The sequence below is a fragment of the Ipomoea triloba genome, chromosome 9 (genome assembly GCF_003576645.1).
Source record: "Ipomoea triloba cultivar NCNSP0323 chromosome 9, ASM357664v1".
NCBI classification, from domain to species: domain Eukaryota; kingdom Viridiplantae; phylum Streptophyta; class Magnoliopsida; order Solanales; family Convolvulaceae; genus Ipomoea; species Ipomoea triloba.
The window spans coordinates 27380509-27506447 of NC_044924.1; the positions used below are offsets into that span (position 1 = coordinate 27380509).

The following is a 125939-nucleotide window of genomic DNA, read 5'->3' on the forward strand; positions in this document are numbered from 1 at the left end:
ATTATATGCCCTCAATTCATATTCATAATCAAAACATACCAAATAATTCTTAAACTTTTATCTTTAAGTCCATATTAAGGTCCATTTAAAAACTTAAACAATGTTTTCTAAAAAATAATTTATTTTTAGGGAAATATTTTCATTTTCTAATATTTTGCTAAAAGTCATAAAAATATAACTTTTTTGTTTAATTCACCAAAAAAAAAAAAAAGAGGAGAACGAGGGAGAGGGGTTAGCATGAAAAGGGGATTCAGAAAATGTATTACAAGTAAAAATTCAAAAAAATATTTTTTACCAAAATATTTTTTATTTTTGAGAAAATTACACATACTTTTGGTTCCTCAATTATTAGCAGATATGCAATGTAGTCTTTGATTTTTAATTTGAACAAATTCGATAATCCTTCAATCTTTTTAACTTTAGCCAATTTAGTCCTTTTATGATATTTTCCCCTAATATCTGTGTAAGCCATGGATATTTTAGGAATTTCACACCCCATTTAATATTTTCCTCAAATTTCTTCCCTCCTCTGCCAATGCTCAGTCTCGCCATCGCTGGAATATATGAGATTGTGAGATCAAATCCTAACCATTTAATATTTTTAGTCAATGGTGCATATTTACCCATTTATATTAGGATATATTTAATATGTAGGGAACTTTTCTACATATTCATATTCCTAAAAATTTTGTTCAGCAGTGGATGAAGAAATTTAAAGAAGGGGGAGTTTACCGTATTAAAATTTTTTTGGTGCTTTATAATTTGTTTAGAAACAAAACAATCACTCGCAGGTATATGTTGCAGTTTTATTTTAATATAACTGTTGGAGTATACGACAAGAATATATTTACTAAATATTATTAAGAATATATTGAATACATATCAACATAAATTGGGTCATAGTTAGCATTGTGGGTTGGTTTTTTGTTACTTTTTATGACCAAAAGTATGTTGACCCGACCCATCTCACGAATAGAGATCCGTGAGACGGTCTCACACAAGTGTGACGCACGAACAATATATATATATTTTTGTTCCGGATAATTAAATTTCCTATTTCCGCACCATTAGAGTATGATTATGATTTTTTTTAAGTACACTAAATGCTTAACAGGTGGTTTATTCTGTTATGCTTTAAATTTTGGCATTATTGTTAGCTTATATACGCTAGCAAACAGTTTATTTTGTCACTCTTCTTGGTTTTCCCTCCCCAGAGTTGGGCATGGTCTTTCTGAAAGTGCAAGCTCCCCTCTTCCATCGGCCCCGTCTTTCGGATTAGTAGCGATCGCTGTTCCTGATGAAGGAAGTTAGTTCACTCCAATTGACTCAAGGTTCACTGAGCTAACTCGTTCAGAGATCTCCCTCCAGATCAGCACTGAATTGCGACATTCAGATAGTAGCTAAGAAAGGTAGCAGCTTCATAAGCCTGATCAGCTCTTTGACCGGCTTAGGACAGTGGGATTCTCAGTATGGTGGGAAACTGTGCCTGCCTATTTTTGTGTTATAAATCTGCAGGTTAAGTGACAATATTGTTAGCAAGACAGAAAAACATTATACATGCATGTCCAGTAAAGCAATATAGATTCAAAAACTTCAATCTTCATACATGAAATTAAATATTTAATATAAATAAATAAATATATAAATATAAGCAAACTAACAAACTCTCCAGTTTAAAATTACAGTACATATACTTTCCTATCCGTAATACAATTCTACTTATTATTTTACAGAATTTTCAAATAATAATACAGATTAAAATTAAACTATAAATACTTTACTAACCTTAATACAATTGTACATGAAACATGCATGTGCAAATAATAATATTGAAATTGCAGTACATATATTTTTCTATCCGTAATATAATTCTACTTATTATTTTACAGAATCTCCAAATAATAATACTGATTGAAAATTACACTATAAATACTTTCCTAACCTTAATACAATTGTAGATGAAAAATGCACCCTTAGCTTATTTCTGCAAATAATAATATTGAAATTGTAGTACATATATTTTTCTCAACCGTAATACAACTCTACTTTTTATTTTACAGAATCTCTAAATAATAATATTCATTGAAATTACACTATAAATACTTTTCTAGTCTTAATACAATTATACATGAAACATGCATGCTTATCTATCTATACTACTAATAAAAACAAAATCATGGTTTTGCAACTTCTCCGCCCAAACTACCTCCCAAGTTATTACTATATAAAATATAATAATTATTATGGTAAATAATAGCTCAATAAATGTGACAACTTATATATATATATAGAATCCTAATCATATGAGAACTATGCACCCAAGTGAGAACGTGAGGACAAATCTAAACCATTGATCTGTAAGATCTGATGGATGAAAAATCAAGTAAAAAATGAACGGGGTCATTTTCATAAATATTATAAACTTTTAAAATGAACGGAGTCATTTTCATAAATATTATAAAATTTTGTTTATTTCAACCGTTAGATCTACTAGATCGATGGCTTGGATATATATATATATATATACACACTTAAGGTATAATACTATGAGAACGAAATAAATTATTATATTAATTAAGCTAATAATTACACGAATATTGGTATAATTACAATTAATTCATTCAGATATGGAGGATGAGGAAAAATGTAAATGCGGTATGGTGAAAAGGAATATACTTATGTATAAAAATATAACTGCACAGATATTAGTATAATTGCATAATAATAATTATCTAATAATTATTATAGTAATTAAAATAACATGGATTGTTGGATTTCTTTTTATAATAATTATAATTAAATTATTTTATTATAATCAACGAACTCTACATATTAATCACAATAGCCAACACTTCTATGAGAAAAACAATCCATATCTAAGAACAAAGTGACTTTTGCATCAGTTATAACCAACGCTACATATTATCAAAACTANTAAGCCGGAACTTTCCCCAGAGTTGGGCATGGTCTTTCTGAAAGTGCAAGCTCCCCTCTTCCATCGGCCCCGTCTTTCGGATTAGTAGCGATCGCTGTTCCTGATGAAGGAAGTTAGTTCACTCCAATTGACTCAAGGTTCACTGAGCTAACTCGTTCAGAGATCTCCCTCCAGATCAGCACTGAATTGCGACATTCAGATAGTAGCTAAGAAAGGTAGCAGCTTCATAAGCCTGATCAGCTCTTTGACCGGCTTAGGACAGTGGGATTCTCAGTATGGTGGGAAACTGTGCCTGCCTATTTTTGTGTTATAAATCTGCAGGTTAAGTGACAATATTGTTAGCAAGACAGAAAAACATTATACATGCATGTCCAGTAAAGCAATATAGATTCAAAAACTTCAATCTTCATACATGAAATTAAATATTTAATATAAATAAATAAATATATAAATATAAGCAAACTAACAAACTCTCCAGTTTAAAATTACAGTACATATACTTTCCTATCCGTAATACAATTCTACTTATTATTTTACAGAATTTTCAAATAATAATACAGATTAAAATTAAACTATAAATACTTTACTAACCTTAATACAATTGTACATGAAACATGCATGTGCAAATAATAATATTGAAATTGCAGTACATATATTTTTCTATCCGTAATATAATTCTACTTATTATTTTACAGAATCTCCAAATAATAATACTGATTGAAAATTACACTATAAATACTTTCCTAACCTTAATACAATTGTAGATGAAAAATGCACCCTTAGCTTATTTCTGCAAATAATAATATTGAAATTGTAGTACATATATTTTTCTCAACCGTAATACAACTCTACTTTTTATTTTACAGAATCTCTAAATAATAATATTCATTGAAATTACACTATAAATACTTTTCTAGTCTTAATACAATTATACATGAAACATGCATGCTTATCTATCTATACTACTAATAAAAACAAAATCATGGTTTTGCAACTTCTCCGCCCAAACTACCTCCCAAGTTATTACTATATAAAATATAATAATTATTATGGTAAATAATAGCTCAATAAATGTGACAACTTATATATATATATAGAATCCTAATCATATGAGAACTATGCACCCAAGTGAGAACGTGAGGACAAATCTAAACCATTGATCTGTAAGATCTGATGGATGAAAAATCAAGTAAAAAATGAACGGGGTCATTTTCATAAATATTATAAACTTTTAAAATGAACGGAGTCATTTTCATAAATATTATAAAATTTTGTTTATTTCAACCGTTAGATCTACTAGATCGATGGCTTGGATATATATATATATATATACACACTTAAGGTATAATACTATGAGAACGAAATAAATTATTATATTAATTAAGCTAATAATTACACGAATATTGGTATAATTACAATTAATTCATTCAGATATGGAGGATGAGGAAAAATGTAAATGCGGTATGGTGAAAAGGAATATACTTATGTATAAAAATATAACTGCACAGATATTAGTATAATTGCATAATAATAATTATCTAATAATTATTATAGTAATTAAAATAACATGGATTGTTGGATTTCTTTTTATAATAATTATAATTAAATTATTTTATTATAATCAACGAACTCTACATATTAATCACAATAGCCAACACTTCTATGAGAAAAACAATCCATATCTAAGAACAAAGTGACTTTTGCATCAGTTATAACCAACGCTACATATTATCAAAACTAAAGTAGAATTTGCCATTTTCAAATTAAAATTAAAGGGAAGCAAATATGCACTTAATTGACACAAAGGGACTTCATTAATTGACACTAGAGTAAGTAGGAAACTATTTTGCATGGAGGAACAAATCAAATCTAACATCAGTTACACCCGATGCTAAATCCTTTTACAACCAAAAATTGAGGTAATAGCAACCTATCAATCATTTCTATGAAAAAACTGTCCAATGTTACAAAAATCACTAGGCTTCCTCCGGCATCTAGGGGCGCCTAGAAGCCCTTTTTTAAAAAAATATTTTTAAGATTTGATAATTATAAACTATTTAATACTAATAGTTAATACAAAAATATTAAATATTAAATATTAACCTAAAATAATACAAATAGAATTGTAAATTATACAAAGATTTAAAGAATCAAATCACAACTCATAAAGTATCAATATTAGAGTAGATGATTTTGATTTTTATTCCAGCCGCCTAGGCAACCCGCCTAGTCCGTCGCGACTGAGTCAGCACCTAGTCTGTCTAGTCATCGGTGATTTTCTAGGTGGCGGGCCACCGCCTAGTTTTAGGTGTGATTTTTGCAACAATGGGACTATCCCTTTGCTCACATAATTAAAACTTAATTGTTCACCCATGAAATTAAACAAAATTTATCTACAAATACGTACGATGACAAGTACTCTCGAGGCAAAATAAACTATAAATTTATCAACACCTAATTGATTCGTAAACTTTCATCCCCTAATAATGAAATGTAACCAATTACTGGAAATTATGAAAAGATAGAGAACACAAGCAAACAAGAGCTATAATTAACAGGAAAATATAAAAGTATAACTGCTGCACTTAAAATAAAATGCACCTGAAATAATTTTCCTATGCCACACATCCCCATTGATTGATATGATATTCGGATAGCCACGACGGTTTCAAAGGCTGAACCACCAAATGAAATTCGGTCTTCTCTTACGCATCGTTGGACAGAGTATATATTAGCATTGTCCATTGATTGAGTGTGGCGTTGCGATTTGGATTGTGTTTCATATTAAAAGCGCAACATCTACCATCTACCATTGTCTACCATTCTGAGACACGAAGAATACGGCGCTGAAGCAGAAGGGAGAAGGAAAACTAGGAAAACAAGGCAAAATAATTGCATCTCCATAAACCAGAAATGATCTTATTTATAGAGAATAGAGGGAAAAGTAAAAGGGAAGAAACTGTATATTTTTTAAACTGTTGATTTCATTAATGGCTGATATTTATCTTATTTATTTTGCCCACTAAAGTCATGCGCATAGAGAAGGGAAAGAAACTGTATATATTTCTAAACTGTTGATTTCATTAATAACTTATATTTATCTTATTTATTAGTCACCACAGGCGTATTGGCAGATAGTTTAATGCCCAATGTATATATTTTTAAACTACTGTTTTAGAATTTATCAAAGTATTATTTGGTATCCCACGTATATCAATACAAGATTATTAAATTTTTCATAATTAAATATTTCAAAAATGAATAACTGTGACCTGTGACAAAAATATTAGATTAACTAATAGTGCAATAACAATTTTCAATGAGTAAGTGAAGAAGAATAAATAGTTAACAGAATAATCCGTTACTAAAGTTTCAACTGACGAAATGCATGGTATTTAGGAAAAGTAAATGATATAATAGATGGTACCAACATTTTTAATTCTCGTTAGAGACCTAACTTTATTGACTCTTATTAGATTTATATAGATTTTGCCCACTAAAGTAACACCCATAGAAAAATCAATATGGTCAGCACTTTACTCGGTGTGAATGGAGATTAGTCTGAATATAGTACGGGATTAAAGGTGTCTCTTACTATTAGGAGTTGCTCATCGTGGTTTGACAAAAAAAAAAATAACGCCCATAGAGAAGAGAGAGAAAAGTAAAAAGGAAGGTATATTTTCAAAATTGTCCATTTCATTTATAATTTATATAATACATGCTAGAAAATAGACTAAACATGGATAATGACCCTAATACAAAATATATTTACAACACATTTTAGGCTTTTCTTTTTCTACTATGAACAGTTAATGGATTTGTATAGAAGTAAGTCAAATAACCACCTTTGCAAAGGAAAGTGGACTATTCTGCTATAATTCGGGGGAAATGTTATTTTTCCAATTTTATTTTTATGCACTAAGATATATAGCCCATCTGCAATAATTATATGCACTCAACTCATAATAAAAACATATCAAATAATTCTTAACTTTTATCCTTAAATCCATATTAAGGTCCATTTAAAACCTTAAAAATTGTTATTAAGTGGGGTGCGAAATTCCTAAAATATCCATGGACTAAACGGTTGTTAGTGAGAAATATCACAGATGGATTAAATTAACTAAAGTTAAAAATATTGAAGGATCGAATTTGTTCAAATTAAAAATCATGGACAACATTAATTGCATATCTGCTAATTTCTAAAATATCCATGGACTAAACGGTTGTTATTAGTCAATGTGTTATTCGGCGTAGGAAGTAAACTACCCACATGTCCAATTACATGCCTTTTTAGTGACTGGCTATATAGATATGCAAATACTATTCTATCATGTCTATTCAGTTTTTTATTGAAATGACAAATTAGACCTGCTTTTTAAGTTAGTTAATAAAGTAGTTCCCTTAGGTTTGTGAATAGTTAGTCCAGATTGCAGATGTATTTCCATTTAGCCACATAAATATTTTGATTTTTTGGGCCAATGAGGAACACATAATTCTGATGGCCACTGTTTATTTACTTGTGTTTTAAAAGAATGCTTAAATTTGTATTCATCTGATAAAGTTATTCCCTTTTGATTTTGAAGAGTTTACACAGATTGCAGCTGTAATTCCATTTAGGCACATAACTGTTGTGAATTTTTGGGCAAATGAGGAAGGGATAATTCTGATGCCCACAGTGTTTATTATTTATAGTTTTTTTTCAACAATGTTGAAATTTTTATTCATCTGTTAATGTCTCTTCAAGATGGATGATGCCACTTATTATCTTTACATTAGATTATGGTTTTTTCAATCTTTATGTAACACATTTGGCTGTAGGTTGTGGCAAATGATGAAGTTTTAACTTTGATGCGTTATATTGGCAACAAATTGTTTTGTAATTTGTATCTTTGACAATGTATTAAACCTGAATTCAATGTTAGTTATTATTTGTATTTTGTTAAATCATAGTGAGATTAGTTTTATGTTTAAAGTTGTAATACTTGTATTTGTAATGCTACTGTGGTCACCTTTTAATGAACCTGTTTTTATAATAAATGTATGCATAGTTAAAAAATTGTAACACAACTATATGGTCTTTTGAGGCTTGAGTTTTAGCCCTTTTTAGAATACAGCTTATTCAATTTTTCCAAAAAAATCTCAAAGTATTGAAGTACTTAAAAGTTATTAAGTAATTCATTAGAACACATTTGTATTACATCTCAGTGAACATAGGATTTTTTATGTGTAAGAGTAGTTGACATTGTTAGTTAGTAAGAAACTAAAGTTGTTCCCTTATGTTTGTCAAGAGTTTACAGAGATTGTAGCTGTATTTCCATAAATCCAGATAAAGTTTGTGATTTTTGGGGCAAATGAGGAAGGGGTAATTCTGATGCCCTGTTTTTATTTAGTTGTGTTTTAAAACATTGAATAAGATGTATTCATCTGTTAAAGTTGATCCCTTTGGTTGCTGAAGAGTTTACATAGATTGCAGCATCATTTCCATAATAAAGCTAAACTACTGATATTTTAACTTATGATAGATTTTTTAAATTTTTTGTGTTTTATTTGGTGGTTAAGTTAAAGTTTCAGGTGTTGTGGAAACATCCTGTGAATATTGGTTAAGTTAAAGTTTCATTGCACACTGGTCTCTGAATTTGATAGGCAAAAATTTGATTAGTTAATTGGTATGTGTAAATGTTTTTCCTTAACTGCTAAAAAATACATTGTGATATAAGTGAATTCATTTGTTAAAATTGTTTTGCTTCAATATACATAAACAATACATATAGGATGTCTCTACTCTTTCACAATACATGTTTTTACGTATAGTAAAGAAGACTGAAAAGAAATAATGGGCCACAATGTGGAAGCTTAATCTTCCGAGGAAGATTAAAGTTTTTTTTTCTGGCAAGCAATAGTCGCATGTGTTCCAACTACTGATCTCTTACGAACAAAATGTGTGAGTTGTTCCACCACTTGTCAAATGTGCAAAAAGGAAGAGGAGTCCATTTTAAATCTATTTGTTCAATGTCAGTTTGCAAAGGAATGTTGGAATTTTTCTAATCTGCCAGTGCGAACAAACAGTTTTAATTCTTTCCCAGAGTAGGCAAGATACCATATCAACAATCTTAGAAAAGAACAAGCCAGTCATATGATCACTATTTGTTGGAAAATATGGAATGCAAGAAACAACAAGGTTAGGAACCAACGTACACCTTCTAGCAAGCAGGTGGCAGACGAAGGAAAGTTCCTAGCTGACTAGATGAGCATAGTTGAAGGAGATAGAAACAGGGGAAACCAAACAAACCAGCGAATAGAGAAATGGGAGAAACCATGTCCAGGGTGGATTGAACACTGATGCGACAGTTGATGAATGTCGCGGTGTTATGGGACTTGGATGGGTTCTTCGAGATGAACAAGGAAAGTTCATTGCTGCAATCAGTGTACCGGGGAAGGGAGGTTTTACTCCTAGTGAGGCGAAAGGAATGGCAATTAGGGAAGCTTTAAGCTGGTTGAAAGCGAAAGGCATCACAAAAGTTCATATTGAAACTGATGCTCTGCAGGTTATCCAACAACTTAGCGAGGATGAAGGAGTTTCTTCTTTTAGTCTCTTAATTTTGGATATTAAAGATATGTTAGATTCTTTGTCGAGTGTAACTATCTCTCATGTTAAACGTACTGCGAACATAGTTGCCCATCAGTTAGCTAGGGAGGCATGTTCTATGTCTGTGTACGTCAGGAATGGACGTTTGGCCCTCCTTTTATTGTCAACGATCTGTATCACGATTTTGATTAGGGTGTGTTTGGTAACCCGTAAAATGACTTCCAGAAAATGTTTTACGAGTTTTCAGTGTTTGGCAACCTCCGGAAAATGTGGTCAACCGAAAATGTTTTATGTTGACCAAGGAAAATCAGTTCATTTTCCAGAAAATGACTTACGAAAAAAAATCTCCGTAAGTCATTTTCAGGAATCGCCAAAACGACCGTTTCACATGTTCGCTCGGCCAAAACCAAGGCATATCATCCATAATCGTGGACCTCCTAGGGAAACTTCCGGAAATCCGCCAGAAACCATTGCAGAAACTTGTGCTACATTGTATATATTTTTTTAATTCTATTTTTAATGAATAAAATTATTTTAACGTTATTATATTTTTTTATATTTTAAATAAAATAATTATAATGTTTAATTATACAATTCTACCCATTTTCCAGAAAATGAACCAAACACACAAAGACAGTTTTTCATAATACATCCAAACACGGGAAATGAAACTATTTTCCAGAAAATGACTCATTTTCCAAAAAATATTTTCCAGAAGTCATTTTACTGCTTTCCAAACGAACCCTTAATGAAAGTATTGCTTTTTGGCTAAAAAAAAAAAAAACAACTAAGAGCCATTAAATTTTAAAATTTTACAGTCTTAGGTAGGTTACCATTTCTGATTCTTCATCTTCTCCTTCATCATCTTCTATCATCTTAGACATTAAATCTTTTTCCTGGTCATCATTCAACTTCTGACAGTAGGTAGAAACCAATAGCTCATCCCTTGAGAGTTTCATGACAGTGAATGCTGAATTAGGTCATCTAAATTGACTTGTTTTAACTAATATCTTGAATATCATTGTCATACCAATTAGTGACTCCAACTCCACTAGAATTTGATTCTCCTATAAAAACACATATTTTTATGTTATTTCAATTTCAATGTGTAATTGTATACAATTAAGAAATAGTTTACCTTTTTATACTTTTCATGCAACAATTTTGCTAGGATTCCTACTAATTCAGCAACTTCTCTATCCCATAATAGGAAGGGAGCATCACCTGTCTTATCAATCACTCTAACAATTATCTTATACCTCACTGTGCCTTGTGCATATTGTTTTTCACATTTCTTACAAATCATATATTTTTCATCGTTTTTCAACTTTTTGTTACAACCTGCTGTTATGCAAAAGATGTAATACCAACGGCCAGAACCTTCGATGCCGAGAATCTCAGCTGCAACATAGAAATCACCATCCTACCACACATTTTCAAGTAAGTGTTTAAATAGCTGGTAAATAAAATAAAAACAGTCATTAAAATGGGAACTAAGTATAGAAACAAGTTATTTACCTCTTTTTGAAGTAACAGATTAGAAATAGTAGAAACCACAACAGCACCACTCCTGAAATCAGATAATCCAGTAGACTGGGACAGCACTGTGACAGTACTCATACTGCGAACAGGACTGTGAATAGCAGATAATAACCTACATTTAGTAAAAATCAAGGACTTAGTAAGCTTTTCAATGGTTTAAAAATTTTTAAAAGTGTAGTTATTAGTTCATTACTTTGATTTGGATTCAATGAACTCATCAAAAGATGAATTGAAATGCAGCTTTGTTGCATCATATGAACTTGTAATTCTGACTTCACCTAAATCACAGGATATGATGTGTTAGTAGTGAAATGTAATAATTCAAACATATAAACCAAAAGAGATGTAATACTTACCATTGACAACTTTAGCACGACATAGTTGAAGAACCACAATGAGTGGTTCTTTCAAATATGCATTATAGAAAGGAAGCATGACAACAACATGCTCATTCCAAACAGTGCACTTTAGGGTTTTTTCCCTGCATTAAATTGCATTAGAAATTAGGTAATCAGTAAGAAAATGTAAAAAAGGTTTAGGCTTCACACTTACTCATTGTCAGCAATTAGGAAGTCTATTACCCTGGATGGTTTGCCACCAATTATCTTGTCAACAGGAGCATAAATCACAACTACTCACCAAGCAAATCTTTATCATTGACTAAAGTAGGATCTTTCAAGGATTCATAACTCTCTAAGTAAAACATAAACATAGGAAAATCTTTAGATTTAATCTCTTTAATCTCAGTTTTGTAGTTGAACTTGATCATAAAGGGATGTTGAGTAGTTTTATACATAAAATAGCTGGTCACCACCAAAAAATTCTTTATAGAATACAACTTGCCCTCTTGGATTAGATTCTTGTACTTTAACACATCATCCTATATGATATTAGCATAGATGTATGATCCCTGTTAGTCCAAAGAAACAGAAATCAGAAAATATCAATGAAAAAAAATGGTAAGAAACATAATTAGAAGTCAGAGGTAAAAGATTGTACCCTCTTGGTCTTGGAACAGACATTCCTTACTCTTATTGATTGTACCTCCTCTAACTTTAGTTACTTGATAAGTTGTTACACATCTAACTCAGATTGATCTGTTTTTGTGCAGTGGACGAATATTTTTAATAGATACATACTGAGAAGGCGTTTTCTACTGCCAAGGAGTATATATTTTTAATAGTTGTTTTAGAGGTGTAGAGTTGAAGAAGGTGGTTTCGAAGGAGGAAGATGAACAGCGGTTTATTTTTGTTCATTTCCTCCATGATGCAGACGATCAATTTTTTTTTTAAGATACAACGCCGGTTACACATAACCGACGTCGTAACTATTTTATTTTATTTTTTTAAAATAGATACGACGTCGAATATGTATAATAACCGACGTCGAAGCCTTACTTTTTATTTTTTAAATGCCATACGACGTCAGTTTTCGGAAACCAACGTCGTATCATTAATTTACTACGTCATCCACAACTACGTCGCAAAATAACTGACGTAGTGTATGTATGGATCAATTTTGCATCAGCTATAACCAACGCTACATATTAATCACAATAGCGCAGCCAACACTTCTGCGAAAAAAACAATCCATAACTAAGAACAAAGTAACTTTTGCATCAGTTATAACCAACGCTACATATTATCAAAACTAAAGTAGAATTTGGCATTTTCAAATAAAAATTAAAGGGAAACAAATATGCACTTAGTGTCTATTATGATTGACACAAAGGGCCTTCATTAATTGACACTAGAGTAAGTAGGAAAATATTTTGCATGGAGGAACGAATCAAATCAAACAACAGTTAATAAACTCGATGCTAAATCCTTTTACAACCAAAAATTGAGGTAATAGTAACCCATCAGTCATTTCCATGAAAGAACTGTTTCTTTGCACACATAATTGAAACCTGGTTGTTGTATTAACAATTGTTCACCCATGAAATTAAGGATGTGTTTGGAAACTGGAAAATGATTTCTGGGGTAGGGAAAATAACTGTCGTCAAATTTTGGCAGAATTCATTTTCCAGACCAAGGCTACATTGACAAGGACTAGTTTCCACACCGTAGGAAACCTTTTTTTAAAAAATAATAAATAATATTATTTTTAATATTATTATAAATATTTTTATATTTTAAATAAAATAATTAAAATGTTTAATTGTACAATTACACTCATTGTCGAGATAATGAACCAAACACGTCAAGACGGTTTTCCGGAATGCAACCAAACACCTTGAAAAGGAAAATGTTTACCAGGAAAAGACTTATTTTCAATTTTTCAAAAGTCATTTTCCTGATTTCCAAACACAGCAAAACAAAACTTATCTAGAAATAAGTACAATGACAAGTACGCTCAAGCCAAAATAAACCATCAATTGCAACACCTAATTGAACTGTAGACTTTCATCCCCCAATAATGAAATGTAACCGATTATCGAAAATTGTGAAGAGGCAGAAAACACAAGCAAACAAGAGCTACAATCAAAAGGAAAGTATTAAAAAAATTTAAAAACAAAATGCACCTGAAAATTTTTTTTCCTATGCCACACATCCCCACCGATTGATATTCTGATAGCCACGTCAACGGTGTCAAAGTATGAACCACCAAATGAAATTCGATCTTCTTGGGCAGAGTATATATTAGCACTGTCCATTGATTGAGTGTGGCGTTGCGATTTGGATTGTGTTTCATATTAAAAGCGCAACATCTACCATCTACCATTGTCGACCATTCTGAGAGATGAAGAATACGGCGCTGAAGCAGAAGGCCGGGAGAAGGAAAACTAGGAAAACAAGACAAAAGAATTGCATCTCCATAAACCAGAAATTATCATATTTATAGAGAAAAGAGAGAAAAGTAAAAGGGAAGAAATTAAACTTTATATTTTTTAAACTGTTGATTTCATTAATAGCCGATATTTATCTTATTTATTTTGCCCACTAAAGTAATGCGCATAGAGAAGAGAAAGAAACTGTATATATTTCTAAACTGTTGATTTCATTAATAATAAGTAATAACTGATATTTATTTTACCAAAAAAAAATAACTGATATTTTACCAAATTATACTCTGGAGGCGATGGTCCACAATGGACCATGGTCATGGCTGATACTGCAGTTGTGTTGAACTGATATTGTAGTTGTGTTGAAAGGGAACTGCAGTTGCGCGTAACATGGGCCGTTTCATCCGTTCAACACACTGCAGTATCAGTTCAACACAACTGCAGTTTCAGACGGATGAAACGGCATCTGTTCCGCGCAACTTCAGTTTCCTTTCAACACAACTGCAGTATCAGCCATGGTGCAGGTCCACGGTATAACGACTGCTAAAGTAACGCCCATAGAAAAATAAATCTCACTAGCACTTTGCTTAGTGCGAACGTAGATTAGTCTGAGTATGACAAATTTTACTATGGATCATGGTCCATAAAGTTGTATGGATCATGGTAAAAAACGGTGTCATTTCTTTTAATGAAAAAAAAAAGACGGCACCCGTTCCGCGTAATTAGTTCTGTTTGTATAACATATTTAGTTTGATTTTATATACATTGTAATTTAATGTGAAAATTGTAATTTATTCCCCTCCATAATATGACAACTATCAATGTCACCCCTGAATTATTAGTGGTGTAATGTTGTCTCTCATCTTTCAAAACGATACACATATTGCCCTCCCAAGTGTAAATATTGTCCCTCAATTATCAAAACAGTATATATATTGCCCCTCCGTACTGTAAGGGATGGGCAATATATGTACGATTTTGAAAATTATTGAGGACTACATTTACACCACTAATAATTCAGGGGTGACATTGATAATAATTAACATATTATGGAGGGGCATATATTACAATTTTTCCTAATTTAATTTTAGCATAACTAAAGTCTCAATTTATTTTAACTACAGTTTCATTCGACATTATATATACAATAGTTGAGACATGTTATTGAATTTCATTTTATAAACACTGTAGTCTTATTACAACACCACTAAATCATAATACTAATTCTACTACGGTTTCATTTGACAATATACATTCAAATATGTGAAACTGTTATTCAGTTTTATTTTATATACATTGTAGTTTCATTACAACACAACTAAAATATGATTTTGATATAACAACAGTTTCATTTGACAATATACACTCAATATGTGAGACATGTTACTTAGTTTCTTTTTATACATATTGGAGTGTCATTTCAGCACAACTAAAGTATCATTTCAATTCAACTACAATTCTATTTGACAATATACACTCAATATTTGAGACATGTTATTCAGTTTCATTTTACATATACTGCAGTTTCATTTCAATACAACTAAAGTATCATTTCAATTCAATTACAGTTTCATTCGATAATATAAACACAATATACGAGACAATTTATTCAGTTTAATTTTAGATACACTGTAGTTCAATTTTGTTATGAACACACAAAAAAAATACGGGATTTGTTAAAACTTAACGGTTGCGGTTCCTTTACTAAAAGAAACGACCCCATTTTTGGACCATGGTCCACGGTATAACAACCGGTCTGAGTATAGTATAGGTTTAAAGGTGCCTCTTATCGTTATGATATGCTCATGGAAACTCGTGGTTTGACAAAAAAAAAAAAAAAGTAAAGCCCATAGAGAAGAGAGAGAGAACCAACATGGTTGGCGTGGTGGTTCAACATCTTGTCCATTAAACATGAGGTTGCAACCATTTACCATTTGGATGGCCACTTGACGGGAAATCTAACGGTGGACTAAAAGTGACAAGCGCTAAATAACATCGGTCGCAATTTGGCAAAAATTAATAAGGTGGACTAAAATTGGTATGCCCCAATAATAGTATGACCAAAAAAAGAATTCACTCTTTTAGTTTTTTGTTTGAATTGGAATATAATTGAAATACAATATTATCCTTATTTAGAGGGATTCTATCAATGGTTGAAAACAAAACTAAAAATAAAAATAAAAAATTAAACGTAGGAATCATGTTGTATATTTTTTTAGTATGCATACAACATATCTTAAATGTTGCAAACACACAAAATGGTGTGTGCATTTTACTGAGTGTCGCCAATGTTGTGGAATAATGTTGAGAACTGTGTGTATCTGTCCATGAGTGTGTGCAATACTGCAATATAAACCATATTAGTGTGTAATAATGCGGCCAAAGGTTGTGAAGCCATACGACCCTATTTACACTGTGTGCTTACTATCATGCATTTTGGTATAACAGTGTGTGCAATGTTTTTATTTTTACATAGTAAAACCTTCGTAATTATATACAATTTTTAGTATGCATATCACTTACCATTAGTGTGTGCAAAATTCGCAAACAAGTGTGTTGAATTATCGGGGAGGTGAATGCAACGTTGTAGAACACAGTGTGTGTGTGTCGCTCAAAGCACAATGCACACACCTGTTCGCAAATTTGCACACACTAGTGGGAGGTGATATGTCACTATTGCATATGCATTAAATTATTATTGCAAGTTCATTAAATTATGTGTCATTTCAAATATCTCAACAACATATTTCTAGCGATATATATTTTCTATATTATTTTTATTTATCCAAAAAGAAATTTAAAAAATGTTTTAATGATGATTGGTCGGTGTCTTTTTGATAAGGGGAAATTACCATTTTGGTCTCTAAATTGTTTCCCAACTGTCAATGTAGTCCCTAGTTTTCAATTATATTTCAACTAATTTGATCCTCGAATTGTTTAAAATTTCGTCAATTAAACATTCAAGGATCAAATTGATGAAATTTAAAAAATGGGAAAATCACCATTTTAGTCCTCGAAAGGGTTTAATTGACGAAATTTTAAATAATTCGAGGATTAAATTAATTGAAATTGAAAACTAAGAACTACATTAACAGTTGAAAACAATTGTGGGACCAAAATTGTAATTTTCCCTTTTGATAAACCAATAGTATTGTTCTAATAAACATACACTCATATTTGATATTTCTAAATGAGTTAATTTATTTTTTTTGGTGATAGACTTATATGTGTCGTTTCACTTCTTCTTTTTTTTTTTTTCATAACATTCCCCATTGATTCTAGCATGGTTGTGGCATGACAATTTTTTGTCATCCGTCAACAAATATGTTTAAATGATATTAAGCATGATGGCATTTTGGTATATTCAACATACCATATTATTAGCTCATATTTAATTGATTCTAATGAATTAATTTCATTTTTGGTCATAGATTTATAGGTGTCGTTCCACTTTTAGTCCTTCTTTCATAAACCACTCAAAATTCCTAAATTTATAGGTGTTGTTCTACTTTTAGTCATTTTTTCATAAACCACTCAAAATTTCTAAATTTATAGGTGTCGGTCCACTTTTAGTCATTCTTTCATAAACCACTCAAAATTCCTAAATTTATTGGTGCTCCTTAGCTCATCTCTCTTCTTTATCCCTCTGCAATAACGAACTTCAATCTTTGATCACTCTTCATTGAGTAATAGCAGCCTGCATTAATGCTTGTGCACCATAATTTGCGCCTTTGCAACACGCAGGACAATAGCGAGCCAACAGTTCGCGCAAACCGTCACCTCTGCCTCAAGCTTTCAGTCACTAACTCCGTTAGTCTTCGTGAGTTGTCACTCATGAAGCAACAACTCCTCAACGACAAGTACGAATGATCAAATCATTAACCCTAAATTTCTAATTTCATAAATCCCTAAATATTTTATGAATGAAATTTTCTTGTTATATTTGTCAAAATTAATTTGTAACTCGTTGCATTTCAATTTTTTTTTCTTCATTTGTGTTTTGGTATTTGAAATCATGGTTAAAAATTAATTCTTGAAGCATTATTTTCACTTCGCAACATTATTTTCCACTTATAGGATGCGTATTTTAAAATTTTTCAACTCTAAAAGCATTTTTTCCACTTCAAGAACATAAGGTAAGTTTTTGTATTTTATATGTCTAAGTACATTATTAATTTTTTTTTTCATATTATTTATGAACTGATTTTGCACTTATTTATAGAATGTCATCTCTAAAGAATTTTACTAGCAGGGAAGCAAAAGAAATCGTCATATAATGCTATAGCCTATACGCAACCAAAGTTTTGTACTCACTAACATGGTTTTACTTGATTAATTTGTGTGGTTCGTCCAATTCACGAGTATCCAGAAAATACAATGGGTTGTAAAGCCATTTCAGTGAGTGAAACTTTGTGTGCAAATATTTTTTTTGAAAAATTATAATTTATGTCCCTTATAAATATGTCAATTATAATTATGTAAGTTATGTCACATCTGAATTATTAGTGGTATAATATTGTCCATCAATTCTCAAAACGTGACATATATTGTCCCTCCGTTAAATTATTAATGGTGTAAATGTGGTTACCCGCCGTTTTTCATGTTCGAAGACCACGTTTTTTTCTTCCATTGTTCTTTCTTCGTTTGTTCTCTTTCCGCCGACAACAATGTTTCTCCTTCTTTCAATTAGGGGAGGGACAATATATGTCACGTTTTGAAAATTGAGGGACAACATTTACACCACTAATAATTTAAAGATGACATTGATAATTGACATATTTGTGAGGGGCATAAATATAATTAACTACAATTTTCCTATTTTTCTTTATAAGTTTCAACTTTATATTTTTCACGGATGCTAATAATCTAACATGGTGTTTATAATCTCTGTAGTCTGTAGACACAACTTTTCTTGGTTGGATGTTACATTATAAATAAAGACTGCAGCAGTAAATTTTAAGTAAACATAACATAATCGAGGGACTAATTTCAAGATTAATTATTAACTCTATCGAAACATAAAATGCTCTGTGGTGTATGTTTAATTTGGAGTGGAAACTGGAAACTAGGAAGTCGAATCTGGCAAATTATGATATGGACCCGTATCCATGTTCATAAATTTAGAACTTTATGTTTACAATTTTAGAACTGTATATTCATAATTTTAGATTTCAATATACAAAATTACATTACTCAATATTCACAATTTTTGAACTTCATATTCACAATTTTGTTATATAAATTCAAAAATGAGTTAATGCTATATGCGGTCCTCCGAGTATAGTGGTTTAGCCATGTTTACTCTAAACTTTCAAATTACCACCTATGGTCCTTCGACTTTCAAATTGTTATGATCTGTGGTTTATGTTTACCACTCATGGTCCTTCAATTTTCAAAATTTAACCATCTATGGTCTTCTTGTAAGGACTATATAGGTGGTTAAAATTTGATAGTTGAAGGATCATGTGTGGTTAAAATTTGATAGTTGAAGGACCATGTGTGGTTAAAATTTGATAGTTGAAGAACCTTAGGTGGTTAACTTGGATCACCGATGGTAACAATTTAAAAGTTGAAGGACCACATGTGGTAATTTGGAAGTTTAGGACTAAACGTGGCTAAACCATTATACTCGGAGGACCTTAGATGGTATTAACTCATTCAAAAATTGTGTTATACTATTGAATATGGAGTTATGAAATTGTGAATATAAAATTCTATAATTGTGAATATAGAGTTCTGTAATTGTGAACATGAACCCGAATCCACATTGCAAAGTGGACGCGAGTCCATGGCATAACAACCGGTCGAATTTAGCCAAGGCCAAACTTGCAATTGCAAGTTATAGATATTCTTGCAAGTTAAGTTGCAAACTTGCAACTCTCTCTAGCTAGCTTTATTTCGCTTCATATTTGATAAAGATCCTGATTTAATTTGCAGTACTTGAGAGGCGCTGTACTAGGTAGCTTAGCTTAGCTTAACAACAACAATGGTGAGACAAAAAATCAAGATCAAGAAGATCGACAGCTTGTCGGCCTTGTCGGCGAGGCAAGTGACCTTTGCCAAAAGATGCGCTTTCAGAGTTTCAGCTCCATTTCTGCAATAAATATAGTAATATGAACTTCAAATGATGCGCTTGCACTCAGAGAGAAAAGCCCAAAGAACCCCTCAGTCAAAGCATAGAGCAAAGGGTAAAGAAGACTACCAAAGCATGAAAAGACGAAAACATCTTTGTCTTAGACAGTCATTTAACGAAAATTCTAACGGTGGACTAAAAGTGGCAAATGCTAAATAAGACTAGTCGCAATATGGTAAAAATTAATAAAGTGGACTAAAATTGACAAAATGTCCCAATAACAGTATGACCAAAAAAGAAAATGACTCTGATTTTTATAGAGTAATGTAGTATGAGTCTCTTATTAAGCAGTCAACATATTATGTACTCTTCACATACAATTCATGTTCGCCCAACATTTAGAACACTTTTCTAAGATGTACAACATGTTAGTCTAAACTTTCAGAATAAATTACAATATCATCAAGATTAATGACCACAAACTAGTCAAGGAACTCATACAATAAATACATCATTTATCATATTACAAAAAGTAGTAGTGGATTCGTCAATCCAAACAGCATAACCAGGAACTCAAAAGAACCATACCTCGTGACCATGGTGGTCTTCTGCTCATCACATGGGTATACTTTGACTTGTTAGTAACTCAGCCGCAAATCCAACTTGTATGGGGACATCATGTACATGGCCTTAGCAGGGGGGCCTCGCACCTAACTCAAGTTCAATCTTGTGGTCTGATGCCTGTCTAGGAGAAAGTTTCTTAGGCAGGAGGCATAAGATCTCCAAGTTTGGTAAAATGGTATTCTCTAAATGAGTTAATTCATTTTTTTAGTCCTACTTTTATTAGGAGTTATCCACTTTTAGTTCACCATACAAATTTTTGCCTATTTTTTTTCTGATCATACCACTTTTAGTCTTCCATCATACTTATCGTTTGTTTGACCGTCTAGACCAAAGACATTTCTATCTTTTCATGTTATCTTCTTCTTTGTACTAAAAGTGAACAACCCCTGATAAGAACAAATGGCAAGCAATGCATTTATTATGGGTAAAGTCACAAACCACAACAAGACTAAATGATCTAATTTAAGGGTCGAGTTCAATGTAGAACTTTAAGCTTGAAGGGGTGTATTACAACTCTTTATTCTTGGCACACTAGAATTCATTCTCCTTCTCCCCATATTATTAGGAATGTTACCATTTATCATTCTTATCTTAATTGAACTTTTTTTTTTTGAATACTATTGACCCTGTTACATGTAGTATCTGTTCGTATACTTTCTCAACCTACTGAAGCCCAACAAAGTCAACATTGGCCCCACTGAGGCTCGAACCCATGACCTCCCACTAGAGAGAATCACTGAAGTCTTAATTGAACTTTTTGTATCCATATAAATACATATTTTTATCATGTACCTTATATCATCATGAATTAATCAATAATAAGATTATTTTCAAAACTATTGTTTTCATAATATGCACTTTTTTGAATTTACCTCAAAATACTAACCTCCTTGTGTGACACTACTTTTAAAAAGTAAAGAGGAAATTCATTATATTAAGACTATATCTAAAAACTTAATAAGTCTCAATCAAGGTTATATCCTTGATTTATGTTCCTCCTTTTGTATGCTAATAAATGTATACATTTTACTTTAAATGTTGTACACTTCAATGTTGTTAGACAAAATTATCCCTACTACATTCTTATTATACAAAACTACCCTTACACCGTTATAACACCGTTACTTTTAACTACATCATTATTACCATACACCTATATCTATCATATCTTTTTCCTATTCTTTAATTATCATTTTATTAAAATCATTATATAATTAATTTAATGGTTGATTATATTTTAATTAAATTTCTATGTATGGTAAATCATATATGTGTGTGTATAAAATACATATATTATTTGTGTATATATAATTCGAAATATAAATTTTAATTATTTGTATTTATTAATGTTTTAATATTGGGCATGAATTTTCGCGCATCGCGCGTACAAAATACTAGTATATATATATATATATAAACCAAACTACCGTTGTAAAAATAATACACATCCTGATTCTTTATGGCATGCTCAAGCACCAAATAATCAATTTCAATAATAACTATAGAAAACCCCGTCTGCTTCAATCTTCAAAAAAAAAAAAAAAAAAACCCCGTCTGCTTCAACTAGAAAAGCACCTCCTTACACACCAAAGTTTCAGCCAAACCCAGGCCAAACCCAGGTCCAAAGCACAGCTCAACAAACTATTTTTGGCAATCATAGAAAACTCCTTGATCATTAATGATAATAATCTTAAAGCCAACCTTATTCTACTCCAAAAGCAAATCATCGTCAATATTACACTTCACTACTAATTGATTTTTCTTTTGTATGCAGGTACATAATATGTCAACCACGTACAGACATATAATTTGAAAATTATTTTAAATTAAGGTTTATAATACAAAGTTTATAGTATAATTTGCCGTTATCTACACCCTTAAAATAGTCTCTTACTTTTAACAATGGCTCATAGTATCATATAAATAATTGCAATTACAATTCGCTATTATTTCCTATGCATCCCTATAATTTCAACTTATTTTCAAAATACAAAAAATGGTTAAATAGGCCTCTAAACTTTATTATATAAAAAATCAATTATGTCCTTAAACGTTTAAAAGTTGCAATTAAACTCATAAACATGTTATTTTGGAGCATTGAAGCCTAGAAACCGGTTGGTCAATCCGTAAACTATACCATAGACCAGGGTTCACAGTGCATTGTGGAACCTGGTGCATATGTATGTATTTTATGTTGTGAGTTTTTGTATCTTATGTTATAAAATTTTGTATCTTAAAAGTATAAATTCAATACCTAAAACAAATTAGTAGTTGTGTTTTACGTTATGAATTTTTGTGTCTTATGATGTGAAATTTTGTGCCTATGAACATAAATTTTGCACCTGCAATCATAGGCCACCAATCGATTTCTGGCCTCCAATGCTCCAAAATAACATGTTTATGGGTTTAATTGCAACTTTTGAATATTTAAGAACCTAAATAATTTTTTTTTAGTAAAGTTGAAGTGTCTATTTGACCCATTTTCCATTCAAAATATAACAACAACAACAACATTAACTTCATTAAAAGAAACAAGAAAAAAAGAAAAAGAAATCGGACGGTATTGCAATTTGCAAGCTTGCAACATAGCTGGTTTTTTTAAAAGAAAAATTATCATCCATGGCATAACCATGTTGGATTGAAAGCCACGCTTCTTTTTTTTTTTTTGTAGGAATGACATAATTAATATAAAGTACTTCATTAATCACACTAACTTTTGAGGTCCTAATTGATATCAACAAGATTAGTCTCGATATGAATTCTAGTTATTTGAATTCCTTGAGCGCACATTAAAACTATGATTTGACTGGTGAACTAATTGCGTGACTCGCAATTTACCTTCGCAGTGGTTCTAGGGGTGGGTTTTTATAGGGGTATAGGCTTAGGATTAGTTCGACAAAGTTGGGATCACCTAAGTTAATAAAAATATATATATGGTTAGATTAATATATATATATATATATATATATATATATATATATATATATAGGGTCATGATCAAGTGTGGTCGGCCCTTAACGTGCGGTCAGTGCGGCCACACCACTATGTATACAAATATACACCACTTAATGTTAGAAAATGCACCACACAAATATGTATCATTAGGTATGCATCACCAAAAAACACACCACTAGGTATGCAAATATATACCACCCAGTGTTAGCAAATGCACCACTAGGGTCTAGGGGCAGGGGAGTTATGGTGCATTATTTTGGATGTGGTGTTTTTTTGGTGTTTTTGTGTATTTTCGTTGTGATGCATTTTCTAACATTGACTGCTGTATTTTCTAACATTGAGTGGTGTGAACTGCACCGACCGCACGGGAAGGTGCGGTCACATTTGAACAAATTTATATATATATATATATATATATATATATATATAGTAGATAAACAATTAAATCTAAATTTACGAGAGGTAAATATCATTTTTAATATCTAAAATTGTTTGCACCTACTGAAAGAAGCATTTGATATCCGTCATTGTCTAAAAGGGAAAGAAGCATCCACTTTTGGGTCATTACATGTACTAGAGGGCTCGCCCTTTATAGAGCTTATACTCATTTACGCGTCAGGGTGACTCATTTAATTACTTTTTGTGGGCTGGTTTTCAAATCCCATTATAATGATATGCTTGCACTCAATGCCTATAACATGCGTCTTTCAATTCCCAATTCAAGTTTGCATCTCCATTAATGTGGTATACCATGGCCCCTATTTGTAATTTTGGGAATATATATTTTTGCCATATAATTTACATTAATTAATGGGAGGAAAATAAAACCCATTATTTTAAATATTTTTTTTTTTGAGAGGAAAAGAACTTTATTGATTATCAAAACTCAAATCAGCCAAAATAAATTACGGCAAAACATGATTCCAGTTCTTACAATCTGACCAAGAACCGACTACCCTAGCAAGTAAATTGGCGTTCCGATTCGCTAATCGTTTAACAAATAAGGACATTGGCTTGTTAACACTAGTTGCAACGTCTTTCACATCATCAACCACGAGATCAAGCAACAACTCCCCGTGCAACCTATTGGAAAACCTCTTGTGCATTCAACTCCACATCCACCTCACTAACATTCATCTCCTTTAGCCAGTTCAACGCCTCCTAAATTCCCATCACCTCCACTTCCTAAGCCGATCCCACACCATGCCAATGCACTGACTTAGCAACGACAAATTCCCCCTTTGAATCTCATACAATCCACCCAAATCCCGTACTGCCACTTCTGACATCGAACATAGCATCAACATTAAGCTTAAACCGCCTGGGCTCTAGCCTAGACCATGTCAAAGGGTATGAAATAAAATGAAAGCACATTGGTATAACTTAATGTAGTGGCTTTCTATTAATGGACAAATCATACCCGAGCTTGTCGTGGGTCAATCCAAAGTAGGAGTACGGGGCCGACCCAGGCCCACTTGAGGACGAGTCCACCCAGCTAGGCCGCCTCGGGCCCAAGCCGACTCCATGAGGTTGTCCGATCGACCTCACGAGCCGACCCGACCTTGAGTCCTAGTTTGACGCGGTCTTCTTGGCGTAAAACACGGTCCAAGGCCGTTAGAGGGCTCCCCCTCCAATCTCTCTGAGTGGTTAGACCTAAATTAGTATAAAAGCATGTAATCTTGTCTCATTAAAACATCTACTTTGTCCTAAACACACTTTGTCTTGTTATTGCATGAGTCTGTCCTTTGTAATAGCATTTTACATTGACTTAATACAAGAATCTCCATGATTATTTACCTTCGTCTTTTTATTACCATGTTCCTTGCATTTATCTTATCTTGTCAACCCCCTTAAATCTTATTGGGTTTATTAATTCGGTCTACCCATGTTAATTAAATTCATCACCTATATAGCCTTGAAGGTTCACGAAAGTGATATATTAGTTTAGAATTTCAAATTTTCATGTCTGCCATTATATATGAAACTTTTAAAATTGGTAATTTTTGTTGAAACTTTCAGCATAAGATGACATTATAAGTGGCTATTTTGTGGTACAAATATATGTTAGTTCACTTTCGATTTGGGTCGGGTCAAAGTGGATTCGCACTCTTCGTAGTAAGATGAAGAAATTGATATGTGTTGGAAAAAATAGCATAAATGGCATTTTAAGTGGCCATTTTGTGGTATAAATATATGTAGGGTCCACATTCGATTTAGGTCGGGTCAAAGTGGATTCGGATTCTTTGTAGTGAGACGAAGAGATCGATATATTATACGCTCAAAATGGATAATGGGTGAATGAGAAATTGGTTCTCAAAGTAGACCCATTGGGATGGAAAAACTGTGGGAAAAGCTTTAAGGAAAGCATTTGTCCCACATTGGTTTGGGAAGAAGATTTCACCCACTATATATACAAGAAGCTTTTTAAGGTTAATTGACTTGTATGGCATAGAGGCTCTCTCTTGCGCGCAAAGGGGGTGCAAATCAAATCCCAAAATAAGCCTGAAAAGGCTTGACTTGTGTACGTCGGCACGAATGTCGTCCGGTCATCCGGTCATGCTCGCCTCCTTGTCTTGGGAGGGGCTTGCTATCGTAACCTTTTCTCCCGGTGTATGTGAAAAATAGTGACGAACTCCTTTTTTTTCGGTCATAGGTTGGTCCAAAGAACGAGAGTCGGCTTCCTTAAGTCCGTTGTTCCTCACTAGCTCAGTGGTAGAGCGGTCGGCTGTTAACTGACCGTTCGAGACATCGCTGATGCGATCTCTCGAAGGAAGCTGGTCGCACGGAGCGATGTCTCGTGGACCTCTCGCAGGCTGATGTCTGGCGAACCTCCAGCTTCCAGGGGAACTCATGGTAATCTCCTGCAGGGACGTATCACTACCACTGTGACCGTTCATAAGAATGACCTTTGGCATTATGGAATTAATTTAATTAAATCCTGCCATTATTTCTTATTAATGGACTGTTAGTGAGAAGTAAATATGTTGTTAGTGGAGAGGAGGTTACAATGCCAAAATTAAATGCCATGTTGAATGCCATTAATCCCTTCCTCCACTATATATTTCCAGGTTGAGCAGGAGCATTTTGTGACACGAAAATACATAGTTTTTCACCTCGAAACTCTGCTCTTCCTTCGTTCTAGCCACCTATGTTCATCCCACGTTCTCGTTCGCCGGGTTCCAAGTTTGTGTGCTCAAACGCAGGAATCGTAGTACGTTTTATCTTGGGAAACCTAGGCCGCAACGCTCCAGCACCCCGAAAGGTAGTAAATAAGGTTTTAAGGACAGAGGCAACTCGACTCGTGCTTACAACTACCCCAAAGTCCGTTCTTCTCCGTCCCTCCTTATTCCAGGTTTATCTAACCTTTGTTGTAGGTCTAAATTCCTGGAATTATTTGTTTATTTGTTTTTTGTGGATTTTCTATTTCGTCCATTTTCTTGGGTTTTTGAGAATTATTTCCAACAATATGTTGTATGCTCAAAACGAATAATGGGTAAATGAGAAATTGATTCTCAAATGTATACCCATTTGAATTGAAAAATGAAGGTGAAAATACTTTGTAAAAGCATTTGTCCCACATTGGTTTGGGAAGTGAATTTGTACAACTATATATACATGAGCCTTTTAGAAAGAAGTTAATTGAATTGTATAGTATGGAAGCTCTCTTGACGCTTAAGAAAAATTGGAGAACTTGTTTACTAAATTTATTCATCCAATTTTAATCTCATCTCCATTCTTCCCTTCATATACAAATTTGGAGAAATGAGAACCAATATTCTCTAAATGGAGTGATGGAATAAGGTGGGTGGATAGTGTTTTGTTTTGCAAGGTCTACGCTTCGACTCCTACTGCGTGCAATTATTCTTCTTTTCACAAGCTTCTTTTCCTTTCTAAAATTATTTAGTATTAGTGTATTAAAATTTACATTTAGTATTAGTGTATTGAACTTTTTTATGTGAAGAAACGAATTATAAAATTGTTTTTAAGAAAATCATATTACTTAGATAATGTGATATATATATATATATAGAGAGAGAGAGAGAAAGAAAGAGAGAGATCAAAACAATAATAAAAAAAAAAAAAACTAGAGGAATGGAGAATGGAAATTAGAAAACTGGAGAAATGGAAAAGGAAAATTGAAAAATTAGAGAAATGGAAAACTGGAAATGAAAAAACATAGAAATAAAGGAAACGACCCCTAAGTCTCTCGAGAATCAATAATCAATTAACACATAAAAAGAATCCATGTAATACATCTTTAAATAAAATAAGCTCACATGTAATACAAAAATGATTATAGCTGTTTAATCCAAATTCCAATTCAAGACCCAATAATAATGGTATTTTGGTGAAAAAAAAGTACATGTTTATGTCATATGATAATTACGTTTGAACTCTGCCAACTTGTTTATTTTTGGCATAAGATTTGATTAATACTTTGAAATTGATTATTCATGAAGCATTAGATTGAGCTTTAAAAAAAAAAAAAAAGGTAAAAGTGCTACAATTGTACATATATATATATATAGTACGATGTGCTTAACCGGTAGCATATTGTATACAAGTGGTGAAGTGGACACATAATGATATGGACGTGTACACGTGGGTGCAGCGTGCTAAGTACGCGCTCACTAGGTACTGTTGCAATTTGCACTTTCTTGCTCCTTAAAAGAGAGGGAGAGAGAGTAAGGATTATATTGTTGTCACTAAAATTTTAATAAGAATTTTTTGCATTTTTAGTCCTACGATTATTGTGGTACTTGCAAGATTAGTCCACGACTTTCAAATTTTGTAATTTTAGTCCACGATTATTATTTATGTTGTAAAAGTGGTCCTTTTCCAGTCAACATCTCGCCGGAAAAATAAATCCGGCGAATTTTCCGGTAATTTTTCGCCGGAAAAGAATCCGGCATATTTTTCGTCAACTTTTCGCTGGAAAAAATTTTCCCTTTCAAGTAGTATTAAAATGGATATTTACATTGTTGAAAAGAATTAATCTTTCAAGCAGGGAAACATCGATTATGCCGGAAAAACATATATTCTTATTTTGGTAAACTAATTAAAGTTAAAACTAATTTATTTTTAATTAAGTTAAAATAATTATAAGAATTTTGAAGTCAAAATCAATTGAAGAAATAGAAATGCAGTGAACACTACTGGCAGTGAGCTATTTGAAATTTGGAGCATTATGGCAGTGAGCTATTTGGACTTTGGAGCAAATTAAGCTATTTAAAATGTATATGTATTTAAAATGTACATGTGATTGACTATTTAAACTAATTAAAGTTAAAATTTTAATTATTTTTACGTTTTAGCCAATTAAGTACAAATTCAAAATTATTAGTACAAATTCATGATCAACAAAAATAATATTATTAAGATTAAATTTAAACTAAAAAGTACCAAAAATGAATTAGTTTTAACTTTAATTTTTTTTTAAATCGAGTTTTAACTTTAATTAATTTACCAAAATAAGAATATATGTTTTTCCGGCATAATCGATGTTTTCCCGCTAGAAAGATGAATTTTTTTCAACAATGTAAATGTCCATTTTAATACTACTTGAAAGGGAAATTTTTTTCCAGCGAAAAATTGACGAAAAATATATCGGATTTTTTTTCCGGCGAAAACTTGCCGGAAATTTCGCCGGATCTATTTTCCGGCGATATGTTGACTGGAAAAGGACCATTTTTGCAACAAAAACAATAGTCATGGACCAAAATTGCAAAGTTTGAAAGTCGTGGATCAATTCTACAAGTACCACAATAGTCGTGGGACTAAAATTGTAAAAAATTCTTTTAATAACGATGAATATTTTAAAATATTAAAATAATTTAATATATTTTGAATAGGGAAAATGGCACTTTTCCCCTCTATGTTATATGCTTATAGCACTTTTCCCCCCTGTGTTATTAAAGTGGCACTTTTCCCCTCTCAGTTATTTTAAAAGTGATAATTTTTTCCCTTGTAATGTTAAATTGACATTTTTGTCCTTAAAATAACTATTTCATTTATTTTTATTCTCCAATCAATTGTTACTAATATGTATGGAAGATCACGGTTCGATACGAACCTAATCGAACACTGTAGCAATTAAACTTAAATAGTATAGACAGTTACGGTTACGATTCAGAATCGAAAAAATAAAATAAAATAATTGTTAAATTTAGACTATTTTTAAATAAGAAATAAAATTATAAAAATAAATACGTAGTAAATAAATACATAAGTTTTGATTGGCGGTTTAAAATCGAAATTGGAACCGAACCGTACCGATTTATCAAAATAAGTGTTTGATTATTTTCACTATATATGACTGTGGTTAAGTTCCGGCTCACGGTTCAACAATTATTTAATTTTAAATTTTTCAATTCTGAATCGTAACCAGAACCGTCCATACTATTTCGATATGATTGCTACAGTGTTTGGTTAGGTTCGAACCGAATCGTGATCATCCATACATATAAATAATAATTTGTTGGAGAAGAAAAATAAATGAAATAATTATTTTTAAGGGTAACAATGACAATTTAACATTTCAGGGGGGAAAAGTGCCACTTTAATAACACAGGGGGGAAATTAAAAGTGCTATATGCACATAACATAGGGGGAAAAAGTGACATTTTCCCTTTTGAATAATATTGATATTATCGAATTTGTTTAATTAAATAATATCAAAAGAGTTTCAAACTTATCAAAAAAATTATCCTAACTATAAATATGACCTCTCATTCATCCCAAAGATCATCATAGAAACATCCTAAGGTAACCCAATGGGGTAGCTCAAGTGGCAAGTGAGCTCTCTTTGTGGGGAAGAATTATGGGAGAACCCGGGTTCGATTCCCATAAGTGACGATTCCCCCTGGGGTAGCTCCCATGCCTCCCGAAGCGAACGTGGGTGTACCTGTACCGTTAAACGGACAGAGAAAGACCCCGTAAATTTACCAAAAAAAGAGAAACATCCTAAGGTGCTTTGAAGCTTCCTTCAATGGAGTGTTTAAGACATCCAAGTGAATAATGAATATTCACAAGAATGACAATTTCAATATGTCTTGTGGATGTCCACCTGAACCCACCTTGCATGTGTTGAGTTTTTTTTCTTCTTCTTTTTTCTTTTATGATAGCGGGTGGTGGGTTAGAGTAAGTTTTAAAAATTAAACATGTAGTAATAAGTTGGTAGGGTGCAGATTTCATATACAAAACTCACAAAGAACTTCACTCGACTCAATATGTGTGCGTGTTTATTTATGTAATTAATTAATAGTAACATAGATACTAGTAGTTAGTATTTTTAAGGCTAAAGTGTCATTCCGCACCATGAACTATATTGAATTATTCATGTCGCACCTTGAACTTTCATAACGTCCATTTTGATACACAAACCATTAATTTTTTTCATCAAGCATTTTTCACAATTTACCAGGTTACTATGATGACGTAGCACAGATAATTAGCTTATGTGGATCTTCTTTTTAAGTTAACCCAAAATTTTTAAGTAAACCCCAAAAATCAACGCCTCACGCTGCCCCTCCCATGTGCCTTCAGCTGAACCAGTGCTCACTAGACCAAATCACCACAGCCCCTCCACAATCCACTGCTCCTCTCCTCCCTTGCGGCAGCGTATGCCGAGCCCATCGACGACCTGCCTAGGGGTGATCGCGGTTCATTCCGGTTCACGGTTCCAAGGTTACACAAACCAGAACTGGAACCTTATATAAAGGTTCCGGTTCCGGTTCAACATGAATTTATTTTTGTTTTTAGTATATTATATAGTTATATATAATATGTTTTGTTATTATAAAAAACATATTATAAATTTTTTTTATTATTATTTTGGCTACTGCCTACTGGCAATAGCTAAATATAATTTTTTTAATAGATATTTAGCTACTGCCAGTAGCTAAATGCCTAAATATAAGATTTTTTTATTTTTTTTTTATTTTACGGTTTCGGTACCGGTTGTTGGGTTGGAGAAGGTTTAGAAGAAAACAGAAAAAAAAAAAGTCAAAAAAAAAAAGAAGAAGAAAACCAAAAAAAAAAAAGTCCAAGTCAGCATAGATTACCTATAACTTGTAGGTAACCTGTAAAAATTGCTAGATGAAAAAAAAAATTAATAGTTTGTGTATCGAAATGGACGTTATGAAAGTTCAAGGTGCGGCATGAATAATTCAATATAGTTCATGGTGCGGGATGACACTTTAGCCTATTTTTAAAAGTCTACACTAACTCTAATTTACGTTAAATTTTAATTTTCACAGAAAGTGACTTTCGGAAGTCATTTTTAAAATTTTTCAGTGTTTGGAATTGGCTACTCAAGAAAAATGAAGCCAAAGAAAATATTTATTATGGTCAACAGAAAAAATGCCTAATTTGACGAAATATGTCTTCCTTGTTGTTTAGTCGGAAGAAATTTTCCAAATTCTTTATTTTAATTTTTATCTCTCTTCCCTCTATTATAAATTAAGTTAGTTTTCATATTATTATTATTATCACCAACACCACCACCCTACCACCACCACCACATATTATTATTATTATTATTATTATTATCTTAACTTTCAGTCAAACAAAAAAAAAAAAGATAGTTTTCTAAGTGCCAAACACCAGAAAATTAAAATATTTTTTGAAAAATAGGTCATTTTTTTTGTAAATCATTTCTGAAAAATATTTTTCAAATTTCTAAACAGGCCCTTATTTTTGCAAACTAAACAATTTAGTTATTATACTTTAATATTTTTATTATTTTACGTTTTAACCTAACTAGTGAATTTTAATGTGTTAATAAGTTAAATATTATTACTTTTTCACTTTTTAAAGTAAAAATAATAATATTTAACTTATTTACACACAATAAAATTCAATTAAAACATAAAATAAATTTTCATAATGGATACTCATACGAGGATGTTGGGGTGAGTTTTGAAAATTTTCACCCATAACGAGTTGGGATGAGGGTCAATAGAAAAAGTATAAGGGCGAGTTGGATAGTGAATCCTTACCCATTGACATTCCAAATATTGAGTGATAATGTGTACATAGATGAATATTGAGTTGATGATAATAAAAATAAACATAAAAAATCTATAATATTGTACTACGGATTCATTAAATTTTACATAATAAGGGCTTGTTTATAGAGTACATTTCAAAAGGTACAATTAAATCTTGCATTGTCATAAGAAGTAATTATTTGGAGCTCCAACTCATTTATTATTAGGAAAACTTGTAATTTATGTCCCTTACAAATATATCAATTATCAATATAATGTCAATCCTGAATTATTAGTGGTGTAAATGTTACTCTTTAATTTTTAAAATGTGACATATATTGTCTATCTCCTAATAAAAAGAAGAAGAAACATTGTTGTAGGCAGAAGGAAAACAAACTAAGGGTCCGTTTGGAAAGCAGGAAATGACTTCTGGAAAATATTTTCTGGAAAATGAGTCATTTTTCGGAAAACAGTTTCATTTCCAATGTTTGGATGTATTATGAAAAACTGTCTTTGTGTGTTTGGTTCATTTTCTGGAAAACGGGTAGAATTGTATAATTAAACATTGTAATTATTTTATTTAAAATTTAAAAATTATAATAATATTAAAATAATGTAATTAAACAGTGTAATTATTTTATTTTAAAAAAATAGAATTAAAAAAAAGCGTAACACAGGTTTCTGGCGATTTCCCCACCTCATTGGTCCATAGTCATGTGTGATAAGGCTTGATTTTGGTCGAGAACATGCAAAACTGCAATTTTGGCGATTCCGAAAAATGACTTACGGAAAAAAATTCCGTAACTCATTTTCCAGAAAAATGAACTGATTTCCCTTGGTCAATAGAAAACATTTTTCGTTTGACCACATTTTCCGGACGTTGCTAAACACTGAAAACTCGGAAAACATTTTCCGAATGCCATTTTACGAGTTACCAAACACACCCTAAGAAAGAAAAATGGAAGAAAAAAATGTGGTCTTCGAATCAGAAAAACGGCTGTTAACCACATTTACACTACTAATAATTCATTAATGGGCAACATCTACACCACTAATAATTCAAGGGTGACATTGATAATTGGTGTGAGGGCATAAATTATAATTTTTCCTTTATTATTATTATTATTATTATTAATTTTTTAAATTGAGAAAAATTCAAAGAGATGCTCTCTTTCCATGGCAAACCCAATTGGCAGCACCCCTCTGCAACTTAAGACAAGTGTTCGCATTTTTAACTAACTCATGTACAAATAACCCGTTGTTTATTCCTGCCCCCACCCCTACCCCCATCCCCACCCCCACCCCTACCCCACACACAATGTCTTTTCTTGTCTTATAATTAGACCATGAAGCTGCTGATGCCACCACAGCACACCATTCCAATGGCTTCTGCTGTTTTGCTTAGCTTCAATTCCTTCATTTGATAAACCAGTTTAGAAGAAAAAGAAGATTATGTTTATGATGATGATTATGACCCTTTTCTTGATTCTATTTTCTGCCCATTCTCCCAATCCACTCTCTTTCTCTCTTTCACCTTCCTGCTAACCCAAAATCTTTCAAAAAACCAGTCAATTAAACCAAGACAGTCCATATTATTATTATATTGCATCAGATAAATAGAAATTTTGGTGTTGTGAGTGGGAATATATGGAGAAATCTCCTCCTTCTTCATCTCTTTCTTCATCATCTTCATGCATTGAGCCCAACAATGATTCTGTCATGCCTAAGCCAGACACCCAGACTGGGCACAAACGCTCCAGAGCCAAGAAAGCTCCCAATCCTGCCCCTACTGCTGCCAGAAAAAGCTCCATTTACAGAGGGGTAACAAGGTAATTTAACTGGGATTTCTGTGATTGTGCATTAAAAATTTGGTTTCAATTTCCTTTTTCTAAATCCCCTTTAACTGGTTTTATGAAATTTTAAATTTTTTTCTTTTGATTTCTGATTTTTTTTTTGACATTTCCGATTGCATGCATGAATATTATTTTTGCAAATTTTTAAATTTTCTTTGATGGGTTTTATGAACTTTTAATTTTTCCTGTGATGTTTTTGTCACTTTTGATTGCATGCAAGAAATTTAAGTTTCGTTAATTTATACTTCAATTTTTAAAAATTTTTAGGCATAGGTGGAGTGGGAGATATGAAGCTCACCTATGGGACAAGAATTCTTGGAATGGCAATAAGAGCAAGAAGGGAAAGCAAGGTGAATTTGCTCCTCTTCTCTTTACAAATTTTTTTATAGGGAAAATCACTTAGATCTGCAGTATTAATTTATTAATTTAATTAAACATTGATTAGTTTGTAATTAATTGTATCTAACCCCTACTGACATTTTCTTTTTCTGTTCTTGCCTTCTTGGGACTATCATTTTCATTTGGACTGCCCACAATTGCCTCTGCTGCTCTTTTAGTTTATTTGGGTAAGTAAAATCCTCCATTTGATTATTTTTTGGAAAATTACTATGTACCAATTTTATTTTTACCATGTAATGTGACTAGTAACACGTATCATTATGTATTAGACGAAATGACATTATATGGCAAATTATTGTGTGACCATGGTTTACATAGTGCTCTTTTGAGACCATAACAAAACGTACATTTTTAATATAGTAAAAGTACATTATTTGTGTACTGAATATACATTATACAAAATAATAATATATTTTTAGTACTCTAATAATATACTTTTCTTGAATACAATGTACATTTTTAATATACTAAAAGTACATTGTATGGTTCACACAATAATGATGATATAAGATTTGGTGAAATTTTTTGTACAAGTAGCAACCAAAGACTTTTGCATAATTTTTTTTTTTAAATAATTAATAAAAAAATGTTATTGAGTACAGGGGCATATGATAGTGAAGAGGCTGCTGCAAGAACCTATGATCTTGCTGCTCTTAAGTACTGGGGACCAAAAGCCACAATTAATTTTCCGGTAATTAAAAATTTAGAATTGTTGTTTTGGGAATCTCGGGTATGTACTTGCAAAGTTAATTAACTCAGAATTTATAATCATTTTTGCCAAAAGAGTTGTGGTTTTAACTAAATTATAGGTTGAAACATACAGCAAAGAGCTTGAGGAAATGCAGAAGTCGTCTAGAGAGGAGTTCCTGGCTTCGTTAAGGCGACAGAGTAGTGGGTTCTCCAGAGGCGTTTCTAAGTACCGTGGTGTCGCGAGGTAAAACTATATGTTGTTTCCTTTTTAGAACATAGTGTACAAATCGACATACACTAGTTCATTTATCATGTTTTTAGGCTACCGCGGTTGTTGAGTGGGACCCGCGCCGGTCTGAGTTCATTACGTATGGAGTGTGACTTTAGTTGTTACGTTAGGAGAGACTTTAGTTGTTACGTTAGGAGAGATTCTTGTATAGTTCTGGGCTCTAATACACTTTTTCCCGTCTGGATTCACTATATATAGAATGTGACTTTTGTTGTTACGTAAGGAGAGGTTTTGTATAGTTTTGGACTATAGGTCGGTTCACGTAATACATATGGAACGTGAACTTTTGTTGTTATGAGTTTTGGACTATAGTAGACCATGCCAATCTAAATTCACTATGTATAGAGTGTTACTTTTGCATTAAGGACTCTAGTAGACCCATGCCGGTACGAGTTCATTATGTATAACATGTGACTTTTAATTGGTTGTTACATTAGGTAATTCTTGTATACTTTCAGACTCTAGTAGAGTTATTCACCACAAAAATGTTATTGGAATCAAACTTGATTTCAACTGTGGTCTAAGAAAATTGCATCCATGTATAGTTGAATTGATCATTAGGATCATGTGGATATTGTGACTTGACACAGACAATTTGATTTTGACAGGCACCACCAAAATGGTAGATGGGAGGCAAGAATAGGACTTGTCTATGGTAGTAAGTATCTCTACTTGGGAACATACGGTATGTCTACTATACATACAATTCATAACTCTATCTATTATTATAGTTGATGTTAATAATGCTTTAGAGATGATCGATGAATGTAATCTTGACTCCATTCTGGTTTAAAGAACTAAAAAGCAGTGTCTTGCATTATTTTATGGTGACTCATCGTGTCATCAACGAATCGAGGATTCAAATAATCTCACTCGGGATGACAATTTCCATTTGATCTGCGGGCATCCCGCTCCCATAGAACATGCATGAGCTAGTTGGGCGACATTGATGTTGGGTAGTGGGTCGTGAGAGGATGTAAAGATCTTGTCTAGGGCGGGTGTGGGTTTTGAAGTTCGCGAGATGTAATAAAAGTATATTACTCATATTAGAATACTGTGGTAGCACACAACAAAGATGCACTTGGAAAGATTTCTCACTTTTCATACCTAACCACATCCAGTTGATTTACTTGTCTAAAGCTGACAAAAGACATTTTTATTTGTATTCAAAGCATTCTTTCTTTATTTTTTAATCTTTAAAGAAAATGTATCTAAAGCTGACTGGCACATGAACTCCTGATGCCCCAGATCTAATATTTGGTCACTTGCACTAAAGTAAACTTTCCTTTCAACCATATAAAACTGAAAATGGTCACTTTTTTAAATAGGAAAACCGCATTTCTGGGTTGGGTACTTGGGTTTGATCCAAAGTTATTGTTTGAATTATTTTCGAGTCTCTAGTACATTAAGATAAACATATGTGGAACTGCTTTCACTCTTTACCTCTCTCAGAACACCCTCATCATTGAAGTCCTTTCATTGACTTCCTAACATCAAATAGGATACGAGGTCACCGGTACCTTGTTCTTAGTTATAACTGCACATTTAGTTAAACTTTACAAGCATACACATTTATGTTGTCCTTGGCCTTGGTATGGAGCAGCCTTAAATCTCCAGGCCAGCTGTCCCACCTTTAGAGGTGTCTACAATTCAGCGAGTGAATTAGTTACTGTGTCCAACAGTGGAAACCTTGGGCTACACCCAAAAAAAAAAAGAAACACATGATGCTATCCATGGTATTAACGCATTTGGATTTTTAATGGGGAATGCAAAATTGAATGTATGTTGATCATGTTAGATTAGCAAGTAGGGTTGAACTTAGCTTTCTTCCGACTACTATCAGTCTTTACTATGTTGTCTCTGAATCATAACTCAGAAGTTATCTGCATAATGAAACTTGATTGCCATTCACCTAAGATTCTAAATCGTTATCGTCTTTGGTGTCAACTTTTCTTGTGGTATTTGAAATTACAGAATTTTGTAAATCTATTGCCACAAAATTTCAGTTTGGTTGCCTTTATTGTTGAAGGAACTCAAGAGGAAGCAGCTGCAGCATATGATATGGCTGCAATTGAATTCAAAGGTCCCGGGGCAGTAACCAATTTCGACATCAGCAATTATGGCGACAAGTTGAAGGAGATTCGAGAGCGTGCCCAAACACGAAATCTGGCTAATGCAGAGTCCTCGGCTGAAGTTCAATCCGGTGACCAACGCGACCCTAATCAGGAAAACGAAGATGGAGATGAGATGCAGCAGAGTGAATGGGTAGAAGGACACTCGGCACAACGGGCTAATACAGTGATCTTTGACGAGGAGATTCAACCCGATGAGCTGCAACTTGATCCTTACCCAAACAATGTAGAATCTTTACAACCCGAAATCTTGAAACTGGACCCCGAAAAAGAGCACGAGCACCCGTGGAACTTGTGCTTGGGCGTTGGATTCGAGGCATTCCCGGTGTCCAACATTGACCTCGAGGTGAAGCCTCCGAACTTCGATTTCTTCAATGACTCCAGCTTTGAGGACGAGATTGATTTGGTGTTCGGGAAACGGGCAAGGGGAAGTGAATTCAAGCAGGACGATGTTTTTGGGAGCATGCTGATGGATGATGAATTTGAAGCCAAGGCTGTGAAAGGGCAAGAAGTGACAGCTTCAGATTCTTCTTCTGTTTCAACAACATCAGTTTCAGCTTCCAGTGGAGTTGGAGGCTTGGCTTCTTCAAACTTGTTGAACTAAAGGGTGATTGATGGCTGGTTTTTGAACAGTTTTTTGGTTGTTTTACTTGAAATATTTTGCCTTTCTTTTGCTAGTTTTGATTTCCTATATATATAGATAGCCAGGGGATGCTGGTTGGTGTGCTTTCTTAATTAAAAATTTTCAATATATTATATTTCTTGTGGAGTTACTTCACGGTTTTTGAGAGGTTTTTGAGAAGTTTTTGAAAAATTAGGGAATAGTAATATAAAAGTCAGAGTGGCCTCCAGCTGGGGCGCGAAGTGCACCCAAAGCACTTCATGCATTTGTTTGTTTTGTGCACTTCATGCATTTGTTTGTTTTTTTTTCCCCATTTTCTTACATGAATTCTTTCCCTCCATTTTCTGACATGAACCAATGATTTGCAGGAGATTTATTTCTTCTCCTTTTGGCCTCCACATCAATTCACCTTTGCAACACCAAGTTAATAAACTGACATAAACTCCAAAATATGTGTTGGTGTGGATGCTCTAACTAATCTATATTCGTACTACGACATCAATTTTTTTTATCAGTTGTTCTATTTATAATAACTTATAAGCAAATGCAAGGCTTTATTTAAGGAAACCAAATGGTTTGTACTTAGGTTGTGTTCGGTTTGAATTATCACATTCAATGAAATTTCACAATACATTTTATTTTAATTGCAAATAAAAAGTTACTTGAGAATAAGAATTTGTGACAAACAAAAACTATAAAATAATTTTCAAAAATCTCACATTATTTTGAGAAATCTTACATTTACAAGAACCAAACAAATATATATATCAATTTTTTAGGTAATGCGAAAATTTTAAATACGTAGCATAAAACAAATGTCTCTTAGAGCAACAATAAAAATATAGACGGCAAGGAGAAAAACTCAATAAATGTTATTTTCATGAATAAGAAGTTGACGGTAATAATGTTATTGAGGTAGAGTACAATAGTTTCAGTACAAGAGTGTTTGCATGTTCCCCTGACAGAGTAATAAGGCAAACAGCATCCGACCCGAATCACCAGCACGGACCCGAAGCCCGACAAACGGCCACCCGTTACACAAGTACGACACATTGAAGAGGAGTGGACAGCACATTGAAGAGGAGTTACTCCTTAAGCATCCGTTACTTACTCACAAAGAGTCGTTGGCACTTGTGGATATAAAAGAAGAGTCTTGTTGGAGAATAGGGGACACTTCGTTTATTACACACTACACTATTGTATTGACTACTCATTGTACTATCATATTTCAGTAATACTCAAATATAGTCCGGTAATAATAATACCGTCATTGGTGCTTTCATTGAGAGCTGAAGCCAAATCTCAGGCAAGCTCTACACATAACAACAATATCAACTTATCAGTAGAGATGGTTGGATCAGGATCTAGCGATTCCCACAATTCTCATCACGTAAATCGTGGCAACACCGGTGGTGGTCGCAGTGATGGTCACTACCAGCAGTGCAACAACAATCACAATGGAAGGAAGCAGGCGCCCAAGAAACCGTTCTCACATCTCTATGGAGTATAGGAGGACAAGGGTGAAAGCTTAACAAATTTCTTAAGTAAATGGAAGAAGGAAGTCAACAATGTGTTCGATTTCAACTCTAAAGCGACGATCCTCATATTCATCCAGGCATTGAGGTTAGGAAATTTTCATAGACAACTGAACACTCACCATCCACGCTCCTATGAGGAGCTAATGAGGACAACAGCAAACTGCTATGCCAAGGCGAAGGAGGCTTATAGAAAGAAGAAAGATGAGGAAGAAGGCAAGAGGAGTGGGCGATCTGATAAAGTTGGTCCAGCCAACCACGCACCACGCCAGTCATCTGCAACGAAGGGGAAAGATCACGAGTGGCCTCGTCTCGCCCCACCGCGACACTTAACACCGCTTACTCATCCTGTTAGTGTGTCACACTTTAAAAAGAAAATTGCCATTTTGGTCCACTGACTATAGGGGTCCTGTTAATTGCAGTCCACGACTTTCAAAACTGTTACTTGCATACCATGACTATTCAATTTTTATCAATTTTGGTCACTCCGGCCAAATTGCCGGCCAAATGTCGCCGGAAAATCCTAAACCCTAAAATAATGAGGGTATTTTAGTCATTTCACACCTCTATCTTTTTCTCCGGCGAGCTACCCTATTTTCTTGCACTTTTCCGGTGACGGCGAAGGACTTGGAAAGCTTGGCGCAACGCACAATGCCCCGTGCGGCGTCCTAGGGCTCCTCATACCTCTCGGACCAGCCTTCCCTCATACGTTCCAACTGGTTTCGCCTTGCCATAGGCTCATTAGGGATGCGACAATAGCACCCAACCAGTTGTGCCTTTCGAATTGCATATGCCCGTTTCATAGTCAAGTCCTAGACCAACGACAGCCTCCCCAAACTAAATTGGGTCAACGTGCCTAACTCGGCCAGACCTAGCGTCTAAGGCAGAACTCTCCTTATTGCTATTGTCGCCCCTTTACCTGTAAAGCAGGCTCACCAATTGGCCCATTCATTCATTCGATCTTAACACGGTCACGAAAAACATCCGTGATACTCTCCCCCACCCAACATCTAGCACGCTCTCGTGCTAGGGGAGATAAAACTCGCCCAAGGATCGTCATACAATACATTGCATATGCGCCGTAACGCCAGGATCGCCATCCACAAAGCAGTCCGGCTAGGCTGGTGGCTACCCGAGTCCCCCTTTCCTTGATAGGACCCATCCGCCCTTGCGAATCTCCGGAGTGGAGCAGTCATCAGCACGTGCGTCCCTCACACCACAGTGCTCGCATAGTCCTCACACCCTAAGGACCCCACCATAACGCGTAGCAACATAAGTACGTCCCGCTCTGATACCACTTTGACACGGGCATAGAGTCCGGCACATCGCACAGCCCCCGTGCAGAGTCTCGAGACCCCTCATACCCTGCGGACCAGTCTTCCCTCATACGTTCCAACTAGTTTCGCCTTGTCATTGGCTCATCAGGGATGCAACAATAGCATACAGCCAGTTGTGCCTTTCGAATCGCATAAGCCCGCTTCATAGTCAAGTCCTAGACCAACGACAAGCTCCCTAAATTAAATCGGGTCGGACGTGCCTAACTTGGCTGGACCTAGCGTCTAAGGTAGAACTTTCCACTCGAGGTGATACGAGAATCATGAGAGTTGCGTGAGTTAGACCGCACCATTGTAATGTTTTGGGATGAAATTGTATGTTGGAAACACGAGCTTGTATGTTGAGCTCTCAATGAAAGCACTAATGAAGAAATTAATTAACTCGGGGCCCCAAATTAACTAATACCAATAATCAAAGGAAAATAAGGCAAAGGAAATACGAAAAAAAACTATATTGACCTCAGAAGACAGTAAGCCTTGTATTAAGGAAGTTTGCAAGAAGATTACAATGGTATATAATGATAAGAGAAGATGAAGATGTCCCATTAAGACAAGGAATGAATCCTTATATATTAAAGTCATCCCACGTGAATCGGGTGGCGCAGTTACGAGACTAGGTCCACTTGAGCCTGCCTTCGAGGTCGACCTCAGCACTGGCCTTGGGCACTCGAGGCCGCGACCGTTGAGCTCAGCCTTGGGGTTGACTTTGATACTCTGGGACCGACTATGGAATCGACCCGAGTTGACTTGATCCGCTACCTTAAGTAAGTTTATCCGATATTTGTTCCCAATATATCCATCACATACATATTTAAATAACTTATATAAACGAATTTGGGACAGTACATGTAATGTTTAGTAAGATTTCTAATTGGTTCTAGTAATGATTAATGATATGATATTACTGATCGATTTAGATTTGGGCAGAGTTAAATAGGTGAGTACATGTTATGTGATAATTCTAACTACATAGCATGTTTGACTTGTTTGCACCTTGATAATTTTAAGGTCAAAATCTGAAATAATTAGAAATTTGAGGTCTTACATGAAATTGAAATTTGTTTTTATTTATTATTTTTTTTTCTTTTTCCTTATTTCATGCCTTCATGGGAGCATATAAATGCATCACGCAAAATGGAGGGAGTGGGATTGTGGAACGGGGCGGGTTGTCCATTTACCCAATCGGACCCTCCACAAACGCAGCGAGAGAGAGACTGAGAGAGAGAGAGAGAGAGAGAGCTCTGCAACAGAATTACACTCCAGCTCGCCCACGCCCCACCGAAGAGAAACTCTGTAGCTCCGAAGGGCACGTGACGTCGACCGCCATAGCTCATCAAAATTGTTTATGGCGATGCCGTGAAGCTTTCGGAAATGGCGTTCGAGGTGAGAGTTCTCTCAACTTCAATTTCAATTATCATTCCCACTTAAAGAAGCGTCATTGCTCTACTACTAGGGTTTACTGTATAAAATTTTTCTTCATTTTTCTGCTTGTATGATGTTCTGGTGCACTGAATGTCTGAATTATAGCTGAAACCACGGTCTCTGGCAGTCTGGCATCTCCGCGATAATGACAACTGACAACTAAAATACGGAGTACTAAATAATAATTCTCTATTCCAATGTGAATATGTGATGCATTTTATTGTTTCGGTTAATATTTTTCTTGCTTTTTTATTTATTTTAATTTTTTATTTCATTGTAATTTAGTCCCCAGTATTGATGTTAAACTTTTAATTAGCAAAAAGAACTGTAAATTCAGCTTTAATGTCTTTTGGTTTACTGCATGTGTTATTGTCAAAATTACATTCTTCTGTCTCAATTCTCAAAGAATGCCTGGTGAAAGGCCAAAGATGAAGCTAAGGAAATCTTCTTTTTGCCCCTTTTATTGGTTTGGTTTAGTGCCTACATTATTTCCAATTTATATTGGTTGCAATTGGGTTATGAAAGAGAAAGAGGAACAATTTAGGATAGTAACCAATGATTAAAATCATGTTTGTCTAGGTATTTTCATCAATTCAGCTCCTTATATTAAGCTGAGTGGTTATTGCACTTTTTATCCATATATTGGCCAATTGTTATACAGTGGACCATGGTCAACACAACATTGTGTGGACCATGATCCTCGAATGAAACTGTAGTAGAATTAAAATGATACTTTATTATTGCTATAATGAAACTAGTGTGTGTGGAGAATGAAGCTAAAAAATAGAGCACATTATTGTCAAATGAAACTGTAGTATAATTAAAATGATGCTTTAGTGTTGCTATAATGAAACTAGTGTGCGTGAAAAATGAAATTACAATCCAGAGCCATACAATAACATATATTGTCAAATGAACCTGAAGTGTAATTAAAATAATACTTTAGCATTACTATAATTAAACTAGTATTTGTGGAAAATGAAACAAAAAAATAGAGCTCATGTAATAATGTATATTGTCAAATGAAACTGTAGTAGAATTAAAATGATACTTTGGTATTGCTATAATGAAACTAGTGTGTGTGAAAAATGAAACTACAAAACATAACAATATTGTCAAATGAAATTGAAGTGTAAAATTTGGTCCATGTTGCTCATAGACCATGGTCCATAGTAAAATTTGCCTATATTGGTAAGACCAACCATTTTAAGTTGCTCATCATGAATCTTCATTCTAGCTTTTATATTTTAATACATTTGTGTCCATTTCAGCAATAGTTGTATATAAATTTTAGAACTAACTTTATCAAGTCAGTTAAATGATCATGAAAGGCTACATTGAATTTGGATTTTTTTTTTTTTTGTCAATATATCCCTTAAAGATTAAAGAAGATTATGTTCCCCTTGTGTACTTTAAATTGAATTAGCTTATTTTGCATTTTGCCATCGTTATATGTAAATAATGCTTAATAGAGTTCAATGTTCCTTCCATCTTATAGATGTGACCAAAGGCCATTCAAAACATGAAAAGTTAATAAAATTGTTAATGTCATTCCCTTGACAAGATGGATGGTGAGGTGATTGGTGTCAAGGGCAACCAGAGGCCAAAAGATGGGGAAGCAAACATTGAGAGGAAAAAGGATGGAAAAAGGAATAGAGAAACACATGCAGAACATAAGGATGGAAAACAGAACTTGCTTGGATATTCTACTGAAGAAGAGTCTAGTAATGAGGTTGAAAAGCCATTTGTTGGAATGGTGTTTGAATCTGAAGAAGCAGCAAGGAAATATTATGATGCATATGCTAGGCATGGGGGTTTTAGTACTCATGTTGGTCAGTACAGCCGGGCTAAGCCTGATGGACCCATTGTTAGTTGGGACTTTTCATGTTCCAGAGAGGTTTTTAAGAGGAAGAATGTTGAAAGTTGCAATGCAGTGCTCCGAATAGAGAGAAAAAACACAGAAAATTGGATTGTGACTAAGTTTGTTGAAGATCACAACCATTCTGTAGCGGGTCCCAGCAAAGTGCATTATCTTCGGCCTCGAAGACATTTTGCTGGTGCTTCAAAAAATGTGGTGGAAATTCCTGACAGCCAAGCTGATGCTATGGTCTCTATGGATGGAAACCATGTAAGTTGCAATACTAATCAAGGTGTTCATAATGCAGTCAGTACTAAAGGTGTTCCAATTGCAATGGCTACTAACCAATGTGCTCAAATTGCAGCCAATACTAATCAGGTTCTGCAGAATGCTTTTTCTTTAGAGCCTAATCATATAACAAGGACTATCAGCCCTGTTACAACAGTAAACTTTATTCAGCCCTGCAGCCGGAGAAGAGCTCTGGGAAGATATGCTCAGAATCTCCTTGACTATTTCAAAAAGATGCAAGCTGAAAATCCTGGTTTCTATTATGCTATACAGCTTGATGAAGACAACAGGATGACAAATGTATTCTGGGCCGATGCTAGATCAAGAGTAGCATACAGTCACTTTGGTGATGCTGTCATATTTGATACAATGTATAGACCAAATCAATTCCAAGTTCCTGTTGCTCCATTCACTGGAGTTAATCATCATGGTCAAGTGGTTTCATTTGGCTGTGCATTACTTTTTGATGAGTCTGAATCTTCTTTTACGTGGCTTTTCCAAACGTGGTTATCTGCTATGAATAACTGTGCACCTGTTTCTATAACAACTGACCAGGATAGAGCCATTAAGGCTGCAATAAACCAGGTCTTGCCAGGAACTCGTCACTGCATTTGCAAGTGGCATATTCTGCGAGAAGGGCAAGAGCGGTTGACTCATGTGTATATGGCTTATCCTTCCTTTCATGGGGAGTTGTATAGTTGCATTAACTATTCTGAGACAATTGAGGATTTTGAATCATCTTGGACTTCTCTACTTGATAAATTTGATGTCCATAATAATGAGTGGCTCCAAGCCGTATATAATGCTCGCCAACAGTGGGCTCCTGTATATTTTCGAGATACATTCTTTGCTGTACTTTCATCAAAACATGGCGTGAGCTCCTTCTTTGATGGGTATGTGAATCAGCAGACAACTCTGCCTGATTTTTTCAAACAGTATGAAAGAGCTTTAGAGAATTCACTTGAAAGAGAAATTGAAGCAGACTTTGATACAATTTGCGCTGCACCAATGCTGAAAACTCCATCACCAATGGAACAACAAGCAGCAAACTTATACACCAGAAAAGTTTTCACTAAGTTTCAAGAAGAATTAGTTGAAACTTTTGTTTATACTGCCAACAAGATTGATGGTGATGAGGTACTAAGCAAATTTCGGGTTGCAAAATATGAACATGATGATAAAGCATTTATAGTTGAATTGAATTTTGCCGAGACAAAAGCAAGTTGCAGCTGTCAAATGTTTGAGTATTCTGGCATTCTCTGTAGACATATATTAACTGTATTTACTGTGACAAATGTTCTCACAGTTCCATCACATTATATATTAAAGCGGTGGACAAGGAATGCAAAATCTATACTTGGGTCGGATGAACAAGATGCTGTAGCACACGCTATTGACTCTTTGACATCACGTTTCAACAATTTATGTCAGGATGCTTTAAAATATGCAGAAGAAGGAGCAGTTGCTGTGGAGACCTATGATGCAGCAAGTAGTGCTCTAAGAGAAGGGTCAAGAAAGATTGCCATTATGAAGAAACATGTGGCCAAAGTCCGACCTCCTACTGCACTGGCCAGTGGAAATCCCAATGATGATAGTAACAAAAAAACTCCTTCAACTACATCTGACACAGGGTGGCCCTGGCAAGATGCAATGCCATATAACATTAATCTCAATGATGTAGGTGTGCCTATTGGTGATTTGAATCAGCCAACCATGACCTCTGTGGCCATAAACCGTGATGCTTCCTTTGCTGATAATACGGTATGAAAGTGGCGAGATGTCTTTTTGCTGTCTATTGTCATATATGCAAGGTTCCGTTTCTAAATTTCTATAATTCTAAATTTCTATAATTCTATTGTTCACAAATGATATAGAAAACCATGAAAAACTAAACTGATATAACTGATTGTTGTTATGTTTCATTGCTTTGGTGTTTTATTCTTAGTTGCCTTTCTACTATGCAGGTTGTCTATACTTGTTTCAAGTCTATGACATGGATGATTGAAAGTAAAAATCCAGCAAATAAAGTTGCTGTCATCAATTTGAAGGTGTGTATAAGCATGTTTCCTCACTCTTTTATTATTGTTATTACTCTTTTATTTTATTTTATTTTATTTTTTATAATGAATTTTATTTCTTTTGTCACATTTTGCTTACTATGGTGGTTTAGTGAATAAAAGCTATGTTTAGAAAACACTCTGTAATTGAACTATAATTGTGATAAATACCTTTATTGAGTTCAGAAGAATCAGAACAAGCTGGAATGTCTGATCTAATATTATCATGCATGTATTTCATTATTAGACAGTTGCTTCTGATGAAATTTTTTGTTAGTGTTTTAGAACTTCACTTTCCAAAAGTTTCGTTGCATTGCAGCTGCAAGACTATGGCAAGAGTCCAGCTGGAGAAACTGAAGTGCAATTTCGACTTACAAGAGTTACACTGGAGCCAATGCTGAAATCCATGGCTTACATAAACCAACAGCTTTCAATGCCAGCAAATAGAGTTGCTGTTATCAATCTAAAGGTGCACACAGTGATTTTCCATTAATTTTAATTGTTGTCACTATCTGGATATTATAATAAAAATTATGAAATTATTCCACCGCAAGATGGTTGCTTTGCTGTTTACGTTGTTTTGACATTAGCAAATACGGAGTATAAACTAGTGAAATTAAAAACAATGGCATATGGGGACAGAAGCACATTCCTTTCCATTATCATCTAGATTTTATTGACATGGATGATAACTATCCTAATTTAGATATGTAAGATTTAGATTGGGACTTTCATGCATAGTATGATGCCACATTGTGAATAATCCATAATCTACTCCAACTTGTTTATAAATGACTACTTGCTTACATAAGCTAAAACGTTGTTCACTTTACCAAACACCCCAATTGTTAATACAGACTATACAGCTGTGTTATACTAACCAAGAAGCAATTGAATCACTTTTGAACTACAAGGCAATCTTTTGGCGGGCATGCTCTGTGGTAGAGTTGCACAATTCTATTGTCTTTATAATTGATTAACTTTGAGATGAAACAATGAACTTAGACTTGTTTAACTGATATAATATATAAAACCAATTCTAATTTGCCTAACAGCCTTAATCTTTTATTAACCATAATGTTCTTTTCCTTTGACATTTATTGCGCCTTTACATTACCATTTTTTTTGCATGAGTTGACTAGGAAATTTTAAACAGATTGCACTTTTCTTGTGCCTAACAGCTCCAAGATACCAAGACAACTTCTGGAGAAACAGAAGTGAAATTTCAAGTTTCGAGAGATGCTCTTGGTTCAATGTTGAGATCAATGGCTTATATTCATGAGCAACTGTAACAGTAGGTGAGCACTTCTTTCACTTGTCATTAAAGTAATTGTGACTGAATAAACAAATCTAATTCCATTTTAGTCAGTTTTAGAGGAACAATATCATTGGTAGAAATGTTTTTCTATACTGTCTAGTGTCTACATGCTGTCTGCGGCAAACTAACATTGTGCCAACTATATCTGATACCCCATTTACTTATCTGGCACTTGTGTGGTTTCTGCTGAAAGTTTGTGTACTAGACAGCCTTATATGGGCACTTGTTGGGAAGCAAACAGAAATTTTATAGGGCTGGAAAATTTACTTGAGATAGAATATATATTGATGCTTATGCACATGCACACAGTGTAATATTTCTTTCCATAGAAAAGTAGTGTATGCATAATCTTTTAGATAAAGATACATTCTTATAAACTAAAAGGAAAATTACAAGATGTTTAGAACAAGGGCTCCTAACTTTTCACAATCAACATTTTCTAGTTCACAACTTTATGCTCTGTATGAAAGATGATATCTATTAAGGTATCATGAATGCTTTTTGGCATTGACCCTTATACATATTTGCACATTTTCTTTTGCTTGCTTATTTCGAGTTGATGCATTTTATTTTTCCTTTTGAATTAATCCATCTTCTTTAGGGGGTGTTTGGTTCAAGGGATGTTTTGAGGTGATATAACTTTCCCGTGACTCTCACATAACTTAAGAATGTGGGGGAATGTGACTCCTATGGAAGTTACCACAAATGAACTAAAAACAAAGGTTGGAATCTCACGTTCCCTAAAGTGATTTATTCTTGAAGGAAGGCACCAACTGACCAAAGGGATGCTTTGCATTGAACTTGGAAACTCCATAATTTCCTTCATATCCACATTACACTCTTCTTTGCACCAAAATACAACTTTCAGGCAAATGAGTTTTAGCCTATGCACAGGACTACAGGAGTTATGAAACCCTCCCTCTAAACAGTGATTGCTTCTTCCAACTTCCAAGTTCCAAGCCATCCCAAAATGCTCAATATAACCTTCTTCCAAAAACTGGCATGTTTTCCCAAGCTACAGACAAAATTTACTTACACTAATTAGTAATTACATCTCTTGAAATCAATAAATTAAAAGTTAGATAAAAAACTGAACAATTAATTTATTGCTGCATTATTCAAACATGGCAATAATGACTTATTATATTTTTGTGTAAGAGTGTTAGCAAACCCCACTATGCTTTTAATAAGTGCATTATTAGAGAAATGCTATACCACAGATATAAATGCTTTCTCGTCTGATTAACTAGTGTGATGACACTTTTTCTCTCTCTTTTTCGTAATTACAGTTTATCGAGACAGCAGCTGACAAATACGCTTCAAGGAGATGCGTTATGGACTTTCTTACTTAGGTTAGTTAGGTGACCCGGCATACTAATGTAAAAGGGAGTTGAAACTTAGTTGTGTATAGATTTATATTGTGAATTTTATGTATTTCTTAACAGATTAGGCTCTTGTTTTAGGTACACCTAATCAATTTCTTTGTATTAGGAGTAATCAATATGAAACTGATATATATTTGTTGCACAAATGTGGGGTTTCCTGTGCAGTTAGAATGATATCCCCAGAGTGTTAATGACTCATTCATTTTTTTTTTTCAACTGTGATGATTGCTGGAGCTGAATCTTGAACTAAAATCATAAATATACTTATATACCAAGTTCCCTATTGTTATTCTAGGAGCCAGGATGAACATTCTAGTTTAAAATTGACTGAACAATATGATATTGAATATTTACTTTAATTTAAATGAGTTTTATATAAGTGAACATTTAGTTTGAGCTTCACTAAGTCTTAATTCATAATATTGATTCTGTTGTGAAGAGATCAGGAGTTTGGGTTCTTTCGCAGAGTTCTATTTTTAGTACAATTTTTTGTAAATAATAATCTTGTATAATAACTACCGTATGTTATGATAAGTCAAATATAAATCGTTTATAAGAAAGTACATTTTAATAAATTAATTGTTAAGTTTTATATCTGACTTTTCTTGCCAAAGGTTTCCATTTGACTATTTTGACTGTCCCATATATATATAGAGACAGAATGACAAATAATATACTTTTCCTTCATCGTGAGGAAAATAATAGATAGGTACAAAGGATGGCATGGAAGACTTGTTTCATCAGATGGTGAATCTGTTCTTATTAAAAATGTCCTATAAGCTTAACCCTGCAGTTTTCTCTACCCCTCACTGGTATTGAACTGCTAGAAAAGAAGTTTAATTTGCCAGTTTCATCTCTGGTTATAAAAGATGAGAAGACCAAATATCATTGTTTTTTTAAAGGGAAAACTTGAGTTTCCTTATGACGAAGAGTGGTCACTTCTAGTCTTTTTAGACCCTCGGATGATATTGTTTAGATAGTTGGTGCCCAATAGGGATGTGAATGAGTCAACTTGTGAGTTATTCGATCTCAATTTGATGAATGTTTAAATTTGAGTTTGTTACTATTAAGTCAAGGTTAAGTTCAAGTAGTTTGAGTAATGAATCGAATATTTGAATTGAATTTCAATACTTAGATATTTGGATTTTAATACTTTGACTCGCGAACTTAATCGTTTTTTTTTTTTAAATTTATAATTATTTATTTTAAGAAAAATTATATCTTTGGTCCTTGAATTATACCTATATTGACAATTCAGTTCCTTAGTTATGATCATATTCATTTTTAACCCCTCAGTTTTGAGCGAAGTGGCGAGTTTGATTCCCAACGTTAGGGATGTGTTTCAACTTGACAGAGAACTCAAAACCCTTTCATATTAGAGGGGTAAAGTATGAAATTCACAGCTTATTCTCTTTCTATTCTTATATTGAAACCAATTTCGCAGTATTATTTTTCACTTTCCAGGCTCATATTTCAAGGTTTTTCAACTCCAAACCCATTTCGATAACTCTCCTATGACTTGCTAGCAATCTGAATCTCGTATAAGGAACATGAGATACAAATAAGGAAACACTCACTATCTTCAGGTGCGTGAAACACACTATCTTAAAAGTTTCTGATTTCCATTTTCTAAGCAACAATGGTGATCAAACCAAAACTTTTGAGATACAATAAAATGTCAAATTTTCTCTTTTATGAGAAATTCACCAATGGAGTAACTTGATATGTTTAGACTCTATTTTATTTTTATTTTTTATAAACTATGCAGTAGCTTAGTAAAAAATCGTATATTATTTTAATTTATTTTAAATAAAAGGGAAAAGGGTCAAATAAACCCTCAAACTTTACTCAAAAGTGCAATTAAGCCCTCCAACATTATAAAAGTTCAATTAAACACTCAAACTTGTTAAAATAGATCAAATAAACCATATTTACCAGTAACCAATAGGTTACCGGTTATTCACTGCCCAATTTACGGCCAACTTTGTCGGAAAGACCACCGCCGGTCATCCTTCTCCATTCCCCATCGTTTTTGCTGGGCAGAAACAGTAGGGAAGCCCAATGACAGCCCCATCACCCCATCGCCGTGGAAGTAGCCACCACAACGCAGCCATCATCAATAGAAACACAGGCTATGAGTTCTGAAGCATCTAGACTGGAATGTATTGAAGGTCTCTAGAAGAAGAAGTAAATACAAACAGAGGTAGGATGGTCATAGTGACGTTACCACCATGGCCGAGACCAGCCGTCGCTGCCAGAGGTCCGACGCTAGACGCCACCGTCACCGGTTCGGAAGTTCATCTTCTCCACGTACCGGAAAAGACGAACATACTCTGTTTGTCTTCTCCACTTGTCTTCTCCAGTGGAGAAGACGAATAGAGTCTATTCGTCTTCTCCACTGGAGAAAGACGAACAGACTGGAGATGTGTTCGTCTTCTCCACTGGTGGAGAAGACGAACAGAGTCTGTTCATCTTCTCAAATGGAGAAGACTACCAGTGCAGTCGTCTTCTCCAGTGGAGAAGACGAACGGACAGTTTGTTCCTCCATTGCAGTTGAGCAGATGTTGTATTTGATTCCCAGCAGATATTGTATTCGACGCCGGTAGCATGAAATTCGCCGGTCGCCGGAATATTCAATGGAAAAAAATAATGACTGATTGTTTCAGGTAAACAACAGGTCATTTGGATTTAAATGCATTAAAATCACAACTTTGAGGGTTTAATTGAACTTTTATAATGTTAGAGGGCTTAATTGCACTTTTGAGTAAAGTTTGAGGGTTTATTTGACCCTTTTTCCTAAATAAAATAAACTTAAATAGCTAGTAGAAATCTATTTGACATAGATATATCATTTGCATGTTTATATCACCACACAATTGGAAGGAGTGGTATGCAACCATTGAGATAAGATGGCACTAATCCTCAATCTATATTCGAGTCAAATAGTTCAAGTGTAACTCACAAATCTTTCATGCAATCTTTAGATGTTTTAATTGAGAAGAGATTCTGATTAATCAACCTAAAAATTAGTTGTTAATACTCTTGACACACACACATATAATGTTTTAATATTATGTATAATGATTATTTAATATTTGGGTAGTTTAGTACTTTAGTTGGTAGTAAGTATCTTGTTATCTAGACTAGAAGGTCTAGAGATCGAATCTTATATAGTTACTAGTTATAATGCGTGTATTGCGCGATTAAATTAATGCTCTAACACAAAATTAAAATAAGTAAATGCATATCAAAGTCAATTAATATAAAATAAAAAAGATTATTTTCAATAGAATCAAAATGAGTATTTTCAACTTGTAATAAAGGTAGTAGTAAAGATTAATATTGTTGTAGATAATTTTTACTATAATAGAAATAGATCGAATGAAGAAAAGTTGGACTGTTTTTGAAGAACCTGAATGTGCAAGTTAGCCAACTTCTACTGGTATTTTTATACCATCACATATTGTGAATCATCAAATCATAAGCAAATCTTTATTGCCTCTTGGCTGCATCTCTTGCTTGAATGGCCACATTATAGGGAAGTTGTTGTGTGTTTTTCTGGTATGGTAAGTCCACCCATTGGATGATCGAAGTCGAATGCTTCCTTAGACTAAACAAATCTTGAAAATAAGGATTCTTCAAGTATGATACTAGAATAACAAATTATTTTTTTTGGCTCTCGTCAACATAAATTATAAGGTGCCCGTTAAGAACTTCACATTCTCTGTTTGTTCTAGAAGAAGACTTCTAAGGCCTTGCTTAATATGGAGAATGCGTGCCATACTAATTGCCATGTTCAAATATTTCGAGGCAGTGCTAATCAAAGAAGCTATAGAAAGGATTTGTGAATGCAAAAACTAAGATTTGTGTGAATGAAGAACTCTGCAATTTTGATCATCAAACACTGCAATTAATTAAATCCAGCAAATTAAAGATGTAAGGTTTCTACACATCTTGTTCTCTTCCATCTATTCCCTCTCTATTATCTAAGTTAGAATCATCATCAGTTCCAAAAAATGGGTGGCAGAGGATGATCAGAGGGCTTCGGCTGAGAAATTCGCCGGAAAATATGTCGCCGGAGGTTCCACCGGCCCCGGTAAACTCAGAGCAAGAACATAGAAAACGTAAGCTGAACCCAAGCTCAAAAGTCAAACCAATTAAAATTGACAACGTTGACCAGTCAATTAAATGTAACGACGTCGTTACGGTTCTCGTACTCTACAATACACCAAAAGCATAATTCATTTCTTCTCATCCTCAGCACATGGCAATGAACTACTCTAAAATGATCACAAACCAAACAAAGATATTATGTTATACTAAACATGTAACAATGAAATAAATGCTAACTAAATTCATAGATATCACAATAGAAAAAAAAAAACTCAAGGAAGTTGAAGAAAAAATCCATTCAACACAAAAAATTAAAATGTAGTGAATTCTAGAGAGAAGGAGGAATTAATCTTTTAGTGAGAAATACTTTCTAAACATCACTACCTAATACGTATAACTTTATTTTAGTTGGAAACAAAGTCGGGTGGACCGCGTGGTTCCTATATGATAAACTTTCTCAATTGCCTCAACCCAAATCCCTTGACCACACAAATATCCTTGATCAAACAATCAACTTTGGGGACAACATGGTAGGCTTTGCCCAGAACACATTAGTCCTAGTATTTTGGTGTCTATAAGATAGGATAATAAGGAATTGCTAGTTTGCTGACATTACTGAAATATTTTTAATGTACTTGGAACTCAACTGTCACTCAATTCATAGCTTTAAAATCTCAAAAACTTTCAGTGCATTACATCTATGGTCTATCAACATAGGCTGTACAGTAGTAGTTCTAAGAATTGAAATGATGTGATATCATTAATCCTTTCTGCTTAAACTACAGTTTGATCTTCAATCATATAAAAATGGTTGAAAATGAGCCATTATATAAATTCTTTTGGTTTAAATTTCATCCATTTCATGGGAGAATTAGCACTGTCATCTTGAGTTAAAAGGCCCTATATATGTTATTTGGAATAAGATTTGGTGACAATTGGAGGGACTATTTGATGTTTACAAAGAAACTGCAATAAAGCAGGGAAACCAAAATCTGTACAAGGAAACTCTTCATTCTATGCAAAATTTCACTTGCCAAAAAACAGCCACCTTCTTCATCTAGAGCTGAATAGGAGCTGCTAGTTTCCTTTTATCCTAACTGTTAGTGTTTAGAATATGTCTTGAATTTCCTTGAAGAGATAATGTACTGCTAGTTTTACTCAAAAGTATATTCAATGCAACAAGTTGGAACATGATTTGGTGAAAATTGGATAGACTTTCTGATATTTTCAAAGTTACTGCAAAAATGCAGACAAAAATCTATACAAATGAACTGTACACTAAAACTCTTCTACACAATTTTTCTTCACTAAACTAAGTTGTGTGTAGTCTCTCAAGATCTCAAATTAGAGATGATGCCGAGGAAGGTATCCTCCATACAAGGTATTGTGAGTCCACCCTTTGGTTGATCAAATCCGAATTCTTCCTCAGCTTGACACAACAAGTCTTGGAATGAAGGGTCCTTCAAGTACGAAACTGGAATGACAAAGCGCTTCTTTTCAGTCTCCCCAACATAAACTGCAAAATGCCCCTTAGGAACTTCACTTTCTCTGTTTGTTCTTGAAGAAGATCTTTTAAGGCCTTGCTTAGCACGGAGAATGTGCCCCATACCAATTGCCATGCTTAAATATGCTTTTTGGATAGTAGGATTTCTGAAATTTTTTTCAGTATAGGCACAATTTGTGAAGGCGGAAACTAGGATTTGTGTGAAGGAAGAAGTTGAGTGGGGTGAACATCAACTCGAATGCATTTATATATATAGATCCTTTAGGACATGGATTGAGTGGCTATGAGAAATTTGGATGAGAGGCCAGCCAGCTAGAATGATAGGACAACATTACCACATGCTTTTGTCTTCCAAAAATCTTTAGACATCACTCACCACATGCCTCAATGAAATTGAACAGATGTGGAAAGCTCAACTACTTCTGTTGTTGATCAATACCCATAACAGTAAGTTAATGGTATTCCCCTACAAAATAGCTTAATCAATTTGTTTGAATGAATGTGAAGATTGAGAAACAAGACCATGTGATTCCTTATTTCTATGTCTATATATATATGGCCACACTTCATATCTGATTGAATCTGAATAATGGTCCCATACTGTTTTGTCTTCTCTGGTTTCAACCTGTCATAGCCTCTTAAGCACACTTTAAATAGGTTGCTTCCATGTGAATTTCATCATCAAACACTACAACTTTGTCCAGCCAATATCCAGGCTTTTCACAAATCTTACTTTCTTCCATTCAATTTCTCTCAGTTTCCTAAGTTAGCACCATGATCAGTTCTAAGAAACTCATCAAGTTGGCGAAAAGATGGCAGAAATTTGCTGTCATCCGAAGAAAGCAGATTTCCTTTCCAAGACTAAATGATGATGCAGATACCTGCAGTACTTCCACTCCGGTTAACAGGGATCATTTTGTTGTCTACACAGCTGATCAGAAGCGGTTTGTTGTGCCTCTATCTTATCTCGAGAATGAGATTATTAGGCAACTCTTGAGCATGTCAGAGGAAGAATTTGGACTTCCAAGCAATGGGCCTATTACACTACCATGTGATGCAGCCTTCATGGACTACATCATTTCACTTCTTAGCCGAGGCTTATCCAGAGAACTCGAGAATGCATTGCTAATCTCAGTTATTTCATCTCGGTGTTCATCAGCTTCACTGCACCAAGAAGCGTGGAGAAATCTGGAATTGCCAGTTTGCTGATATTAATGCCAATAATTTCTGTAAATGAAATACTCATCAGCTGTAGCTCAATGCAGAATGTTAAATGTACAGAAATACAAAACTTGATATCCAGTATTTTCAGTAATCTCATTAGAAAATTAATATGTTTTCATACCTTTCAGTCTCTCCTTAAACTTCAGAAGTGCCTATTTTTGTTAATTTTTTCAAATCACAGTCAAATATGAGCAAAAAGCATTTAAACATATAATTGGCTAAATTTATTTGTCCATCTTATCTTGACTACAGACTCACTAGGAAAACTATTGAAAATGTCTGAAGAACAATTTGGTGCAGATCTTGGTATCTTACCTTCGTATGATGAAACAGATTTTGTACTGCTAAATCTTAAATTCTCAACCCATCATTCCATTAACTTTTAAGATTCAACAAAAATCCATTAGTAAGCATGATTTGGCACTGTTGAAATTTTCACTCACTTTGGCACTTCACACTGTTATAATCTAATCGGTTGACCACTTGAAATTGGACCGGACCCTCCCCTGAAACGAAAGCTATGGATGCCACCAAAGTGGATGGACCGAACAAACAGGCAACAAGTTCATATAAAATCATAAACATTTCCTCTGGTTCTCTAAGCACATCTTAGGTTCATATGATGCTTGAGTGAAGGAAGCAGTTGAGTGAGCTGTGTTGCTTATTTGGTTGTTTCATGTGTGCCAGTGTAAATAATACAATAAATTTGGTACACATCTTAGGTCCATATGATGAAGATATATTAATTTTACTGTTAGTTTTGCTCAAAGTATATTCACATAAACAAGTTTGAATAGGATTTGGTGAAAATTGGACAGACTTTCTGATATTTTCCAAGTTACTGCAGAAATGCAGACAAGAATCTATACAAAAGAACTGTACAGGAGAACTCTTCTATGCAAAATCTCCCTTCACTATAATAAGCTGTATGTAGTCTCTCAAGATCTTCTCAAACTAGAGATGATGTCAAGGAAGGTATCCTCCATACAAGGTATTGTGAGTCCACCCGTTGGATGATCAAATCCGAATTCTTCCTCGGCTTGGCACAACAAGTCTTGGAATGAAGGGTCATTCAAGTACGAAACTGGAATGACAAAACGCCTCTTTTCACTCTCGCCAACATAAACTGCAAAATGCCCCTTAGGAACCTCACTTTCTCTGTTTGTTCTTGAAGAAGACCTTCTGAGGCCTTGCTTAGCACGAAGAATGTGCACCATACCGATTGCCATTGTTTTTTTTGAAAGTAGAGGCAATGTTAATCAAACAAGCTATAAAAACAATTTGTGGAAGTAGAAACTAAAGGTTTGAGTGGGGTGAATACCAACTCAAATGTGTTTATATAGATCCTTTAGAGGTGGATTGAGTGGCTAAGATAAATCTAGATGAGAGGGCGGCCAGCTAGCAAGATAAGAGACATTACCACATGGATTAACATCATTCCCCACATGCTTCAATGATATTGAATAGATGGGGATAGCTTAACTACTTCTGTTTTTACAAGAAAGCCTGCAAAATTGACAGATGAGGAAAGAGAGCAGTAAGTTAATGCTATCCGCCTAAAGAATTCATTAATGGATATGTTTGAATGAATGAGATGATTGGGAAACAAAACCATGTGATTCCTTATTTCTCTGTCTCTAGATCCCATATATTTCTGATAGAAGCTAAATGGCCCCATGCTACTGGGTGGAACATGGTTTTGCCTTCTCTGATTTACTCAACAACTTTAAGCTTGTTATAGCCTATTGAGTACTATAAATAAATAACTTCCACAAGCATTTTGATCATCAAACACAACAATTAAGTCCAGCAAAGATCTACAGATCTTGTCCTCTTCCAGTCAATCTCTTTGTGTTTTCTAAGTTAATATCATGATCAGTTCCAAGAAGCTCATCAAGCTGGTGAAAAGATGGCAGAAATTTGCTGCCATCCGAAGAAAGAGGATTTCATATCCAAGACTAAATAATGATGTCACGGATAGCTGTAGTTCTTCCTCTGCTGTTAATAAGGGTCATTTTGCTATCTACACATCTGACCAGAAGCAGTTTGTCGTTCCTTTATCTTATCTCGAGAATGAAATTATTAGGCAACTCCTAAGCATATCTGAAGAAGAATTTGGACTTCCAGGCGATGGGCCTATTACACTACCATGCGATGCAGTCTTCATGGACTACATTATTTCTCTTCTTAGCCGAGGTTTATCCAAAGAACTCGAGAATGCATTGCTAGTCTCAGTTACTTCGCATCGGTGTTCATCAGCTCCACTGCACCAAGATGGGTGGAGAAATCAGGAATTGCTAGTTTGCTGACATCACTGTCAATATTTTTTGTATATATATATTAGGAATTCAACTTATAGCTTTGAAATTTCAACAAGTTCCAGTGCTTTTTTTTTGCATAACTTCATTTGGTGATAAAAACACAGCAATACTTGGTTCTGCTTCACTGTGACCTGTCTATGAAAACAGTTCTAAGAACTGAAATGATCAGAAATCACTAATCTTTAATCCTTAAACTACAGTTTGATAGCAGAATTAGCCATTTCCTGAAGTAAAAGGCCCTCTATCTTCTGTTGGCACACTGATGAATAACTTTTATGCTGAAAATCTGTTGGTTACCACTTTGCAACAAACATAGATTTTTTCTGTCAGAAAGCACTTCAAAAGTTTTATGCTTTGGAAAGACAAAAGGTTTAATTTTCCCTCCTCTTGTCTGTTTCGATTTCAGTTACTTAAGTACTTTTGTACATCATAGGGACAAAACAGCGAAAAATATTGCAGTCAAAGTTAGTTGAAGTCTTAAGGATCTTTCTGATACATCTGCTATTTGAAAGTTCAGCATAATCCTATTTTTACAACTTGGAATAATTTTTTTTATGAAAAACAGGAAAAATTGGATGGACTGAGCTACATAGACATGTAGAGTATGAATCTTTACAGTATGAACTACATGTAGATATTTAGGGCAAAATAGGCCTCCATATAACCAATGAAATTTACAGTTTCCAAATTGATCATGAGACAGTGAAAATGAGGGAAAAAAAACTGTACTAGTATACTCTCTGTGCAAAACTTTTCTCCACTAAACTAAGCACTTTGTTGTCTCTCAAGATCTTAAACTAGAGATAATGTCAAGAAAGGTATCCTCTACACAAGGTATTGTGAGTCCGCCCATTGGATGATCAAAGCCGAATTCTTCCTCAGCTTGACACAGCAAGTCTTGGAATGAAGGGTCCTTCAAGTATGAAACTGGAATGACAAAGCGCTTCTTTTCACTCTCCCCAACATAGACTGCAAAATGTCCCTTAGGAACTTCACTTTCTCTGTTTGTTCTCGAAGAAGATCTTCTAAGGCCTTGCTTAGCACGGAGGATGCGCCCCATACTAATTGCCATCTTCAAATGTGTTATCAGAAGAAGCTATAGAAACAATTTGAGAATGTAGAAAGTTGGTTTGTGCAAAGAAAATACCAAATCAAATGTGTTTATATAGATCTTTTGGGAGGTGGATTGAGTGGCTAAGAGAAATTTGATTGGGAGGGCAGCCAGCTAGCAAGATAAGAGACATGACCATACAGTTTTGTCTTCCAAAAATCATAAAAAAAATTCTACTAAAAAATTTGTAGAAATAGATCTGTCAATGGACATCATTCCCCACATGCTTCAATGAAATTGAATTGATTGGGATAGCTTAACTACTTCTTTCATTCCAAAAAAATCCCGAAAATTTGAAAGATGAAGGCAGAGAGCTGTAAGTTAATGTTATTCACCCGGAAATTCGCTTAATCAATATGTTTGAATAAAAGAGATGATTGAGAAACAAAACCATGTGGTTCCTCATTTGTATGTCTCTATATATGGTCACACACCATATCCCATATATGTTTTGGTTGAAGCTAAAAGGCCCTACACAACTAGGTGGCACATGGTTTTGCCTTTGCTTATCTCCTCAACACTTTAAATAGATCACTTCCATAAGCATTTTGATCATCAAACTCTGCAATTCAGTCTAGCAAAGATCAAAGGCTTCTAGAGATCTTGTTCTCTTCCATTCAATCTCTCTATTTTCTAAGTTAACATCATGATCAGTTCCAAGAAGCTCATCAAACTAGTGAAAAGATGGCAGAAATTTGCTGCAATCCGAAGAAAGAGGATTTCATTTCCAAGGCTAAATGATGAAGCGGGTAGCTGCAGTACTTCCTCTGCAGTTAACAAGGGCCATTTTGCAATCTACACGTCTGATAACACGCGGTTTGTTGTCCCTCTATCTTATCTCGAGAATGAGATTATCAGGCAACTCTTAAACATGTCTGAAGAGGAATTTGGACTTCCGAGCAGTGGGCCAATTACACTACCCTGTGATGCAGTTTTCATGAACTACATCATTTCACTTCTTAGCCGAGGTTTATCCAAAGAACTTGAGAATGCTTTGCTTGTCTCAGTTACTTCACATCGGTGTTCCTCAGCTTCGCTGCACCAAGAAGGGTGGAGATATCAGGAATTACTAGTTTGCTGATGTTTTAATTTCAATTATTTTTGTAAATGTAGAGCTCATCAGCTTTAGCTCAAAACACATCTTGTCAAATGTACAGAAATTCTACAATTTTTCTAATCTTCTTACAACATTGAAAATTATTAATTTCCATCAACTACAGTTCGATGCAATATACATTATAAGTAGTTAACATCTTTCCTTTGCTAGTGCTTATTCATATTAATTTCATTCAAATGATATTGAAATGAGAAAACAGCATTGAACCATATAAACAGAGGGCTGATGGAATCTGAACCAACTGAAGAGAAAGCAATTCATTCATCTTTACTGTGCTGACTGTCTGTGAGGGTCATAAACTTCTGAACTTGCTAATTTTTCTTTTATCTTTAGTGTGTAGAATATGTCTTGAATTTCCACGATATAACTTCTTAGCTTTCTAGATATAATAATTATGATAAAATTGTTGGTCATCTGAACTTGCAAATTTTTCTTTTATCTTAACTTCAGTGTATACAACTTGTTGTAGTCTATAGAATATTAATTATTATGTTAGTGGTTAAGTTAGGCAGTAGACCAGCAGTAATGTTAGACAGCAGCAGCAGTAATGTTAGGCAGCAGCAGCAGTAAGGTTAGGCAGCAGAATTTGAGGAAACATGTCGTTCCTCAAGTGTATAAATATAGATGTATCAGCTAGCTACAAAATAAGAAAAAAGAAACACTTTTCTTCACTGATTTACATGGTATCAGAGCTGCAGTATTAATCTCTGTACCCAGAAATTTTTTTTCTGCAACAGTGTTTCGGACACTGTTCACAGTAGGTATTGGGATCAGATTTTGTTGATCCTTTGTTGACACCACCCACCCAGGGAGTTTCGCCACCTTCCGGCGACCTTGTCTGAGAAATCCGGCGACAATCTGACCAGCGAGTGGCCCTCACGCGCCGACGAAACAGTCTGCCAGCATCTCACGCGCCGACGCGTGACACTGTTCTGGTGATCGGAAAATTTTTCTGATTAGTTTCCCGTAGTCGCCTGAGTCCATACAACGCATTTTGGGGCTCAGTTTGGACAAAGTTTGTTCGGGAAATACACCTTCGTCAGCTTCCAGTACGCAGTACCTCCTTCAGCTTCCAGTTCACGGTCCAGGTTTGAGACCTTGTTTTAAAGCTTTAACTGGGTAATTAGTTTTTTGCTTGAAGTTATGGCTGAAAATAAGTCTGGGATTTCAGATATAGTTCCTGTGACAACTAAAATCACAGACTATAAACTGAATGGTCTTAATTACATGGAGTGGAGTAAAACTATTAAACTTTATCTAACTAGTATAGATAAAGATGCTCACAGAACAGATGATGAACCAAAAGATGCAGCTGCTAAGAAAATTTGGTTTAGGGAAGATGCTCAGTTATTTCTGTTAATTAGAAAATCAATAGAAAATGATGTGATTAATTTAATTAGTCATTGTGACACAGTTAAAGAGTTGATGGAATATCTTGAGTTTTTGTACTCTGGCAAAGGGAACATTACTCGTATGTTTGATGTCTGTAAAGCCTTTTATCGGGCTGAGAAACAAGACAAGTCTGTCACAAATTACTTCATGGAATTTAAGAAAACATACGAGGAATTGAACCAATTAATGCCATTTAATGAGGATGTAAAGGTACAACAAAAGCAACGGGAGCAAATGGCTATCATGAGTTTCCTTGCCGGTCTTCCACCTGAATTTGATACTGCCAAGTCTCAAGTTCTTTCAAGTCCAGAAATAACAACACTGAAGGAAACTTTTTCACGAGTATTGCGCACAGAAACTTCTCAAACTATTTCTGTGAATAGTGCTCTTGTCAGCAGAAATCAGAATTCAGCAAGACCACCGCAGAAAGGGAACAATCAAACCACTCAAAGGCATAACCCAAGTGGCATCACTTGCCATTTTTGTCATAAACCAGGACACTTGCAACGTGATTGCAGGAAATTACAGTTCCAGCTCAGGGCGAGGCAGTATGCTAGTGTGGCTTCTACAAGTGATGTGTCAGCTCAAAACATTCTGATTTCGGCAGAGGAGTTTGCAAAATTCTCAAAGTACCAAGAAAGTCTAAAGTCTTCATCTACTCCTTCAACCACCGTTGCAGATACAGGAAGCCCACAAACCTGTCTCATTTCTTCATCTTCTAAGTGGGTGATAGATTCTGGAGCCACGGACCACATGACAGGTAACTCTAGGTTGTTCTCAACAATTACAAACCATACTTCTAGTCTCCCTGTTACCTTGGCAGATGGATCTACTTCACCAGTACTTGGATCTGGCTCTATCACTCTAACCCCCTCACTTCCTTTGACATCTGTTCTTAGTTTACCAAATCTGTCTTTTAATTTGATTTCTGTAAGCAAGCTTACTCGCACTTTAAATTGCTCCGTCACATTTTTTCCTGATTATTGTCTTTTCCAGGATCTCATGACGAAGAAAATTATTGGTAAAGGACATGAATCCGGGGGCCTCTATATCCTTGACATAGAGAAACCAAGACCAGTTGCGTGTCCAGGAGTAGTAACTCCACTTGAAGCTCATTGTCGATTGGGTCACCCATCTCTTTCATTATTAAAAGTGCTTTGTCCACAGTTTCGTAGTGTGTCTTCATTAAATTGTGAGTCTTGTCAATTTGCTAAACATCACCGTGTGAGTTTAAGTCCGAGAGTCAATAAAAGAGCAAGTACACCTTTTGAACTTGTTCATTCTGATGTTTGGGGTCCATGTCCAGTTATGTCCAAAACTGGATATAGGTATTTTGTTACATTTGTTGATGATTTTTCTCGTATGACTTGGTTATATTTCATGAAGAGTCGTTCTGAACTGCTTGATCATTTTCGTGCCTTTTGCGTTGAAATTGAAACTCAGTTTAATGTACCTGTGAAAATTTTGCGGAGTGATAATGCTAAAGAGTATTTTTCATATCCTTTTGTGTCTTATATGCTTCAGAAGGGCATGCTTCATCAATCTTCTTGTGTGGACACACCATCCCAAAATGGTGTAGCTGAGCGCAAAAATAGGCATTTACTCGAAACTGCAAGAGCTTTATTGTTTCAAATGAAAGTTCCTAAACATTTTTGGGCTGATGCTATCGCTACAGCATGTTTTTTAATAAATCGCATGCCATCCACTGTTCTACAAGGACAAACTCCATACCATAGCCTTTTTCCATCAAAACCTTTGTTTCCCATTGAGCCACGCATATTTGGTTGCACATGTTTTGTTAGGGATGTTCGTCCTCAGGTTACAAAGTTGGACCCAAAATCTTTGAAGTGTATCTTTCTTGGGTACTCACGTGTCCAAAAAGGGTATAGATGTTATTGTCCTCAACTTGGCAGGTATTTTGTGTCAGTAGATGTCACCTTCCTGGAAGAAGTACCTTTTTCTCCTGATCAAAATTGTCCTCCTCAAGATAAGGAAGATGATATACTAATCTACAAACTCATCCATCATACAGACCCACCACCTCCTATTTTACAAGTTTACTCCCGAAGACCACGAGTTCCTGAGACTGTTCCTATCATACATACTACATCTGAAGCAACACCTGATCTTGTACCAGACTCATGTCCTGCACCGATCTCTTCGTCATCAGATCAAGTTACAAATGTAGAGCTTCCCATCGCTGTTCGCAAAGGTAAACGTCAGTGTACCTATCCCATTTCTTCTTTTGTCTCTTATAAACATTTGTCACCCTCTTCCTACTGTTTTACCACATCCATTGATTCTATTTCTCTCCCTAAAACAATAAAAGAGGCAATGTCTCATCCTGGTTGGAACAGTGCTATGATAGAGGAAATGAATGCTTTAGACCAGAATGGTACTTGGGATTTGGTAGACTTACCTACAGGGAAGAAATCTATTGGATGTAAGTGGGTATTTGCAGTCAAAGTGAATCCAGACGGGTCTATTGCCAAGCTAAAAGCTCGTCTTGTTGCAAAAGGATATGCGCAGATCTATGGAGTAGACTATTGTGACACATTTTCTCCTGTTGCTAAATTAACATCTGTTCGTCTGCTCATCTCTATGGCAGCTATCTATGACTGGCCACTACATCAATTGGATATCAAGAATGCATTCTTGCATGGGGACCTTCATGAAGAAGTATATATGGAGCAACCACCTGGATTTGTTGCTCAGGGGGAGTATGGAAAGGTATGTCGACTCCGGAAATCTCTATATGGTTTGAAACAAAGTCCTCGTGCATGGTTTGGAAAATTTAGTCAAGCAATTGAGTTGTTTGGAATGATAAAAGGAAAATCTGATCACTCATTGTTTTTCAGATGGTCTAAAGCAGGTGTTATTTTATTGGTAGTTTATGTGGATGATATTGTTATCACAGGAAGTGACAATGAAGGTATTACAGCTCTTAAGTCTTTTCTTCATTCTCAATTCATGACAAAAGACTTAGGAATGCTAAAATATTTCTTGGGCATTGAGGTGGCAAGAAGCAAGAAGGGGATATTCCTATCTCAACGAAAGTATGTGCTTGATCTATTGTCTGAGACAGGAAAACTGGGAGTTAAACCATGCAACACTCCTATGAACCCTAATGTACAACTGACAAAGGAAGGGGAACCATTTGAGGATCCAGAAAGGTACAGAAGACTAGTTGGAAAACTAAACTATCTGGTGGTAACTCGTCCAGATATTGCATATCCTGTCAGTGTGGTAAGCCAATATTTATCATCCCCTACAAATAATCATTGGGCTGCAGTAGAACAGATTTTATGTTACTTAAAAGGATCACCTGGACAGGGAATCTTGTTTAAGAACAATGGACATACCAGGATTGAATGCTTTACAGATGCTGATTGGGCAGGATCTAAAGAAGATCGAAGATCAATGACTGGATATTGTGTTTTCTTTGGAGGAAATCTGATTTCATGGAAGAGTAAGAAACAAAATGTTGTTTCTCGCTCTAGTGCAGAATCTGAGTATAGAGCAATGGCACAATCAACATGCGAGATAATATGGATAAGCCAACTCTTGAATGAAATTGGCTACAAAACCTCTACTCCTGCAAAATTGTGGTGCGATAATCAAGCTGCTCTTCACATTGCATCAAACCCAGTTTTTCATGAACGAACAAAACACATTGAGGTTGACTGCCACTTTATTCGAGAAAAAATTCAACAAGGCTTGATCAGCACAGGATTTGTGAAGACTGCTGAACAATTGGGAGATCTTTTTACTAAAGCCTTGAACGGAACTCGAGTAACTTATTTATGTAACAAGTTGGGCATGATCAACATTTATGTTCCAACTTGAGGGGGAGTGTTGTAGTCTATAGAATATTAATTATTATGTTAGTGGTTAAGTTAGGCAGTAGACCAGCAGTAATGTTAGACAGCAGCAGCAGTAATGTTAGGCAGCAGCAGCAGTAAGGTTAGGCAGCAGAATTTGAGGAAACATGTCGTTCCTCAAGTGTATAAATATAGATGTATCAGCTAGCTACAAAATAAGAAAAAAGAAACACTTTTCTTCACTGATTTACACAACTCAACATTTCTTGAATTTCCTTAAGAAAGGCAAGATCTTGAAATATATATCCAATAAATTTGATATATAACTTAGCGTCTTACCTCCATATGATAAAGAGATAATTTACTGCTAGTTTTACTCAAAGTATATTCAGTGCACTAGTTGGAATAGGAAAATAGGATTTGTACCAAAATTTGACAGACTTTCTGAAATTTTCAGCAGATAAAAATCTATACAAATGAACTGTACAAGAATTCTCTTATGTGCAAAATTTTTTATCACTAATCTAAGTTGTGTAGTCTCTCAAGATCTCAAATTAGAGATGATGTCAAGAAAGGTATCCTCCAAGCAAGGAATTGTGAGTCCACCCATTGGATGATCAAATCCAAATTCATCCTCAGCTTGGCATAGCAAGTCTTGGAAAGAAGGGTCCTTCAAGTACGAAACTGGAATGACAAAACGCTTCTTCTCGCTCTCACCAACATAAACTGCAAAGTGCCCCTTAGGAATCTCACTTTCTCTGTTTGTTCTTGAAGAAGACCTTCTGATGCCCTGCTTAGCACGGAGAATGCGAGTCATACTAATCGCCATTCTGGAATGATTCTTCTTAAAGCAGAGGCAGTTTTAATCAAAGAAGCTATAGAGACAATTTTAGAATGCAGAAACCAAGGTATTTTGTAGGAAATATTTGTGTGGGATGAATACCAATTCTATATGTGTTTATATAGATCATTTGGGAGGTGGGTTGAGTGGCTAAGAGAAATTTGGATGGGTGGGCAGCCAGCTAGCAAGATAAGAGACATTGCCACACATTTTTGTCATCCAAAAATCATCATGAAATTATACATACAACTTTGTAGATAAAGACCTGCTTTGAACATCATTCCCCACATGTTTCAATGAAATTGAACAGATAGAGAAATCTCAACTACTTCTGTGATTCCAAGAAAAGTAGCCAAATGAGAGATGAAGATAGAGAGAAGAAAGTAAATGGAATTTGGCCATTTGGGAAGCATAACCATGTGGTTCCTCATTTATGTATTGCCAAACTCTAGATCCCATATATTTCTGGTTGAAGCTAAAAGGCCCCATACAACTAGTAGGCAGCATAACCATGTGGTTCCTCACTGTCAATCATGTGGTTTTGCCACCTCAACAGCTTAAAAACTGTCTTAGCCTCCTCATCACTTTAAATACATCACTTCCATATTCATTTTGATCATCAAACACTGCAATTCATAGTCCACCAAAGATTTAAGCTTTCTACCCATCTTATTCCCTTCCATTCAATCTCTCTACATTTTCTAAGTTAATACCATGATCAGCTCCAAGAAGCTCATCAAGCTCGCCAAAAGATGGCAGAAATTTGCAGCCATCCGAAGAAAGAGGATTTCATTTCCAAGTCTATATGATGATGCCGATAGCTGCAGTACTTCTTCTGCGGTTAACAAGGGCCATTTCACTATCTACACTGCTGATCAGAAGCGGTTTGTTGTCCCTCTATCATATCTCGAGAATGGGATCATTAGGCAACTCTTAAGTATGTCTGAAGAAGAATTTGGACTTCCAAGTGATGGGCCTATTACACTACCATGTGATGCAGCCTTCTTGGACTACATCATTTCACTTCTTAGCCGAGGTTTATCTAGAGAACTTGAGAGTGCACTGCTCATCTCAGTTACTTCACATCGGTGTTCATCAGCTCCGCTACACCAAGAAGGGTGGAGAAATCAAGAATTGCTAGTTTGCTAATATTAATCTCAATAAATTTTGTAAATGAGGATATTAGTTGTAGCTCAATGCATGATGTGAAATGTACATAAATCCAATACAGCAATACTTGATAATTGATATCCAATATGTTCAGTATTCTTCGTAGAAAATTCAAATATATTCATTTCTTTCATTTTCTCCTTAATCTTCTGTTTGTTGCGATACACTTATACCTGTGACAAGTGCTTATTTGCATAAATTTTATTCAAAAGCATTAAACTATATAATTGCCTAATTGAATTTGTAGCAATAAGGGTGGGATAGCTGGCCTGGAGATTTAAGGCTGCTTCATATCCAAAGTCAATGATCGATATCTTGAAGTTTGGTTAAGAATGGATGAGTCCCTAGATTCCTATATATACTACTGTAGTGTGTCACATAGTTGTCTTCCTCCCCATTATAAACAAATCATTTCCATATGCATTTCGATCATCGAGGTTTGTTGATCTATGAACTACCTAGAGAACTCAACTTGTATTTGTATATATTTCTAATGATATGTACAAGGAAGAGTATAACTCTTTATACAAGAAACGAGCTAACTCTAGCCACAAGTTTCAAAAATTTAAACCCATGGCAATCACAGATTTCATTCATTTTCTTCCTCCCTTTCCTGATTTACACTATGATAAGTTCCAAGAAACTAATGAAGATGGCAAAGAAATGGCAGAAGTTTGGTGCCACCCAAAGGAGGAGGATTTCTTTTGCAAGGCATAACAATGAATTGAAGCTAATAGCTGCAGCAAATCCCCTGCAGTTATCAAAGACAATTTCGTAATATACACTGTTGACCAAAAGCGGTTTGTTGTTCCCATGGCTTATCAGCCTTCTCTCGACAACAAAATCATTAGGCAACTCCTAGAAATGTCTGAAGAAGAGTTTGGACTTCCGAGTGATGGACCTATTATAGTACCATGTGATGCACTACTCTTGGACTAAATCATATCACTAATCAGCCGCTGTGTTGAGCGTCTCAGTTGCTTCATACCGGAGCACCTGTACTGTACATTATATCTTAGAACGCTTGAGTTCCCCAATGCCCACTCCCATATTCAAATTTTCTTTTTACACAGCTGACTTTAATGATGAAAACATAATATTAATAATACTTGGTTCTGTTTCATCATTGCCTGTCTACAATAGCTGATAAGTAGCCTGAAGAATTGAAATAATTAATATTTTCTCCTTAAGATCTAATATATTGCATGTAAATATTAATGAAAAGATAAGTTGTTCGTATAAACTCCATAGAACTTCAACATTTCAGGTTCTCTAAAATGGCAGTTTGGTTTCAATGTCCAATAGACTTATAATAAAGAAATGGGAAGAGGGTCAAGTAGCAAAAACCGAGAGGATACAGTCAAAAAATATTACGTTGCCGGGAATCGAACCCGGGTCTCTCGGGTGAGAGCCGAGTATCCTAACCAACTAGACTACAACGGATTTGTTGATATTATCTGACCAAATATTTAGTGTTCTTGTTTCGTGTTTCCTTGACCCAAAGCCAGATTTCCTTGCATATATTTATGGTGTATTTGATTCATGGTTTCCATACCAGGAATGTGAATTAAAATCATAGTTAGTGTTTGGTTAACAACTTTTTGAAACAAGATTTGATTACCCTTTCAATTAAAAACCTCATTCCTTAATTAAAAACGGGTATCATTCCATCTTATTGATAATTTGATTGTTCAGTTTGGATTAATGCTTTTAGATTTTTGTTTTGATTTTTTCTGTTCATATTGGTGTTTTGTATGTCATTATATTATGATTAATTATCTTGATTTTTTGTTTTTGTATTTTTAAAACCTTTACTCCTATTATAGGATCATACATAACCAAACATTAATATTAGTAATCATTCTTATTCCACCCCAAATATATGCGGAATACTTTCACCAAAATTCATTACCATAACAAGTATTTGATTCCCATTTCAATTATGATTCCCATGTGCGAACCAAACACACCTTTACAATTGCATCTGAATTAGCATTTAGTACCAATAAGGCAATAAGTTCGTACTAGATACTTTTAGGAATTCTCTAACTCCAAAAATAATTGAGGCTCTTGTGTGCACAAGATTGGTTGAGGTTTTTTTTGGTAGAGTTGAGCACGGACGGGGGTTGGGATTGGTGGAATTGATCCATTCTTACCTTCGATACTTGTATGCTTATTTCCTACATTCTATTTCTATTATTTAGTATTTCAGTTATTAGGCGGCCGCTTAGCCGGGCCAGGCGGTCTAGGCGCCGCCTGGACCGCCGAGCCGGCCGCCGCGTCTCAGCCCCCCCCCCCCCCCCCCCCCNTCTTTTTTCTTTTCCCGAACTCATCCAGCATCACTCCGCCGTCCAAGGTAGTCTGAAGTCTCAACGCCTTTGCCGTCGTCGTTCGCATCCGCCTCTGCCGTCACCGTTCACCTCCGCCGTCGTCGTTCGCCGTTCGCCTCTGCATCTACTGTTTGCCGTCGCCATTCTCTGTAATTTTGTTTCGCCGTCGTTCTTTGTTGTTTCTTTGTAGTCTCAAAAAAGTAAAATAATGAAAGAAAGATGTGGGATGAATTTTGGAGAGAAGCTNCTCACGTGACTCTTCAGACTTGGCCCTTGGGAAATGGAGAATGAATGCTTTAATTGTTTTTATGGGTGAGTGGGTGACACTTCATGACCTAGGAAATAGAGAATGCTTTATTGCTTTTAAAGTTTTACTTCTGGAGACACCCAAACGTCCAAACAAAAACAAAATTATAAACGAAATAAAAAAAAAACAAAATATATATGTATATAAATCGGGCGCGTCTAGCGTCTTTTGCAACCTTGTTGTATACTTATGAGTTATGTCCTTAGCCCTTGGTTGAAAAATGACTAAATGGCTTGATAACATTTTAAATGTTGATGCCATTGAATTTTTTTTTTTTTTTTTTTACCAACCAAAACATAGAATATATTAAACCACAATAAAGTTTGTACACAAGGGAGCATAAATAAAAATAGGAATAGAGTCAAATTGCTCAATTCTGTCCTCCCCTACGCAATGAAGGGCATGCTTAGCTACAACATGGGTCACCATGTTACCACTACGAGGCACAAAACGAAACTTAGTTAAAGGCATAAGGCGCAACAGCTCATGGATCTCATCAATAATGAAGTCGATTGAAAGGCGTAATATTTGTCCCGGTCATGACCACAAGCGTAATAATCTAGACGTCTGTCTCTAAAATAACCCTCCGCCACCCTCTCTCCTTTATCCCACTCAGCACTTTCCTCGCCCCCATAACTTCTACCTCGTGAATCGTATACAAACCCCTTTTAGTAAACATGACTACCCCCATCACACTTCCATCCCACTCACAAACACACCACCCAAAGCCCATGCATTGGCAGCCATGATCCATCGTCACATTTATACTCATTTGAATAGTGCCTGGAGAAATAAAAGTGCCAAACACACCACCTAAACCCTAAACCCTATAAAATAGCTTAATCAATTTGATTGAATCAATAATATGATTGGGAAACAAAACCATGTGATTCGTTCCTTAGTTCTATGTCTCTGTATATTTCTGATTGAACATAATAGGCCCCCCTGCAACTGGGCAGCACATGGATGGTTTTGCCTATTTCCTCTAGAGCTTATGGTTGTCTTAGCCTCAGCACTTTAAATAGATCACTTGCATACGCATTTCGATCATCAAACACTGCAATTCAGTCTAGCCAATTTCCAAGGTTTCTACACATCTCTCTTGTTCTTTTCCATTCAATAATCTCCCTCTATTTTCTAAGTTAACATCATGATCAGTTCAAAGAAGCTTATCAAGCTGGCCAAAAAATGGCAGAAATTTGCTGCCATCCGAAGAAAGAGGATTTCATTTCCAAGTCTAAATGATGACACCGATTGCTGCAGTACTTCTTCTGCAGTAAGCGAGGGTCACTTTGTTGTCTACACAGATGATCAAAAGCGGTTTGTTGTTCCTCTATCTTATCTCGAGAATGAGACTATTAGGCAACTCTTGAACATGTCAAAAGAAGAATTTGGACTTCCAAGCGATGGGCCTATTACACTGCCATGCGATGCAGCATTCATGAACTACATCATTTCACTTCTTAGCCGAGGGTTATCCAAAGAACTTGAGAATGCATTGCTCATCTCATTCACTTCATCTCGATGTTCATTAGCTTCGTTGCACCAAGAAGGGTGGAGAAATCAGGAATTGGTAGTTTGCTGATATTAATCTCAATTAATTTTGTAAATGAGGATATCAGTTGTAGCTCAATACATGATGTGAAATGTACATAAATCCAATACAACAATACTTGATATCCAATATGTTCAGTTCAGTATTCTTCGTAGAAAATTCAAATATTTTCATTGCTTTCATATTCTCCTTAATCTTCAGTTTGTTGCAATACAGTTATACCTGTGACAAGAGCTTATTTGCATTAATTTTATTCAAAAGCATTAAACTATATAATTGCCTAATTGAATTTGTAACAATAAGATTCTGCCACTTCCATTTCTGGCCTAGCATCACTCTGTCAACTAGAAGGCAGATGTAATTTGAGCCATATGATAAGATAGCAAGATGGTCAGTTTGATATCTCAATTTTGAACAGATCTGACCATCAGCTGCAATAGTGCCAGTAGAGAATTATTGAGCTATATACTAATCTTGTTATCTCATTTTCTTTCATTTCTTATGTCCTATATATTATAATAATGTGGCACCTTTGTGTGATGGTTAACATGGAACTTTCACCCTGACCACACTATTTGCGTAAACCTGCAAAGATGAAGATCTTGGTCATAGATGTCAGTGCTTTTTGCCAAAAACCATGATTAGTTCCAAGAAACTCATCAATTTGCCAATGAAATATAATGGAAGATATTTGTTGCTATCTAAAGGAAGAAGATTTAATTTTTTAAGACACAAGGACTGTGTGAATAGTTGTGGTAAATTCTCTGCACAAACTTTTACTCGTATCTTCATTTTATTTTATTTTTCAATAATATAGACTACATATAGATCTGCACATCATACCCAAAATATAGACTGTTCTCAACATTATTCTTTTTTCTGAGCTTGCAAAATTTTATTGCTTTACTTCTAGTGTAGAATATGCCTTAAATTTCCTTGAAGAGATATTGTACTGCTAGTTTTACTGAAACTATATTCAAAGCAACAATTTGGAATAGGATTTGGTGAAAATTGGACAGCATTTCTGATATTTTCAAAGTTGATGCAAATATGCAGACAAAAATCTTTACAAATGAACTGTACAGGAAAACTCTTCTATGCAAAACTTTTCTTTCACTAAACTAAGTTGTCTGTAGTCTCTCAAGATCTCAAACTAGAGATGACGTCAAGGAAGGTATCCTCCATACAAGGTATTGTGAGTCCCCCTGTTGGATGATCAAATCCGAATTCTTCCTCAGCTTGACTAAGCAAGTCTTGGAATGAAGGGTCCTTCAAGTACGAAACTGGAATGACAAAGCGCTTCTTTTCACTATCGCCAACATAAACTGCAAAATGCCCCTTAGGCACTTCACTTTCTCTGTTATTTCTTGAAGAAGATCTCCTGAGGCCTTGTTTAGCACGGAGAATATGCCCCATACCAATTGCCATGCTTAAATTAAATATGCTTTTTGGATAGTAGGATTTCTGAAAATTTTTTCAGTATAGACACAATTTGTGAAGGCAAAAACTAGGATTTGTGTGAAGGAAGAAGATGAATGGGGTGAACATCAACTCAAATGCATTTATATATATAGATCCTTTAGGAGTTGGATTGAGTGGCTATGAGAAATCTGGATCAGACCCCAGCCAGCTAAAACGATTAGACAACTAACATTACCACATGGTTTTGTCTTCCAAAAATCATGAAAAATTTCAACTAAAGAACTTTGTAGATAAAGACCACCATTGGACACCACCCACCATGTGTTTCAATGAAATTGAACAGATGGGGAAAGCTCAACTACTTCTGTCATTCCAAGAAAACCTATCAAATGAGAGAACAATACACATAGCTGTAAGTTAATAGTATTCACTAAGAAAATATCTTAATCGATTTGTCTGAATCAATGTGAAGATTGGGAAACATAACCATGCAATTTCTTATTTTGATGTCTCTATATATGGCCACACTCCATATCCCACAGCTGGGTAGAACACGGTTTTTCCTTCACTGATTTCCTCAAGAACTAAAAGCACTTTAAACAGGTCATTTCCATGTGAACTTTGAACATCAAACACTATAACTGTTTCAAGCCACTATCCAATGTTTCTGCAGACCTTACTCTCTCCCATTCGATTTTTCTCTATTTCCCAAGTTAGTAAAATGATCAGTTCCAAAAAGCTCATCAAGCTGGCAAAAAGGTGGAAGAAATTTGCTGTCATCTGAAGAAAGACGATTTCATTTCCAAGACAAAATGATGACACAGATTGTTGCAGTACAGCAGTACTCCTGCTGTTAACAAGGGCCATTTTGCTGTCTACACAGCTGATCAGAAGCAGTTTCTTGTCCCACTAACTTATCTCAAGAATGAGATTATTAGGCAACTCTTAAACATGTCTGAAGAGGAATTTGGACTTCCAAGCAATGGGCCTATTACATTACCATGCGATGCAATCTTCATGGGCTACATCATTTCACTCCTTAGCCAAGCTTTATCCCGAGAGATTGAGAATGCATTGCTCATCTCAGTTACTTCATCTCGGTGTTCATTAGCTTCACTGTACCATGGGTGGAGAAATCAGGAATTGCTAGTTTGCTGATATCAATTTCACCAATTTTTGTAAATGAGGAACTCATCAGCAGTAGCTCACCATATCATGTGAAATATACAGAAATACAAATGAGATATTGAAATCTGAACAAAAAACATTCAACCATATAATTATTTGAATGAATTAGTGACAATTTGAATTTGCTACCTCCATTTCTGGCCTAGCATGACTATGCCAATTGCCCTGAGTTAACAGAGGGCAGATGCAATCTAAACCGACTGATGCTACCACTACGCCAAAAGCTATAGCTAGTCGCGAAGGCGCAACTTTATTTCCTTATACTTGTATAGTAGTCAGCGCCACGTTTCAGTGGTAGGATTCTGGGCTCGGCTCGAGTACAGTGACTGTCTATGGATGGTAATTAAACGGCAACACTGCAATCAGCTCCACCTACTGCATACAAGATATCATACCCACAAATTCTACACACGCTCCATCCATTTTCTTTCATTTCTGTCTTTTATACTAATCTGGCACCTTTGTGTGATGGTTAATACACACTGATCACACTAATTTTGCATAAAGGTCAGTGAAGTTGGACACCAGAATTCACTTAAACTGCAGAGATGAATATTGTTAGTTGAGTGATTTACTCTCAGCTTCTCAATTCAAATTTGAATTGAGTGGCTGAGAGTCCATCCCCTTTCCCCTTCTCTTGTATAAATAGGTAGTCATTTACAGTGTAAAATATCAGTGAGTAATATACTTCAGTGTACGGTTCTATCTTTCTACATGGTATCAAAGCGAGGTTGAGGGAGAGTGACCGAGTGGGCTTTGGTCGGAGCAGTGCCGCGACCTCGCCGGAGAAGTTTCGCCGCCATCGGGATCCCCACGCGCCGCCGCTGTCCGCCACCTCGTAGTCCACGCGCCGGCGCGTGAGCGGTTTTCCGGCGTCGTCTCCGGCCGAAAATGGCATCACCGGTCTCGTCTCAGGGAGCCCATTCGACCTAGGTATGTTTTATGGTGTGTTAGGTTAACAAAGGTGGGAGCAGCGAGAGGTTTGGCGAGTCGGGGTGTTGCTGCGTTTGTTTTGTTTTGTTCTTTGGTTGGTAGGGTTTGTTTTGAGGCCATATGCCTGAAGGGAGGACTATAACAGTGGTGTCAACCCCATCTAAGTTAATTGATGTGGTACTTGCGCCTGATGGGTCTAATTTTGGTGAATGGGAGTTTTTAATTAAAGTTAATTTGGGTGGCATGGGAAAGGATGGACACTTAACAGAAGTCTGTCCAATTGGATCTCCTGACACGGTTAGTCAGTGGAAGAGTGATGATAAGGCTATTTTCTCTCGAATCATTAACTGTATTGACAAGAAAATAATTTTGTCAATGAAGCATTGTACAACTGTGAAAGAAGTATGGGATCTAGTACATAAATGGTTTAGTGGGACATATAACCTAAGGAGGTTGTATCAATTGTCTCAAAATGTCTATCGTCCTTCTCGAAATGGACGAGACATTACTCAAAATGTCTATCGTCCTTCTCGAAATGGACGAGACATTAGAGACTATTATTATGAGTTCAAGAATGCTAGTGATGCTTTGTGCGCTGCTATGCCCATCTCAAATGACGTGGCTCAAATGAAGAAACAGCGTGACCAACTGCTTGTGTTTAGTTGGATCTCAGGGTTAGGTAAGGAGTATGATGTTCTCCAATCGCAGTTGTTGGGGTACAAAGAGTTAGAATCACTGGATCAAGTCTTTGCGTAGGTCCAGAATGCATCAAGTAACATTAGTAGTGAAGACGTGTCAGAAAGACATGTTTTCTTATCGCAGGATAATATGGTTGAGGAGAAAACACTGCTGTCACAAGGGAATGGCAGCGATAATCGAGGTGGCCGATTCCGGGGGCGTGGTGGAGGAGGACGTGGTGGAGGACGCGGAGGACCGAGGGTATGTTATAATTGCGGGGACCCGAATCATTTACGTAATCAGTGTCCTAAACCATTTTGTTATGCTTGTGGAGACCCCGGTCACCTGCGCAATCAATGCCCGAAACTGGTCCGACCACAAAGGTTTGCTAATTCTGTCATGAAACCAGAAGGACATACAATAGTGGTGACTGATGAGGAATTAACTTTGTTCAACCAGCGGAAGGTGTCTTCCTCGCCGCCTCCAACTAATCATGACTCTGTGTCGTCTCGTTCGGCTACGTTCGTCCAAACAGGTAATTCTATCGCCTGTGTTTCTTCTTCTTCATCTCGGAAATGGGTCATTGACTCAAGAGCTAGTGACCATATGTCAGGTAATCCGAGTCTCTTTTCCACATATTTTCCTTTTAATTGTGGTCCTACAGTTACCCTAGCAGATGGTTCTTCCACCACTGTCTTGGGTAAAGGTAATGCAACTGCTACTCCGGGGTTATCCATTTCGTCTGTTTTGTATCTTCCAAAGTTCACTCTCTATAAGCCAGATCACTCGAACTCTAAATTGTTGTGTGTTGTTTTTCCCTGGTTATTGTTTGTTCCAGGATCTGTTGACGAAGGAGATTATTGGTAAAGGGAAGGAGACTGGTGGGTTGTATGTGTTGGATCAACTGGTTCCTCGTAGGGTTGCTTCTGTCAGTCTGCTGAGAAACACAACTCCTTTCCAATTACATTGTCGGTATGGTCATCCGTCTCTACCTACGTTGAAGAAATTGTGTCCAAATTTAGAGTCTTTATCTGTTTTACAGTGTGAGTCGTACGAACTTGCCAAACACTGTCGGGGAACTTATTTACCTAGGGTCAATAATAGGGTGGAGTCGTTATTTCAATTGGTTCACACGGATGTGTGGGGTCCATGTCGTGTGTCTTCAAAATCAGGGTTTAGGTACTTCGTAACCTTTGTAGATGATTTTTCGAGACATACTTGGTTATATTTAATGAAGTCTAGAGATGAGTTATTTACTATTTTCTGTAACTTCTGTGTTATGATCAAAACTCAGTTTAATAAAAGTGTTCAAGTTTTGCGTAGTGATAATGCTCTTGAATATTTCTCTAGCCCCTTCTCAACTTATATGAGTTAGAATGGAATGATACATCAGTCCTCTTGTGTGGGTAGGCCTCAACAGAATGGTGTCGCAGAGCGAAAGAATCGCCATCTGTTGGAGGTCGCTCGAGCCCTGTTGTTTCAGATGAAAGTCCCTAAAATATTTTGGTCGGATGCTGTCCATACAGCTTCCTTCTTGATTAATCGACTGCCGTCTAGTGTCCTCCGAGCATAGGTTCCGTGCCATCTCGTGTATCCCTCTAGTCCTTTGTTTCACTTGTCTCCTAAAGTGTTTGGCTGCACCTGTTTTGTTCAAGATATTCGCCCCCAGAACGGTAAACTCGACCCAAGAGCTCTTAAATGTATATTCTTAGGATATTCTCCTACTCAAAAGGGATATCGTTGTTATTCTCCTGAGCTAAAGAGGTATTTAGTGTCTGCCGATGTTACGTTCTTTGAGGATACCATATATAGTGGGGCGGTCTTAGACCATCCAGACTATGTCACTGTGTCAACAGAGGATAATGAGTTTCTCACATATACTGTTACTGTTCCTTCCTCCTAGGTTGAGTCTATACCCAGGCACCCCGTTACTCAAGTATATAACAGGCGGCCGAAGAAGGTTGTTCGAAAGGTGTCGTCTCGCCCACCAGTCAGCTCTACCTTACCGCAATCTCCGTCAACAGATCTTCCTGTTGCTCTTCGAAAAGGTAAACGTCGTTGTGTTCATCCCATTTCCTCATTTGTGTCTTACAATGATCTGTCACCCTCTTCACGTGTCTTTGTGTCTCAGTTGGAGTCTGTAGTTGTTCTCGAGTCTTTAAAAGAGGCTCTGTCTCATGATGGTTGGCGGCGTGCTATGGAAGAGGAGATGGCCGCTCTTGAGGATAATCGAACCTGGGATCTTGTTGATCTCCCCACTGGTAAAGCTGCTATTGGGTGTAAGTGGGTTTATGTAGTCAAAATGAACCCGGATGGTTCTGTTGCTAGATTGAAAGCACGCCTAGTTGCTAAAGGGTATGCACAAATGTACGGTGTTGACTATACAGAGACGTTTTCCCCCGTAGCCAAATTGACTTCTGTACGGATTTTCATTTCATTAGCTGCCGTTAATCATTGGCTTTTGTATCAGCTAGATGTGAAGAACGCATTTCTACATGGTGATTTAACCGAGGAAGTTTATATGGAGCAACCACCTGGGTTCGTTGCTCAGGGGGAGTCAGGGAAGGTGTACAAACTGAAGAAGTCCTTATATGGTTTGAAGCAATCTCCGTGTGCGTGGTTTGGAAGGTTTAGTAGTGCGGTCGTCAAGTTTGGTATGCAGAGGAGTGCTTGTGACCATACGGTATTTTATAAGCACACGAGTTATGGCTGTGTTTTATTAATTGTATATGTGGATGATATAGTAATCACAGGGAGCGACACTGGAGGAATTGATGCTCTTAAGTCCTTTCTCAAGGACGAGTTTCATACTAAGGATTTGGGTATACTAAAATACTTTCTGGGTATTGAAGTTTCCCGATCCAAGAAAGGCATTTTTCTTTCACAAAGAAAGTATGTGTTGGACCTGCTTGATGACACTGGTATGCTGGGGGCGAAGCCGTGTGACACTGCCATGGATCCTGGTGCCAAACTTGTAGCTGGAGAAGGAGAGGCGTTTGACAATCCAGAGAGGTACAGGAGGTTAGTGGGAAAGCTTAATTATCTCACTATTACTCGTCCTGATATTGCGTTTCCTGTTAGCGTGGTGAGTCAATTTATGAGTGAACCTACACAAACTCATTGGGAGGCAGCCATCCGGATCGTGAAATATTTGAAGGGTGCTCCCGGGAAAGGGGTCTTGTATGCAGATTATGGGCACACTCGTGTTGAGGCGTTTTCTGATGCTGATTGGGTTGGGTCTCCGAGTGATAGAAGATCAACGACAGGTTATTGTGTGTTCGTGGGAGGCAACTTGGTCTCATGGAAGAGCAAGAAACAGAGTGTTGTAGCCCGGTCTAGTGCAGAGTCTGAGTACAGGGCCATGGCTCACGTCACAAGTGAGGTTGTTTGGGTACACAATATTTTGAGGGAAATTGGTGTAGAGGTGCAGCTACCAGTGAGTTTATGGTGTGATAATCGTGCTGCCATACACATTGCTAATAATCCTGTCTTCCACGAGCGAACCAAGCATATTGAGGTGGATTGCCATTTCATACGAGAGAAGGTGCAACAGGGGTTGATATCGACAGTGCATGTTCAAAGTGTTGATCAATTAGCTGATGTGTTTACCAAGAGTCTGGGTAAGAGTCGGGTTGAATATATATGTAACATGCTGGGCATGGTTGATATTTATGCTCCAGCTTGAGGGGGAGTGTTAGTTGAGTGATTTACTCTCAGCTTCTCAATTCAAATTTGAATTGAGTGGCTGAGAGTCCATCCCCTTTCCCCTTCTCTTGTATAAATAGGTAGTCATTTACAGTGTAAAATATCAGTGAGTAATATACTTCAGTGTACGGTTCTATCTTTCTACAAATATCTTGGTTGTAGACATCAAATCTCTTGCCAAAACCATGATTAGTTCCAAGAAACTCATCAAGTTGGCTGTGAAATGACAGAAATTTGCTGCTGTCCAGAGGATGATGGTTTCATTGCTAAGACAGTAGGAAAATGTGGATAGTTGTGATATAAACTCTGCAGTTAGCAAGGTACAAATAGTGTAGCTTACATACAGATCAGCACATCATATATAAAATATTGACTGTTCTCAAGATTATTCCTTTATCTAAACTTGCAAATTTTCTTTTATCTTAACTTTAGTGTATAGAATATGCCTTGAATTTCCTTGAAGAAAGAGAAGATCTAGAAATATATATCCAATAAATTTGATATATGGTAAAGAGATATTTTACGGCTAGTTTTACTCAAACTATATTCAGTGAATCAGTGCAAAAAGTTGGAATAGGAATATAGGATTTAGTCAAAATTGGACAGACTTTCTGATATTTTCAAAGTTACTGCAGAAATGCAGACAAAAATCTATACAAATGAACTGTACAGGAAAACTCTTATATTCAAAATTTTTCTTCACTAAACTAAGTTGTCTGTAGTGTCTCAAGATCTCAGACTAGAGATGATGTCTAGGAAGGTATCCTCCATACAAGGTATTGTGAGTCCGCCCATTGGATGATCAAATCCGAATTCTTCCTCAGCTTGACCAAGCAAGTCTTGGAATGAAGGGTCCTTCAAGTACGAAACTGGAATGACAAAACGCTTCTTTTCACTAGCTCCAACATAAACTGCAAAATGCCCCTTAGGAACTTCACTTTCTCTGTTTGTTCTTGAAGTAGATCTTCTAAGGCCTTGCTTAGCACGGAGAATGTGACCCATACCAATTGCCATGTTCAAAATTTTTTATTGGAAAGTAGGATTTGTGTGATGGCAGAAACTAGGATTTGTGTGAAGGAAGAACTTGAGTGGGGTGAGCATCATCTCAAATGCATTTATATATATATATATATATCCTTTAGGAGATGGATTGAGTGGCTATGAGAAATCTGGATGAGAGGCCAGCCAGCTGGAATGATAAGACAGCATTTCCACATGGTTTTGTCTTCCTAAAATTTCTACTAACAACTTTGTAGATAAAGACCGCCTTTGAACATCACTCACCATATGCTTCAATGGAATTGAACAGATGGGGAAAGCTCAGCTACCTTTGTCATTCCAAAATGAGAGATCTATACACAGCTGTAAGTTAATGGTATTCACCTACAAAATATCTTAATCCATTTGTCTGAATCAATTTGAAGATTGGGAAACATAACCATGCGATTTCTTATTTTTATGTCTCTATATATGACTACAGTCCATATTATCACATATATTTCTGATTGAAGCTAAAAGGCCCCATACAGCTGGGTGGAACATGGTTTTGCCTTCTCTGATGATTTCCTCAAGAAACTAAAGCACTTTAAATAGGTTGCTTCCAAGTGAATTTGATCATCAAACACTACAACTTTGTCCACCCAATATCCAAGGTTTCTACATATCTTACTCTCTTCCATTCTCTATTTCCTAAGTTAGTACCATGATCAGTTCCAAGAAACTCATCAAGTTGGCTAAAAGATGGCAGAAATTTGCTGCCATCCGAAGAAAAAGGATTTCATTTTCAAGACAAAATGATGATGCGGATAGCTGCAGTACTTCTGCAGTTACCAAGGGTCATTTTGCTATCTACACAGCTGATCAAAAGCGGTTTGTTGTCCCTCTGTCGTATCTCGAGAATGATATTATCAGGCAACTCTTAAACATGTCGGAAGAAGAATTTGGGATTCCAAGTGATGGGCCTATTACACTACCATGTGATGCAGCCTTCTTGGACTACATCATCTCGCTTCTTAGCCGAGGATTATCCAAAGAACTCGAGAATGCATTGCTCATATCAGTTACTTCATATCGGTGTTCATTAGGTTCATTGCACCAAGAAGGGTTGAGAAATCAAGAATTGCTAGTTTGTTGATATTTTGTGAATAATTTTGTAGACAAGGAACTAGCTGTAGCTCAATACATAATGTGAAATGTACGGAAACCCAATACTTGATATCTAATACATTCAGTAATCTTCTATGAAAATCAAATTATGTTCATAGCTTCAAATTCTTCTTGAACTACCATTTAATCTATGTACTTAACATTTTTGCTGTTAGAAGTTTTTATTTTTTATGTAATGATATATTCATAAGTGATAAAAACCATTCAAAAAGCACACACCCAATTGTTCTACATCACTCATGGACCATTATTCCATCCATATTCTTCACAAAAATTGAAAACCCCCAAGAAATATGAAACCATAGTCTTTGAATTATACCAAGGATGGAGAAATTAAGAGCAGGTAGTTTTCTGACTTACTACCGTTTGAACCGGTTAAAGAAATATTAGAAATTCGACTAAATGCATTGATATAGATAGTCTTCAATACGACAGCAAGTCTTCAGAACCACTGCAAGGTTATTACAGAATTTTGATACATAACAATTCTAGAACTACCGAGTATCTTGTGGTTTAATGGCATTACTATTGCTTTCTAGAGTTTGGCATAATTGTTGAACAGATACTATGAATAGATTAGAGTATGCTAAAAAAAAAAAAATTCAAGAACTCTTTAAGTCTATCCATCACTAGGCCTACTTCATCTCACCTTGTCTTAGTGTCAACATTTTTTTTTTTTTTTGGATATTCTTTCTGCATGTAATTGTGTAAAATCTTTATTGAGTAGATGAAGAAATCAGCTTAGTTAATACGCCAATATCAACTGATAGTTCAGCATAATCTCATCCACAATGTGCACCAAAAGCAGTATTAAATCTCTGCATATTTTCCCAATCTGATCACAAGACACAACAGAAGTTGGAGAAGCAAAAACTGTACAAGAAAACTTGTGTGCAAAATTTTTTTTCCACCAAACTGTTTGTAGTTTCTCAAGATTTACAAATCCCAATCTGATATGAGACAACTAAAAAATGAAAAAAAAAAATGTAACTGTACATAGAAACTCTTTTGTGCAAAATTTGTATCCACTAAACTGAGCTGCTTGTAGACTCTCAAGATCTACTAGAACTAGAGATGATGTCAAGGAAGGTATCCTCTGGGCAAGGTATTGTGAGCCCACCCATTTGATGATCAAATCCAAATTCTTCCTCAGCTTGACTTAGCAAGTCTTGGAATGAAGGGTCCTTCAAGTATGATACTGGAATAACAAAGCGCTTCTTTTCACTTTCGCCCACATAAACTGCAAAGTGCCCCTTAGGAACCTCAAATTCTCTGTTTGTTCTTGAAGAAGACCTTCTGAGGCCCTGCTTAGCATGGAGAATGCGTATCATACTAATTGCCATTCTGAAATGCTTCTTTTTAAAGCAGAGGCAGCGTAAATCAAAGATGCTATAGAAACAATTTTAGAATGCAGAAAAGGTATTTGTGCAAGGAATGTTTGAGTATGGTGAATACTAACTCAAATGTGTTTATATAGATCCATTGGGAGGTGGATTGAGTGGCTAAGAGAAATTTGGATGGGTGGGCAGCCACCTAACAAGATAAGAGACATAACCACATGTTTTTGTCTTCCAAAATCATCAAGAATTTCAATTAACAAGTTAAAAGAAAGAATATCAGTCTATGAACATCATTCCCCACAGGCTTCAATGATATTGAGTAGATGGGGATAGCTTATCTACTTCCGTCTTTCCAAGAAACTCTGTCACATAAGAGATGAGGAGAGCAAGCAGCAATTCTTGAATCAAATAAAGAGATATGATTTGGAAACAAAACCATGTGAGTCCTCATTTTTTATGTCTCCATATTTCATATATTTCTGGTTGAAGCTAAAAGGCCCCATACAACTAGGCAACATAACCATGTGGTTCTTCAGTGTCAATCATGTGGTTTTGCCTCCTCAAGAGAGCTTAAAGACTGTCTTAGCCTCCTCATCACTTTAAATAGATCACTTCCATATTCATTTCATTCATCAACACTGCAATTCATTCTAGCCAATTTCCAAGGTTTCTACAAATCTTATTCTCTTCCATTCAATCTTTCTCTCTATTTTCTAAGTTAATACCATGATCAGTTCAAAGAGGCTCATTAAGCTGGCCAAAAGATGGCAGAAATTTGCTGCCATTCGAAGAAAGAGGATTTCATTTCCAAGTCTATATGATGATGCAGATAGCTGCAGTACTTCTTCTGCAGTTTACAAGGGTCATTTCACTATCTACACTGCTGATCAAAAGCGGTTTGTTGTCCCTCTATCATATCTTGAGAATGAGATCATTAGGCAACTCTTAAGTATGTCTGAAGAAGAATTTGGACTTCCAAGCGATGGGCCGATTACACTACCATGTGATGCAGTTTTCATGGAATACATCATTTCACTTCTTAGCCGAGGTTTATCTAGAGAACTTGAGAATGCACTGCTCATCTCAGTTACTTCACATCGGTGTTCATCAGCTCTGTTACACCAAGAAGGGCTGAGAAATCAAGAATTGCTAGTTTGCTGATATTAATATCAATCATTTTTGTAATGAGGATATTTGTTGTAGCTCAATACATGATGTGAAATGTACATAAATCCAATACAGAAATACTTGATATCCAATATATTCAGTATTCTTCTTAGAAAATTCAAATATATTCATTGCTTTCATTTTCTTCTTAATCTTCAGTTTGTTGCAATTCGCTTATACCTGTGACAAGTGCTTATTCACATTAATTTTATTCAAAAGCATTAAACTATATAATTGCCTAATTGAATTTGTAACAATAAGATTCTGGCGCTTCCATTTCTGGCCTATCATCGCTCCACCAACTATCAAGAATAAGCAAAAGGCAGATGTAATTTGAAGCATATTATGAGAAAACAATATGGTGTTGTTATATCAATTTTGAACAGTTTTGACCATCAGCTGCAATAGTGCCATTAGAGAATTACTGAGCTATATACTAATCTTGTTATCTCATTTTCTTTCATTTCTTATGTCCTATATATTATACTAATCTGGCACCTTTGTGTGATGGTTAACATGGAACTTCCACCCTGATATTTGCGTAAATCTGCAAAGATGAATATAGTGGAAGATATTTGCTGCTGCCTAAGGGAAGAAGATTTCATTTTTAAGAAACAAGGACTGTGAATAGTTATGGTAAATCCTCTGCGGTTCTCAAGATTATTCCTTTATTCTGAACTTGCAAACTGTTATTGCTTAACTTTTAGTCTAGAATATTCTTCCTTCAATTTCCTTGACTGCTAGTTTTACTCAAAGAATATTCAATGAAACAATTTGGATTTGGTGAAAATTGGATAGCATTTCTGATATTTTCAAAGTTGCTGCAAATATGCAAACAAAAATCTATACAAATGAACTGTACAGGAAAAGTCTTCTATGCAAAATTTTTCTTCACTAAACTAAGTTGTCTGTAGTCTCTCAAGATCTCAAACTAGAGATGACTTCAAGGAAGGTATCTTCCATACAAGGTATTGTGAGTCCACCCGTTGGATGATCAAATCCGAATTCTTCCTCAGCTTGACTAAGCAAGTCTTGGAATGAAGGGTTCTTCAAGTACGAAACTGGAATGACAAAACGCCTCTTTTCATTCTCCCCGACATAAACTGCAAAGTGCCCCTTAGGCACTTCAAATTCTCTGTTTGTTCTTGAAGAAGATCTCCTGAGGCCTTGCTTAGCACGGAGAATATGCCCCATACCAATTGCCATGTTCAAATGTGTTTTTTGGAACGTAGGATTTCTGAAATTTTTTTCAGTATAGACACAATTTGTGAAGGCAGAAACTAGGAGTTGTGTGAAGGAATTGAAGAACTTGAGTGGGTTGAACATCAACACAAATGCATTTATATATATAGATCCTTTAGGAGGTGGATTGAGTGGCTATGAGAAATTTGGATCAGAGGCCAGCCAGCCCGCCAGCTACAACGATTAGACAACATCACCACATGGTTTTGTCTTCCAAAAATCATGAATAATTTCTACTAACAACATTGTAGATGAAGACCACCTTTGGGCATCACTCACCATATGCTTCAATAAGTTTGAACAGATGGGGAAAGCTCAACTACCTTTGTCATTCCAAGGAAACCTACCAAATGAGAGATCAATATACACAGCACTAAGTTAATGGTATTTGCGCCAAAGACCTTGTGGTCAAGCGGCATCTGGTGTACACTCCCATGTGGAAGGGAATGTGTTCGAGCCTTAGTGGAGGCATCTGTTGACTCTTTGTGCTTGAGTAGGATACTACATTGTAACCGAGTCAGTAGAACTCAAAAAAAAGTTAATGGTATTTGCCTAATAAAATAGCTTAATCAATTTATTTGAATTGATATGAAGATTGGGGCACATAACCATGTGTTTCCCTATTTGTATGTCTTAAAGGCCCCCCATACAGCTGGGTGGAACAAGGTTTTGCCTTACCTGATTTCCTCAAGAAATTGAAGCACTTTAAATAGGTTGCTTCTCATCCAATTTTGATCATCAAACACTACAACTTTCTGCAGATCTTGTTCTCATCCCTTCAATTTCTCTCTATTTCCTAAGTTAGCACCATGATCAGTTCCAAGAAACTCATCAAGTTGGCAAAAAAATGGCAGAAATTTGCTGCCATTCGAAGAAAGAGGATTTCCTTTTCAAGACAAAGTGATGATACAGATAGCTGCAGTACATCCAGTCCAGCTAACAAGGGTCATTTTGCTATCTACACAGCCGATCAGAAGCAATTTGTTGTCCCTCTATCTTATCTTGAGAATGAGATTATTAGGCAACTCTTAAACATGTCAGAAGAAGAATTTGGACTTCCAAGCGATGGGCCTATTACACTGCCATGTGATGCAGTCTTTATGGACTACATCATTTCACTTCTTAGCCGAGGCTTATCTAGAGAACTCGAGAATGCATTGCTGGTCTCGATTACTTCACATTGGTGTTCATCAGCTCCACTACACCAGGAAGGGTGGAGAAATCAGGAATTGCTAGTTTGCTGATATTAATCTCAATAAATTTTGTAAATGAGGATATTAGATGTAGCTCAATACATCATGTTAAATGTACAAAAAAATCCAATACAGCAATATTTAATTGATATCCAATATGTTCAGTATTCTTATTAGAAAATTCAAATATATTCACTGCTATAATATTCTTCTTAATCTTCAGTTTGCTGCTATACACCTAGTTGACATGTTTCTGTAACAAGTACTTATCTGCATTAATTTTATTCAAGTTTGAGCAAAAAGAATTAAACTATATAATTGTCTAATTGAATTTGTAGCAATAAGATTTTGCCTGATGTAATTGGCTATAGATGTCAATGCTCTTGCCAAAACCATGATGATTAGTTCCAAGAAACTCATCATTTTGCCAATCAAATATAATGGAAGATATTTGCAGCTGTCTAAAGGAAGAAGATTTCATTTTTAAGACACTAAATTTTATTTGTAGCTTCATTTTATTTTATTTTTCAATAATATTGACTACATATAGATCAGCACATCATACCCAAAAATTCAAAATATAGATTGTTCTCAAGATATATTATACCTTTATTCTTAACTTTTAGTGTGTAGAATAGGCCTTGAAGATATATTGTACTGCTAGTTTTACTCAAAAGTATATTCAACGAAACAATTTGGAATAGGATTTGGTGAATATTGGAGGGGCTTTCTGATATTTTCAAAGTTACTGCAGAAAAGCAGACAAAAATCTATACAAGGTATCATGAGTCCACCCATTAGCCTCCTCAACACTTTTAAGTAGATCACTTCTGTATGCATTTCAACCATCAAACACTGCAATTCAGTCTAGCCAATTTCCAAGGTTTCTACAAATCTTATTCTCTTCCATTCAACTTTCTCTCTATTTTCTAAGTTAATATCATGATCAGTTCAAAGAGGCTCATCAAGCTGGCCAAAAGATGGAAGAAATTTGCTGCCATCCGAAGAAAGAGGACTTCATTTCCAAGACTAAACGATGGCACGGATAGCTGGAGTACTTCGTTTGCAGTTAACAAGGGTCATTTTGTTATCTACACAACTGATCAGAAGCGGTTTGTTGTCCCTCTAACTTATATCGAGAATGAGATTATTAGGCAACTCTTGAACTTGTCTAAAGAAGAATTTGGACTTCCAAGCGATGGGCCTATTACCCAGCCTTGTGATGCAGTCTTCATGGACTACATCGTTTCACTTCTTACACGAGGTTTATCCCAAGAAATCGAGAATGCATTGCTAGTCTCAGTTACTTCACATCGGTGTTCATCAGCTCCACTACACCATGAAGGGTGGAGAAATCAGGAATTGCTAGTTTGCTGACAATACTGGTTTTTTTTTGTAGACATAGAATTCAAATGTAAATCAACTCATACCTTTCAAATTTCAAGAAATTTTTTTTTTTTTTATATCAAATTTCCTTCCTCCCCACCCCCATACTCAATTTTATTTTCACATAACTGACTTGATGATCAAAACACTATACTTGGTTCTGCATACTAGATTAGTGAACAGTAATTATAAGAATCAAATGATCTGAAATCAATAATCTTTTCTCCTTAATCTACAGGATGATCTAATATATGTACTTAAATATTTAGTACAAGTAAATATGGCAGAATATGAATATGGGGTCAGCACATTCTCAAAGGGCAACACTTGTATACTTAACACTTATGAAACTGGACTTGTCTAGTTATTCCAAAAATGGAATAACTTGACATGTTTTGTGATACAAAGTGGAATTATTCATTCTTAAATGTCTAATGGACCTTTAAGAACTTAACATACATCTGGTATGTTAAGTTCTTAAAGGTCCATTAGACATTTAAGAATGAATAATTCCACTTTGTATCACAAAACATGATACATCTGCTCTTTGGAAGTTCAGCCATAATCCAGGTTTTACTCATAGTAGACAAGAATTGTATCTTAAAAGCATAATAGTAGTTGTGTAAACCCAAGTCTCCAGATATATAGACATTTAGTGCACAATAGGCCTTCATATAACCAGTGAAATTTACAGTTTCCAAACTGATCATGAGACAAGTAAAAAAAAAACTGTACAAGAATACTCTCTCTGCAAAATTTTTCTCTACTAAACTAAGCTCTTTGTTGTATCTCAATATGTACTCAAACTAGAGATGATGTCAAGGAAGGTATCTTCTGGACAAGGTATTGTGAGTCCACCCATTGGATGATCAAATCCGAACTCTTCCTCGGCCTGATTTAGCATGCCTTGGAATGAAGGGTTGTTCAAGAATGATATTGGAAGAACAAAGCGCTTCTTTTCGCTTTCACCCACATAAACTGCAAAGTGCCCCTTAGGGACCTCAATTTCTCTGTTTGTTCTTGAAGAAGACCTTCTGAGGCCCTGCTTAGCACGGAGAATGCGAGTCATACTAATCGCCATGCTGGGATGTTTCTTTTAAAGCAGAGGCAGTGTAAATCAATGATGTTATAGAACAGAAACAATTTTAGAATGCAGAAACTATTGTAGTTGTGAAGGAAATATTTGAGTGGGGTGAATACTAACTCAAATGTGTTTATATAGATCATTTGGGAGGTGGATTGAGTGGCTAAGAGATATTTGGATGGGAGGGCAGCCAGCTAGCATGATAGACAACATCACCACATGGTTCTGTCATCCAGAAATCATCAAGAATTTGTAATAGATAGGATGGCTTAACTACTGTTATTCCATATATTTCTGATTGAAACTAAACGGCCCAATACAACTAGGAAGCACATGGTTTTGTCTTCCCCGATTTTCTCAATAACTTTCATCCAATGTGTTTATATAGATCCTTTAGGTGGTTGATTTAGTGCCTAACAGAAAATTTGATGGGAGGCCAGCCAGCCAGCTAGCTTGTTAAGACACATACATTACCACATGGTTTTGTCTTCCAATAATCATCAACTTTGTAGATAAAGAACTTCTTTGAACATCATTCCCCACATGCTTCAATGAAATTGAATAGATAGGATGGCCTAAATGCTGTTATTCCAAGAAAGCCTACCAAATGTTAGATAAGGATGAAGTGCAATAAATTGATGCCATTCGCCAACAGGATATCTTAATCTTCTTGTTTGAATCAGTTCTATGATTGAGAAACATAAACATGTGATTCCTCAAATGTGTCTCTACATTTGGGCACACTTTATATCCCATAGAGCTTATGGTTGTCTTAGCCTCACCACTTTAAATAGATCACTTCCATACGCATTTCGATCATCAAACACTGCAATTCAGACTAGCCAATTTCCAAGCTTTCTACAGATCTCTCTTGTTCTCTTCCATTCAACCTCTCTCTATTTCCTAAGTTATTATCATGATCAGTTCAAAGAAGCTCATCAAGCTGGCGAAAAGATGGCAGAAATTTGCAGCCATCCGAAGAAAAAGGATTTCATTTTCAAGACAAAATGATGACACAGATTGCTGCAGCACTTCCTCTGCAGTAAACAAGGGTCATTTTGTTGTCTACTCAGCTGATCAGAAGCGGTTTGTTGTCCCTCTATCTTATCTCGAGAATGAGATTATTAGGCAATTCTTAAGCATGTCTGAAGAAGAATTTGGACTTCCAAGCGATGGGCCTATTACACTGCCATGCGATGCAGTCTTCATGGACTACATCATTTCACTTCTTAGCCGAGGTCTAACTAGAGAACTTGAGAATGCCTTGCTCGTCTCAGTTACTTCACATCGGTGTTCATCAGCTCCACTACACCAAGAAGGGTGGAGAAGTCAGGATTTGCTAGTTTACTGAAATTAATGTCAATAAGTTTTGTAAATTTGGATATTAGCTGTAGCTCAATACATCATGTGAAATGTACAGAAATCCAAGATGATGTTAAACATACTCAATTTTACTTTCACTTAAATGGCTTTTGCATATGATGATAATACTCCTTGTCTGCATCACTACACCCTGTAAGCTGAACAATACTCCTTTATATATGTTCCTTAAAGTAATACTTGTCCTAGCTTCTTGGCTTTCTTGCTAGATCTATGACAAATGGCCTACTATTTACAAAAACAAAATGCTTTCACTGCTACTTATGAAACTGGACTGCTCTACTTATTCCAAGAATGTCCATATTTTTTCTAGCAGTAAACTCTTGTCCACATTAAGGGTGATTCACTGATTCTTGTGTCTGTACTTCAATTCTAAAATTTGAAATGATCTGCAATATCGTTTCAAGTGGTTCAAGATAGATTACAAAGTTGCATGATTAGAAAACGTACTTAGATATTTGAGTTTTGATAGTCTGCAAGTAATTAAGAGGTGAAGTGAGATTATTACAGATCCTTTGATACAAAACAAGCCAAGAACTCTCTGAAATCTAGCCATCATTAGGCCTACTGCAAAATGAACCTTACCTTGTCTTTATGTTAGTGTCTACATAAGATTTTCTGCAGGAAAAATCTTAAATCTGTACACTGAGACACAACTGAAATTTAGACAGACATCTTGAGAAAATTTGGCCTCCATATAACTAGTGATTTTATATTTCCCCATCTGATCATGAGACAGCTAAAGATGGAAGAGAGAAAAAAAAAGGGATACAAGAAATCTCTTGTGTAAAACATAATCTGTTTCTATTTTCTCAAGATATATATTTTTCCAATTTTATCCTGAACACAACTGAAAAAGGAAAAAAGTAACTGTACAAGAAAGCTCATTTGTGCAAAATTTTTCTCTATTAAACTAATCTGTTACTCTGTTGGTAGTCACTCAATATCTACTTGAACAAGAGATGATGTGGAGAAAAGTATCCTCTGGACAAGGTATAGTGATTCCACCCATTCGATGATCAAATCCGAATTCTTCCTCAGCTTGACTTAGCAAGTCTTGGAATGAAGGGCACTTCAAGTATGATATCGGAATAACAAATCGCTTCGTTTCGCTTTCGCCCACATAAACTACAAAACAAAGTGCCCCTTAGGGACCTCACTTTCTCTGTTTGTTCTTGAAGAAGACCTTCTGAGGCCCTGCTTAGCACGGAGAATGCGAGTCACACTAATTGCCATGCTATGATGTTTGCTTTTAAGGCAGTGGCTGTGTAAATCAAAGATACTATAGGAGCAAATTTAGAATGCAGAAACTAAGATAGCTGTGAAGGAAATATTTGAGTGGGGTGAATACTAACTCAATTGTGTTTATATAGATCCTTTGGGAAGTGGATTGAGTGGCTAAGGGAGGGTAGCCAGCTAGCATGATAAGACAACATTATCACATGGTTTTGTCTTTGAGAAATCAATTTCTTAAAAAAAGTTTGTAGATAAAGGCTTTTCTAATAACACAGTCCCCACAAGCTACAATGATATTGAATAGATAAGATGGCTTAACTAGCCTTCCAAATGAGAGGTCATATTCACCTGCACAATATCTCAGCCTTTTTTGTTTGAATCAATCCTATGAATGAGATACATACACAAGTGATTCCTCATTCTTATGTCTCCATATATTTCTGATTGAAACTAAGCGGCCCCATACAACTCCGGTGCACATGGTTTTGCCTTCCATAATTTTCTCAGTAACCTATAGCTTGTCTTAGCCTCGTTTTCTCTTTAAATAAGTCACTTCAATATATATATTTTGATCATCAAGCACCAGAAGTCAGTCCAACCAAGCGCTAAGGTTTTTACTGATATTTTTATCTTCTGTTCAATAGTTAGGAAAGGATTGGAGTAAACTCTCCTTAAGAACTGCTCTACCCCCTCAGGATAATAACTTGCCATGCCACCCGTGGCATTTAGCCATAGTCTTCTGGATGACAGAGAAAAAGAGATGTTGTTTCTATCTCTGTATATGGGCCAGGACATCCAAGATACTAAAAAGAAAAAACTTAATTGTATACCTGCCTTTGGGATGTGTAAAGCATGTACTTCTATTCTCTTCATTTGTCTTCACAGGAATTCTTCTTCTGAGAGAATAAAAGAGACAATTAAGGGGATACATATTCCCTTGCCATAAACCCCTTGAAGCATGAAAACAAACCTTCTCTGAAACCACTAATGATGACTGAATATCAAATGTTGGACACAGCTCTATATTCCAAAATCTTGATAAATCCAAGCTTCTTTAAAGTCCATTCTCCTTAGAACATTAGTAAGAAATGACCAAGAAACTCAATGATATGCTTCAAAGTAACATCTTCATCCCCCGAAAACTTGATTATTTTATGAATACACATTCGCATTCTTTTGTCCTTCACAATGGAATGGAAGAACTTTGTGTTTCTATTTAGGCTGTACCGTTTGCCTCGAATAATCCTCTTCAATCTGGGGTTGCCTTTGGTAAAGGGCATTCACCTTAGTTCAGCATGACTTCCTTTTTGGATCTTCCTCTAACTTGATCTCAAGTGCTTGGACCCTACATTCCAATTTCCAGCTCCTCCTGTTTCCCCATAACTGTTCTATTCCATTCACTCAATACATTCCACTAAATTTTCTGTTTGTATAAGAAGACAAACGTTGTATTTCCTTGAACCTTTTTGCTTCATACCTTCTCGACCGAATCCAGAAAGCCTTCATAGTCATTCCAAGCAATTATAAATGTAACTGAAATGGATTAGCAGAACTCCCAGTTGATCTAGCACAATTTATGTGCATCAGATCAGAGAATGGTCAGAAGTAGTACTTTCTAGCCTAATTATGAACAGCAATATGAAAAATTGCATCCCAAGCATGATTAACAAGCATTCTGTCAAGCATTTTCCAAATGGCATAAGAACCATACCCGCTATTCAACCTGATCATAGAATTACCATAGAAACGAATATGGAATAATCCACAAGCATTGACACACTGCAGGATATATAGCCAACCTCTTCTGCATGTTGTCTGGCAGTCCTCCAAACTTTTTCTGTATAGTAAATCTATCTTACAGCCCCATAGATCCTATATCTATCTATATGAAGAAGAGATCATGTAACAAATTGGATTCTTTTTTGTACTGCAAGTGAGAAAGAGTGATACTTCTTAATGAAACATTTGTCACTGAGGGATCCTTTAGTAGAAATCTCTGTAGCATTCCAAATTATGGGCACTAATCATTTAAGAGGGGGTAGCAAGGGGGGGATGGAGTACTTCCCTGATGGCTTTCCAGACGTGTTCGAATGTGATCTTTACTGTGTTTGGAAAATGTACACAACGACGTGCTGTCCTGGAGGATAAGATTCAACTAGATAGGCCAATGGCTTGACTGAACCCATTTTGCTACTGAAGCTGAAGACATCTTGTTTGAAGTGGACACAACAGGCCGGAGTTTTCATCTTGCATTGTTCATCCTCCTGGCTGGCAAACTGTTGAATGGATAACAAATATGTGTGAATTGAAGGAAGTATTTTAGATGGTGAATTCAAAATCAAGTGTGTATATATAGATCCCTTAGAGGGTTGATTTAGTGTCTAATAGAAAATTTGATGGGAGGCCAACCAGCTAGCTTGTCAAGACACATCACCACATGGTTTTGTCTTCCAACAACCATTATGAATTTCTACTATAAACATTGCAGATAAAGACCTTCTTTGGACATCATTCCCCACATGCTTCAATGAAATTGAATAGATAGGATGGCCTAACTACTGCTATTCCAAGAAAGCCTACCAAATGTTAGATAAGGATGAAGTTCAATAAATTGATGCCGTTCGCCTATGGGTTATCTTCATCTTCTTGTTTGAATCAGTTGTATGATTGAGAAACATAAACATGTGATTCCTCAACTGTGTGTCTCTACACTTCATATCCCATATATTTCTGATTGAAACCAACTGGCCCCATACAATTATATGGCACATGGTCTTTGTGGACAGTGGACTATATCGTTTCACTTCTTAGCCGCGGTTTATCCCAAGAACTTGAGAGTGCTTTGTGTTTTTCAGTTTCTTCAATCTAGTGCTCATCAGTTTTATTGCACTAAGGATAGAGAAATCAAGAACTTTTAGTTTGCTAATAAGTTTTTTGTTTTGTTTAATCTTCTTTCTTGCTAATCCAATAGCTTGTTTGATCACATGAAATGTATATAATACTGAGACTTCATATCCACTGCATACAGCAAAATTTTTAGACATACCCAGATTTTTTTCTTTGGATTATCCAACCCCCCACACATGAAATCCACATTTTGTTCTTTGCTCTCCTATTCCATTAACATAGCCTTGCGGTTCTTCATTTCTTTGGCACAATACCAACATTTCTTGTCCAAAAATGATTGTACTTTTCTCTGCCTGTACTTTAGCCCCCTGAATTTAGCTTTGTAATATTTATAGTTCAGTCATCCTTTCTCACCATTTCAAAGCATTCAAGAATGTTAAGGAATGTTTCCAAAAAAAAAAAGAATGTTAAGGAATGTTTCCAAAAAAATAAAGAATGTTAAGGAATGTATATAGCATGAGAATTTATAGGGATTTGAGTAGGCAGTCAAAAGGCGCAAATTATATGTGGACCATGGTCCACAGTGCATTGTGGACCATATTGTGGACCATGATCATAGCTGATACTGCAGTTGTGTTGTACGGATACTGTAGTTGTGTTGAAAAGATACTACAGTTGTGTTGAACGGAAACTGCAGTTGCACGGAACAGAGGTCATTTATCCGTTCAACACAACTGCAGTATCCGTTCAACACAACTGCAGTATCTTTTTAACACAACTGCAGTATCCATTCAACACAACTGCAGTTCCAGATGGATGACACGTCCTCTGTTCCGCGCAACTGCAGTTCCCTTTCAACACAACTGTAGTATCCTTTTAACACAACTGCAGTATCAATTCAACACAATTGTAGTATCAACCATTACCCATGGTTCACAATACATTGTGGACCATGGTCCACAGTATAACGACTGGTCAAAAGGAAATATAATTATCTCTATATGTAGGGTTGTGTATTTCCTTTCTATTAAATTATTCAAAAATCTTTTCCACCTTCGTATATGTTATCGCAGCCTTTATGAAAAACATTCTTTTTTTTCTTGATCTGCTTTCGTCACCGCCCACCCCACCTAGGAAGGAGCGCCAGTGTTTGGTGATCGTGTCTGGAAAATCCGAAGTTGTTATTGTTATGCCGGCCCACTTCTAGGACATGACCCAGCCGTACCATATTACATGAACACCTGCAACAATACGAAGCCTAAACATATCTACCTCTCATAACCTTCATAACAACACTTGAATACATAATAATTTCACAACCCAAAATGGCAAATTAAAATATATAAAACTAGTTCTTTCCAAAAGCTCATCAATTCACCACTATTAAATATTTACAATCAAGAGTAGTATGTCCAAAATACATAACAAGCACAAAAAACTAAGCATAATAGGTTATCTAAAAATACAAAGGGCCAAAGGTATTATCCAACACTAGCAAAAATCTATGATAAGCTCCAATACTAGGATTAAGTCTCAGTTTCAAAAGTCACCTTCAAGACTCCACCACTTGTGCTCGTGCTATTCACAACTGTACTCCTTAACTACTCTGAAACATGAGGAAATAAAATTAATGAGCTAATGTCACCAAAGATGGAATTCGTAACAGATTCCATCTCTGAGAAGGGCTCGCTGGCGGCGACTCCTCTGTCGCCAGAGGACGAGGATCTTCTTCAACGAAGTACCAAGAAGTCTAAACGAAATAGAGAGCCGGCTGCAACGGCTGAACCAATGCCTCCAGGCGATTCGATCCAAGAAACACCACATGCTGCTAGTCTGATGTCACCAGGATCGGTACAATGGCGTACCCCAGTTGAAACCCCCAATTCCGCCTGGGAAGGAAACAACCGGAAGTCACTTTTGAGAAAGAGACCTATTCTGAGGATGGGGAGATGGGAGATGAAAGGGCGGACCCGAATTGCCCAGTCATACGGGTTACAAAGGAGGAAAAGGAGCATCTCCGCTGCCCTTGGCGCCGAACGCTAATTATCAAGCTACTGGGAAGAAGGGTCAACTACCAATATTTGATGCAAAGACTACAGAGGATGTGGAAACCAGAATCTAGCTTCGACCTTACCGCCCTCGATCAAGATTTCTATCTGGCTAGGTTCGAATCTCTACGCGATTACGACTACGCCAAGTATGAAGGTCCTTGGATCATCTTAGACCACTATCTAACGGTGCAAGAATGGATTCCCAACTTCCTCCCACGGAAAAACAAGTTAGATAAACTCCTGGTTTGGGTGAGATTTCCAACACTTCCGATTGAGTACTTCGACGAGGATTTCTTGAAGAAAATAGGCAAAGAGATTGGCAGGCCGGTCAAAGTAGACACGACTACGAGCTTGATATCCAAAGGTAAATTCGCTAGGATTTATATCGAATTGGATATGTCTAAACCTCTGTTGTCTAAATTCACGCTAGCTGGGGAAGTAATGCCCATAGAGTATGAAGGGGTACACATGATCTGTTTTAGCTGTGGAATCTATGGCCACAAGAAAGGGGAATGCGAGATAGAAGGTAAGGAAAACGAAGGGAAAGAAGCACAGACTCCCTCCGACGGAGCTCCAACCGGGAATCAGCAGCCTAAAGAACCGGCGCCGGCTCCCAATCGCGCCAAGAATCCAGCCCCTGACTACAGAGAGAATTTCGGCTCTTGGATGTTAGTGACAAGGAAAGAAAGACGACAGAGGAACGTGCCGAATCGCAGGCCTGGGCCTAATAACAACTTTCGGTACCAGAATCAACCTGCTACCTATGGAAATCATACACCAGACACGAATTCAAGATTCGCGGCCCTGGCTTATCTGAACGACGAGGAGGACACCAATCTTCTGGATGGAGCTCATGTATCCACTGGAGTGCTTACCAGTCTTGAAAATCCCACTCCCAGAGCCTATCCGAACCAGAACGAGAACAACTTTGTTCCCCACAAAGAGAACTTCAACCCGAACCAGAACTACCAACCTCGGCAATACCCCAGAATGAACATTCAGTCACACCAACGAGGCCAAGGAGCCCAGAGAGGTAGGGGTGGCAGAACCGAAACCCCGAGATGTGCAGCAGCTGAGTCGGAACATACGGTGGTGAGAGGTTCCAGGCTGGGTAAACAAGTTATTAGCTCAACAGTGTACCACCGTAAAGATATCCCAGAATCGTCCAATAGGGCGGAGAATGATTTTTCTCTCATAGGAGATCCCCCCGACCTTGCCAAAATTCTGGGTAATAGAACAGAGACGACAGATGTCACCATGGATGATGATCCGGGCCCCTTGGGCCATCAGGTTCTTGACCAATAATTGGTCGGTGCTACTGAGCACCTTTGTTTGTGTTTTTCCTTGTTTAAATGATTATTCTAGTATGGAATTGCCAGGGTGCTGCCTCAAAGGCTTTCAGGCGCACCCTCAACCTTTTTTGTCGAGACAATTCTCCTGACATTGTTTGCCTTCTCGAACCAAAGGTATCCGGGGATCAAGCAAACTCCATCTGTTTCAGTTTCGGGTTTGATGAATGGGTGAGGGTAGAAGTAGTAGGTTTTCCTGGGGGCATTTGGATTTTCTGGAAACATCACTTTAACATCACGATCTTAAACACGCACCCTCAGTTTATTAATTTGCAGGTCGAAGAACCAAAAGAACCGCCGTGGATATTGTCGGTGATATATGGGAGTCCCAATCCTTCGTTACGTAAAGAACTTTTTTCTAACCTCTTGGCCTTTGATTTCAGACCGTGCTCCCAATGGTTAACTTGCGGTGACTTCAACTCCACAGTCAGTATCGAAGAAGTAAACAATAGAGACAACTATAACTCAACAAGAAGCTCAGACTTCAGAAATTGGATTTTCAGCGAAGGCTTGGTGGACCTAGGCTTTACAGGCTCCAAATTTACATGGATGAGAGGGATAGGCACATCTACTTTTAAAGGGGTGCGATTAGATCGTGCATTAGGCAGCGTAGATTGGAGGCTTCGGTTCCCGGAAGCTTGTGTGAAGCACCTACCAATAGTCAACTCTGACCATGCACCTCTTCTCGTCACCACCAACCCCAGAGGCTCAACCGGTGGCAGCAAAAAATTCAGGTTCAATTTTGCATGGACAACCCACAAAATTTTCTCAATTGTGTACAGCAGTTATGGAACTTGCGATCAGGGATAGAAGCCAGGAAAGCTATCATTGTAGAAGCACTCTTAGTATGGAACAAAAACGTGTTTGGCAATGTCTTCGAGAGAAAGAGACGCCTCCTGGCTAGAATCCAAGGAGTCCAGAAAGGCCTCTCCGTGCGACTGACCACCAACCTGATCAAATTGGAAAAAAGGTTAAGAAAGGAGCTAGATGAAACTCTGTATCAGGAAGAACTAATTTGGTATCAGCGTTCGAGAGAAGAACGGATTTCCTCTAGCGACCGGAACACACACTTTTACCATACTGCAACCTCAGTGAACAAAAACAAAACCAGAATCAACTCTCTCCAAACAGATAATGGACAATGGATCACGAACGAAGCTCATCTTATCGACCATGTCCAGGAGTTTTTCATAAACTTGTTTTCAGATCATTACACCAGACCCACACAATCGTTCATCCAAGGACACTTTCCCGTTCTTTCAGACCTGGAATGGCAGGACATCAACCGCCCTTTCGAACCACAAGAAATTAAACAAGCGTTGTTCGACATGGATCCATGCAAGGCCCCCGGCCCAGATGGTTTTACTGCCGGCTTTTATCAAAAAGCGTGGGATATCGTTGGGAAGGACATCCTGAAATTTGCTTCTGAATTTTTTAAGGGCGAAGGTCTTCCTACGGGCTGCAACGACACTGTCATAACTCTACTGCCGAAAGTTGCCAATCCAGAAACTGTGAGACAGCTACGTCCTATTGGTCTTTGCAACGTGTCTTACAAAATCCTTACAAAGACAATGGCCTCCAGATTGAAGAATATCGCCAAGAAACTAATCGGCCATCATCAAGCAAGTTTTGTTCCGGGCAAACAGATAAGCGACAACATCATCATCTTTTAGGAAGTATTGAATTCCATGAGAACCAGAAGAACTAAAACTGGATGGATGGTGATGAAAATAGATTTAGAAAAGGCCTATGACAAGCTGGCATGGGAATTCATTGAAGACTCGCTAACTGATATTGGTTTCAACTCAGTTTGGATAAAAAAATATTATGGATTGCATTTCTTCTCCCAGACTGGCTATTAATTGGAACGGACAACTGTCTGACTGGTTCTCACCGAAAAGAGGGATCCGACAAGGAGATCCCATATCACCCCTTCTCTTCGTCTTATGCATCGAGAGATTGAGCCATTTAATTACTCAGTCTGTAAACTCTGGTAAATGGAAAGGGATCAGATTATCTAGAAATGGCCCTCACTTATCCCATTTATTTTTTGCAGATGATATGGTCCTTTTTAGAGAAGCCTCTTTGGATCAAGCTGCAGAGATGACTAGCTGTCTGAGGAGGTTCTGTGAGCACTCAGGCCAGAAAATCAATATCCAGAAGTCCTCCCTATATTTTTCAAAAAATACCCTAGTAGAACTGCAACAACAATTGATCGCTCTTACTGGGATCCCAAGAGTAGATGATCTGGGAAGATATTTGGGCGTTCTCTCAATACACGGGAGGCTGAAGAAAGATTCATTTGCTAGCCTCATCGAAAGGATTCAGCAGAGGCTTACATGATGGAAATCGAAGTCATTATCGCTAGCTGGTAGGTAGGTTCTTGCGCAATCAGTGCTGTCAAGCATTCCATATTATACGATGCAAACCACGCTATTGCCGATTGGGGTCATCAAATCAATTGAACAACTGATAAGAAATTTCTTGTGGGGGAGCTCCAATGACAGGAGGAAGTGCCACCTAGTCAACTGGAACACGGTAACTATGAATAAAACCGGAGGAGGACTAGGTTTGCGCAAATTAGATAAGAGGAACGAAGCATTCATGGCCAAACTTGGTTGGCGATTACTGCAGAAGGAGGAAGGGTTGTGGGTCCAAGTTCTGAAGACAAAATATTCAATTAATACGGCAGACTGCACAACCTGGAGACCAAAATCAAATATGTCCACAGTATGGAAAGGGATCATAAAATCCATTCCTATATTGGTGGCAGGCAATGCAAGAGTGGTTAGAAACGGTAGGAACACAGCCTTTTGGGATGACATATGGTTAGGCAACTCCGCCCTTATAAACCAAGTCACGGGCATAATCAACCCAAGCGATCGCTCCAGGACAGTAGCTTCATATTGGAACAATGTTGGCGGGTGGCAATGGGATCAGCTGCGAAACCAGCTACCAGCATCTTCCCTGGATGAGTTAGCAGCAACGATGGTAATTAAGGATCCTGAGCTCGATGATATCACGATCTGGAGGGAGGGAGGGAATCCCAGCTTCTCAGTCAGTTCAGCATACAGCTTGGCTTCTAATCACCCAATCCCAACCGAAGCTTCTAAGTGGAACGCTATTTGGAAGTTAAAAATCCCGAACAGAGTCAAAACATTCCTCTGGCTAGCGCGTCATGAAAGATTACTGACGAATAACTTGAGGTCGATAAGAGGTATGACCGAGGACGAAAAATGTTGGTGCTGTAGGGACAAGATTGAGGATATTGAGCACGTGCTGCGGAAATGCCCTCTAGCAGAGGCAGTATGGTACAAAATGCTACCACTGTCACACCTAAAATCGAGCAACCTCAACTTCAAAGAGTGGCTGGATAAAGGAATCCGTTCCAAGGGCAACTGTCACAAACTGGAAAATGACAATATAGTCTTTGCAATAACGGCCTGGTGGATCTGGAAGTGGAGGAACGACTCAATCTTCAACAAGTCGCTCCACCCATTAAACTCCAAAATTGCTTGGATTAGAACCCAACTGATGGAAGTATCCTCGGCTTTCGAGAGAGGAGGCATTCGACCAAGCTCAATTAATTCATACTCCTAGGAAGAAGTGAGCTGGTCCAGACCGGATGCAGATATGGTCAAGGTCAATTTCGACGGTGCTGTAGACCTGTCCTCAGGCATTGCAGGTGGGGGAGGAGTAATTAGAGATGCAGAAGGCCGATGGAAGGGAGGTTTCTTTCACAACATCGGATCCTGCCCCCCTCTACAAGCCGAAGCTTGGGCTCTTCTCAAGAGCATTCAGTTAACCAACTCGTTGGGGTTCAAGAAGGCTATCTTCGAAGGAGATTCACAAGAGATTATGAACAGAACCCTAGAGAGTTCAGCTCCTCACGACACCGTCGGCAATATAATTCATGCATGCAAACGAGAACTTAAACTACTCGAAAGATGGAGGATATCTGTTGTACCCCGGGAAGCCAACACATCTGCAGACTTCTTGGCTGGAAAGGCGAGAACCCTCCCTAAGGGACTCCATGTTGTAAAAGATCCCTCTGAAGGTCTATTGGATCTCCTAGAGAGAGATTGTATGGGCATCCCATCTTGGTGCCTGGTCTGTAATTCTGACTAATAGCACTATGTACAGGTTTCCCCCCTCCTAATGAAATAAAAAAAATTAATGAGCTAATGTCAGTAAGTTATACTCTTCTCAACCCCGAATCAAGTAACCTTAATAAAATACAATAAGCTTTAGAGTAATAAATAGAAGATTTAGCTTTAGCTACATGAGCATCAACATTATTTCATAACACAATACTTTCAAAAGTTCAAATCATTTTTTTGAAGCCATGACTCATTGGCAACCTACAACCACCGTTATACCTTGTGGCATAGACCATTATCAGTATAATGACCTAAAAAGACTCGACGATTCGGATTTGAGTAAGGCTCGACGATTCAGAATAAGCCGGATGGAACGTTCCAACAAATAATTCAAAAGTAAAGACTCGACGATTCAGAATGATTCAAGCTCGACGATTTGGAATGAGTAATAAGAACATTCCAAGCCGAACAAAACAAACAACAAAATGTAAGATGCCTCATGAGTTTGGTCAAACATTCAAAATAATTCTTATAATCAAATAGCCCATTGTAGCAAAAATCATTTCCTTAACACCACATAAGAAAGTGCATATCCAAAAGTAATATGGAATCCGAATAACTCATAACTTGGCAAAACAAATATGACTTCATAAACTAATAATTGTCAAATAAGTTACTTAGCTTGATCCTCTTTTAGAGCAAAACCCCTTAGTACTAATCACACATACAATGATAATAAAAAATAGTCATGTTTGCTTATTCATAAAATCCATACTTAGGCATGCCCAAGGATATCTTTAATCAAGTTTAATAGTCCAAAAACATATCATAGCAATTCTTTGAGCATATACTTAATAATTAATAATAATCACCCATAAATCAAATAATAGTGAAATCACACTTTAGCAATCATAAATAGCTTGAGTCATACTATATCAAAAGCCCAAAATATTTATAACTCAAACTAACCCTAAAATGGGTATTCAAAGTAGTAGAAATTCCAAATTAAAATAAGTTATGGATTTTGCAAAATAAAGAGAGAAGAGTTAACCACTTACCTAAAACATCCAAATCTTAGCTATTTAGCTCACCCAAATACTCCTTGTCAAAATCCCTAATATTTTCAAAACATCAATCTTTGGGCTCCAATGATAAACCCAACTCAAAAAGAGTAAAATATGCAGGTCAAACTTACGTAGAATACTCCAATAACTTGAGACCTAAGCTTGAAGATGATGGAGATCAAAGCTTCAAGATTGTTTTTTCCTTCCCTTCTCTCTAGTCAATCTCCTTATCTTCTTTCAAATGAAGTCTTTATCCAACCCAAGTGATTCCTTAACCTTTAAGGGTGAGAAAGGGTAATTTGGTAATTTTATCCAAGGTCAAATTTAAGAAGCTTTGACTTGTTGACTTCATTTAATAAACATAAGTATAATTGTTTTTCTAAAAAAATGGGTATTATAGTTCTGGCCAGCGCGTGAGGCTCATGTGTCATCGTCGTCTGCTGTCATTCTCGCCCACTGTTGCAAAAATCGCGCATAGACGCCGGCCAGCTGCCTAGCGTATCACCATAATCGGTGGTCTAGGTGGTCGGCCAACTAGGTCGCCTAGTCGATCAGTTAGTTATTGTTCCTTTTTTTTTTGTTTAAATTGGTTATTTCATTCAAAATGACGTCGTTTTGAACAAAGTAACCATAAATAATTCAAACCCTAACTGTTTTTTAGATTAATATTTAATATTTTAGTATTGACTATTAAAGTATTAAAATAGTTTATAATGATGAAGTCTTAAAAAAATGTAAAAGTTATTGTAATTTGGCTTATCGATTAGCTCAGTTCTCGTGTGGTGATTGTCTGGTAATTGCTTGGAGATTATGTATATGATAATGTAGTGTAGAGAAAAGGGAAAAGGAGAAGAAGAAGAACAATAACACAAGATCACAAGAGCTCATCCATTCATTAAGCAATCCATATCAATATATACACATTCCACAACCTTTCATTTCCTTTAACATAAACAATGAAATAATGGAAGGCAAATGGAGAGTCCTAAGATTTAATGGTCATCAAATAAAACATTTATAATTAAAAAAAATTAAACAAATTTTTAAAAAATAAAAAAATAATAAAAAATACACAGGCGCCTAGGCACTAGGTGCCCCCAAGCGCCTAAGGAGTGCTTAGCGATTATTTCAACCATGCTCTCACCACACGCCATCATGTGCAGGGTTTCCTGTCACCGGAAATTTTTTCCGTCGCCTAGGTCTGCTTACCTCGATTTTTGACTTTATAAAGACCGTTGCGTCTTTGCATCTTTTGCTTCAGGGTCAATTTGTTTCGTACACACTCAGACTTGAATTTGTGTGGTTTGTGATTTTTTTTTTTTGGGAAAAATTGTAATTTATGTCCCTCACAAATATGTTAATTATCAATCTCACCCCTGAAGTATTAGTGGTGTAAATGTTGTCCATCAATTTTCAAAACGTGACATATATCTTCCGAGACTTGTATACTATGACAAACGTAAGTAGCACTTGCGTTTGTTGTACTTTAGTGGAAAAAAATCTTTATGAATTTTTGAGAAACTCATTTGCAACTTGTGTTTCTGACAAGAAACTCAAGTCGCACTTGAGTTTTTCCCTATATTAAGCCCTCTAGCCACTATTTTGTCTGTCAGCCGTTAGTTCCCAAAAACAATGACTAGGAGATTTAATTGACGAAATTTAAAACAATTGGAAAGAATTTAATCAAATTAAAATTTAAGAACTAAATTGACAGCTGCAAAACAATTGAGTGACCAAAACAATGATTTTTCCATGTTTAAATTATGATATCAACAGTTAACACCAAATTGGATACACAAAAACTGTTTTTTCTACTAGCTTAATTGACCTCCATATTCCTCTTAATTTGTTGCTTTTCTTCACTACATGCAAATATTTAAAATAAGTAAACCTACCAATGTTATAACAATTCTAACCTCCTTTCACGTTTTGCATCCATTTGGTGAGTTCTTTCTGATCCCCCTGTAGTAAGAGTACCTCCAACCAACCCTCCAAAACACCAAAACTGCATAAAATATGGTGTGAATCCTCTCCAACCAACACGCCTATTGGACAAGATTGAGACAAGCTCACTAATGCCAACGCCACTCTCGTGGACGATGGCTTCCCTACCATGCCTTAGCCTTATTCTCATAAGAGCTAGGCTAGAAGAGGCAATTCATCAAACACTTGGTGTGCCTCTTGCCTTCCAATCTCTCTTTTCTCAAAGGTGAGAATGAAATGTGGATGGTGAGGGTTAGGTATACTCCCTACTCTCGTAAGTGAGTATTCCTATCCTAATCCTCTATCACAACCGGATCCTAGTAGCATAGAGTCAAGACAATCATCCCAATCCACAATCAATCATCAAACAAGCATTATCCAATCCTAGGTTTAAGAAATTAGAGCTCAAGTGAGATCATGCAAGACTAATTGATTCAAATCCTCAAAGAGATCTAGCTACTCATGGCTAAAATTGAAATAAAAAAGCAATTGAATTAACAAAGCAATAGAATCAAATCAACAACTAAGAATTGAAATACAAGAATAAAAAATGAAACTTAGCTTGCAATTGAAGTAGAATCCTTGAGTACTTTGTTCAATACAATCTTGAAATGTGAATTCCTCTCTAAATCTAGCTATGGAACGTGATTTTGGAGTGCAATTGAGCTATGAAATGGAGAGAATTTGAGAGCTAAACCCTAGAGAGAGAAAAATTGGAGCCAAGTGTTCTTCAAAAGTCGAAAGTTCCTTTCAAATGATCCCCTCACCCCTTTTTAAAAGTGAATAACCGCCAACATTTCCGCGATGGACACCTGGCTGGACGCGCGTCCAATGACGCGTCCAGGGCGTGATTCTGATCTGCTTTGCAAACTTCAGATGGGTGATTTCTGGACGCCACCTTGGATGCGCGTCCATGGGCGCGTCAGGGCAAGCTTCTGTTCTGCTTTCTGAACTTCAGAGAGTTGAAATCTGGACGCCGACCTGGACGCGCGTCCATTGATGCGTCCAAGGTAGGCATCTGTTCTGCTGTGGAAAATTCAGAGGGATATTTTGGACGCCGGCCTGGACGCGCGTCTATGGGTGCATCCAAAGCCGGCTTTTGTTCTGTTTTCAAATCTTCAGAGGCTGAATATTTGGACGCCAGCCTGGACGCGCGTCCAACCCGCGTCCAAGGCTTATTTCGTCCTCCAACTCCGGCTTGTGAATTCTTCTCCAAAATATCGCCATTTCCTGTCTTTAAACACTTCTTTTTACCTACAAAACAATCGGCAAAGTGTGGAACGGGGTATGATGACAATATAAAGCATTCTAATGCAATATTGGATCAAATCACTCACCAAAGCAATGATTTATGCACTAAACAATCCAAGAATGACCTTATGAAGTTGGCATCTTTTGTACTTATCACCCCTAGATCTTATTTGTAATTCTTTTTATGTCCTTGTTAATTTTTAATGTTTTTTCTATATTTTGTTAAATTGTAAAATATAAATTTTATATTATTAAAAAAAATTATATCATTTAAAAGATCTCATCAATACGATTAAACCATGATTAATATTGAATATATTTTAATTAAAAATAAAATTATATAAAACATAATTAAAATTTAATTTATTAAATTACAACTATACGTTATATTAAAATAATAAAAATATAAATATAAACTTTTATTTTATGAAAATTTAAATTATTTTAGTGTAGGAATAAAAATTGGTGTAGAATTTAGTGTAATGGGTTGGAGATGAAAAAAATTTGATGTAATAATATGCTGGGAATATTCATTTTGGTGTAAAATTTGGTGCAGAATTTAGTGTCGAGGGTTGGAGATGGTCTTAAAATAACAAATGTTTAGATTTCAAGACAATCCAAAGAACTTAAGATCAGAGTATAGAAGGAAATATATATAATATGTTATTGCTGGACAAAATTGGTTCATGCAAGGAAGTGGCATAATTTTAGAGCAAATTGCTATTTTGGCCAATTGAAGTGTTCTAAGATGGGTTTGTGAAGAGAAATCTCGAGTGAGAGTTCAGAAAATCAAAAGTAAATACAAACTAATCACCCAAGGGTATTTATAGTCCAAAGTTCGCGCCATGTCGTAGCCTTCAGGACAAGGAGTCACGGTGTGATCGAGTCCCACTGATCAGATTTTGATCAGCACACTCACGCTGAGACTCACACCATGAGTCTCAGCGTGAGTCTCTTGTTCAGAAACTCTACTGCTGACTCACGCTGACACTCGCGGTGTGAGTGTCAGCGTGAGTTCTTCTAGATGACATTCACGCTACTGTTTTGCTCCTTCGTTCCCCGGTGTGCCTTCCGGTGTTTTCCTTGTGCTTTAAAGCCTCATTTTCTCCCAAGATTAACATCATTTCATCTTTGCTTGCCCATTACTCGATCTTTTCTTCCTTCAAACAAGATACACGAAATTAAGCATTGTTCCACTTTCCTTTACCTAACATTTAAGCCAAAAATTAAACAAGCATAAATGAGCACAAATATAAGGCTATTTCATGGCATATAAAAAAACAAATGGTCAAATTAAATGTAAGATAAAGAGATAATTCAATTTTTATCCTAGATTTACAGGTGATAGCCCACTTTTAGTCCTTCTTTGTCAGAACATCCACATTTGATCCAAATATTATTGTGACATGGCCATTTTTTGTCGGTTAACAAGATCGTTGAAATGTCGTTAAATACAAGGAAATTTTGACATTTAATTTATATATACAAAGTGGGTTGACAAAGTATATTTTATTTTTAATTTTTTGAAAAAAAAAAATCATAATTGAATACCTAAATGCCCTTGTATTTTATGAAATTTAAGCGGTTTTGTTGATGGATGGAGGACCAAAAATGGTCATGTCACAATAGTACTAAGACCAAATGGGGATGCTCGAAAAAAGAAGAATTAAAAGTGGACTGCCACACCTATAAATCTAGGACCAAAAATGAAATTAACTCTAAGATAAATTACTTATAACCAATTTTTAATTAATGCGGATGATTAAGGAAAGGAAGAAAATTAAGAGTGTGTTTGGTTCGAACATATATAGGAATCAAATACTTGGTAATTGGAATGTGTAGTTCTGGTAAAAATATTTTACATATCTGGTAGTAGGGGGAACTGGCGGAGTGATTGCCAATATTGATGTTTGGTTATGTATGACTTTATAATTCGAATAAAGGTTTTTAAAATACAAAAATAAAAAATTGATCTCAAGAGCGGCAATGAAGTGAGGAATGATAAGTAAGGCTGAATTAAATGAACAATACATGATTTAAAATAGGTAATGGGTTTTGTAATTATAGTGGTAATCAAATCCTATACCTCTGTTTTAAAAAGTTGTCAACCAAATAAACAATGTGTATAATTTTCATGCATTCTCATTATTCCTTGCGTCTAATCCATAAACAAAACACACCCTAAGCACGTTTGGACCAATGTCTTGAGTTCTTGACAAAATCCTATTGGAAACAAATTATTGGCTCCAATATAATTGAAATTGAATTGGATTAAATATAAGTATTTTTTGCTTGTCCTGAAAAAACAAAATCTTTCGGCCCAAAAGTCCCACACCCTAGTTCGATATTGGGTTGGTGTTTTCCTTGATCCATTCAAATAATGGTTTATTTGGAGAAGTTAATTATTAGGATTGTGGACCAAAGCCTAATTACTAGAGTTTGACCTGTTCTCTTTTCTTTTTTTTCATTTTTTTTTTGCTAAAACTTAATACAGAATGTCTGCAAAAATAAGATTATATATTTATTCAACTCGATCTCTTCACACAACATATATAGATCTGGCCTGGCTAATTCATACTGTTACTTATAATAATGGGTTAGATAATTTAATGAAGATCAAATCAAACTAGCTAATTGACTTAGCTTAGCTTATAGTTGTTGAAAAGTTAAATAATACATATATATTCTTGAAGGAGTAGACAATTATTGAAGCAGTCTTAGTCTTGATTGTGCACGCAACATATGATAGTTGGCTCATCGATCCAAACCACAATTATCTATAAATACCCACTCCTCCCTCTTTCTGTAATCATCACTTCCACACATTCTAATTAACATCGATCTCTTAGCTTAGCTGCATTTATATTAATTACATTTGATCTTCAATTCAATTCTCAATTGAAAATGGTTGTTAGATTACTTATCATTGCCACTGCGGTTTTGGCATTGGCATCTTCATTTGCAGAAGCATCAGATCCCAGCCCTTTACAGGATTTCTGCGTCGCTGTTAATGACTCCAAGGCTGCAGGTGTGTATCCTCCTAACCATCAAATTAAAGAGTAGCTAGCTAGCTTAGCTTAGCTTGCGTATATTTAACTTTAATTTTCAATCACTAATATAATTAATGTGAATTTTATTTCTTGCCCGCAGTGTTTGTTAATGGAAAGATTTGCAAGAACCCAATGGAAGTTAATGCTGATGATTTCCTCTTCCAAGGCCTTAACAAGCCCGGGAACACATCAAATCCACTCGGATCAGCTGTCTCACCCGTGAATGTCAATAATCTACCGGGACTTAACACACTTGGCATTTCACTAGCTCGTATTGATTTTGAGCCCTACGGCCTCAACCCTCCCCACACCCACCCTCGTGCAACTGAAGTCCTTACAGTCTTGGAGGGCACCCTCTATGTCGGCTTTGTCCTTTCTAATCCAGCACCAGGAATGAAGAACAAGCTCTTCACAAAAGTTCTTAAAGAGGGCGATGTTTTTGTATTCCCACAAGGTCTCATTCATTTCCAGTTCAACATTGGACATTCAAAAGCCATTGCTTTTGCTGGCTTGAGTAGTCAAAATCCAGGAGTCATCACTATTGCCAACGCTGTTTTCGGATCTGATCCACCAATAAGTCCAAATGTTTTGACTAAAGCATTCCAAGTGGACAAGAATGTGATTAACTACCTCCAATCACAATTCTGGTACAACAACAACTAATCATCCAAACGTATATTAGGATGGATAGATTTTCCTTCGTAATACATATTCTTATTACTACGTACTTTTTGTAGTATTAATTTTATAAACCGCCTCTTTCTGACGTTCTCATGCATGTTATTGATTGAATCGATACTTAAACACATATGTTGTATCTTTTTTTATATTTACTTGGAATGGATTTTAATGAAATAAACTGATTGGCTTATTGATTAGAATATGTACATGGACTGTTTTAATTTTCACTCCTGCTCAACGGAATTTCTATATTGATAAGCATATATATGTTAATCTCAATTACATAACATGAGTTCAAACCCATAATCTTTTTTTTTCTTTCTTTTATACCAATTGTTTAATTAAGCGTTTATGCAAAAGTATTTACTAATAATATATAAGAAAATTTATTTCTTTATATTTATCTATCAAGGCTTTTGGTAGAGCTAGAGATCATGACAGCTAAATGTATACGGTCCAATTTGAGTAATTACAAAAAGATCGATGAAGACTCACATCATCTTAATAAAGATAAAGTAATCAATAAAAATGCCAAGTCGTTGTAATTAATAGTTTGTCAGTATAACATATAATAATGTGATTTTAAATGGAAACTTGCAGTAACTATATTCGAAGGTGTGCAGCCAGCTAAACGGCGTCTTGTGACCCTAATCGAAAAACGATCACAATAAGATAAACTAGGTTAAGTCGTCCATAGTTGAGCGGCTCAAACCAAAAAAATGGTAATAGACCGCTCCCGCTGATCGAGAGTCGAATTTAATTATGACCAGTCTAATGTATGCTTATTCAATTTTTAAACAATAGATCAAAAAAGTGAAGCTAAAAATCATTCTCAATCTAAAATATTTAAATCCTAATCATTATTAAATATAATATTTACAAATTAAATCTCTAAAATTATTTAACATTATCATACTATGATTAGATCACGTCACTAATTTACAACACCAATATATCATCACACAAAAGAACAATTTGATATATAATTATTATGAAAATTTTTCATTTACCTAAACTTGATTTCAAAATAACAACAAAATTGATAAATCTTAGGGATTAAATAAAATGCATATAAACAAAAAATGCGTAGCATAACTTAAAAGGAAAAAAATTGAAAGATGTAATTTATAAGAAAGATTAAAGATAATAGAAAAAAAAAATTGAAAAATGGGGTAGGAGGTGTAGAATTTTTATTCAAAAAATTCATCACAAAGACTTCACTTCAAGCCTGAAGCTTGTGGGTAGGGATGTGAACTGCCCCAATTCTATTAGTTTCGAGCCAACTTTATCGAGGTGTTGGGTTGATTTTTATTAGATTAAAATTTTCTCCCTAACCCTAAATTGCTAGGTTGTTGGTCTTATCAAGCCAGCTAAACTAAAAATTTTACTTTGGGTTTTGTTTTGAAACCCTTGTGCATAAAAGAGAGGGCGCCTACCTATCGACAACACATTTCGAACTCCTTAAAAAGTGTAAATGTATTTATACTTGTGCAAACACATATACTATTTCAAAATGGGACAAAGGCTCTTTCAAAGCTCCATTTTTCTAATTTAATTGGTATACTTTGCGAATCAATTTCTTATTCACATATTTTTTTATTTTATTTCGAGTGTATAATATATAACCTTAATCATCTCAATTAAGAGAATTCAAATCCACCTCGAGCTTACCAAAATCTATCAGAAATAAATCTACCCTACTTAAAATATTGCCTCAAAATAACCAGTTAAAAAACATTTTATGAAAATTTTTTGTAAATAGAGGGTTGACCCCTCCCCTCTCCCTCCGTCAGTAATCATTTCACTTTCGGTTAAATTGTAAGATGAAAATCTCAAATCTCTACTTCGAATGAAAAAAACAAAACAAAAACAAAAACTCTACAGCGTGTATATATTGACCTATCCAAAGCATAATGTTACTTATAATAATAACAACACCGTAAAATAATAAAAATTGAATAATAATTTTTTTTTTTAATTTGGTTGCTGCCATGTCAGCGGATACCAGGTCAACAAGTCACTTCAAGCTCAATTGCATAGCTTTGTATTATTCAGAGTTTTTACCAAATAGACAACGGTTTTTAACTATTGTCTATGTATGCCTTTTTTTTCTTCTTTTTTTTTTTTTTTTTTTTTTTTTTTTTTTTTTTTTTTTTTTTTGTAGTGCGCCAATTGAAGTTTTCTTAAGTTGGATGCCCAATTACATTTTCCTGTGTAGTTCGATGATTTATTTGACCCTTATTTGTAATAATAATAATAATAATAATAATAATAATAATAATAATAATAATAATAATAATAATAATAATGATAATAATAATAGTAAATATAATGAAGATGGAATCAAACTAATTAGACTTGGCTTGTAGTTGTTGAAATGAAAGTTTCAAAAGCATATATATCTAATAATAGTTGAGGGAGTAGACAATTATTGAAGCGGTCCACGCAACACTTGGCCAATATAATGGCTCAATCAAACTCAACATATCTATAAATACCCACCCTTTCCTAATTCTCTTATCACTTCAATTCCACAAATTAAATTGTAGCATCTATCTCAGCTTCTATCTCTTATTCTCTGATCTGCTAAAAATGGGTTTTAGATTACTCATCATTGCCATTGCCGTGTTGGCATTGGCATCTTCATTTGCACAAGCATCGGATCCTAGTCCTTTGCAGGATTTCTGTGTCGCTGTTAATGACTCCAAGGCTGCCGGTATGTACCTTAACTTTCACAAACTGCATCTTCAATTGATTTCCCTTTAATTTGAGTCAACAATGTATGTGACTTTTGTTTCTTGTACCTCGTATTGCAGTGTTTGTTAACGGAAAGATTTGCAAGAACCCAATGGAAGTTGATGCCAATGATTTCCTCTTCCAAGGTCTTAACAAGCCTGGAAATACATCAAATCCACTTGGATCAGCAGTCTCACCCGTGAATGTCAATAATCTACCGGGACTTAACACACTTGGCATTTCACTAGCTCGTATTGATTTTGAGCCCTACGGCCTCAACCCTCCCCACACCCACCCTCGTGCAACCGAAGTCCTCACAGTCTTGGAAGGCACCCTCTATGTTGGATTTGTCCTTTCTAATCCAGCACCAGGAATGAAGAACAAACTCTTCACCAAAGTACTTAAGGCAGGCGATGTTTTCGTATTCCCAGAAGGTCTCATTCATTTCCAATTCAACATCGGACATTCAAAAGCCATTGCTTTTGCTGGCTTGAGCAGTCAAAACCCTGGAGTCATTACTATTGCCAATGCCGTTTTTGGTTCCGATCCGCCAATCAATCCAAATGTTTTGACTAAAGCATTCCAAGTGGACAAGAATGTTATTAACTACCTCCAATCACAATTCTGGTACAACAACAACTAGTGAACCAAAGCAAGAAGAGATACTTAAGATCAGACGGATTATTTTCCTTTACTATTGGATACAAAATACATTAATTTTTATATTTTTTAAAATATGAATAAACCGCCTATTTGCGTTCTCATGTTAGATTCATACTTAAACACATATATGTTGTGGATTGTAATGGAATAAACTGATGATTGAATTTCTAGAATGAACCCCGCCTAGTAGCCAATATATATAGGGATGGGTTAATAGTAACACGGTGTGGGAGAGAGCCTTTATGGAGTTATGCTATAGAATTCATACTCAGAATTTGTATATGTATTAGTGCAAACCCCCTTCTCATTGTAATGTGGGACAAATTTACTTAGCTTCCAAGTCTTCCCATCTTCATTTTCAAACTTAAATGGATCTAATTTGAAAATCAATTTTCTAATTCACTCATTATATTATCTGTTTTGAACCTACAATATATCAATTTCTTCGTCTTTGACCCAACCCAAATCAAAAGTGGACCTCACATATATTTGTACAAAGAATAGTCACTTAACAATAATTCTTGGGTCTAGTATATATGTTGTTGTTCCACAACTCTGTGCATAATTTTTGTGTATTTCTTTTCATTATATTTTTTCTTAACAATAATTATCGTCTTAGTCTAATTCGATGAAAAAAATAATTAAATGATAGTTACGTTGATGTCATTTTCTTTTGAACCAAGAAAATTCATGAGGGAATGCTTTGTCACTCTTTGGAGTCCTATTCAACACGAACATGATTAGTTTCAATGTGGAGTTCTTCTAGTTGACTGGTCAAGAAAACTGAAAGTTGGTTTTAGTGGTGATTAAAAATTAAGAGTATCGTACTCAAGGAATGTCTTAAAGGGGATTTGAGTAATAAGGGGTTAAGCACGGGTGCATATAGTGTTTGAAAGCTAACCTAAAGATATTGAAGTATTGCATGTTCGAGAAGTCAATAACGAGAACATGTAAGTGAATTAAAAGATAATAAATGAAATAGAGATTTGAAGCAAACATCTTTTCATAAAATTCTATCTGTGTCTAAGGTTTTAAGTTATGTATGTCCAGATGGTGAACTTGGGGAAATGGTTTAAGTGCCAATGTCACTCTCGTGATCAATTGGACTATCAACTAATCCTAAGTCCCGGCACATTCTCATGACAACTTGGCTAGAAGAGGCAATAATTTAACAAACACTTCGTGTGCCATGCCTATTTTTTTCAAACTCCCTTTTCTCAAAGGTGAGTAAGAAATATGAGAGGTATGGCTATGGTGTAACCCATTCTCATAGGTGAAATATCAATTCCACATATCTCTTGCATAATTTGGCCATAACTATGAAGAGTTACGTTAATTCAATTTCATCCAATTAATAACCAAGTTCAACATTAAGACAATACAAAACCTAATTTATGCAATTCAATTCATATTGGGATTCATACACAAGGAAGTTCAATTCAAATCCTAAATATGTTTAATTACTCATACTTGAAATGTAAAACTAGAAGCAACTGATGTAAATAACATGGAATTCAATAATTTAAGAAATGTAAGTGCAAAAATATGAAATAGAGAACTTAACTTGATGATTTAATTGAAAGAAATAATCTGGAAATTGAATTTGAATGTTGTAATTACAAGGGAATTCTTCCTCTAAATCTTCTAATTGATGATGGATTCCTATGTCGTAGAAGTGTTCTAAGATGGGTTTGTGAAGAGAAATCTCGAGTGAGAGTTCAGAAAATCAAAAGTAAATACAAACTAATCACCCAAGGGTATTTATAGTCCAAAGTTCGCGCCATGTCGTAGCCTTCAGGACAAGGAGTCACGGTGTGATCGAGTCCCACTGATCAGATTTTGATCAGCACACTCACGCTGAGACTCACACCATGAGTCTCAGCGTGAGTCTCTTGTTCAGAAACTCTACTGCTGACTCACGCTGACACTCGCGGTGTGAGTGTCAGCGTGAGTTCTTCTAGATGACATTCACGCTACTGTTTTGCTCCTTCGTTCCCCGGTGTGCCTTCCGGTGTTTTCCTTGTGCTTTAAAGCCTCATTTTCTCCCAAGATTAACATCATTTCATCTTTGCTTGCCCATTACTCGATCTTTTCTTCCTTCAAACAAGATACACGAAATTAAGCATTGTTCCACTTTCCTTTACCTAACATTTAAGCCAAAAATTAAACAAGCATAAATGAGCACAAATATAAGGCTATTTCATGGCATATAAAAAAACAAATGGTCAAATTAAATGTAAGATAAAGAGATAATTCAATTTTTATCCTAGATTTACAGGTGATAGCCCACTTTTAGTCCTTCTTTGTCAGAACATCCACATTTGATCCAAATATTATTGTGACATGGCCATTTTTTGTCGGTTAACAAGATCGTTGAAATGTCGTTAAATACAAGGAAATTTTGACATTTAATTTATATATACAAAGTGGGTNATTTCACTAGCTCGTATTGATTTTGAGCCCTACGGCCTCAACCCTCCCCACACCCACCCTCGTGCAACTGAAGTCCTTACAGTCTTGGAGGGCACCCTCTATGTCGGCTTTGTCCTTTCTAATCCAGCACCAGGAATGAAGAACAAGCTCTTCACAAAAGTTCTTAAAGAGGGCGATGTTTTTGTATTCCCACAAGGTCTCATTCATTTCCAGTTCAACATTGGACATTCAAAAGCCATTGCTTTTGCTGGCTTGAGTAGTCAAAATCCAGGAGTCATCACTATTGCCAACGCTGTTTTCGGATCTGATCCACCAATAAGTCCAAATGTTTTGACTAAAGCATTCCAAGTGGACAAGAATGTGATTAACTACCTCCAATCACAATTCTGGTACAACAACAACTAATCATCCAAACGTATATTAGGATGGATAGATTTTCCTTCGTAATACATATTCTTATTACTACGTACTTTTTGTAGTATTAATTTTATAAACCGCCTCTTTCTGACGTTCTCATGCATGTTATTGATTGAATCGATACTTAAACACATATGTTGTATCTTTTTTTATATTTACTTGGAATGGATTTTAATGAAATAAACTGATTGGCTTATTGATTAGAATATGTACATGGACTGTTTTAATTTTCACTCCTGCTCAACGGAATTTCTATATTGATAAGCATATATATGTTAATCTCAATTACATAACATGAGTTCAAACCCATAATCTTTTTTTTTCTTTCTTTTATACCAATTGTTTAATTAAGCGTTTATGCAAAAGTATTTACTAATAATATATAAGAAAATTTATTTCTTTATATTTATCTATCAAGGCTTTTGGTAGAGCTAGAGATCATGACAGCTAAATGTATACGGTCCAATTTGAGTAATTACAAAAAGATCGATGAAGACTCACATCATCTTAATAAAGATAAAGTAATCAATAAAAATGCCAAGTCGTTGTAATTAATAGTTTGTCAGTATAACATATAATAATGTGATTTTAAATGGAAACTTGCAGTAACTATATTCGAAGGTGTGCAGCCAGCTAAACGGCGTCTTGTGACCCTAATCGAAAAACGATCACAATAAGATAAACTAGGTTAAGTCGTCCATAGTTGAGCGGCTCAAACCAAAAAAATGGTAATAGACCGCTCCCGCTGATCGAGAGTCGAATTTAATTATGACCAGTCTAATGTATGCTTATTCAATTTTTAAACAATAGATCAAAAAAGTGAAGCTAAAAATCATTCTCAATCTAAAATATTTAAATCCTAATCATTATTAAATATAATATTTACAAATTAAATCTCTAAAATTATTTAACATTATCATACTATGATTAGACCACGTCACTAATTTACAACACCAATATATCATCACACAAAAGAACAATTTGATATATAATTATTATGAAAATTTTTCATTTACCTAAACTTGATTTCAAAATAACAACAAAATTGATAAATCTTAGGGATTAAATAAAATGCATATAAACAAAATTGAAAGATGTAATTTATAAGAAAGATTAAAGATAATAGAAAAAAAAATTGAAAAATGGGGTAGGAGGTGTAGAATTTTTATTCAAAAAATTCATCACAAAGACTTCACTTCAAGCCTGAAGCTTGTGGGTAGAGATGTGAATTGCACCAATTCTATTAGTTTCGAGCCAACTTTATCGAGGTGTTGGGTTGATTTTTATTATAAATGTGAGAATAATTCTTTTTAAAATGTTGGATAATGGGATAAAGGTGTTTCATGCATGCTGCATTGAAAGAAAAACACTAGATGTAAATGCAACATCCACTGATAATATTCTGAACTCACCTATTGTATCAAACACAACCTGGTACTTAGGCAAAATTGGTTTAAAGTAGATAAACACAACCTGGTACTTAGGCAAAATTGGTTTAAAGTAGATAAGGCATACAACTGAATGGTCAGCTTGGATCATAGAAAAAGCTTTGTATTTTTTTTTCTAAATTATACATTTGCCTTAACTTAATTATAGAAAATGCTTAATCATTAATTCCATTATTTGTTATTTATACTTATTTTTATTGGCTTGCTGAACTGCATTTTCACATATACAGAGTTTCTATGATCATTTTCTTGGATGCTTTTTTTTTCCCACTATTGGATGCTTTTTTTCCCATTTGAGCAGCCATATCCTTAAACTTGTGTTGATTTTGCTGTTTCAATTCTTTTCCTATGAATACAGTTTTTCATGTTACTTACTTGAATGGGGAGAAGTTAATAGATGAGATTGTCATCAATTAAATTGACCTCATCTCTATTATGCAGAGGCCCTATCAAGGCTTAATGTAGTCATAGGACATCAAAATGCTCTTCAACCTGAGAACATAATGGCATATGATAATGCTGTCTCTGCACCAGGTGAGTCACTTTTGATTGTATAGTCTTGAAAAGCCATTAGTCAGATATATCTATAGTCTATACTTTGCAGTTGGTATGCTATGAACCTTTGAGCTGTGACCCTCTTCCTGTTATGAATGTTATTTATAACTTTTATGACTATTTACTTCAAAGAAAATTCAAATGAACATTACCTTTAAATTGCAATGAACATTAGAATCATGAGCAATGTATAATGCATAACTAGTCTCTTTGTTTTTCCTTCACTTGACGAATGGAAATTGGTTTGAAATTCATAATGAGTGGAGGATATTTAATTTTAATGTTGATCTAAGACTGTTGTTATTATTACTATGTAATGAACTCATACTGGTGTGTATTGTGTAATATATTTTATCATTTTTTTTGGTGAAAGTAATATATTTTATCATTAAGATAGAGGCTCAATACTTAATATGGTTTTTATCTTGTTTAACATTTAGGAACTTGAAGTTAATATGGTTTTTATCTTGTTTAACATTTAGGAACTTGAAGAAGAAACACAAATGCCCCCTGTTACAAATCCATTCTTCCCTTGGAGAATTAAAATGCCCCCTGTTACAAATCCATTCTTCCCTTTGAGAATTATCTGGATTTTCATTCCAGAGTATTTGGTTTGGAACTTTAAATATGTAATTTCATTATTTTCTAACTTTCAATTATTTTTAATTTGAATTGTAAATCTGTACTTTCATTCTTCCCTTTTGTAGCTTTCAATTATTTTTAACTTGAAATTGTAAATTTGTAATTTCATTGATTATTTTTTAGTTTTAGAGTGAAGTATATAATTTTTGAAATTGTAATTTCATAGTTGTTTGTATTGAGAGTTACCGTGTGCAAAAAGGAATATTATTGTTTTGTTTTGTTTTTTTTTTTAATTTTTTAAAGGTATCCGCGTTTGTTGTACAAAGAACAGTCGCGGATACTCTAATTTTTTTTTTAATATTTCATAGCCAAATTGCGACGGAACAAATTCCGTCGCGATTCCGTCGCAAAACCCGTTTCACGACGGAATTTAGCTGTTTCGCGACGGAAAAATTCCGTCGCGAATCGCGATTTTTCTTGTAGTGGATGAAAACAATTATGAGGAACATGTTTGAGATGGTGTAGGCTTAACAATGTAAATTTAATCAAAGGGAAGGAAACAAACGGGGTTAGGATATGTCGGAGTTTGCACTTTCTAGCTAAGGTAGAGATCGAATTACCGAATGGTCTCGCTAAAGGGATTCACCGCACATTCCCGAGTGGCATCACACTCGGTCTCCCAATCCTCATTCGGTTGGGGAATTTTATCGAACATCTTGCCTACGAATCCCCTCTGGGCCTCATCCTTCCGGATAGAGGGCGAGAGATGTGAGCATCAAGCTCTCACGCATTTGCGATATCTCGCCAAACGCGCGATCTTAGACTCTTGAAGAGATCGGGGCCTTTGACCCAATGAAGATCGAAACGATTATACACACAATTTTAGCAAGATCATATCAAAGGTAAATCAAGTCCACATTTGACAAAATGAAATCATGAGTGCAAAGGTCCTAGATCCTAGCCATATCCTAAGATCTAGCCACAAATAGGCATAGCAATCAACATTTCAAAATCAAAACCAAATTCAATCAACAAGATAATAGAAAATGCAAATTGACTAAAGAAGAATTTGAATTCAACAAGTGGAATTGAAAAGCAATAGCAAGAAAAATAAGGAAATATACCAAATTAAAGCTATGTAATCAACAATCCACCTTTTTGTCTTCCTCTAGACTTCTTCCTCTCTCTAGAATTTCTAACCCTACCTCTAATCTAAAATTGGAGAAGTGAATAATGAAGTTCCCTGAAAAATCCTAACTAGCTTTCTTAAATAGTCTTCTCATAATTGCCCTTTTTAATTTTTCTTCCCATGTCCAGTCCATGTTGCATCCACGCGTGGATTGCCACGTGAACACACACTAGAATCAGTCCATGTTGGCTCCACGCATGGATTGCACATCCTCACCATCCGGGGACTTCTTCTTTGCTCTAAATGCTCGTTATGTCCTTATACCTTGCCGAGTGGCTCCCAGGACCTGTAAAACATTCTAAAACACACAAGAGATAGCTTTGCACGTGATCAACTCATTAGAGCATAAATTACTATAGGTTAGTCACAAAAGTCAAAAGGACACTAGTTTGCTATCAAATCACCCCAAAATAGACCTTAATAATAAGTCATCTTGGGAGCTTATCACGGGGTTCATTTTAGAAAACTCAATCATTAATTTATTCCATTACAATCCACTGCTCAAAGTAAAAGATAACATATATGTGTTTAAGTATATATATACGTACAGGAAACAAAAGTCACATACATGGTCGAAATTAAAAGGGAAATATATATATACCTGGACGGATGGAGTTTGTGAAAGTTAAGGTACATACCGGCAACCTTTTATTTGTCTATCTTCTCATGACAATTGAAGCTCAGATGTCACATACTCAGCACTATGAGGCGTGCACAATTGACTGCTGGCCTACACGTCTGATTTTGACTTTTGTTGAACACGTCTAATTTTGACTTTTGTTGAGCCCATGGATTTGAATCCATCGTCTCATAGTGTACTAAAAATGTGACGAAATTAAACTTGGTAATTGATGGGGACATGGAGCAAAATATTAAAGAAAGAATAGTCAACAAGATTCAAACCCACAACCTCAAACATAATGTCACAAGTCTAAACCACTAAGCAACTCAAGATTTTATGTACTAAAGGGTAGGAAGCCCCACTTATGCATGGAGTGCGCTGGAAGCAAAGTAGTGGGGGACAAATGTGTGGCCAAGAATGAAGGCTACTAGATGTCGTCCATTTGTCAACGATCCGTGAGTCCTACAACAATATAAATAAGCACCACTCCCTTCCTTTAAAAGACATCCCTTGACTCACCAAGTGCCTTCTAGTCCACTGGTCTGAGTTTTCTCTTTCCTGTTGATGACACGCTAGGGTTTGATTCCTGTTGGTAACATATTATTCAGGTCACCATTTTGGGCCCTATTCAATTCTTTAGGGCTATAGAATTTATTATTTGTATTCTTTGGACCTCGAGTAATAAAGTTGCTTTCTTACCTCCATTCTATACCCCTATACTCGGTGCGCACCGGGTAATAAAGGTGCTTTCTTCTTACCTCCCATTTTGTAACCGGGTAATAAAGGTGCTTTCTTCTTACCTCCCATTTTGTACCTTTGTAATAAAGGTGCTTTCTTCTTACCTCCCATTTTGTACCTTTATACCCGATTTACGATGGATTAGGTCCTAATAAAACCATTAATAATGTATTCCTACCGGGTAATAAAGGTGCTTTCTTCTTACCTCCCATTTTGTAACCGGGTAATAAAGGTGCTTTCTTCTTACCTCCCATTTTGTACCTTTGTAATAAAGGTGCTTTCTTCTTACCTCCCATTTTGTACCTTTATACCCGATTTACGATGGATTAGGTCCTAATAAAACCATTAATAATGTATTCCTAACTAATTTTAAGAATTAAAAATGGTTAAGTAATAGCTCCATTGAACAAAATAACAGGAAAAAGAATGATCAAGTGTGGTAGAAAAGATGAGATTTAATTTTGATAACGTGAGATTTAATTTTGATAACTCCAATGACATGTGACTGCGTGTTGTGGAATAATTGATTACAGATAAGAGAGATGGGACAACCCCAACCAAATTGGTTAACCTATTAACTTGATAACTATCAAGTTACAAATTTGACCCCAACAGAAGTGGCTTATTAGCCTTCTTAGTTTGAGTCGATCAACTATGACAACTTAATCTAATTTACCTCTTTGTACGTTGTCCTTTGATAATGAATTGTTGGTTAGGGTCACAAGGTCACAAGGTGAAATTTATCCATTCCACATCATTTACCTCTTTGTACGCGGTCTTTTGATGAATTGGTTAGGGTCACAAGGTAAAATTTACCCAATACATATAATTGGATAATGACTGCAATCCAATTTCTCTCGTTACTCAAAAAAATACTCGACATTGCAACTAGAAGTGGGTGATACATAATTTATAAGGGGTCACAAGACAGAGAATACATGGGCATATTTTTCACCGTCAAACTTGATTTTTTCACATTGATCCTACCCCTGCCCCACCCCGTTCTTGCATTCGGGGAATACATTTTTCATCGATACATACGAGAAATTATGCAACGATGAGGATTCTCTGTCTTCACAAAATGTCACTAGAGATTCTTTGCGAAGGATTCAAAAACAAGGGGTTCAAAAATGATTACTTGAAATATGGTCATTTTTTTTAATTTTACCCGGGCCTATAAAAATGTTTGGGTTAGCCCCCTGCCAAAACTTGTATCCTTTTACACTTGTCTTGAAGCTCAAAAAGGTGCACTTCTTTAATTTTAGATTTAATTTTGATCTCTCATCACCTAGAATAAGAACATACATAACGAGGATAATCAAAAACTCATAAATTATCAAAACTCACAAGATTACCTGACCAAACCTCTTAGGAACTTTGCCACCAAGCGATGGTCGTAGTGATATACTGATTAAATAACATGTCATATTCATTACTTCTGCACAAAAACACTTAGAGAGCTCAAATTTCAAGCTAAGACACCTTGCTCTCTCAACAATGATCCTATTAAGTCACTCGGCAACATAATTCCGTTGTGTTGTCTTACTCATTGTATAGTGCATCTGATTCCATGTTCTGCGCAAACTTTCTAAAATTCTTAGTATATGTTCCATTGCTAAGCCTCAACAAGTAATTGATTATTATGCTAGTTTAGTTCTTAACCTCAACCTTCCACAACTTAAATTTCAATTAAAAATAAATAAATAAATAAACATCATATTTTTGTTTCATCAAGAAATACACCCAAACTTTCTTAGAAAGTTCACCAATAAACATAACAGAATACCGAGAGTCGCCCATCGAAGATTCTTTGGTAGGTTTCCAAACATCAGAATGTACACAATCTAAAACTCCATCAATTTTATACTTCGCTATATAAAAACTATGGATTGTTCCCCAATGACAGAACTCATAGAAATCTAGCTTACAACATTGAACTCCGTTTAACAAATTCCTTTTGATTCAAACAAACCATATTCACCAAGGTGACCCAAATGTAAATGCTGCAATCTAGTAGTATAATCACTAGACTCAACAAAATATAGATGACATGCTAATGGAGCACAAGATGAGAAAATCTAATCATATTCAAGATAACAAAGAATTTTGTGGCTTGGCAGCTCATGAAGACCAAATTTTTAATATTTTCTGAATATCTAGAAATCCTTTTAACTTCCCGTTGTAATGCATTAAATATTTTCATTTTCCAAATCCTCTCAAACTCCAATTTAAGTTAGATCATTGTCCTTAGGTGGGTAAGTAATTTTGTATTCTGAATCATATTTAAGTTTTCAACCCAATGCATTTCGTAATTTGAAAGCATTAGAACCCACAAAGAAGGAAGTTGAAATAAACTCAAACTATGCAGGCAATATGTAGTGATCTATAAACAATCTTTCACGCTGAGAGTTGAAATAATCATAACAAATCTTCCAATATCAATTATTCTCAATTAAAATTCCAGTTGAAGAATAAACTTTCTCATATGGTGGAAGAGTATTGTGCACTCTCACTGTCTATTGCATTGATGATTTCTATTCTTCTTTTTTTCCCATTCATTGTTTCATGTCAATATTAAAAGATTACCTTTGAAAATTATCACTGTAAGGAGCCTGAGGTGATTTAATACTCATGTCAGAACATCTTGTTTTCCTGCAGTCGAGGGATGAACAAAACTTAATTAAAAGCAAGAGAGCATTAAGAATTATCTAAAATCATCAATATTGTGACAAGAAACTAAGAATCTCATACACTAGGAAACCTTAGAGTATAGTAGTAAAGAGCAATGAGCTTTTTATAGTATTTCCATTAGTTCAACAACTTTTTATTGCTTAAAAGATATATTTTTACTTTCTTGATAAAATTTGAATAAGCCTCCAAATTGTCTCTCTAATTTGAACATTAAGCTAATGAATTTCTATTATAAACCCCATATTATGCCTAACCTAAAGGGTGTGGTGTAGTGGAAGGACTCATCCATTCTTAAACCAAACGTCAAGAGGTCGATCATTGGCTTTGGGTATGGAGCAGCCTTAAATCTTAAACCTTGGGTTACCTCAAAAATAAACCTCACAACCAAGATCGGATATAGCTGGTTTTCCGCGAAATCTATTTCAGTAGAGCGTATGATGTCGATGGCCCGAGGTAGAGCACTCAATGGACTAGGGTGGCCCCATTTCGCCTTACCAACCCCAGGGAAACTCCGAATACAGGCCTAGATCCCATCCTTAGATCTCAAACCCTGGGGTAACCAAAAAAACAAAAAAAACCTCATACTAAACTTAACAACATTAACCATCCTTAGAGGTGCCTATATTTAGCGGCTTTGGGTATAAAGCAGCCTTAAATCTCAAATCTTGAATTACACCCAAAAATCATATTAAACTTAGCAACATTAACAAATATTGAAGCTCAATAGTTGACCGTATATACCAAGGGAACAAAAAAACTTATTCAAAGCATTCTGATTCCATCACAATTCGGGAGTACCTGACAAAATAGAAAAGAATAAAACTCTAAAATTCTTCAATTTTATTTACTGGCATATGCATCACAACTGGCTGAAGGGGTTGGCATTAA

General features: G+C 35.7%; 16 protein-coding genes and 1 non-coding gene across 18 annotated transcripts; 15 read left to right on the forward strand and 2 right to left on the reverse strand.

Moving 5' to 3' along the window:
* Positions 1-10336: 10336 nt before the first annotated feature.
* LOC116029849 lies at positions 10337-26418 on the reverse strand. Its single transcript, XM_031271888.1, has 8 exons — positions 26172-26418; positions 11619-11697; positions 11423-11547; positions 11260-11344; positions 11043-11178; positions 10663-10947; positions 10555-10591; positions 10337-10494 (listed from the first exon to the last, which is right to left on the reverse strand). Exons 1-8 carry the CDS (start codon positions 26416-26418, stop codon positions 10337-10339), a joined length of 1152 nt encoding a protein of 383 aa, XP_031127748.1.
* Positions 26419-33891: 7473 nt separating this feature from the next.
* LOC116030012 (AP2-like ethylene-responsive transcription factor At1g79700) lies at positions 33892-38592 on the forward strand. The gene is made up of 7 exons (XM_031272092.1): positions 33892-34322; positions 34614-34696; positions 34904-34912; positions 35348-35436; positions 35555-35679; positions 36333-36409; positions 37754-38592. Exons 1-7 carry the CDS (start codon positions 34141-34143, stop codon positions 38458-38460), a joined length of 1272 nt encoding a protein of 423 aa, XP_031127952.1. The 5' UTR covers positions 33892-34140; the 3' UTR covers positions 38461-38592.
* Positions 38593-42472: 3880 nt separating this feature from the next.
* Positions 42473-49886, forward strand: LOC116030011 (protein FAR1-RELATED SEQUENCE 3-like). 2 transcript variants are annotated; one of them, XM_031272090.1, is made up of 6 exons: positions 42473-42730; positions 44334-46676; positions 46880-46963; positions 47292-47441; positions 48154-48270; positions 49580-49886. In XM_031272090.1, the coding sequence occupies exons 1-5, from the start codon at positions 42719-42721 to the stop codon at positions 48262-48264; spliced, it is 2700 nt and encodes an 899-aa protein (XP_031127950.1). In that variant the 5' UTR covers positions 42473-42718; the 3' UTR covers positions 48265-48270; positions 49580-49886. The 2 variants fall into 2 exon arrangements, with proteins under 2 accessions (XP_031127950.1, XP_031127951.1); XM_031272091.1 differs by having other exon boundaries at positions 42474-42730; positions 44268-46676.
* Positions 49887-55992: 6106 nt separating this feature from the next.
* LOC116030248 (auxin-responsive protein SAUR68-like) lies at positions 55993-58899 on the forward strand. The gene is made up of 2 exons (XM_031272436.1): positions 55993-56524; positions 58855-58899. The coding sequence occupies exon 1, from the start codon at positions 56067-56069 to the stop codon at positions 56499-56501; it is 435 nt and encodes a 144-aa protein (XP_031128296.1). The 5' UTR covers positions 55993-56066; the 3' UTR covers positions 56502-56524; positions 58855-58899.
* Positions 58322-58906, forward strand: LOC116030247 (auxin-responsive protein SAUR68-like). The gene has a single exon (XM_031272434.1). The coding sequence runs from the start codon at positions 58388-58390 to the stop codon at positions 58823-58825; it is 438 nt and encodes a 145-aa protein (XP_031128294.1). The 5' UTR covers positions 58322-58387; the 3' UTR covers positions 58826-58906.
* A 1615-nt stretch (positions 58907-60521) lies between these two features.
* LOC116030729 (auxin-responsive protein SAUR68-like) lies at positions 60522-61116 on the forward strand. Its single transcript, XM_031273045.1, has one exon. It carries the CDS (start codon positions 60595-60597, stop codon positions 61027-61029), a length of 435 nt encoding a protein of 144 aa, XP_031128905.1. The 5' UTR covers positions 60522-60594; the 3' UTR covers positions 61030-61116.
* A 6635-nt stretch (positions 61117-67751) lies between these two features.
* LOC116030331 (auxin-responsive protein SAUR68-like) lies at positions 67752-68352 on the forward strand. Its single transcript, XM_031272557.1, has one exon. It carries the CDS (start codon positions 67834-67836, stop codon positions 68266-68268), a length of 435 nt encoding a protein of 144 aa, XP_031128417.1. The 5' UTR covers positions 67752-67833; the 3' UTR covers positions 68269-68352.
* A 1307-nt stretch (positions 68353-69659) lies between these two features.
* Positions 69660-69732, reverse strand: TRNAE-CUC. Its single transcript has one exon. It is a non-coding gene; the product is annotated as a tRNA-Glu (tRNA).
* Positions 69733-71994: 2262 nt separating this feature from the next.
* On the forward strand, positions 71995-72663 carry LOC116030330 (auxin-responsive protein SAUR68-like). The gene has a single exon (XM_031272556.1). It carries the CDS (start codon positions 72077-72079, stop codon positions 72509-72511), a length of 435 nt encoding a protein of 144 aa, XP_031128416.1. The 5' UTR covers positions 71995-72076; the 3' UTR covers positions 72512-72663.
* A 9284-nt stretch (positions 72664-81947) lies between these two features.
* Positions 81948-82668, forward strand: LOC116030356 (auxin-responsive protein SAUR68-like). Its single transcript, XM_031272586.1, has one exon. The coding sequence runs from the start codon at positions 82110-82112 to the stop codon at positions 82539-82541; it is 432 nt and encodes a 143-aa protein (XP_031128446.1). The 5' UTR covers positions 81948-82109; the 3' UTR covers positions 82542-82668.
* Positions 82669-84516: 1848 nt separating this feature from the next.
* Positions 84517-85205, forward strand: LOC116030659 (auxin-responsive protein SAUR68-like). The gene has a single exon (XM_031272972.1). It carries the CDS (start codon positions 84640-84642, stop codon positions 85072-85074), a length of 435 nt encoding a protein of 144 aa, XP_031128832.1. The 5' UTR covers positions 84517-84639; the 3' UTR covers positions 85075-85205.
* Positions 85206-87076: 1871 nt separating this feature from the next.
* Positions 87077-87748, forward strand: LOC116029277 (auxin-responsive protein SAUR68-like). Its single transcript, XM_031271200.1, has one exon. It carries the CDS (start codon positions 87132-87134, stop codon positions 87564-87566), a length of 435 nt encoding a protein of 144 aa, XP_031127060.1. The 5' UTR covers positions 87077-87131; the 3' UTR covers positions 87567-87748.
* A 709-nt stretch (positions 87749-88457) lies between these two features.
* On the forward strand, positions 88458-88892 carry LOC116029850 (auxin-responsive protein SAUR68-like). The gene has a single exon (XM_031271889.1). It carries the CDS (start codon positions 88458-88460, stop codon positions 88890-88892), a length of 435 nt encoding a protein of 144 aa, XP_031127749.1.
* Positions 88893-90779: 1887 nt separating this feature from the next.
* Positions 90780-91473, forward strand: LOC116029273 (auxin-responsive protein SAUR68-like). The gene has a single exon (XM_031271195.1). It carries the CDS (start codon positions 90902-90904, stop codon positions 91334-91336), a length of 435 nt encoding a protein of 144 aa, XP_031127055.1. The 5' UTR covers positions 90780-90901; the 3' UTR covers positions 91337-91473.
* Positions 91474-110081: 18608 nt separating this feature from the next.
* On the forward strand, positions 110082-111167 carry LOC116029852 (putative germin-like protein 2-1; the record flags this gene model as incomplete). Its single annotated transcript, XM_031271890.1, has 2 exons — positions 110082-110274; positions 110397-111167. Coding segments are annotated over 2 exons (756 nt in total), but the record flags the coding sequence as incomplete, so codon positions are not given.
* A 2399-nt stretch (positions 111168-113566) lies between these two features.
* On the forward strand, positions 113567-114356 carry LOC116029278 (germin-like protein subfamily 1 member 14). The gene is made up of 2 exons (XM_031271201.1): positions 113567-113693; positions 113794-114356. The coding sequence occupies exons 1-2, from the start codon at positions 113570-113572 to the stop codon at positions 114354-114356; spliced, it is 687 nt and encodes a 228-aa protein (XP_031127061.1). The 5' UTR covers positions 113567-113569.
* Positions 114357-115883: 1527 nt separating this feature from the next.
* LOC116029853 (germin-like protein 12-1) lies at positions 115884-117422 on the forward strand. Its single transcript, XM_031271891.1, has 2 exons — positions 115884-115907; positions 116804-117422. The coding sequence occupies exons 1-2, from the start codon at positions 115884-115886 to the stop codon at positions 117212-117214; spliced, it is 435 nt and encodes a 144-aa protein (XP_031127751.1). The 3' UTR covers positions 117215-117422.
* Positions 117423-125939: the final 8517 nt, after the last annotated feature.

What these genes read in the sequence shown, in the direction of transcription:
- LOC116029849 (XM_031271888.1), bottom strand. Translation starts at nt 26,418, where the DNA reads ATGCCAAAGGTCATTCTTATGAACGGTCACAGTGGTAGTGATACGTCC. An exon ending in ACTTAAGGAAGCCGACTCTC is followed by an intron (nt 11,698 to 26,171) that starts GTTCTTTGGACC and finishes CTTGGTGAGTAG; the next exon opens with TTGTGATTTATGCTCCTGTT. An exon ending in TCGTGCTAAAGTTGTCAATG is followed by an intron (nt 11,345 to 11,422) that starts GTAAGTATTACA and finishes CCTGTGATTTAG; the next exon opens with GTGAAGTCAGAATTACAAGT.
- LOC116030012 (XM_031272092.1), top strand. Translation starts at nt 34,141, where the DNA reads ATGGAGAAATCTCCTCCTTCTTCATCTCTTTCTTCATCATCTTCATGC. An exon ending in ATTTACAGAGGGGTAACAAG is followed by an intron (nt 34,323 to 34,613) that starts GTAATTTAACTG and finishes AAAAATTTTTAG; the next exon opens with GCATAGGTGGAGTGGGAGAT. An exon ending in AAGCCACAATTAATTTTCCG is followed by an intron (nt 35,437 to 35,554) that starts GTAATTAAAAAT and finishes ACTAAATTATAG; the next exon opens with GTTGAAACATACAGCAAAGA.
- LOC116030011 (XM_031272090.1), top strand. An exon ending in TTGCTGTCATCAATTTGAAG is followed by an intron (nt 46,964 to 47,291) that starts GTGTGTATAAGC and finishes GTTGCATTGCAG; the next exon opens with CTGCAAGACTATGGCAAGAG. An exon ending in TTGCTGTTATCAATCTAAAG is followed by an intron (nt 47,442 to 48,153) that starts GTGCACACAGTG and finishes TGTGCCTAACAG; the next exon opens with CTCCAAGATACCAAGACAAC.
- LOC116030248 (XM_031272436.1), top strand. Translation starts at nt 56,067, where the DNA reads ATGATCAGTTCTAAGAAACTCATCAAGTTGGCGAAAAGATGGCAGAAA.
- LOC116030247 (XM_031272434.1), top strand. Translation starts at nt 58,388, where the DNA reads ATGATCAGTTCCAAGAAGCTCATCAAGCTGGTGAAAAGATGGCAGAAA.
- LOC116030729 (XM_031273045.1), top strand. Translation starts at nt 60,595, where the DNA reads ATGATCAGTTCCAAGAAGCTCATCAAACTAGTGAAAAGATGGCAGAAA.
- LOC116030331 (XM_031272557.1), top strand. Translation starts at nt 67,834, where the DNA reads ATGATCAGCTCCAAGAAGCTCATCAAGCTCGCCAAAAGATGGCAGAAA.
- LOC116030330 (XM_031272556.1), top strand. Translation starts at nt 72,077, where the DNA reads ATGATCAGTTCAAAGAAGCTTATCAAGCTGGCCAAAAAATGGCAGAAA.
- LOC116030356 (XM_031272586.1), top strand. Translation starts at nt 82,110, where the DNA reads ATGATCAGTTCCAAGAAACTCATCAAGTTGGCTAAAAGATGGCAGAAA.
- LOC116030659 (XM_031272972.1), top strand. Translation starts at nt 84,640, where the DNA reads ATGATCAGTTCAAAGAGGCTCATTAAGCTGGCCAAAAGATGGCAGAAA.
- LOC116029277 (XM_031271200.1), top strand. Translation starts at nt 87,132, where the DNA reads ATGATCAGTTCCAAGAAACTCATCAAGTTGGCAAAAAAATGGCAGAAA.
- LOC116029850 (XM_031271889.1), top strand. Translation starts at nt 88,458, where the DNA reads ATGATCAGTTCAAAGAGGCTCATCAAGCTGGCCAAAAGATGGAAGAAA.
- LOC116029273 (XM_031271195.1), top strand. Translation starts at nt 90,902, where the DNA reads ATGATCAGTTCAAAGAAGCTCATCAAGCTGGCGAAAAGATGGCAGAAA.
- LOC116029278 (XM_031271201.1), top strand. Translation starts at nt 113,570, where the DNA reads ATGGGTTTTAGATTACTCATCATTGCCATTGCCGTGTTGGCATTGGCA. An exon ending in TAATGACTCCAAGGCTGCCG is followed by an intron (nt 113,694 to 113,793) that starts GTATGTACCTTA and finishes CTCGTATTGCAG; the next exon opens with TGTTTGTTAACGGAAAGATT.